The 140,126-nt window shown below is 44.8% G+C and overlaps 5 protein-coding genes and 1 pseudogene across 8 annotated transcripts; 5 read left to right on the forward strand and 1 right to left on the reverse strand.

The window, feature by feature from the left end:
- Nucleotides 1–2,675: 2,675 nt before the first annotated feature.
- Nucleotides 2,676–49,982, reverse strand: LOC309365169 (C-type lectin domain family 2 member D-like). Its single transcript, XM_081903371.1, has 5 exons — nucleotides 49,241–49,982; nucleotides 7,129–7,233; nucleotides 4,304–4,512; nucleotides 3,740–3,837; nucleotides 2,676–3,203 (listed from the first exon to the last, which is right to left on the reverse strand). The coding sequence occupies exons 1-5, from the start codon at nucleotides 49,269–49,271 to the stop codon at nucleotides 3,029–3,031; spliced, it is 618 nt and encodes a 205-aa protein (XP_081759497.1). The 5' UTR covers nucleotides 49,272–49,982; the 3' UTR covers nucleotides 2,676–3,028.
- LOC309364903 (uncharacterized protein) lies at nucleotides 21,906–44,177 on the forward strand. Of its 3 annotated transcripts, none has more exons than XM_081902903.1 (5): nucleotides 21,906–22,112; nucleotides 36,103–36,414; nucleotides 36,884–37,198; nucleotides 38,625–38,939; nucleotides 43,398–44,177. In XM_081902903.1, exons 1-5 carry the CDS (start codon nucleotides 21,977–21,979, stop codon nucleotides 43,655–43,657), a joined length of 1,338 nt encoding a protein of 445 aa, XP_081759029.1. In that variant the 5' UTR covers nucleotides 21,906–21,976; the 3' UTR covers nucleotides 43,658–44,177. The 3 variants fall into 3 exon arrangements, with proteins under 3 accessions (XP_081759029.1, XP_081759028.1, XP_081759030.1); XM_081902902.1 differs by lacking the exon at nucleotides 21,906–22,112 and adding an exon at nucleotides 33,659–34,190; XM_081902904.1 differs by lacking the exons at nucleotides 21,906–22,112; nucleotides 38,625–38,939 and adding an exon at nucleotides 33,659–34,190.
- Nucleotides 49,983–60,554: 10,572 nt separating the features above from the next.
- LOC309365522 (uncharacterized protein) lies at nucleotides 60,555–68,118 on the forward strand. The gene is made up of 4 exons (XM_081903518.1): nucleotides 60,555–60,817; nucleotides 63,034–63,423; nucleotides 66,292–66,392; nucleotides 67,126–68,118. The coding sequence occupies exons 1-4, from the start codon at nucleotides 60,736–60,738 to the stop codon at nucleotides 67,207–67,209; spliced, it is 657 nt and encodes a 218-aa protein (XP_081759644.1). The 5' UTR covers nucleotides 60,555–60,735; the 3' UTR covers nucleotides 67,210–68,118.
- A 3,148-nt stretch (nucleotides 68,119–71,266) lies between these two features.
- LOC309359397 (vomeronasal type-2 receptor 26-like) lies at nucleotides 71,267–79,259 on the forward strand (annotated as a pseudogene). Its single transcript has 4 exons — nucleotides 71,267–71,293; nucleotides 75,799–76,027; nucleotides 77,924–78,050; nucleotides 78,358–79,259. The product of its transcript is annotated as a vomeronasal type-2 receptor 26-like (transcript).
- Nucleotides 79,260–84,456: 5,197 nt separating this feature from the next.
- On the forward strand, nucleotides 84,457–113,160 carry LOC309359398 (vomeronasal type-2 receptor 26-like; the record flags this gene model as incomplete). The annotated part of the gene is made up of 6 exons (XM_081892984.1): nucleotides 84,457–84,771; nucleotides 86,874–87,101; nucleotides 89,621–89,722; nucleotides 109,780–109,920; nucleotides 110,742–110,868; nucleotides 111,692–113,160. The coding sequence occupies 6 exons, from the start codon at nucleotides 84,457–84,459 to the stop codon at nucleotides 112,594–112,596; spliced, it is 1,818 nt and encodes a 605-aa protein (XP_081749110.1). The 3' UTR covers nucleotides 112,597–113,160.
- A 15,426-nt stretch (nucleotides 113,161–128,586) lies between these two features.
- Nucleotides 128,587–132,542, forward strand: LOC309359401 (vomeronasal type-2 receptor 26-like; the record flags this gene model as incomplete). Its single annotated transcript, XM_081892990.1, has 3 exons — nucleotides 128,587–128,769; nucleotides 129,913–130,039; nucleotides 131,638–132,542. 3 exons carry the CDS (start codon nucleotides 128,587–128,589, stop codon nucleotides 132,540–132,542), a joined length of 1,215 nt encoding a protein of 404 aa, XP_081749116.1.
- Nucleotides 132,543–140,126: the final 7,584 nt, after the last annotated feature.

Consider the following 140,126-nt stretch of genomic DNA (forward strand, 5'->3'; position numbering starts at 1 on the left):
GCAGACAGTGGGGCTGGCACCCAACTTGTGTAACAATATGTTCCTTTATGTTATGGACAGCCAGCCATTAACAAAAAAAAAAAAAAAAAAAAAAGGCTGACTGTTTTCAAACCTTATGTCTGGTATTCAGCACCACAGCCAGGGGAGATTCTGTGTGTAAAAGCTGTGAAATTTTGCCCCAGGCTAGATCAGTAGATTTCAGGGCTGTTCACAGCATGAGAGAAAGGGAGAGTGGATTTAGCCTTGGGCTGTTTCTAAAGCACCCAGTGCAGTTGGCTGCTGACTCCAAACAGAATCCAGAGTCAGGAATGGGCTGCTCAAGACAGGGATCAAGCACTCAGTTTTTCAAACTACACCAACACTCAAAATTCCAAGGAAACTGTACAGTGGTACCTCGGGTTAAGTACTTAATTCGTTCCGGAGGTCCGTACTTAACCTGAAACTGTTCTTAACCTGAAGCACCACTTTAGCTAATGGGGCTTCCTGCTGCCGCCACGCTGCCGGAGCACAATTTCTGTTCTCATCCTGAAGCGAAGTTCTTAACCTGAAGCACTATTTCTGGGTTAGCGGAGTCTGTAACCTGAAGTGTCTGTAACCTGAAGCGTATGTAACCCAAGGTACCACTGTACCTGGAAGTCTCACTACTAGAAGCGGGACACATGTAGCAATATGCTAGCCATCTAAAACAGTTTGCCCTGAACTGTGTGTCAACTCTGGTTTTAGAATAAAGCGAGTTAACATATAAAGATGGTCAAGTTAATGACAGTTTCTCATATTTGGCTTAACACTGAACAAATAATGGGGCAGTTAGAATCAGAGAACTGTAGATTCAGAAGCTTATTTACTCCAGCAAGGAGTTTCTTAAACCTATATACTGGCTTAATACAACCCTATTCCCATTTCAGTAAGTTTAGTTGTGCTGCACTGGGGTAAAGAAAATCAACTGTAGGGCCTGTTCCAACATCTCCAGAACCATCCAAAATGGGAATATTTGCCACAAAACTTCCTAGCAGATAACAGACACTTCATTCCTGTCAACACCATCCATCGAACTGTTGCACCGAAGGATGCAACACAATGTATTTCACAGAAAGAGATAACTCCATCTCAATTGATGGCTTATTTGTGACCTAAAAAAACCCCCTAAACAGATGTTTTTGGTTTAATACATTTTAATAGCTTATAACGGTAAGGTGCTTACAAAAAGTAAAGAATTAATTAAGAAATTTGGTCAAGATTGAAACTTTCCTTGTTGGGTAGAATCGCAGCTATAAAAATGAATGTATTGCCGAAAATGTTATTTTTGTTTCAAACCTTACAGATCGTGGACAGAGTGGAATGTTTTGGAAAATGGCAGAAGGATATATCTAGGTTTGTTTGGCAGGGCAACAAGCCCCGAATAAAGTTTAAAATATTAACTGATTCGAAAGAAAGAGGGGGGTTTGCCCTGCCGGACTTGAGGTTATATTATGAATCTGCAGCCTTCTGCTGGTTGAAAGATTGGTTTCTGTTGGAAAACACTGATGTCCTAGATCTGGAAGGTTTTGACAATGCTTTTGGTTGGCATGCATATCTATGGTACGACAAGGTTAAAGTTCATAAATTGTTTAAAAATCATGTTGTCAGAAAAGCAATTTTTGCGGTCTGGATGAAATATAAAGACTTACTAGAGAGTAAGACCCCAAGGTGGCTATCACCGGTGGAGGCCAAGGCTCGAAAAAGACCCAATATGGAGGCCTACTGGCCGAAATATTGGGAAATAATTGAAAGAATTGGAGACAAATGGAAATTGCAGAGCCAAGATAAATTAAAAAATAAGGTGCGAAACTGGTTACATTATGCTCAAATTCAAGAGGTTTTTAAAATGGATAAAAAAGTTGGTTTCCAGGTGGAAAAATCGAAATTGGAGACAGAATTGTTAGAACCAAAGACTAAGACACTATCGAGAATGTATAACTTGCTGCTTAAGTGGAATACACAGGATGAGACAGTCAAATCTGCCATGATAAAATGGGCACAGGATGTTGGACATAACATTATGTTTGAAGACTGGGAAAGGTTATGGAACACCGGAATGAAATTCACGGCATGTAGTGCCCTGAAGGAAAATATTATGAAAATGATATACCGGTGGTACATGACCCCAGTCAAGTTAGCTAAGATATACCATCTGTCTGACAATAAATGTTGGAAATGTAAAGAGGCAGAAGGGACCTTTTTTCACCTCTGGTGGACCTGTCCAAAAGTGAAGGCCTTCTGGGAAATGATATATAATGAATTGAAAAAGGTATTTAGGTATACCTTCCCCAAGAAACCAGAGGCCTTCCTGCTGGGCATGGTGGACCAGAAGGTGTTAAAGAAGGACAGAATTTTGTTTATGTATGCTAGTACAGCAGCAAGAATACTTATCGCAAAGCATTGGAAGACACAAGATTTACCCACGCTGGAGGAATGGCAGACGCAGTTGATGGACTATATGGAATTAGCCGAAATGACTGGCAGAATCCGAGATTTGGACGAAGAAACAATTGAGGTGGATTGGAAAAATTTAAAGACTATCTGCAGAAATACTATAAGTTGTATGAATCTTGAGACGGTGCACGATTAGAAAATGCTATGTTATAGTAATATGATTAGGTAAACGGCAAAATAAGTTACAAAAGAGAAAAAGAGACAATGTGAACCAAACATATTATGTTTATTTTAAAGGTATTAAAACTGAGTTACAATATAATGAATTTGGAAACATAATAACTGAAAGATACAATAAGGTATGAAACAAGGTAACAAATTGCTGACATTGTTCAATATAAAGAACGCAGATCTAGAAGGTGTGGGGAAGTCCAAAAGGGATCTATGAACAGTTGAATTATCAAACATTTATAATCTTTTTTGTATCTTTTTGTAAAAAAGAAAAAAAAATCTGTTTCTTGCTTTGTTTTCTATGTATTTTCTGGAATGTATGAACTTATGAAAAGAAACGTAATAAAAAATATTATATAAAAAAAAGAATTAATTACATAAAGTTTCACATTTCAGTTTCAATTGTGTGAGGGTTATACCCCTTCCTCGCAACGTCTGTGCTTGCAGGAGGATCCGGTTTGCGGCACATCCAGTGATGCTCCATGTTGCACCTTGAAACATATGCTTGGCCCTTATCACCCAGATATGCACAGTCACCTCCATCGCCAAGTACCTCAAACCTGAAACGCAAGGTCAACGAAGCCGGTGTCAAGTAAGGGCTGAGCATTTCTCCGACAGCAGCTGATAAGAGAGACTATAGCAGTAGAATCACATTGGAAATGGGCGAATTTATTTCAAACAGATAGGCCACGTGTCCTTGAGTGCGGACTCTAGACCAGAGGTGGGAAAACTCAGGTTCAAGAGCCAGTTATGGGTCTTTGGGGCTCTCACTGTCCCTTGGGACTCATTCCAAATCATACTCCTCACCAGCCCTGCTTTGCACCCTCCCTTTTGTTTTATTTTTTCCTTGGCTTGAAGGTGTCCTTGCCCCCCAATACTATCTCTTGACTGCCTGCATGAAAACATGTATATGTGTGCAGCAACTAGCTTATTCTACAGAGTGGAACTCACATATAATAATAATTTATTATTTATACCCCGCCCATCTGGCTGAGTTTCCCCAGCCACTCTGGGCAGCTTCCAATCAAGTGTTAAAAACAATACAGCATTAAATATTAGGAGGAGGAGGAGGAAGAGGAAGAGGAGAAGGACGCACGTGGAATTTTCTCCATTTGTCCATTTCCAGGGCTGACCAGGATCTCTTCTCAGGCCAATCCAGTAGGAATTTGTGCCTTTCCAACGCTTGACAATGTCCTTCAAATACCAGAAGAGACAGATGTTAGAGCCCTGACTTGCAATATTTCTCACCCAGTTATATCTATCTATATTTCTGGTGCCTGCTGAAGACTTTGTTTTTTCTTTTTCCAGTAGGCATTTTAATTGATGCTAGATTTTATAGTTTGACCTGATCTTCATTTTTCATATTGTATCCTTGTAAACTGCTTAGAGACTATTGCAGTCACACAGCATATGCATTGTTTAATTAAATAAATGTCATTTAAATACACATACATACACACACACACACACACACACACACACACATACATACATACATACATAACCTTTATGCTAGTTAACTGTAACTCACTCACAGGCGTTTAGAATTAGCCAACAATTTTATAGTATGGCAAATGTTTGCCGCAGGCAAACTCAACATGATCCGTCCATGCCTTGCTTTGCATGTTACCCAGAAAATATCATTAGTTACACCTCTCACCTTTTCGTTGTTTGGAATAACAGCCAAGGAAGCATTAAATGACAAGCAGTATTCCTGGCTAGATATCCAGCTCTTTTCTTTATCGGAGAAGAAATAGCATATTCCCTCATACCAAAGCCACAAAGGTGGACATGGCAGGATGCTGTGCGCAGGCAGAGCAGATTTTAAGTCAGAGCCTGTCTCCTTGTGTTTTCTCTCGTTGGACCTCTCTGATGAAAAACAGAGGGGATCAGATTACGGTAGCTGTTACTGTAAGGGCTATCTGAATGAGCTTCGATGCATTCCAGAAAGCAAACAATGTGGTTTAGTATTTTCTTCCAACGATATATTTGCTAAAGCATGGCAGCAGGAATACGGAAGGGAGGGGGAAGGGAAGTCGATGTTAAACCCACATTTTCGTTGATATGTGCGAACGTAAAATTGAAAATTTATAGCCACTACTATGCTATAAGATCCACTATCCTGTAATATTACACATGAGCCTGTTCTACTGATGAAGCCTAGGATGGGGAAACAAGGCTAATATTCCGGAAATCCTTGTCTTAGACTCTGTGAAAGGATTCTGTGGAACTGTAACAACCCTTCATGTGGATTATTGGACTCTATGAACAGACAGGTGGAATAGACACTTATACATGTATGGATCTTAGGCATGAACTGACTAGAGAATGAACCGATCCACTGGGTCTTCTGCTTTTTTCGTTGAATTTTATGAGACTTCCGTTGTAACCTACAATTTGATACAATGAATAGTATACCGTATTTATTCAAAAGTACAGCCGGTTACGTCTTGTGTGTTTATTGAGTATGTTTCACGTAACCACAGGTTTGTTGTTTTGCTTATCTGGAAAAAGCACAAGGCTTCCAAAACAACAACAGCAACCCTCCAAAACACACCACTCTGTAGTGCCCCCCCCCCAATAAAGCTCACAAAAATAATGTAACCTGACCTGAGAAGGACATTGAACACTTAAGGGACACTAAACTGCCCCCACCAAATTTGTCCATAGCACATAGTTACTCACCAGCTCTGGCCGTGGAATACATTAAGTCAGGGGGGGACATACTTTTTGTTATTTCTAAAATACTGAGCACACCCACCCACACAACCCAAGGGAACACACACCTGCTACAGTCAGAACCACAAGAATAAGAAGTGTATTTGTATTGTACTGGGACCAGAGTGGAGCCTTGCATCATCCCAATCCTATACATGTCTATAAATGCCCCCGAGTCAAGCTTTAACCTTATGCTGGAAGCCACCCAGAGTGGCTGGGGCAACCCAGTCAGAGGGGTGAGGTAATAAAATGATGGTGATCATGCACTTTTACTGGGAGCGGAAAACAAATTTCAATGCAATCAGCTGGGCTTACTTCTGAGTAAATGCATAGTTTTCTTAAAAGCATCAATATACCTGCACCTCTCAGTGCAGCGGAAAAAAGTAACTCCTTGTTGCTCCCGGCAGCAGCGAACACAAAGTGAATGGAAGCCCAGGGGGAAAAGAGCCAATCAGAAGAGAAAGGAAGAGGAGGCAAACCAATCAGGTGAGCCGGAAGCCAGAAGACTATTGAAGAAACTGTGGTTTGGTCTTTGGGCTGCTTCTCCAGCTGCTGCCCTTCTCTGTCCTCAGTCCTGCCACCAAGGGCAGAGAAGAGAAGCAGGTGCAGATCTCAGCTGCCTCCAAAGCTGGCACCTCAGAAGCAGCGGGCGCAGCAGCAGGATCTGCTGTTCCTGGATCCCCCCAGGATTCTGCCACCTGAGACAACCATCTCAGGCTGCCTAAATAACACTGGCACTGCCCCTACTTGACCAAGCACCCCACCACCACCCACCAGCAGATAGGCAGTGAGAGCAGAACTTGCTCCAAGCAGAAGCATACTTTATGAGCTCACCATCATTCATTTGAAGCCACATTTGTTCCTGTCCCATACCTGATATCAGGTATGACAGCATAGGCCAGTGTGGTCAGGAGAAAACAGCCTCACAGGCCAAATTGGGACCCCTGGCAGCTGAAATCTGGCACATGGACCAGAGGTTACCCATCCCTGGTATTACTGGGGGGGGGGGATTTGGTAAGTGCTTCAGGTGCTCTTATAAGGTACCTTTTTCTGAAACATGTCAACAATTGCAACAAACTTTTTAGGGTTCTTTGAGAACCCCGCTCTCTGATTTTTCATTTGTATGGGAGAATCAGTTAGGACAGGGGTCAGCAAACTCTTTCAGCTGTGGGCTGGTCCACTGTCCCTCAGACCTTGTGGGGGGCCAGACTATATTTTTTGTGTGGGGGGGGAGGGGAGGAAATGAACGAATTCCTATGCCCCACAAATAACCCAGAAATGCATTTTAAATAAAAGCATACATTCTACTCATGTAAAAACACCAGGCAGGCCCCACAAATAACCCAGAGATGCATTTTAAATAAAAAGACACATTCTACTCATGTAAAAACACGCTGATTCCTGGACCGTCCACGGGCCGGATTTAGAAGGTGATTGAGCCGCATCCGGCCCCCGGGCCTTAGTTTGCCTACCCATGAGTTAGGGGGACACAACCCTTTTCCTGCTGACACTTCCCTGAAAAATCCCTACCCAAGGCCAGTGTTCATCCGTGCACCCACTTCCATGCTAAAGGTGAACTCACATTCAGATGGGTACAAATAATAAAATTATTGTCATTATCATTTCCCCTGTTTTGCCCTTTCCAAAGCTTCCCTCCCCCACACACACCAAGGAAGAGGGAGGCAAGTTGCTGGAGAAAAGGGACACCCATCTAACACAGCTCATTTAGTTTGTTCATTTAAGGTAGCAACAGTTTGGACAACTTACCAATTCCAACACCAATTCCGATTCCGATTACCAGGGCCGCAATGACAGAAAAAACAACGAATGCTTTTTTATTACCTGATGGACATTTGCAGCTCATCTTGTTAACTACAAGGGAATACAAGCACAAACCTGTGAGTGCTCCTGAGCCAAGGAAAGGAGAGGAGATGTAAGTCTTGCCAGGGTCTCCACCAACCCACCACCCTATTCATCAAAGCCCTACCAAGAACCAAAGGTGAAGAAATCCATTTCAGCCAGTGGAAATGGAGGGGGAAGGGAGGGCAGTGATAGACAAGGGAGAAATCTGTGTCTGAGTGATGCCAGTGTGGCATAATGGTTAGAGCGTTGGACTGATCTGGGAGACTAGGGGTCAAATCCTCACTCAGCCATAAAGCTCACAGGGTGACCTTGAGCCAGTCACCATCTCTTAGCCCAAAGGTTTTCAACCTTGTTGAGTCCACAAAGGGCCATCTTAAGCATATCCGACGTTGTGGTGCAAAGCTCCCTCAGGCGCCTGCCCCCACCCTGTTTCCCAGAGTTTTTTAGGGAGGAGGGTGCTGCTGGCAGGGCTGGAGGAGGCGGCCAGTGACTGGAGGGCTGCTTCTCCAGCGGGGAAGAGGGGGCTGGACGCAGTGCCTCCTGGCTCAGCTGGCAGCTTCGTGCTGTGGTCAGGGCCTTGCAGAGCCAGGCAGAGGTCTGGTCCAGGTAGATAATGTGCCCCCCCTTTTTTTACCCTGGGGATAACTGAAGTCTTATAAATAAGTAAGTATATAAATAATTTTCAGAAAAGTTATGCTGACAAATAATTTTATTTCAATGATTGACCGTATCTGCATATAAAGACAAAATGGAAAATATAGATAAATATGCTGACCGAGGCCCCCTTTGGAATCGGAGGCCCGGGCCAAGTGGCCCATATCCCCCCCCCCCCCCCGTCTGGGCCTGGCTGCGGTGGCCACAGCAGATGGAGGCTCTGGGCGCTGCCCTGCTTTGGCAAGGCATGGCGGAGGTGGGTGAGGGTGGCAAACTGGGGCCGGGAGGCGCCATGTCCAGCCTCCACCTCTTCCCTGGCGCTCTCCAGAACTTGGCACCCCAGCACCCCATGTCACTAGCCTCTATAGGTAAGCTGCTGGAGCTTAAAAATTAATATGCAGTAGCTTAAAAGGCGCAAGGAGATAGGATAACAACAAATATAAACAGTGAGTAATGCAACAATAACAAAAATAATATTAGGTAAAGAAGGTTGCTCACGGGTGGAGGGAAGCAATGGGTTTTGGAGGAGGGAGATGGGGGTATCAACTGAAATTGTTAAAGATATATACAGGATTTAAGAGATTCAAAATAAGGAATTAAAGCAAGGAGACAAACAGCAAGAAATATTAAGTAAAGGAGTTGGAGAAGTCTGAAGCAAAGAAGGAAGCGGCTTGGAGTTGTTGTATCTGTGGGTGGAGGTAATGTATGCTTGTGTCTCCGCACAAAAATACATTAACACAATTTAAAACACAAACCCAGATGCTGAACAAGATAATAATAATAATAAACCACTCCTGAAGGCTTGTTTAAAGTCTTTATTGCAGGTGAGGCAGGATGTGGCATGGGATAGGAAGCTGCTTGAGGTAGCAGCTACACCGTGGCAAGGGCATGCCTCAACATGAACTACTAGGGACTTTCCAATTTTAGCCCTGTGGGCAAATTCACACCATAAAACCAGTCCTATTTTTCTAGAAAAACAAGTGCCAGAGCTCACCATGAACACCTCCCTCGTTCTCTTGGAACTGGCAATGGCACCCACCTGAGAGGAGCCGGAACTGTGTTCAAAATGCATCCAGTCCGGGTCGGATTTAGGTTTGATGAGGCCCTAAGTTCCTGAAGGTCCAAAGTGTTGGTACAGATATGACTTTGGAATAGTTTTTTGTCCTTGTCCCCCCCCCCTTTTTGTTATCCTTAGGTATATAAACTTTGTATATAAATTTTGTATACATGTTGAAAATTATATGATCATAAGCATTGTATTGTAATATGATATTCTTTACCTATGTAACATAAGAACGTTAATAAATAAATAAAATACCAAAACAAAAAACCAACCCTCCCATGTTCTCTTATAATGGCACCAACCTAAGAGGTGCCAGAACTGAGTTCTGGCTGAAAAAAAGCCTTGCTATCAGTGTTGACACCTGCCTTGATTTTACAGTCCCTTATACCAGTTTACCCCACATGGCAATTTCAGTTAAGTGAATCAAAGAAAGCACAGAAGGGGATGAAAGCCTCCTAGCGGTGAAGCAGCAATAAAACTACTAGCATATCTGCAAAGCTAAGCAGCGTCCAAGCCTGTTTGAAATTGGTCGAGGGACCACGTGTTGAGATTTCTGCAATTCAGGAGGTTGATGTCCTGCGGGGTCCCTTCCAACTCTACAATTCCATGATTGACAGTGAGGAAAACAGTATGGGTTAAGGGTTAGCCGCCACCTTGGCACACATCCAGCTTCTTTAAAGAAACAGCCCGCCATGCTCTACAGACTGGAGATCTCTGGAACAACCCCTGGTGTCTCCAGAGTAATGACCATCCAGTCCAACCGCCTGCAATACAGGAATTTGCAGCGATCCCACACGGGGATCAAACCTGCAACCTTGACATTATCAGCACCATGCTAACCAACTGAGCCATCCAGGGATATTCTTACTGGTCAGTGTATTTCTATCCCGCCTTTCTCCCAAGTTGGGATTCAAGGCGGCTCCCAACATCTCAAAACACGAATATAAAATGCAAAGCAATAAAATGAAAACTAGTTAGGAAACAGCAGTCGGGAGACATGGACGCGCGTGCAAGAACCAGCACCTAAAATGCAACAGCGACCAGAGAAAGCAGAAAAAAAATCAGAAGGAAACCCTCTTTCCTCCAGCCCCCGCTTCCGAGCCTGAAGGTGCGCTTGACACCCCGGGGTCGCCCGCCTCCGGGATTTTGCGCGAGGGATTCCACCGCATACCTGAACTTTCGCTCGCTCTGCAACTGAAGCGGGTCGGTTCTTTCTGCAAGCGGAGTCTTCGCTCTGAGATCCCTCGTCCTTAGCAGAGTTAGGCAAAACCAACCCGCATCCCTCGAGTCTGCAGAAGCCGCGCGCCACTTACAACCGCCCGCGGTGAAGCGCAGAGAAAAGTGAGAGAGAGGTTTCGCTTTTAGACGCTGAAGCTCAGCCATTGGGGCGGCGGGGCGGGGACCGGAGGCTTCTCTCCAACCCAAAGCTGGAGACGTAGCGCAGCCCCGAGGTTCACGTCGGGAGAGGGCTGGTTCAGGTGCCTCGACAGGCAGCCTCTTCTGATTCCGGGATTGAAGGGTGACTGGCTGGCAAGACCAGCATGGGGGCAGCTCCTTTAGGGGTGGAGGGGCAGTGTAGATAAATAGAAAGAGAAAGGAAGGAAGGAAGGAAGGAAGGAAGGAAGGAAGGAAGGAAGGAAGGAAGGAAGGAAGGAAGGAAGGAAGGAAGGAAGGAAAGAAAGAAAGAAAGAAAGAAAGAAAGAAAGAAAGAAAGAAAGAAAGAAAGAAAGAAAGAAAGAAAGAAAGAAAGAAAGAAAGAAAGAAAGAAAGAAAGAAAGAAAGAAAGAAAGAAAGAAAGAAAGAAAGAAAGAAAGAAAGAAAGAAAAAGAGAAGAGGGTGGAAAGTCACAGTCCATCCAATTTGAGGGAGTAGGTGGTGCAGTTCTGTTCGTGGTCCGTGCTCGGAATGGAAACCCCCAACCTAGTCTAGTTCGTCAAGTGGGGTCGCCTGTGCTCAAAGCTGCTGAAAACTCTTGTTGTTGTTGTTTAGTCGTGTCCGACTCTTCGTGACCCCATGGACCAGAGCACGCCAGGCAGGCACTCCTGTCTTCCACTGCCTCCCGCAATTTGAGTTACAGATAGGTAGCCGTGTTGGTCTGCCATAGTCAAAACAAAACAAATTTCCTTCCAGTAGCACCTTAAAGACCAAATAAGTTAGTTCTTGGTATGAGCTTTCGTGTATCTGAAGAAGTGTGCATGCACACGAAAGCTCATACCAAGAACTAACTTAGTTGGTCTTTAAGGTGCTACTGGAAGGAAATTTGTTTTGTTCCCGCAATTTGGTCAAACTCATGTTAGTAGCACTCCTTATATACTCAATCATGCATTGCGTTTTTCGCGGCGGGGAGGGACACACCACAGACCCGGTGTCATCTGGAGGTACATCTGGTTGTTGTTTTAAAGTAATATTTATTAAAGTTACAAAAAGCAAAAATAAAGACACCATATTAAACATAAGCAAAACAACACATCACAATAAGTAAAAAAGAAAGAAAAAAACAAAAAGAAAAAAAACAGAAAAATACAAACAATTAAAAAACACAGCAAATCTTCCCATAACTTATCTTTCATTTACTTGTTTCCTTGACCTCCTCATACCTCCTTTTTTTGTATTCTAGATCGATTATCCATTTCAGCAAATCCTTTCCCTCTTTTCAAATTTTTGTCCTGTAATTTATCTTAATATTAATATAGCTTTACTTTCCCTCCTTTCACCAATTAACAGTCTGTTTTTTCCTAAACCTTTGTAACATTTCCGTCTGTATTGGACCTGATTTTTTTTTTTTAGTATGACAAATTGCTTTGTTTTGTATATTTAGTTGTGTTCGTTGCTGGTGTTTTTATTGTCAAAACACTGAAATATATTTAATGGGAAGTGTGCGTGTGTGAAATAAATTATATTATTTGTCCTACAGTCTGTATTAAACTGTTCAAAGCAAGTCTGAAGAGCAAGTAAAATGACATATGTAGCAGATGACTTATAGCACAGCCATACCGTTTACAAGATGCTTAAACAATTTTGCAATTAGTTTGCAAAACGGGAAGAGGGGGGAAAAAGACCCAATGTTTTGTGCTGCTCCCCAGCGGAGTAATTGACACAACACAGCGCAAAAATGAGCACAAAACTTTGGCATCGGTTTGGAGGGGATCCAAAATCTCGGGGCTACACTTTAGCTGCTGTATTTGTATCGCGTGGGGAAATGCGTCATAACTAGAAGGCTATGGAAGTTATTTGCATTTGGGGAGAGTGCATGCATATGTAAATTCTTTCTTTTTTAAAAAAAAGATATTTATTAGCATTTCAAAAATTATACAGAAAAAACAATAATAAAAACAAAACACAAACAAAAAACATACCAAATATATAAAAAAATACAAAATTAAAAAACAGTTTAAAAACAAGTAAAATTTCATTCCCTTGTTTTCTTATACCTTACTTCCCAGACCTCCTCATACCTCCCCTTTTTGTATTCCAATTCTAATTAATTAATTCAGCAAATCCTCACCCTTAATTTTCATTTAATTTTCAAACTTTCTTTTCTTTTTACTTAATCATTACAGCTGAAAACCACTTAATTTCTAAACCAAAATCATTCTAACATTCATTAATTTTACATGCATATGTAAATTCATTTCCCATGGGGTAGTTGGTGTTTTTGCCAAGGAGAATCAGGCTTCTATCTAGGGTACCAGCACTGAGCCAATCTCTCACCGGAGAAGGAAGCATTTACTTTACAAAGACTCGCCGCGCCTGTTCAGAGGCATTTTGTCCCTAGAACCTTTTAAGAATAAAGAAAAAATTTGCTCCCCTAGAGAGAGGGCATTTTTCCACGTTCTCAAAGGCACTCAGACTCAGGGGCCGGGAACTTGAACCCAAGAAACGACCACTGCTTTTATTTTTCATAATATTCGGAGGTGGTGGAAACGGAAAAATCGCATGAGGTCTGAGACCTACATTTCAGTGGCGGATAACACGGTTTACATGCAGCAAACCGCAGTTCCAATCCCAGAGAAAGCCTCTGGTCTGAAACTCTGGCGAGGAATAAAAATAGCACCAAACTTTGGTTTGGAGGGGACCCAAAATTTGGGGGTCACATGTCAATGAAGCTCCGGCAGTCTGCAAAAAGCGATCAATGGATGTGAGGTTGAAAAGGTCTGTAGCTCTCTGTGCCTACTCTTCCCCTAAATTTACTGGGTTAATATTCTCTTGTCTCTGTTGTTAAGTCCCGCTAAGTGGCGAAGTGGTGTCCTGAAATCTGAAGTGCGCCAGCTCATTGCGAAAGCTTCCATAGCCGCCTCCCCGCCCGCTGCAAGAGTTTGTGACACTGGAAAACGAGTCCCAAAATGCAGGCAGCTGCTGGAAGATTGACAAACACACTTTCAGACTCCAAAGAGCAGCACTTCACAGCACAAAGGACAATATTGAGCTAATTGGGAATGCCGTGCTTGCAATCCTGCCGTCTGGCCCAACGAATTCTGCGATGGTGCTTATGTCTGACTATATAGTTCCATCGTTTAAAAGCAAATAAAGAAACTTACAGGATCCCTCCCTTTTCTGGAGTACAGTGCTACCTCGGGTTAAGTACTTAATTTGTTCTGGAGGTCCGTTCTTAACCTGAAACTGTTCTTAACCTGAAGCACCACTTTAGCTAATGGGGCCTCCCACTGCTACCGCGCCGCCGGAGCACGATTTCTGTTCTCAACCTGAAGCAAAGTTTTTAACCTGAAGCACTATTTCTGAGTTAGTGGAGTCTGTAACCTGAAGAGTATGTAACCTGAAGTGTATGTAACCCTAGGTACCACTGTATTGCAACATTGTCTGATTTTTTTTTAACAAAAAGGTCCAGGTTACATTTCGCCAGACTGAAGATCTTTTGTTAAGGCTCCATCTATTTTGCAAACCTGAGACTGTTCTTATTCACGCCACCCATACCCTAAGATCCTCGGGAGCGTTACAACAATTTAAAATTCAATCCTGAAAACAAACTACTATCACGGAATAAGGTGGGTCCTAAAAACGTCTCTCTCAGGCGTCAAATCCAGTCTTACACGAACTACCAACGCATGAACTACCGATTTGATTCAATATTTGCATTCCCCTTTTCCAACCCCAAATTTGAGCTCAAAGTGGCTCATAATAACGTGCATTTAAAAAAGTAACAAACGTCGCAATACCTGGAATCAGGTTAAAAGCGCAACAGCAGAATAATCAGGCCAAATAAGCAAACTCATCAAACCATTAATACAACCCAGTACAAATTCATAGGGACTCAAAATTTCAGGAATGGCTGCGGATGAATGATCGCTCTCACTATTCTTCCTACAGAAGGTAACTAACCTGGAAAGGCAATGAGTTTTTAAGGATCGGGGCGGCGGCTTTTTTGGGGGTAAGATTTGTACAAGCTGTGTGTTTAAAATGGCTGCTGAGCGGATAAAGAGGTTGGTGCGAGCCGTGCGCTGCGGCTTTACATAATTTACGACAGCAGCAAAACAAGGAAAGGAAGGAGGAAACCACATTACCATCGGCAGCAGCTATCACCCCAATAAAGAGTGGTGGCAGTTTATCTAAGAGTATATAGTACAGTAAAAAAACCACTTCCGCATGTGAGAGTCTTTTTTAAAAAATAATTTTTATTGAGTGATTTTATGTCACAAAAAGCATTACAACCATACTACCACAAAATATAATTGAACACACTAGATGAGACTGTCAAATCCGCTATGATTAAGTGGGCACAGGATATTGGTCATGACATCATGTTTGCGGATTGGGAACAGTTATGGACCACCGGTATAAAATTTACGGCATGTAATGCCTTAAGAGAAAATATTATGAAAATGATTTACAGGTGGTACATGACCCCAGTCAAGCTCGCAAAAATCTATCATTTGCCCAATAATAAATGCTGGAAATGTAATGAGACGGAAGGAACCTTTTACCACCTTTGGTGGACCTGCCCGAAGATTAAAGCCTTCTGGGAAATGATCTATAATGAAATTAAGAAAGTACTTAAATGTACTTTTCATAAGAAACCAGAGGCATTTCTCCTGGGCATGGTTGGCCAATTGGTGTCAAAGAAGGATAGGACGTTTTTTATGTATGCCACCACAGCAGCAAGGATCCTCTTAGCAAAGTATTGGAAGACACAGAACTACCCACACTGGAAGAGTGGCAGACAAAGGTGATTGACTACATGGGACTGGCGGAGATGACTGGCAGAATCCGGGACCAAGAAAAAGAGACGGTGGAAGAAGACTGGAAGAAATTCAAAGTATACCTTAAAAATTGTTGTAAAATTGATGAGTGTTAAAATGTCAGAGGAAGGGAAAATATAGAATTACAGCTGTAACTGATTATGTATGAGAAGAAGCGTAAAAAGAAAATAAGTAATTCATTAATTGATGTGAAGAGTTGCTGAAGAAACTTTAAAACAGGGATGCAGAAAAGGGGAGGTAAGGGGAAGCCCGAGAAGTAAGGTTTAGGAAAAAGAGTTTTTTGAAATTATACATGTTTATATGTTTTTGTTTGTCTATGTGCGTGTGTTGTTTTGTTTTTAATTTGTGTTGAAAAACTAATAAAAATTATTTTTTTTAAAAAACAAAATATAATTGAGAAATAAAAATTACATACATCAATATTTTGTTTGTTATTTACGGTCTTCTTTCCTCCCAAACATTCCATACGAAACACACCTCGGCACACACACACAAAATAATAATGAAAATAATGAAAATAAATATTTTCCCCCTTATATCTTACAAAATCTTTTCTTCATTTTTGACTTCCTGTCAAGTCCTTTCGCGTATATTTTATCTTACAATTGAACGTACACAAAACAATAAACCTTTCTATATAAATTTTCCAATACATTCAGAAAACATAATGAATCCTTAATTGTTCTCCACCTGCTTTTACTTCCTTTGTCACTCGAACGCTAGCACGGAGTCAAAACTATTCTTGTATTTTTGAACATATCTTCTATAACCATCCCATTTTCCCGCAAATTTTTGCTTTGAGTTTCCTCTGAGTTTGCTAGTCAATTGAGCCATCTCCACAAATTCCTGTAATTTAATTTGCCAATCTGTTATCCAAAAATAACAGATCTGCATGTGAGAGTCTATGTTAGCCTGGAAATCTGGGTTCACGTCCCAGCTCAGTCTCAGTCTCAGTCAGTTTTATTGCACGTAGCCAAAGGCTGCCGCAATGTACACAGAATTATTTGACAATTAAAAGAAAATATACTGAATTGGTAAAAAAGGACTTAAAACATTTATATTATTAAAACATTACGTACTCTAAACAAAGCTATAAAAGTACCCCGATGTACAAATGAAATCATTAAACAATAAAATTCATAAGCTAAAATCATCACATGGTCAAAAATGTTAAAAACAATATCAATTAATACAGTGTGCAATTTATACTCAGAGTTTGGTGACAAAGATAGAGCATAGCCTGAGGTAGATAGGTAGGATCAAATAAATTCATCTCCTTTACAGTTAATGGCTACCTTGGCTATATAATTTGCTCTAATTTTCCTAGCAGCAGTTGCAAAAAGTGCTACCCGCCAGGTCACATACTTATCTGTGTCTGCAAGGAGATATAACATCATATCAAGGGGGTTCTGGCCAGGGGACCCTGTCATTATAGGTACAAAAAATATTTTTCTTGCATCATTATATTATGGACAGTGCAAGATATAATGCATAAGGTCCTCTACTTCAGAACATCCCCTAATGCAAACACGTTCGTTTTTTGGTATGCCTCTATGTCTCCCATCTTTATAAGCAGAGCTTATTGTATTTAGTCGTAGCTCTGTAAAAGCTTTTCGAAGCTGTGCAAAAGTCAATTCATTAAACTAAGATATGTGTTCATTGACAATGAACAATGGGGCGCATGTGGATGTGCACATAGAGTTTAGATCGTTTTTAGTTGCCACTGCCCTTATGGTTCGTTTAAAAATATTTTTCTGTGAATATAAGGGGAGTTCTTTAATCTCAGTCACTGAGAGATCATATTTGCCCATCAGTTGGGCAGCATGATGTACCCAGTTTTTAAGGGGTAATCCATTTGAGAGCTCAATCAGGCATTTTTTTGGTAGCCTAGTGTTATCCATCTGTTGAACTCTAAACCAGTAACAGAGAATTCTTTTATCTATTTGGCTCTCTATGCTCAACATGCGAGTTTCCAACCTGACCATGGCAGATTGCACGTCTTTGGGTAAACCTAAAAGAACTCTTAAAAAATAATTCTGTGGGGGTTCCAGACCGGAGACCTTTGAGGTACCCCAAACCTCCGCACCATATAAAATCTGGGCCATTGTTTTTGCTTTATACACAGATAAAGCCGGGTTGACCAGATTTCCACCTTTACAGGCAGCAAATTTCAGAATGGCTTTTGCTGATTTAAAGGCTTGCAATTTAATATTGGATAGCTGTGTATTCCAAGATGCCGTTTCTGAATAAATCAACCCCAGATATTTAAACGTAATTAACTTGATTTATGATGTGTTCATCCAGGTGCCAAGCATGCTTTTTAGAACGCTTCCCAAATACAATGACCTGCGTCTTATCATAGTTTATAGATAAAGCATTCCTCATGCAATATGAACTTAATTTTTCAAGCAGCCGTCTCAGGCCCACCTGGGTTCTAGATGCCAGTACTAGGTCATCAGCATACATTAAAACTGAGAGTTTTTGGTCAAGAATTGTGACAGGGACAAACTGTGGGCCCTCCAGTTCTTTAACCATGTCATTAATATAAAAATTGAACAGGAAAGGTGCCAAAATGCATCCCTGTTTGACTCCAGTAGTGGTCTTAATTCTAGTGGTGAGATGGCCAGCCAGATCCAACTTTACTTGTATTGATGTAATAATAATAATAATAATAATAATAATAATAATAATAATAACAATTTTTTATTTATACCCCGCCCTCCCCAGCCAAGGCCGGGCTCAGAGCGGCTTACAAGCAATAATAAAAACAAGATCAATGGTTACAACTTAAAAACAAGAATAAAATACAACATTAAAATAATGGAACATTAAAATATTAAAATGTAGCCTCATTGCAGGAGGAGAAGGAAAAGAAAGGGGGGGAGAGAGGGAGGGAGGGAATCAAATTGGCTCCAAGCCAATGTGTCAGTATATAATGTTTTGATGAGAAATAATAGACGGAGGTCTATATTTGTCTTTTCCAATTTTTGCCACAATGCGTGTCTTGGGACCCTATCAAAAGCTGACTTTAGATCGATAAAAGCAACATATATTTTTTGCTTCAAATTATGGATGTATTTACATAGCAGAAAGTTCAGCACAAAGCACTGGTCCAATGTGGATTTCCCTCTTTGGAAACCTGCCTGGACTTCAGATATCACTTTATTTGTTTCTGCCCATTCTTCTAGTCTCCCAAGAAGGAGCCTGGCATATAGTTTGGAGGCTACATCTAACAAACTAATGGGTCTATAATTGGCAGGGTTTTTCTTATCGCCCTTTTTATATATTGGGGCAATTATACTCAACTTCCACCCTTCAGGTATACGACCTGAGCTGTTAATGTATGAAAACAGTTTTGCAAATATGGGTGACCAGAAATCAGGTCTTATCTTATAGATCTCCATTGGGATCATGTCTTCTCCTGGAGCTTTATTAGCTAGTTGTCTTGCGATTAGCCTCTTAATCTGATTGGGCGTGACGTCTGGCCATTCTGGCAGTTCTGATAAGTGAGTATAGTATCGTAGAATTACGAAGGCAACAGTCAGAACAGGGGTTTGCCATGCAAAATCAGGGACCCTTATCCTCTCTGAGCTGCTTCCAACAAATCAAAACGAATTAAACCCCAAACCAACCTTTTCTTAAAAGAGATCAGCAAAGCTTCCAGGATTAGTCACCTCGCCACACTTCACTTCCCATTGTTGTTCGTCATAAAGCCATTCTTACAAATACTGCAACAGGTTTATGATCTGGTGAAGTACAATAGCAACCTTGCAAAATATACAGTTTATATTTATTTTATTTTCCCTTCTACACGGGTTCTGTTTCTCTCTCTTTTATCTAAGTCTGGCCATGTTTAGTGCACATATAATTATGTATTTTTTGAACGTTCAATAAGGGGGGGAGCCATTCTGCCTTCAGATACTTTTTATTGGGGGGGGGGGGAGAGAGGAGGTTCTCTCTGCCGTTGTATCTGACGTTTGCGAAGGGAAAGCTAAGAACTGTTTAAAATGTTACAGTTGAAACTTTCTTTGTTTCCTAGCCACACTGACGCTTTTCTGATACGGTATGGAAAACAACACAACTGGCATGTGATCAGCTGAATGAAGTATCCAGAAATCACCTCGAATGGATGGACTGGTGACCCCCTTCCCTTTCACCTGTCTCCCCATGACATTAATATTTCCAGCATCGCCACTATCCCCCCTACTCTGCCCCTCCATAGAGACCCCCCCAATCCCACCCCAATCCCAGCCCAGATGACAACAATTCACCCTCTCCACTCTCCAATCACCCAACAACCCCCACTCTCAGCCCTCCTCCCAAGGACTCTACTCATAGCACGTTGCCTCAGGAGAGTGAGGAAAATTATCAGGGATGATTCACACCCTGGCCGGCACCGGGCAGAAGATAGAGAAGCAGGATTAGTCCCACCAACAGGGTAAAGAACAGCTTGTATCCGTGGGCTGTTAGGCTGCTGAATGAAAAGATAACAACATGGCAACTGACTTTGGGGTTTGGTGGGTGTGCGTCAGTAAACGAGGGGAATTAATTTTGACTAAGAGAGCTGAGTGGGGGGTGCTCGTGTAATCTCACTACAAGTACAAGTGACAATAAAGTATTTCAAAAGGAACGATCACACAAACAAAAATAGACAAACACCCCCGCCAACCTCACCGTCTCTTTCTTCACCACACAAAAGCAACAAATAAAATCAGTGGGTAAAAGAAAAGGAAAACAAAGGGGGAGCCATACCTACTAAAAGAATACCCCCCGAATTCTCCATAAAACAATTTACAAACAGGCTAGAATCTGACACACAACCAGCACAATGGTGGTGCCAGAGCGTACCAAAACCCATATCCCTACCCCAACAAACCAATAACGTTGTTGACAACATTGCTTATAAACCTTATGCCCATCACAAAGGTGCTTAACACGTCTCACTGACCATTCCCTATCACAAACGACAGAGCGAATGGCCTGTTCATAAACAAGGTATCCCATGCCAGCTGAGACCCAGGACTAACTGGCTGGAAGCCAGGTGGTCCAAATTACCCCAAACAAACACCTATATAGACTGCTTTTTATAATCTACCCCTACTCTTTAACCCAAATCTAATTCTATCCCTCTCTTTTCCCACCCATCACACTTTATTCCTGTGCAACAAAATAGGTTTGATAGACAATCTAAGGGGAGAGACACAGGGCAACCCAGACGCGTTGGCAGGGAATCATCCTATAAAGTAGACACGCAGAAAGGCTAGCTGAAAAGAAATTGTACACTAAACGTGAAGGGGTTGGGAAACCTTATCAAAAGAAAATAGCTCCCTCAGGATACCTCCCTTGGAAAGTTCCAAACAAGTGTGTGCGTCCTCTTCAAAGCAATCGATGATCCGTTCCCAGGCCAGGGGCTCCTTTATAAAGTAATTTTATTTAAGCTGTATGAATGTTAAGCAGGATGCTTGATTATAAACAATTTGGCACCATTAAAATAGATGAAGTGAAGTAGGAAGATAAGTTAAAATGTAAGAAAAAACAAATTTTTTGGATAATTATTTGGCTAAATTTAATTTTTCATGGAGCATAACCAAGGTATCTAAAACTTGAGATATAACATTGAAAACCAGACAGTAAGGATGGAAGTAAGGTGATAATTTGCTGGATTAATTTTATAACGTGGAAGGTAGGAGGGGAGATGTGAGAAGGTCCTAAGAAGATAAGAAAATATGTCATGTTATGATATAATTTTGTTTGTTTTTTATATTGTAACTTTAAAATTTCAATAAATATTAATATATATATATATATATATATATATATATATATATATATAGTAATTTTATTAAATATTTTCTTGGTTTAAGAAAGTCCAGAGGTCCGTTCTTAACCTGAAATTGTTCTTAACCTGAGGTACCACTTTAGCTAATGGGGCCTCCCGCTGCCGCCGCGCGATTTCTGTTCTCATCCTGAAGCAAAGTTCTTAACCCGAGGTACTATTTCTGGGTTAGCGGAGTCTGTAACCTGAAGCGTCTGTAACCTGAGGCACCACTGTACATGCATTGTCTCTCTTTTCTATTCTGTTCTTTAATACAATAAACGAACAATTCACAAACGAAAGAAGATCAATTGCTGTTTTCGTTTGGGTAGATGGACTTCTTTAAGCGCAACTTGGGATGCTGTTCCCTGGGCTATGACTAAGGATCAGAATGTTAGAATGATGTTGGATAGAAATTAAGCGGTTTCCAGCTGTAATGCTTTAAGAGATATGAAAAATAAGATTTTGAAATAAGTAAAATTAAGGGTGAGAACTAATAATTTGCTGAGTTAATAACTGGAACTGGAATATAAGAAAGGGAGGTATGAGGAGGTCTGGAAAATAAGTTAAAAGAAAATAAGTAAATAGAAATCTTATGTTGTTGTTTTTTTGCTTTTGTATTTTGTTGTTTTCTTTTTTTGTTTTACAATGTATTTCTTTTGAAAAAGTTTAATAAATATTTATATATAAAAAAAGGATAGGCACAGAGGCGCGCGGCGGTGCCGTCCGTCCCGGCGAGTTTCCATTCTCCAAAACGCACCTGCACTGTATTCCGATGTCCAGGTGCGGCAGCTTGGCCGCCCCCCCCCCCACCGTAGGTGCCCGGGCACCCATGGCCCTGGCACCGAAATTTGTTGTTGCACCGGGACCCACGCCGCTTTCTATGTTGCACAGAGTAGGCACCGCCTCTCTTGGCAGAGCCCAGCGGGCTTCACCGCCTCCCGCCACTTCCTCCTCCCCTTTGTCGCGGCTTCAGTGGTGAAGAGCGTGTCGGAAGGCGAGGAGATGGCGGCAGTGCTGGTGCGAGAAGGAGCCGGGGCCGAAGGCAACGGGGGCGCACGGCGAGGGGGAGGCTTCTCCCGAGCCCTGATGCTGCTGCGGCTGCTGCTATCCTGCCCGTCGAGGCTGGCGGACATTTCGGGTTCGTAGCCGATTGCCGACGGCCGAGTGAGATGTGTGTGTGTGTGTGTGTGTCCCAGGATAGGAACCGGCCGGTTGGGACTGTGGCGTGGGCAGAGGGGGGGGCTCTTAAAAACCCTGCCCGCCTTCGGGGGGGGGGCAGTCCTGATCGGAAGCTTCCCTCCTGTGGGCGTTAGAGGGCGAGGATGCCTCCCCCGCCGCGTAAAAAACTCTCCCCCGCTTGCCTCTCCCCCTCCACTGCTGGACTGCTGTCAATGAAGATATGCTGTTTCTTTAAGTCATAGAACAAACTCCTAAGAGCCCGAACAATTCGTTTGGGATGCTGTTCCCTAGGCTCAGTGGCGTAGCGTGGGGGGTGCAGGGGGGGGGCTGGCCGCACCGGGCGCAACATCTGGGGGTTAGGGTTAGGGGGCGCAAATCCACGGGTTAGGGGGTGCAAATTACTTGCCTTGCCCCGGGTGCTGACAACCCACGCTACGCCACTGCCTAGGCTACCGTAGGTGCTGGGGGTTGTGGATGCCATGGAGCGTGCCCCGAAATTTGTGGGTGCCCAGCTCCTTCATGGGGAGTTTTGCGGGTGCTTGGGGACCCATGTCCCCCAGGGAGTTGGCACATATGCCGCCAACAGAGCAGGCACCGCCTCTGCGCATAGCCCAGCGGGCTGCCCCGGCGTCCCCGGCTTCCCGGGCTCCCGCTCCCGCCCCCTTTCCAGCAACTTCTGCCCTCCCTTTTCCTTTCCTCGGGCCTCGTCGGAAGTCAGTTCGTGGCATCAGTGGTGAAGAGTGTGTCGGAAGGAACGGGCGATGGCGGCAGTGCTGGTGCGAGAAGGAGCCGGGGGCGAAGGCAACGGGGGCGCACGGCGAGGAGGAGCCTTCTCCCGAGCCCTGCTCCTCCTCCTCCTGCTGCTGCTATCCTGCCTGTCGAGGCTGGCGGACGTTTCGGGTTTGTAGGCAATTGCCGACGGCCGAGTGAGATGTGAGGGGCCCCAGGGTCAGGTTGGGAAGTGTCCGGTTGGGACGGTGGCGTGGGCATGGGGGGGCCGGGGGGGGACTCTTTAAAGCTCCCTTCGTACTCCCTTCGTACTCCTGATCGGATGCGTCCCTCCTGTGGGAGTTAGAGGGCGAGGACGACTCACCCGCGCTGCAAAACACTCCCCCCCCCCATCCCTCCACTGCTGAACTCCTGTCATCAAGATACGCTGTTACTTTAAGCCATAGAACAAACTCCTAGGAGCCGAGGTTCCTTTGCCCCCTCCCCCAATAAAATATTTGAGGGGCCGGCACTCCCAAAGTTGATCGGCATTGCCATTCAAACGGTGTCTGTGCACCTGATCATGCGATCGATCCCCCCCAATTTTATTCAAGTTGCCACTCCTGCTTTCAGAGATCTCAACAGAGATCTCAATTCGACCACCTAGTGCCCCCCCACCACCACGTGACCATTTTTTTATGGCGCTGTTACTGGGCAAGATTGGTAGTCTTGGGTCCTCCCCAGCCCCCTTCCTCGAACTTCTCAAGGGTTTGCCTTGTCTCCCTTGGCAGGTTAGGGTGGAGTGTTGGGGTGTGCTTTTCACAGGAAGTTGCTAATGCAGGTGTTTGACTTCTCCCTGGAGGCACACTTCACTGTCTCTCGAGACAGAGGCAGGGACGTCTTGCTCATAGGAGCCGCTCCTGCCGAGAGTTGCCTTGGTTTTTCCCCATTTAGCCTCCAGGCACCTGCAGCCCTGCCCTGTTCAGCTACATCTAGCCCAAGCCATGAGTAGTAGCAGCAGCAGCTGCCCTGGTTTCTCTCCCCGGAATCCTGCCCTGTGTTGAATGTTACGGGCAACTCTACCCCGGGGAAGGAAAGCTTCCTCCCTTCGCTCCTCCTCCTCCTCCTCTTCTTCAGGGGTGGGCTCCTTCTCCCCCCCCCCCAACAAGGTCCCTAGGGGTTGTAAAGCAAACCAGACCATTTAGTCAAAACAAAAAAAAATCCTTCCAGTAGCACCTTAAAGACCAACTAAGTTAGGTGCTACTGGAAGTAATTTTTTTTGTTTTGACTATGGCAGACCAACACGGCTACCTATCTGTAACCAGACCATTTAGCACCGACCCCATTCATTCCAGCAGCTGGCCATCACGCGCTCACTCTAAGCCCTGCGAAAAATATAATCATCATTACTACTGCTGCTACTGCCCTCCACCCATAGATATCAGGGTGGCTCACAGCCTGAAACTACGGTATTAAGCACATGCTAAAAACTAGAACAAAGGCAAGCCAGCAACCCTCCTTCTCCCTTTTTTTGTGAAACAAACCTGTTAATTGCCTATCCAACTGAAAGGGGGGAAAAAGGCACTGAAGGTTTTTGAGATCAATGCAAGGTAGAAAGCATTGCAGGGGTTGGGCTAGATGACCGCAGGGTCCCTTCCAATTCTACCTTTTTCTGAAAAACACACATGCACAACCCAACCATGGTCCCTCTGCAGTCCTCTGCCCAAGCAACTGTGTGTGAGACTTGCTCCCCAGAAAGTGTGCCTTGTCTTGCTACCTGTGGTTGCAAGCATATGCCTCAAAGTGTAAGGTCTCTTAAGACAAGTTTGTAAAATGTATGCGATGTGGCATTTGCCGGCACCTGGGGTTCAGAAGGTGAACCGAACCTGCCATGCCAATGAGCATAGTCTGCCCCCCAAAGATGATGGGATCCTGTAAGCTTCCAAACTGCCTTCAACAAGTGTGATATGACCTTTACCAAATGTGCAATTCCAAAGGTGCCATTTTTAGTATGGTGTAATGATATCCTGCCTCTCTTAAGATGTGAGATCTAATCTGTCTGGTTAGTGGTAGAATTCTATTCTGGTCTCTCCTCAGCCCCCTCCCCCCCAATCTATTCATATTCCATCCTTTCTCCCTAATCTCCAATATTGCATTTTCCTCTGGTTGAGACGTTAAAACAGAAGGCCCTAATTCCCAACTGTGTCCCAACTGCAGTCCTACTGTCTACTCAGAAGTAAGGTCCTATTTGATTCAGCAGGGCTTACTCTCAGGTAAGTGCAGTTAGGGCTGCAGCCTTTGTGACCCAAGTTTTGGGTCCTTTTTAGGTTCAGGGTGTCACTGCTTTACACCCCCCCCCAATATTTGAAAACGTCAGCTTCGTACTTAAACACAAATTGCCCGGGAACTTCATTGTCTGTGACTTTATTAATTTATTTAAAGAACAACAAACTGGTGATCGCTTTAACTTTTTGATATGTGGTGATTTGAATCATGAAGATGACTTGGAAGAACTGCTCAGTCTTGAATGTGTCTGGCATTGGAATTGAGGACTTCATTAGATTTTCTTCTGCCTTTTCATTTTATTTTGTTCTAGGGGCTTGTTAGAGATAATGTGTAAGCGTGGTGGCAGCTCCCTTAAAAAAAGGTCAGCAACTCTGGGAAAGGGGGGGCAGAGGGATCTTTGCACCACGGCGCCGGTGAGCTCCTGTCTTAATCCCCCCTTGTCCATGAAGCATCCTCCTCCTGCGCTAGTGGAGCCAGTGTGGTGTAGTGGTTAAGAGCGGTAAACTCGTAATCTGGTGAACCGGGTTCGCTTCCCCGCTCCTCCACATGCAGCTGCTGGGTGACCTTGGGCCAGTCACACTTCTCTGAAGTCTCTCAGCCCCACTCACCTCACAGAGTGTTTGTTGTGGGGGAGGAAGGGAAAGGAGAATGTTAGCCGCTTTGAGACTCCTTCGGATAGTGATAAAGCGGGATATCAAATCCAAACTACTACTACTACTACTATTCTTCTTCTTCTTCTTCTTCTTCTTCTTCTTCTTCTTCTTCTTCTTCTTCTTCTTCTTCTTCTTCTTCTTCTTCTTTACTTTGAAAATCTGACTTAGGGAGCTACATCAACCTCATAGGGGATATCTGACTGGATTTAGGGAGGAGGAGATGTGGGTGAGCAAAAGTTGATGGAGGAACACCTCATGTGCATAGGGGAATTAAAGGAGGAAGGAGGGGCTTTAAGGTAAAGGGACACCTGACCATTAGGTCCAGTCGTGACCGACTCTGGGGTTGCGGCGCTCATCTTACTTTACTGACCGAGGGAGCTGGCGTACAGCTTCCGGGTCATGTGGCCAGCATGACTAAGCCGGTTCTGGCGAACCAGAGCAGCACACGGAAACAATCCGGCCGGAGCGGTACCCATTTATCTACTTGCACTTTGATGTGCTTTTGAACTGCTAGGTTAAGGAACTGATCAACGGGAGCTCACCCCGTTGTGGGGATTCGAACCGCCGACCTTCTGATCGGCAAGTCCTAGGCTCCGTGGTTTAACCCACAGCGCCACCCGCGTCCCAAAGGAGGGGCTTAGGGTCCACATTAAGCCGAGGTCAGGTGCTTAGATATCAGCTGTGTGGTTCGGTGTATTCGCCCCATCTTGCCCAGAGACAACAAATGGGTAAGCAAGAGCAAAACTCTGATGGGGTGAATGTGGGGAGAGGGAGAACCGTTGGCAGCTGATTTCATCAGGAGAGGTGTGCAAATGTTCATATAATCATAGACTTGTATGTAGGGTTGGAAAGACCCTTAGGATCACCTAAGTCCAGCTGCACTGCAAGGCAGAAATTCGTAGCTGTCCTCTATGGGTATTCAACCTGCAGGCTGCTTTGGTGTTATTAGCGCCATATTCTAATCAACAGAGCTATTAGGACCCGTGGGAAAGAACTAAGGGATATTCATGAACTATCTGTGAATCGCTTGCATGACAAACTGGGAACTCCGGTGTCTTTCCTGTGGAAGCCAACTCGCCTTGGGATAAGATTTTCTTTTGCAAGAAACAAGCCTTTTGGCAAGAGCAATCCGTTCAGGAAGATATGGAACTCTGAGTTTCCACAATCCTGAATCTCTCACAGGTTTTGCTATGTCTTCCTTGGCAAGTTGTCAACATATTTTAGTGTCTAGACCAGTGTAGGACAGACGAAGAGGCTGTCGTTAGAAGGTGGGGAGTGCAGGGTATCCATACCACAGTTTAAAAGGGGCTTGATGATCAATTCTTCTTCCCAGAGAATTCTGGAAATGGTAGTTCTTGTGCGGGTGATAGGAGGGCTCTCCTAACAATTATCAGCATCCTGAACATGTGAGAATGTTAAGGAAGGTAGGAGAGAATATATTGTTTTCATATTATCCCTCCTCACTCATGCTAGTGAGTAAACAGCAGAGCTCTAGGGCTATTAAGATATTCAGATCACATTACAGTACACGACAGTTCTCTTAAATACTTTTCCTCTTCCACAGCTGAGCATGGCATGCAGCCCAGAAAAAGCTGAGTTCACACCCCAGCTAACTCAGTTGTGTGGCTGCCCCGGGCAAAATACGCTTTCAGGTGGAAGGTTTTTAGGGATTAAGAAATAGCAGGAGTAAGAAAAACAGTTGCAGTTTACTCGCGGGTGTGTTGCACTGAATTTATTTATTTACTTCGTAAAATTCATATACCACTGGATTGTAGAAACCTTCTAAAAAAGATAGAACAATAACATTATCACTAAAAAGTTACAACCATTTAAAAGTGCAATAAAATGGACTGGAGCAAATTAAAACTCATAAAACATCCTAAATAACCAAGGAAAGGTAAAGGTAAAAGGACCCCTGACCATTAGGTCCAGTCGTGACCAACTCTGGGGTAGCAAACCAGAGCAGCACACGGAAACGCTGTTTACCTTCCTGCCGGAGCGGTACCTATTTATCTACTTGCACTTTGACGTGCTTTAGAACTGCTAGGTTGGCAGGAGCAGGGACCGAGCAACGGGAGCTAACCCTGTCGCAGGGATTCAAACCACCGACCTTCTGATCGGCAAGCCCTAGGCCCTGTGGTTTAACCCACAGCACCACCCGCTTGCCTAAATATGTCTAAGTATGAATATCTTCAGAAGGTGCTGAAAAGAATACAGGGAAGCTGCCTGCCTGATATCACTAGTGCAGGGGTCAGCAAGGTTTAGCTCTGCTCCAGTGGAGATCCCTTTGTGGGTCGGATTGTGCGTGCACATAAGTGCGGATGCCCACAATTTTTGGCACTTGTGTCTGTGCAGATGCGATTTCCGGCATATGCACATGCACAAACTCAATTTTCTGTGCCGCGGAAGTGAGTCCCCGTGCCGTGCTGCACTGGTTTAGCACAGCGTGTGGGAACTTGCCGAGTGGGTGGCTCAGTTTGGGGGCACCTCGTGGGCCAGTTAAACGACCACTGCACTAGTACTACATAATATCCATTCTGCATCTGTAATAACTCAACCATTTGGTGTGGCAGCACTTCCTTAGACTTTGGAACTCCCTGCCTGTTGAGATGAAGCAGATGCCTTCACTGTACACTTTTCAGTGCCAGCTAAAAACATTCTTGATTAGACAAGCCTACCCAAATGCTTAGAAAGCTGAGGTAATTTTGATCTCCTTGAGTACTTTGACTTTTGTATGTTTTCAAGTATTGCTTGCTTTTACCGGTTTAATCTTTTGTAAACCGCTTTGCGGGATTGTTTGTTTTTAACAATCAAGTTGTGTGTGTGTGTGTGTGTATAGGCAGGAACTTCCAATGTGTTGATGTTGCCATGCTAAATTAAAAAAGATATTAAAAAAGAAAACCTTCCTCAAAAAGGCTGAGGCATTCTTCTTGGGAATGGTAACAACAGAAGTCCCTAAAAAGCAAAAGAATTTATTATTATATGCCACCACTGCGGCTAGAGTCTTATTGACACAAAGGTGGAGAATGAGTAAGAAGGGGCAGAGGAAGGGGGTGCAGTGGGGGTGGGCTGCCCTGGGTGTCACCACTAAGGGGGGTGACAAAATGCCTGGCGGCATTCACGGCGGGACCTCCAGTGCGTCCAGGAGAGATGCGGTGGCTTGGGCGCCCACAGGCTCTGCTCTGCCCCAAACAGTCCGCCCGCTGCCTTGCCCTCAGCTGTAGGGTGGCTGAATGTGAGGAGGCATGCAGACTCCTTGGAGGCCCCATGGAGCCTCCTGCCCCGGCTCACCCCACCCCGTGGGGGTCTAGCCCTGCCCAAATAATAATAATAATAATAATAATAATAATAATAATAATAATAATAATAATAATAATAATAATAATAATAATTTATTATTTATACCCCGCCCATCTGGCTGGGCCTCCCCAGCCACTCTGGGCGGCTTCCATAAAAACCAAAAATACAGTAAAATCACACGTTAAAAACTTCCCTGAACAGGGCTGCCTTAAGATGTCTTCTGAATGTCAGGTAGTTGTTTATTGCTTTGACATCTGCTGGAAGGGCGTTCCACAGGGTGGGCGCCACTACCGAGAAGGCCCTCTGCCTGGTTCCCTGTAGCTTTGCTTCTCGCAATGAGGGAACCGCCAGAAGGCCCTCGGCGCTGGACCTCAGCGTCCGGGCAGAATGATGGGGGTGGAGAAGCTCCTTCAGGTATACTGGGCCAAGGCGGTTTAGGGCTTTAAAGGTCAGCACCAACACTTTGAATTGTGCTCGGAAACATACTGGGAGCCAATGTAGGTCTTTCAAGACCGGTGTTATATGGTCTCAGCGGCCGCTCCCAGTCACCAGTCTAGCTGCCGCATTCTGGATTAGTTGTAGTTTCCGAGTCACCTTCAAAGGTAGCCCCACGTAGAGTGCATTGCAGTAGTCCAAGCGGGAGATAACCAGAGCATGCACCACTCTGGCGAGACAGTCCGCAGGCAGATAGGGTCTTAGCCTACGTAGCAGATGGAGCTGGTAAACAGCTGCCCTGGACACAGATTTGACCTGTGCCTCCATGGACAGCTGTGAGTCCAAAATGACTCCCAGGCTGCGCACCTGGTCCTTCAGGGGCACAGTTACGCCATTCAGGACCAGGGAATCCTCCACACCTGCCCGCCTCCTGTCCCCCCAAAACAGTACTTCTGTCTTGTCAGGATTCAACCTCAATCTGTTAGCCGCCATCCATCCTCCAACCGCCTCCAGACACTCACACAGGACCTTCACTGCCCTCACTGGTTCTGATTTAAAAGAGAGGTAGAGCTGGGTATCATCTGCATACTGATGAACACCCAGCCCAAACCTCCTGATGATCTCTCCCAGCGGCTGCATGTAGATGTTGAAAAGCATGGGGGAGAGGACAGAACCCTGAGGCACCCCACAAGTGAGAGCCCAGGGGTCTGAACACTCATCCCCCACACCACTTTCTGAACACGGCCCAGGAGGAAGGAGCGGAACCACTGTAGGACAGTGCCCCCAGCTCCCAGCCCCTCAAGACGGTCCAGAAGGATGTTATGGTCGATGGTATCAAACGCCGCTGAGAGATCCAGCAGAACTAGGAAACAGCTCTCACCTTTGTCCCTAGCCCGCCGGAGATCATCAACCAGTGCGACCAAGGCAGTTTCAGTCCCATGATGAGGCCTGAATCCCGACTGGAAGGGATCCAAATGGTCCGCTTCTTCCAGGCGTGCCTGGAGTTGTTCGGCAACCGCTCGCTCTATCACCTTGCCCAAGAATGGAAGATTTGAGACTGGGCGATAGTTGGCCATTGTGGCCGCATCTAAAGATGTTTTTTTAATAAGTGGTTTAATAACCGCCTCTTTCAGTGGGTCTGGGAAGGCTCCCTCACGGAGGGAAGCATTCACCACCCCACGAAGCCCATCGCCCAGTCCTTCCCGGCTAGCTTTTATAAGCCAGGATGGGCAAGGATCCAGGAGACAGGTGGTTGGTTTCACTCGTCCAAGCAGCCTGTCCACATCCTCGGAGGTAACAAATTGGAATTGATCCCACTCAACTTGATTAGACAGAACTCTAGCACTCTCCTGCCCTGGCCCTGCTCCCACGGTGGAGTCTACTTCTTCCCGAATCTGAGCGATTTTATCTGCAAAAAACTTTGCAAAATCATTGCAGGAGAATATGTGGCCCGTAGTGGGCCCCGATGTTACAGGTGGTTCCGCTAAATTGTGAACCACCTGAAAAAGTCTCCTGCTGCTGTTTTCTGCAGATGCAATAGAGGCGGTGAAGAAATTCTTCTTCGCCGTCGCTATCGCCACTTGGTAGGCTCGACGTTGAGCTCTAACCTGTGTCCGATCAGATTCGGAATGAGTTATCCGCCACTGGCGCTCTAGCCGTCTCAACGATTGTTTCATTGCCCTCAGATCCATGGAAAACCATGGGGCTCTCAGGGCTCCATGCAATCGGAGAGGGCGCTTCGGAGCCAAACAGTCAATAGCCCTGGTTAACTGCGCATTCCAGCGGGCCACCAGGGAATCAGCTGAAAGGCCATCAACATGGGATAAAGCATCCCCTACCACTCTCTGGAAACCATTTGGATCCATTAAGTGGCGGGGGCGGACCATCCGAATTGGTCCCACCTCCCTGCAGAGGGGATGGGTCGCGGAGAAGTCCAGTTGCACCAGGAAGTGATCTGACCATGGCACTTCTTTTGTTTCACTTTTACTTAGTGTCAGATCACCAACATCCATAGAGGTAAACACCAGGTCCAAGGCATGTCCGCGGCTATGGGTTGGGCCAGACTTATTCAGGGACAGCCCCATGGAGGCCATGCTTTCCACGAAGTCCCGAGCTGCCCCTTGTAAGGTCGTGTCGGCATGGATGTTAAAATCCCCTAGGATGACCAAGCTAGGTGTCTCCAGGAGAACATCCGCCACGACCTGAAGCAGCTCGGGCAGGTGCAGCGGGGAGGTCGGTACACCAAAAGGAATCCTGTACTGCCCCTATTGCCCAACTTCCAGAACATGCACTCAGAAAACTGGGTCTTCCCAATAGGACGCCTGGTGCAAACTAATGACTTTCTAAAAATCACTGCAACCCCCCCTCCCCGCCCACATGACCTGGGTTGCTGTGCGTAAGAGAAACCTGGTGGACAAGCAGCGGCAAGGACAGGCCCATCTGCTTCATCCAACCAAGTCTCTGTTACACATGCCAGGTCGAGTGCGCTGCCCCAGGCGCCTGATCGGCTTGCTCTGCCGCTGCGAGTATGCTGCCCACTAAGGAAAAGTGGCTGTTTAAAATGCTTGAATATTCTGAATTGGCAGGCATAACAAACAGGGTAAGAGAAAAGGATGACAATGAAAATAAGGAGCACTGGAAAATGTTTATTGAACATTTTAAGAACCAGTATAAACAAGTAAGGGACGTGGGTGGCGCTGTGGGTGAAACCACAGAGTCTAGGCCTTGCTGATCAGAAGGTTGGCGGTTCACATCCCTGCGACGGGGTGAGCTCCCATTGCTCGGTCCCTGATCCTGCCAACCTACCAGTTCGAAAGCACATCAAGTGCAAGTAGATAAAAAGGTACAGCTCCAACGGGAAGGTAAACAGCGTTTCCGTGTGCTGCTCTGGTTCGCCAGACGCTGCTTAGTCATGCTGGCCACATGACCCGGAAGCTGTACACCGGCTCCCTCGGCCAATAAAGGGAGATGAGCGCCGCAACCCCAGAGTCGGCACTTTCTTGATCTCCTGCCCTCAGGCAGAAGATATAGAAGAAGGATTAGTCGCACCAACAGGGTAAAGAACAGCTTCTATCCGTGGGCTGTTAGGCTGCTGAATGAAAAGATCACAACAGGGCAACGGACTTTTGGGTTTGGTGAGTGTGCGTCAGTAAAAGAGGGAATTAAGACTTAAGAGAACTGAGTGGCGTTGCTCGTGTAATCTCACTGTATACAAGTTGCACAAGTGACAATAATGTGTTTCAAAAAGAACCACCGCACAAACAAAAATAGACAAACACCCCCGCCAACCTCACCGTCTCTTTCTTCACCACGCAAAAGCAACAGATAAAATCAGTGGGTAAAAGAAAAGGAAAACAAGGGGGGGGACCCATACCAACTAAAACAATACCCCCGATCTCAATAAAACAATTCACAAACAGGTTAGAATTTGACACACAACCAGAGTCCAGAGTGTGCCAACACCCATATCCCTACCCCAACAAACCAATAACGTTGTTAACAACATTGACAACATTGCTTACAAATCTTATGCCCAATACTAGCATCACAAAGGTGCTTAACACGTCTCACTGACCATTCCCTATCATAAACCACAGAGCGAATGGCCTGTTCTTAAACAAGGTCTCCCATGCCAGCTGAGACCCAGGACTAACTGGCCAAATTAGATGCTCCAAATTACCCCAGACAAACACCTATATAGGCTACTTTCCATAATCTACCCCTACTCTTTAACCCAAATCTAATTCTAACCCCTCTCTTTTCCCACCCATCACACTTTATTCCAGTGCAACAAAATAGGTTTGATAGACAATCTAAGGGGAGAGACACAGGGCAACCCAGACAGGTTGGCAGTGAATCATCCTATTAAGCAGACACGCAGAAAGGCTAGCTGAAAAGATATTGTACACTAAACGTGAAGGGGTTGGGAAACCCTATCAAAAGAAAATACCGTAGCTCCCTCAGGATACCTCCCTTGGAAAGTTCCAAACAAGTGTGTGCGTCCTCTTCAAAGCAATCGATGATCCGTTCCCAGGCCAGCGGCTCCTTTATAAAGTGATTTTATTAAATATTTTCTTGGTTTAAGAAAGTACAGAGATCCGTTCTTAACCTGAAACTGTTCTTGTATTTAAGATCAGTTGCTGTTTTCGATTGGGCGCAACTTCTTTAGGCGCAACTTGGGATGCTGTTCCCTAGGCTACCGTAGGTGCCGGGGGGTTGTGGATGCCATGGAGCGTGCACCGAAATTTGTGGGTGCCCAGCTCCTTCATGGGGAGTTTTGATAGTGCTTGGGGACGGACCCATGTCCCCCAGGGAGTTGGCACATATGCCGCCAACAGAGCAGGCACCGCTTCTGCGCATAGCCCAGCGGGCTGCCCCGGCGTCCACGGCTTCCCGGGCTCCCGCTTCCGCCCCCTTTCTGGCAACTTCTGCCCTCCCTTTTCCTTTCCTCGGGCCTCGTCGGAAGTCAGTTCGTGGTATCTATCAGTGGTGAAGAGTGTGTCGGAAGGAACGGGCGATGGCGGCAGTGCTGGTGCGAGAAGGAGCCGGGGGCGAAGGCAACGGGGGCGCACGGCGAGGAGGAGCCTTCTCCCGAGCCCTGCTCCTCCTCCTCCTCCTGCTGCTATCCTGCCCGTCGAGGCTGGCGGACGTTTCGGGTTTGTAGGCAATTGCCGACGGCCGAGTGAGACGTGAGGGGCCCCAGGGTCAGGTTGGGAAGTGTCCGGTTGGGACGGTGGCGTGGGCATGGGGGGGCCGGGGGGGGACTCTTTAAAGCTCCCTTCGTACTCCCTTCGTACTCCTGATCGGATGCGTCCCTCCTGTGGGAGTTAGAGGGCGAGGATGACTCACCCGGGCTGCAACCCCCCCCTCACCCCTCCACTGCTGAACTCCTGTCATCAAGATACGCTGTTACTTTAAGCCATAGAACAAACTCCTAGGAGCCGAGGTTCCTTTGCCCCCTCCCCCAATAAAATATTTGAGGGGCCGGCACTCCCAAAGTTGATCGGCATTGCCATTCAAATGGTGTCTGTGCACCTGATCATGCGATCGACTCTCCCCCCCCCAAATTTTATTCAAGTTGCCACCCCTGCTTTCAGAGATCTCAACATGCGGGGCACAACTCGACCACCTAGAAATATACTGCCCCCCCACCACCACGTGACCATTTTTTATGGCGCTGTAACTGGGCAAGATTGGTAGTCTTGGGTCCTCCCCAGCCCCCTTCCTCGAACTTCTCAAGGGTTTGCCTTGTCTCCCTTGGCAGGTTAGGGTGGAGTGTTGGGGTGTGCTTTTGACAGGAAGTTGCTAATGCAGGTGTTTGACTTCTCCCTGGAGGCACACTTCACTGTCTCTCGAGACAGAGGCAGGGACGTCTTGCTCATAGGAGCCGCTCCTGCCGAGAGTTGCCTTGGTTTTTCCCCATTTAGCCTCCAGGCACCTGCAGCCCTGCCCTGTTCAGCTACATCTAGCCCAAGCCATGAGTAGTAGCAGCAGCAGCTGCCCTGGTTTCTCTCCCCGGAATCCTGCCCTGTGTTGAATGTTACGGGCAACTCTACCCCGGGGAAGGAAAGCTTCCTCCCCCCCCTCCTCCTCCTCCTCCTCCTCCTCCTCTTCTTCTTCTTCTTCTTCTTCTTCTTCTTCTTCTTCTTCTTCTTCTTCTTCTTCTTCTTCTTCTTCTTCTTCTTCTTCTTCTTCTTCTGGGGTGGGCTCCTTCTCCCCCCCCCCCCAAACAAGGTCCCTAGGAGTTGTAAAGCAAACCGGACCATTTAGCACCGACCCCATTCATTCCAGCAGCTGGCCATCACGCGCTCACTCTAAGCCCTGCGAAAAATATAATCATCATTACTATTACTACTACTACTGCTGCTGCTGCTGCTGCCCTCCACCCATAGATATCAGGGCGGCTCACAGCCTGAAACTACGGTACTAAGCACATGCTAAAAACTAGAACAAAGGCAAATCAAACCAAGCCAGCAACCCTCCTTCTCCCTTATTTGTGAAACAAACCTGTTAATTGCCTATCCAACTGGAAGAAAAAAAAGGCACTGAAGGTTTTTGAGATCAATGCAAGGTAGAAAGCATTGCAGGGGGTTGGGCTAGATGACCAGCAGGGTCCCTTCCAATTCTACCTTTTTCTGAAAAACACACACGCACACTATGGTCCCTCTGCAGTCCTCTGCCCAAGCAACTGTGTGAGAGACTTGCTCCCCAGAAAGTATGCCTTGTCTTGCTACCTGTGGTTGCAAGCATATGCCTCAAAGTGTAAGGTCTCTTAAGACAAGTTTGGAAAATGTTGTATGCGATGTGGCATTTGCCGGCACCTGGGGCTCAGAGGGTGAACCGAACCTGCCATGCCAATGAGCATAGTCTGCCCCCCAAAGATGATGGGATCCTGTAAGCTTCCAAACTGCCTTCAACAAGTGTAATATGACCTTTACCAAATGTGCAATTCCAAAGGTGCCATTTTTTGTATGGTGTAATGATATCCTGCCTCTCTTAAGATGTGAGATCTAATCTGTCTGGTTAGTGGTAGAATTCTATTAATGAGTTGCCCTCATTTTCTTCCAGGATCCACACACTGCCCTGGTGCTAACGTCTCCATAGCAGAAGGTTCATCTGGGATGATCTTTGCTAATGTTTCCAGTTATGCCGACATTTTAATTTTAAGTCATAAGAGCAGTTCATCTGATCCTGGTGTTGACATTTTACTCATAACTGGAGGAAAACTGAATCCCTACAAGAGCTCCTTCAAGGAACACTTCTATCTCTGGGGAAATGACCTCTTTATCAATAACACCAACAAACAATGTGCTGGAGAATACCAACTTAAAGATGCTTTGATAAAAAAATGTTTCCATCGAGTCTTCCTTAGCGTACCTGGTGAGATTCTGAAGTTACTGTCATATGGATTCACTACTGGGGGTGGGGTTGGGGGTGGGGTTAGAGGTCAGGGTGAGGACGGCTGCTTGCATGAATTTCTTTTTGGTTTGCATTTGTTCCTATCAGTTATCATTATTAATAATAGAATTTACTACCCACACTTCTCCATAAAATCTCAGGGTAGGTTTTTTTAAAAAATAAAAATATTCTATTCTAAGAATTTCATTTATTAAAAGACAAAGTGAGAAAGAAAGAGAGTTGAAAACAAAAACAAAGAAGTAACAAGATAGTAGGAATACACACACCTGTGTACTGATGTATGGTAAGGTAAGAGTACAGATCTCAGGGTAGTTTACAACAAAACAAAAACACATTTCTTGCATTGTATTATCATATCATGCTTCCCTACTATTTTGATAGCTATTATTGCCCTATTTTAAATAAATGCATCTTTTTTTTTTATTTCTAGACCCTGGGCAGTGCCCTTCACCTAATCTTTCCATACCAGAAGGTGCCTCTGGGACGATCATTCCTAATAATAAATTGAACCATTCCAATAGTCTTGCTTTATACAAGAAGAACCACTCCTCCTCTTCTTGGCAATGCATCTTGAGCACAGACAAGGGGCACCTGAATTACAGTGTCAACACGTATGAAGAGCAATTCTATATATCTGACAGTGGCCTTACTATCAAATATGCTTATGAAGGACTCGCTGGAGAGTACCAGCTTGTTCATCAGCAAAATGGATCCTGTGTGCTTCAGTTCTTCCTTAATATACCTGGTAAGTTTCTGATGTGATTGACATCTAGATTCACAGCCACTGGGGGAGGAGACAATGGTTCCTTTTATTCATTTCTGTTTGTTATATATTTGTTCTGTTCAAGGAGCTTTAGAGGTTTCCTAGATTCAAGGAAGGATGCTCCTAGAGTTTTTGTTTCTGGACAAAGGTGCCCTTCATAGTGCAATGAAATCATGTATCTCTTAAGATGTGATCCACTTTGTCCTATTCATAGTTTCATATGAATACCATTAATAAGTTGCCTTCTATCTGCACTTTCCATGATTTGTCCTTCTGAAAACTTCTGCATACTAGAAGGTTCCTCTAGGATGATCATTTCTAATATATCAATCCATTCCCTGCTACAAGCTCCCCATATCTGCTATAATTCAGCCCCTAATTCATGGTACAGATATTTTTCTTAAAAAGCAAATACAAAAGTAAAACCTGCTATAAAGGTCAGCAGTTGATTACATAGGCTTGCAAATAACTTGTGACCCACCAAGAAGAACCACAGATCACCAGCGACATATTATGGACTGTATCCAAATACTTTTTACTCAGAGTAGACTCACTGAAATGAATGGACCTATGTTAATCACATCTGTTAATTTCAACGGGTCTGCTATGGTATGCTATGGTACACTAGTACTACATAATATCCATTCTGCATCTGCAATAAGTGTGGCAGCACTTCCTTAGACTTTGGAACTCCTTGCCTGTTGAGATGAAGCAGATGCCTTCACTGTACACTTTTCAGTGCCAGCTAAAAACATTCTGATTAGACAAGCCTACCCAAATGCTTAGATAGTTGAGGTAATTTTGATCTGCTTGAGTATTTTGACTTATGTATGTTTTCAAGTATTGCTTGCTTTTACCAGTTTATCTTTTGTAAACCACTTTGCAGGATTATTTGTTTTTAACAATCAAGCGGTATATAAATAAATAGGCAGGAACTTCCAACGTGGTGAGGTTCTGAAGTTACTGTCAAATGGATTCACCACTGGGGGTTTTGGTGGGGGAAGAGGTCGGGCTGAGGACGGCTGCTTGCATGAATTTCTTTTTGGTTTGCAGTTGTTTCTATCAGTTATCATTATTAAAAATAGAATTTACTACCCACACTTCTCCATAAAAACTCAAGGCAGGTTTTTTTTTAAAAAAATAACAATATTCTAAGAATTTCATTTATTAAAAGACAGAGTGAGAGAGAAAGAAAGAGAGTTGAAAAGAAAAACAAAAAAGTAACAAGATAGTAGGAATATACACACCTGTATAATGATGTATGGTAAGGTAAGAGTACAGATTTCAGGGTAGTTTGCAATAAAACAAAAACACATTTCTTGCATCGTATTATCATATCATGCTTCCCTACTATTTGATAGCTACTCTTGCCCTATTTTAAATAAATGCATCTTTTTTTTATTTCTAGACCCTGGGCAGTGCCCTTCACCTAATCTTTCCATACCAGAAGGTGCCTCTGGGACGATCATTCCTAATAATAAATTGAACCATTCCAATAGTCTTGCTTTATACAAGAAGAACCACTCCTCCTCTTCTTGGCAATGCATCTTGAGCACAGACAAGGGGCACCTGAATCACAGTGTCAACACGTCTGAAGAGCAATTCTATATATCTGACAGTGGCCTTACTATCAAATATGCTTATGAAGGACTCGCTGGAGAGTACCAGCTTGTTCATCAGCAAAATGGATCCTGTGTGCTTCATTTCTTCCTTAATATACCTGGTAAGTTTCTGATGTGATTGACATCTAGATTCACAGCCACTGGGGGAGGAGACAATGGTTCCTTTTATTCATTTCTGTTTGTTATATATTTGTTCTGTTCAAGGAGCTTTAGAGGTTTCCTAGATTCAAGGAAGGATGCTCCTAGAGTTTTTGTTTCTGGACAAAGGTGCCCTTCATAGTGCAATAAAATCAGGTATCTCTTAAGATGTGATCCACTTTGTCCTATTCATAGTTTCATATGAATACCATTAATAAGTTGCCTTCTATCTGCACTTTCCATGATTTGTCCTTCTGAAAATTTCTCCATACTAGAAGGTTCCTCTAGGATGATCATTTCTAATATATCAATCCATTCCCTGCTACAAGCTCCCCATATCTGATATAATTCAGCCCCTAATTCATGGTACAGATATTTTTCTTAAAAAGCAAATACAAAAGTAAAACCTGCTATAAAGGTCAGCAGTTGATTACATAGGCTTGCAAATAACTTGTGACCCACCAAGAAGAACCACAGATCACCAGCGACATATTATGAACTGTATCCAAATACCTTTTACTCAGAGTAGGCTCACTGAAATGAATGGACCTATGTTAATCACATCTGTTTTTTTTAACGGGTCTGCTATGACTAGCATGGACCCAACTCTATGGTCTGGCAGGCATTTGGGGTGGTTGTGTTGGAATCCATGATTTGCAGGCAGCTTTGCAAGTTTGCAATTAGAGTCTCCACAGCATGGGAATACAGAACATGGAAGGAATCTGCCTAGAGATAATTCCGGAGAATTCTGGAAATGGTAGTTCTTGTGCGGGTGATAGGAGGGCTCTCCTAACAATTATCAGCATCCTGAACATGTGAGGATGTTAAAGAAGGTAGGAGAGGGTATATTGTTTTGATATTATCCCTCCTCACTCATGCTAGTGAGTAAACAGCAGAGCTTTAGGGAATTATTAAACTATTCAGATCACAGTACAGAACATGACCGTTCTCTTAAATACTTTGCCACTTCCACAACTGAGCATGGCGTGTAGCCCAGAAAAAGCCAAGTTCACACCACAACTAACTCACAGAGTTGTGTGGCTACCCTAGGCAAAATATTCTTTCAGGTGGAAGGTTTTTAGGGATTAAGAAGCAACCAAGTATGCTTGCCTAAACAACCAAGTATGTTTGCCTAAATATGAATGCACATTTAGATGTGTAGGATTGTCTAAGTACGAATATCTTCAGAAGGTGCGGAAAAGAATACAGGGAAGCTGCCTACCTGATATCACTAGTGCTACATAATATCCATTCTGCATCTGTAATAACTCAATCATTTATTGTGGCAGCACTTACTTAGACTTTGGAACTCCCTGCCTTTTGAGATGAAGCACATGCCTTCACTATACACTTTCTTGATTAGACAAGCCTACCCAAATGCTTAGAAAGCAGAGGTAATTTTGATCTGCTTGAGTATTTTAACTTTTGTATGCTTTCAAGTATTCCTTGCTTTTACCAGTTTAATCTTTTGTAAACCGCTTTGCGGGATTGCATGTTTTTAACAATCAAGCGGCAGCAACTTCCAACGTGTTGATGTAGCCACGCTAAATTTAAAAAGATATTAAAAATGAAAACCTTCCTCAAAAAAGGCTGAGACGTTCTTCTTGGGAATGTTAACAAGAGAAGTCCCTAAAAAAGAGAGACTATATTATTATTATTATAATGACACCAACAAACAGCTTGCTGGAGAATACCAACTTGAAGATTTCATGGGAAACATTTGTTTCTATCGAGTCTTCCTTAGCGTACCTGGTGAGGTTCTGAAGTTACTGTCAAATGGATTCACCACTGGGGTTGAGGGTGGGGGAAGAGGTCGGGGTGATGACAGCTGCTTGCATGAATTTCTTTTTGGTTTGCATTTGTTCCTATCAGTTATTATTATTAATAATAGAATTTACTACCCACACTTCTCCATAAAAACTCAAGGCAGGTTTTTTTTAAAATAACAATATTCTATTATAAGAATTTTATTTATTAAAAGATGAAAAGATGAACCACAGATCACTAGCAATGTATTACGGACTGCATCAAAATACTTTTTACTCAGATAGACTCACTGAAATGAATGGACCTATGTTAATCACTTCTGTTAATTTGAATGGGTCTGCTATGACTAGCATTGGAAGGAACTCTATGGTATGGCAGGCATTTGGGGTGGTTGTCAGTTTTTGTAGGGAATGCGGGTGGCGCTGTGCTCTAAACCGCAGAGCCTGGGTCTTGCCGATCAAAAGGTTGGCAGTCCGAATCCCCACGACGGGGTGAGTTCTTGTTGTTTGGTCCAAGCTCCTTCCCACCTAGCAGTTTGAAAGCATGAAGTGCAAGTAGATAAATAGGTACCGCTCCAGTGGGAAGGTAAATGGCATTTCCGTGCGCTGCTCTGGTTTGCCAGATGCTGGCCACATGACCCGGAAGCTGCACGCTGGCTCCCTCGGCAAATAAAGTGAGATGAGCGCCGCAACCCCAGAGTCATCCATGACTGGACCTAACGGTCAGGGGTCCCTTTACCTTTACTTTTAAAAGCCAGGGTGGATAAGCGATCAGAATGTCACACTAGAACTGAGAAAATCAAGGTTCAAATCCCTGCTCAGACATGAAGATCATTGTGTGATCCTTAGCTAGTCACTAACTCTTCAGCCCACCTCACATTGTTGTAGAAATAACTAAATGGATCTTGGAGGGAGGCATGCTTGCTGCCTTATGCTCCATCTATAACTGAGACCTGAGTGGGGCAACAAGGAGAGGTTGCCTCTCACACTTAATTCCTTCTGAGTTTTCAGTGCAGCATTAGAGCAGACCTGGAGGATCAGGCTGGGGGAGTTGCTGTAGTCCATAGAAATCCAGTCTTCCTCTCAAGGCTTCCAGTTTGCTGAACCCAATAGCCAAGGGCAATGGAGCAAGCAGCAAGATGGCAATAATGCAAGTGGGCGAAGACTCCCAGTAAATACAATCAAACCCAATTGTGTGCTCACTGTCAAGCCTATTTTGTGGTGGTAAAGGCAATGAAAAAGACTTCCTTCTCTTCTTCAGTTGTGTCCTTGATGTCTAGCACACCTTACAGGCAGTGTGAGACCTTTTTATATACTGGCCCAAAGGAGTTGGTGGATCCTCCAGCAGTTCTCTCAGTAATATTGAGGATACAATCACTTTCAGGGACCCAGATTCTGCTATTGTAGCAAGTCACTTTGAGGTGTCCAGGCAGTATTCTGGCCAGGTGTTAATGGGCGATTCCCCATTGATAAGGCTCAAGGATGTGGACAAGGTGCTTGGATGGTCACAAGGTGGCTACAACGCTTCATGGCTCATCATATCTGACAGGGATGGGACACTAGTGATGCCAAGGAAGTAAACAAATGCCTCTCTGAGAGGAGAGACCACTCCTTAAGAAACCCTCCCTGAGCTCAGAAGATCTGAATCATGGTAGCCTGCTTGCAAATGTCTCTTCCTAGGCAAGGTTTTTGAGCAGGAGGTTCCTGCACTCCAGACTACTTGGATGAGATTAATTTTGTACTCAGGCCCATTTCTGGTCCTGAGATGGCCTTGGTTGCCCTGTATGCAGGAGACACTGGTGGGAAGGAGCTTAGCATTCCACTGGGCCTCCTGGCCAGTGCGGGATTTATGCCCCACTCATTTGGGGGCCTCCAAAAAAACTTAAAGGTTAAAGAACGTGGATGTACATTTCCAACATAGAAGATAAAAAACCAATAAAATAAAACCTACATATAGCAAGAGTGTTTTTTTGTTGTGTGGACCTATTAGGTCCATAAATTACCATATAGCATATATTCAACACAAAAAAACAGCAACAATTTGTTGTTGACAAAGGACAGCTGGACATATAAAGGACCCCATTACCTTCAGTAGCTTAGGGCCTCATCAAACCTAAATTCAGCCCTACTCCTGGCACCAGCATCTGTCTTACTTAGGGCTGGAGTGTGAGGTGGGAAGTCAGCCCTATTTGTAATATGTCTGTGTATTTTTATTGTATTTTTACTTTAGCTGTAAATCCTTTGGGGGCTTGTTGTCATGGGAAGTGATATATAAACCTAAACCTAACCTTTGAAGGAGAGGCATGCTATAAAGGCAACACAAAATAAATAATAGACTCATATCAGTAGACATTAAAACAGATTTCTTGTGCCTCCTGCCATAATGGCTGAAAGCTCAGCTGGTAGAGTATGAGACTCTTGATCTCAGGGTCATAGGTTAAAGTTGGGCAAAGGACTCCTACATTGCACGAGGTTGGACTAGATGACCCCTGTGGTCCCTTCCAACTCTACAGTTCTATGATTTTAAGGCACATAGGTCTGGTTCTATCTAGTCTTCTTGGTGGGGTGGAATAATGCTGCACATAGCTCTTTCCACGGTACAGCTGCACTTAAAGGGTGTCAGAAGCATGACCGCTGACTTTTTCTATTTTTCAGTTTCAGGACGCAGACGTTATGGCCTTTACGCTGCAGTAGGGCTTGCCATCTTTTTGGTGCTCTGTTTCACAGTGTACATATGTTGGAAATGGAAAAGGAGAGACAACGACATTGCTCAACTTGCTGGTGGCTTGGCAAATGGAACTCTGCCTCCTGGGTCACCAGAGGTGCAAGAAAGCAGCGTAGACCCACCCAGGAGAGAAAATGGGAACTCTTTTCCTCATGAATGCAACCCTGAAACAAATGCCTTTCTGCCTTGAAGGACTGCTCCTTTCATTTTTCTAGCCATATGCTCTTTAAGATGATGGCCATGTGCAATGTACATACTCTGATATCACCCCCCCCCAAGGAAATCTTCACACACCCTCCTGCCTGTACCATTTTTTTAAAAAACCAAGTGGCCTTGAAGTCTATTTTCTTGTGAATTGCACAAAACGATGGGAAGCAGTTTGAGGGCATCAGCTCTGTTGAAAGACCAGTATTTGAGTTCAGTTCCCCCAAGCAAGGAAGCCTCACGCTCTCCTGTTGGAGGAGACCCTGGTGCCAACTCTGGCAGAGCCTGCTCCTATGAGACACTGACTCAAACAGAAAGTGTTAGGATATTGTTCCGTTCCACCTTTAGAACAGGCATGTGGAGTTGTTGTATGTCACATGTCTGTTTACTTCCAGCACAGCCTGCTGGGAGCTTCTGTTGTATATAACTTTTGCTTGGACACGAAGGGAAGTGGACATGTTTTTCCTTTGTCCTAATGCTGAATTAAATGCTTGTAAATATGCTTACATATGTCTCTGTCCGCCCTTCCATTGCAAACAGTTCTTATCTCTGCTGGCTTGTGTGCTCAGTCTCTAAAGGTTTCTGAGGCTTGAGTTGCAGTTTTGATGCTGTTCCAAGAACCAGAGTTCACCCAGCTGCTGGGGCCCGCTGGAGCTCTGCCAATTGCCCCCGTCTCCCCGGATGCATCCCAACAGAAAGGACCTGAAGGACCAGGTGCGCAGCCTGGGAGTCATTCTGAACTCACAGCTTTCCGTGGAGGCACAGGTCGATTCTGTGTCCAGGGCAGCTGTCTACCAGCTCCATCTGGTATGCAGCCTGAGACCCTACTTGCCCGCAGACTTTCTCGCCAGAGTGGTGCATGCTCTGGTTAACTCCCGCTTGGACTACTGCAATGTGCTCTACATGGGGCTACCTTTGAAGGTGACCTGGAAACTACAACTAATCCAGAATGCAGCAGCTAGACTAGTGTCTGGGAGTGGCCACTGGGACCATATAGCACCGGTCTTAAAGGATCTCTTGCCCTGACCTAGCCACTGTGATCCATGCGACGGTCACCTCCAGACTGGATTATTGTAACTCGCTCTACGTGGGGCTGCCCTTGAGACTGACCCAGAAACTCCAGCGGGTGCAGAATGCTGCAGCGAGATTCCTTACGGGGTCCTCGCTGCGAGATCACATTCACTCTGTGCTATACCAGCTGCACTGGCTCCCGGTGGAGTACAGGATCAGGTTTAAGGTGCTGGTTTTAACCTTTAAAGCCCTATATGGCCTAGGACCCTCGTACCTACGGGATCTGGTATGCCCCACAGAGAAACCTACGGTCTTCAAATAAAAACATCTTGAAGGTCCCAGGCCACAGAGAGGTTAGGCTGGCCTCAACTAGAGCCAGGGCTTTTTCGGCTGTGGCTCTGATCTGGTAGAACACTCTGTCACAAGATACCAGGGCCCTGCGGGACTTGACATCTTTCCGCAGGGCCTGCAAGAGAGAGCTGTTCCACCAGGCCTTTGGCCAGGGCACAGCCTGACTCCCTCCTTCGGCAATCTTCGCGGAGCTCTGGCCCAATGGTTGCCAGTGGTTTGTTTTGAATTAATTTTATAATGAATGATTTTAGAGTGTTGTGTTGTACTGTTGTACTGTTTTTATTGTTGCTAGCCACCCTGAGCCCGGCTTTGGCTGGGGAGGGCGGGATATAAATAAAATGTATTCTTATTCTTATTCTTATTTATTACTATTATTATTATCTTCACTGGCTCCCCGTACATTTTTCCCGAGCACAAACCAAAGTGTTGGCTCTGACTTTTAAAGCCCTAAACGGCCTCTGCCCAGTATACCCAAAGTGCATCTCCACCCCCAGCATTCTGCCCAGACACTGAGGTCCAGCGCCAAGGGCCTTCTGGTGGTTCCCTCACTGCAAGAAGTGAGGTTACAGGGAACCAGGCAGAGGGCCTTCTCGGTAGTGGCACCCGCCTGTGGAATGCCCTGCCATCAGATGTCAAAGTGATAAACAACTACATGACATTCAGAAGACATTTTAAGGCAGCCCTGTTTAGGGAAGTTTTTAAGGATTGATGTTTTTATTACGTTTTTAGATATGTTGTAAGCCACCCAGTGTGTCTAGGAAAACCCAGCCAGATGGGCAGGGTATAAATAATAAAATTATTAGTAGTAGTAGTCTGAAAATAATATTTCCTTCGCTTTGCACAATGTTTGCACCCCCCCTTTTTTATCTCCAGGTTGAGACCTGGAATTTTTATTTGGATTGGAAAAGCTGAGAAGAAATAGTAATGCATTTAACATTAATAAGATGACAGAAGTTTCCTTTGCAATAGATGTTTTGAGATGGTCCAGCAGGCTTCTAAACAGAGGGTTTTTAGAGTTCAAGGTGGCTCTTGTGTCCAAACAACTGCATGGTTCCCCACCTCTCAGTCATGTTTTAATCCAGCAAGAGCCAGTGAAGGAGGTCAACAACACAGGAAGCTCCAAGTGAGCAAATTCCTCTAACAGAGGCTGGACATGCACCAAAATGTCTCTCCCCCCCTAACTTTTACAAACATTTTAGCCAGAAAAACAAGGTCTTTACAAATCTACTGTACTTCCCCCTCGACTTCCCTCCCCTCCTTTTTTGAGTATTATTATTATTATTAGGGCCCTCGTATCTACGGGGTTCCGCCTCTCCTGGTATGCCCTGCAGAGGACCTTAAGGTCCATGAATAACCATAGTTTAGAGGTCCCGGGCCCTAAGGAAGTCAGACTACCCTCTGCCAGGGCCAGGGCCTTCTCAGTGATGGCTCCGACCTGGTGGAATGCTCTGTCCCATGAGACCAGGGCCCTTCAGGATTTAACCTTCTTCCATCGGGCCTGTAAGACAGAGCTATTCCGCCTGGCCTTTAACTGAATTCAGCCTGATCTTTCATTTCCCTTCTCTTCCCTCCCCCTCCCCTTTTATGAAAATCACCCGCTCTGAGACCCCACAGCTAATTGTCCCCTGGCCTCCTCGCTGGCCCAAGTAGGACCAATTCAGCCAGCTAGCCCTGGGGATTATCTGATTGATTATTGATTTTTGAATTTCATTGTTGTTCATGTTTTTATACTGTATTTTATGCTGCTTTTATAATTAAGTGTTTTAAAGTGTTTTAAATTTGTTGTTAGCCACCCTGAGCCCAGTTTTTGAACCGGGAAGGGCGGGGTATAAATAAAAATTTATTATTATTTAATCAATAAGTAACCATACATAAATAATCATAAAAATGTGCACCCCACCACTGAGAGCATTCCATTATAACTCTCCAGCCTCCCAGAATTTTGACAGCTCTTGCGTTAGTTTAACCCCTTTCCGTTTTAACAATACAAGTTCTACGAACACCCTCCATATCTCTTCAAAATCATTTCTGACGTTTGCATTTCTGAGGTTCCAGACAATGAAAACTAAAATTCTGGATGTTGGATACAAAAATATTCCTAGAGAACAGTGATTGGGCATCTGCTGATGTGACTCAGTTGGGGATAACACTATATGTAAGCTGTATGAAAACCCAAGGGCTAAATACTCAAAGAAATCCATTTGCTGATCTGTCACCCTCAAGTATCTTCTGTCTTGCTCAGTCAAACCGCTCAATACAAGCTCTATTTATTATGAGGATTTTATCACATCTATTTTAACATGCTTCTAAGATTGTTTGTTCGCCTCTTCCCTTTTCTGCTTTTGGGCTGTAGCCAAAGTGACCAATAACATTTGTTTGCATAATTTGTTTCAATTGTTTTTAATATGGAATTTTAACTTGTGGTAAGCTGTCCTGGGATCTATTGGTGAAGGGTGACCAGTGCCAGATTTACGTACAGTGGTACCTCGGGTTACATACACTTCAGGTTACATACGCTTCAGGTTACAGACTCCACTAACCCAGAAATAGTACCTCGGGTTAAGAACTTTGCTTCAGGGTGAGAACAGAAATCGTGCTCTGGTGGCTCGGTGGCAGTGGGAGGCCCCATTAGCTAAAGTGGTGATTCAGGTTAAGAACAGTTTCAGGTTAAGAACAGACCTCCAGAATGAATTAAGTTCTTAACCCGAGGTACCACTGTTTAAGCAAAAGAAGCTCTAGCTTAGGGCCCCACTCCCTTAGGGGACCCAAAAAAATTAAAGGAAAAAAACCCCCTGGATGTACATTTCCAATATATAAGATAAAAAACAAATAAAATAAAACCTACATACAGCAACAGTGTTTTGTGCTGTGTAGGCGCCTATGATGTCCATATTTTGTTATGTGCAAATGGCTTTAGATACCTATTGGCTCCATAAATTACCATACAGCATATTTTCAACAGCAAAACCAAAACAAAACACACACACACAGCGACAATTTGTTGTTGACAAAGGACAGCTGGACATATAAAGGGCCCCATTACCTTCAGTAGCTTAGGGCCTCATCAAACCTAAATCCAGCCCTGAGGGTGGCTAATAATAATATTAATAACATATAATAATGGTTTTCTTTTTCAATATAAACAACATAATATAAAGGTTGTATGTTTGTTCAAGTAAAAACCAACTAACCCGACTTCACTGGTTTATTTGCAACGAACTCTGATACTGCATGCGGCCCTGCAGCAAGGGAAATGTCCCCCCTCCTGCTGCTGTTCTCCCCCACCCACAGAAAACAACAACCAAAAACTCTCTCCGATAACTCCAGGAAGCAGGGCTACTTCCTGCTGCAGGAAGCTCTTGGAGAAGTTTGAAGGAACAGCAACAATAATCTCAGCACTGATTTGCTTCCCCCCTCCCCTTCTCAACAACACGAGTCCTGGGTGCTGTAAGCTGAAGCTGAACATCAGTTGGAGAAGGCTAGGAGAGAGAGGAATTAATTTATGGGAAGATTATTCATACACACACTCTCTCCCTTCCTCCGCTCAGAGCATTAAGCGCCCCAAACGTTTATTTGCTTAATTACAGGTCTTTGCACAAATCTGCTCCTGGTGAGGAGCGCGCAGCAGCAGAATATATGGCAACAGAGGTCACCCATCGACATGTCATCTCTAGCAAGGGCTGGATGCAAACCCTACTTGAATTCCTGAAGAGTCACTGCCTGTCAGTACAGTGGTACCTCAGGTTGCAGACGCTTCAGGTTACATACGCTTTAGGTTACAGACTCCACTAACCCAGAAATAGTACCTCGGGTTAAGAACTTTGCTTCAGGATGAGAACAGAAAACGTGGTCCCACAGTGCGGCGGCAGCAGGAGGCCCCATTAGCTAAAGTGGTGCTTCAGGTTAAGAACAGTTTCGGTTTAAGAACGGACCTCCAGAACGAATTAAGTTCTTAACCCGTGGTACCACTGTACTTAGTCCTGAGCTATAGGCACCAATTGTCTGGCATAGTCATAAGGAGTCTCCTTATCTTCCTAAAAGGGCTTCCACGGTGGCTGCAGGTGTACAATGCACAACTGTCCCTTATTTTTGCAGTTGTCGGAAATGCAGATGAGAGAAAGAAAAGGTACAGGCTGGCATTTTGAGAAGGACGACGGACCCTGAGAAAAGCGCTCAAGAGCCAAGCCCACAATAAACTCCCTCTTACCTCCAAATAGCAAAGTCCCCCTTCTTGGCATCCGTTGCGCTGTTCTGGTTGCCACAGTGTATTGTCCAGTTTCTCCTAGAGAAGGGAGGAGAATCTGCGAGATGGGGGAGGTCAGGGAACCTGCCTTGTTTATCCCTTTCCAGAAAGTCTTTGATGCCTGCTCACCTTGCAGCTCTCAAGTCCTGTCCACCAAGGAGCTGAAGCTGGGTCCAGCCTGGACAGACAAGTGGATGCAGCGATAGGAAATGGTAGGGGTGTGTCTTCCTGGTGGAACAGCATTGCTCAGAATCATCCCCATGAACTTCACCCGGTGGCGTCTGGTGCCCATCTTCGCTTTTCTCCCTCTGGCTGCCTCTTCTGGATCACTCTGGGCTTTCTCTCTTCTTTTGAGCCTCTCCAGTTTTGTTGGACAAGTTCCTCATTCGCCAAACTGGCCTGGATTGTCTGTCAGGACAAGATGCCCCAGCGATCAAGCTCTCTCTTGACCGCTGCTGTCCCAGAAAGGTGTGATGCAGTCCCCCCAGGAGGCAGTCTTCCCACCCACAGCTTAACAGCACCACAAACAGGTCAAGCTGGCAGGTAGACCAAGGGAGATACTTGCTGAAATCCCGAGCCATTTCTGCTTGCAGATATCCGACTGCGATAGTTCAAGGACTCCAGTTTTACTTTCCTTTCTCTGATACATTTCCTGCTTTTGTCCACCCCTTTGCAGGAGGGGCTAGGAAGGGTTAGCCAGCGGTTAGGGAAGGAACTGATTTCCTGCTGACAGGCAGTGAGCAAATCGCAACACAGAGACTGGTTCATTTCCGTAGCTGTCAACGTTTCCCCTTTACCCCCTTATTCCGAATAGGATTCCTCGCAAGAAAAGGAAAAAGTTGACAGCTACGCTCATTTCTCAAATGCAACTCTCCTTGGCGCTCTTTGACCGGATGGGCACACTCCAGCGGCGTGGTTCATTACCCAAAGAACGCATCAGTTCAACGAAAATAAGGGAGCATTTATTCTGAAAGGCGCGGTAGATGTTCCCTGCTTCAAACGCAACCTCCCACCAGCAGTCTTCTTCTCCGCCCGCCTCTATACACCTCCCAGAGGATTTCCCTTCAAAATGTAGCGAATCCCATAAAGGTATATCGCCATGTCATAAGAAATTACAAACCACACCTCTGCCTCACACTAGGGTTTCACTTAAATAGAGCAGCCCGGCCCCAACACGTGCGCGACACCCCACGAAAGGGTAAACGATATTCTTTAGGATAAAGGTCGGAGAAGCTGAGTCTGCAAAACACGCCTATTTCCACATACGGTGCTGGCAATGGAACGTTGAAACGAAGAGACAGAGAGCCCTGTCAATCAAGCAGCAGGGGGCCCCGTAAAACAGCGGGACTCCAATTACCAGCGCAAGCCTCTTATTAAAGTTCTCAAATAAAGGAAAACAGCACTCCAGCTTCTGCTTTCATCAAAATAAAAGTTTTATTTCCACCTCTCTGCACAAATGTCCCCAAAGAAGACGAATAGCACTGTATCAATGTATCGATAGACTTGGATGTATCAATACGCTTGAATGTATCCTGCCTGTATCTTAAAATTAACATATTGTTTCACCGATAACATCGTTGTTACTGTATCTTCCTTTCCCAGCACCTGGAGGAAATAATAGTTGTTGTTGTTATTGTTGTTGTTGTTGTTGTTGTTGTTGTTGTTGTTGTTGTTGTTATTATTATTATTATTATTATTATTACAGTGGTACCTCGGGTTAAGTACTTAATTCGTTCCGGAGGCCTGTTCTCAACCTGAAACTGTTCTTAACCTGAAGCACCATTTTAGCTAATGGGGCCTCACGCTGCTGTCGTGCCGCCGGAGCACGATTTCTGTTCTCATCCTGAAGCAAAGTTCTTAACCTGAGGTACTATTTCTGGGTTAGTGGAGTCTGTAACCTGAAGCATATGTAACCTGAAGGGTATGTAACCTGAGGTACCACTGTATTATTATTATTATTATTATTATTATTATTATTATTATTACTTATACCCTACCCATCTGGCTGGGTTTCCCCAGCCACACTGGGCGGCTTACAGAATATATAAAACATAACAAAGCACCAAACATTAAAAACTTCCCGATACAGGGCTTCCTTCAGATGTCTTCTAAAAGTTGTATAGTTCTTTATTTCCTTGCCCTCTGCCTGGTTCCCTGTAACTTCGCTTCTTGCAGTGAGGGAACCAGCAGAAGGCCCTTGGAGGAGGACCTCAGTGTCCAGGCTGAGTGATGGAGGTGGAGATGCTACCTTCAGGTACCCTGGGCCGAGGCCCAGTACAAGCACAGTTTATAATGGAAACCTAATCTCTCTACATATGTAAAGCTATTCTCAATCTCCCCCACCCATTATAACACACATTCCAATAAGTAACCGGTCTTCTGTTGTCATAGAATCATAAAACCGTGGCTTTAGAAGGGACCCAAAGGGTCATTTAGTCCAACCCCAATCAAACCTCTTCTGATGTGTACACGATGTAGTTCTGACACTAAGGGAAGGTGGGTATCGGAAAGATGACACTGTAACCAAAAGGTATAAAAATTGTAAGCTGCCATTGCTTGGGATTCTCTGGCTCTCTGGCTATTTAGAAGGGAGACCCTGTTGCAACAGTATCACAATAAAGATCAGGCTTACTGATCCACCTGACTTAGTCTCAGGCTCTCTTTAATTCCCTGACCGATAGAGGACTCTTGAAAATTTATGTGGGTCTTTCAGACCTGGGGAGAATTTGCATTGTCTCGAATTCTCCCTGATATTTCAACCACAACAGGCATTCATTCTTCCCAGGGAACTCTAGGAACTGTAGTTCTTCAGGGTGGGGGTGAGGTGACCAATAGAATTATTGAGGTCCCGCTAAACTACAATTCCTATAATGCTATTGCGAGTTTGGGGGGGTTAGCTTGCATGATGCCTGTGTCCCTTGTAACTCCTGGGGTCCTGGGTCCAGGAAGGGCTAAAATCTACTCTGCGAGCCAGTCTATCACTATTTTGCAGATAGGATTAAGACTAGCAAACTCAGGTTGCACAATCAAAGCGGATTTTGCTCTCTTGCACAAGAAACCCACTTTCAGAAAATCTGACTATTCGCTGTAAGGAAAGTGATGGGGATGCAATTGCTTGAAGTGATGTCATGTATCTCCTCACAAACAAATCGGGACGAAAGCTCTATGAAGAGGTAATTGTGTTCTAATTAGCACTGCAGGCAGGAAGGACAACTGTTCTTACATAAATGAAATCCAAGCAAAAGCCAAACCCTGGCCCTCCACTTCAATTCCACCCATCATTGCTATTGAAAAGGGATGATGGGAGTTGTAGTCCAACATTATCCAGAAGGCCACAGGTTCCCAGGAAATGTTGCAGCAAACAAGTTAAAGGAAAGACTGAAAGATGGCTAGTCCGCTGGTATCTCCCCACTTATACTGGATTTACTATTTCAAGACAAAATCCAATAAGTTTTAAAATCCCACAACCTGTTGTCAATGACCCATTTGTGATACCTCAACAATTTCTTTGCAGTACAGTGGTACCTCAGGTTAAGTACTTAATTCGTTCCGGAGGTCCGTACTTAACCTGAAACTGTTCTTATCCTGAAGCACCACTTTAGCTAATGGGGCCTCCAGCTGCTGCCGTGCCGCCGGAGCCTGATTTCTGTTCTTATCCTGAAGCAAAGTTCTTAACCTGAAGCACTATTTCTGGGTTAGAGGAGTCTGTAACCTGAAGCGTATGTAACCTGAAGCATATGTAACCCGAGGTACCACTGTATTTAGCACCCTCCTGTCATTTGCCAAATAAAAAATTGGTTCAAAGTGCGTATTACTTGAATACTCTTCCATCATGTGGAAGAGACAGGGGGAAATGGGATAACCTCAAAACGGCAATATGGCAAACACACGTTACATCACACAGTGGCATGTAATAATTTTAGCAAACCTTTTCACATTACTGCCCATTTGGAAAAAAAAGTAGGTTTTTGTTCCAGGAAAACTGACAGTTGAAAAGTTATGTGGTTCATTCCCCTCAAAATGCAGGAACAGGCAGCCCGCAAGGTGGCGCTGTGGGTTAAAGCCTCAGCGCCTAGGACTTGCCGATCGAAAGGTCGGCGGTTCGAATCCCTGCGGCGGGGTGCGCTCCCGCTGCTCGGTCCCAGCGCCTGCCAACCTAGCAGTTCGAAAGCACCTCCAGGTGCAAGTAGATAAATAGGGACCGCTTACCAGCGGGAAGGTAAACGGCGTTTCCGTGTGCGGCTCTGGCTCGCCAGAGCAGCGATGTCACGCTGGCCACGTGACCCGGAAGTGTCTCCGGACAGCGCTGGCCCCTGGCCTCTTGAGTGAGATGGGCGCACAACCCCAGAGTCTGTCAAGACTGGCCCGTACGGGCAGGGGTACCTTTACCTTTTACATAAGCCTGAGATCTGATGGACAGCACTGGTGTTACTCCTCTTGCAGTGAATGTACCTAAGAAAGCCAGTAGAGGGCGCCTCATGATCATCCCTGCTGAATTTCAAACAGCTCTTCAAGTCCATAACTTGACTTGGTTTTTGTTTCCTTCCTTCCTGCTAGAAACGTGGAGATAAGGTGGAAACACGGCTGACATCTAGGGATGAGCACATGGGCCAAAAGAAGAGTCATGGGGAGGGAGGGAGAACTTTTCAGATTGGAGCAGAGCCATTTCCTTTATTCCTACTAGACTCGCCATTCTCTCACAACACCACTACTTAGCAAACAGTTTACTTTTTCCTTTTCCTGATGATAATTCTCTGTTCCACTGTTTACTATCTCTGACCCCTGTCCTTCCCTCTGTGAAACTTTTCTGTCCTCTGTGCTCACTATCAGCTTTCATCTGAAGCTGTTTGTTTAATTGCTGAAGAGTTTGAAAGTTTGTAAATATTTCAGCGACATCATAGCTATTGAGACAATGATTGGATCCTCGCCAGGATCTAAGAGCCAAAGCTACATTCAACACTTTTTTTTCCAGAAGCATATCCTCCAACATTCCGCTGATGAAAATAGGGAAAAGAAAGAGAGCACAAGTTTGGTCTGAAGCTCAACATCAAAAAAATGAAGATCATGGCCACTGGGCCCATCACCTCCTGGCAAATAGAAGGGGAAGAAATGGAGGGAGTGAGAGATTTTACCTCCTTGGGCTCTATGATCATTGCAGATGGTGACAGCAGTCACGAAATTAAAAGACGCCTGCTTCTTGGGAGAAAAGCAATGACAAACCTAGACAGCATCTTGAGAAGTAGAGACATCACCTTGCCAACATAGGTCCATATACTGTAGTTAAAGCCATGGTTTTCCCAATAGTGATGTATGGAAGTGAGAGCTGGACCATAAAGAAGGCCAATCGCCAAAGAATTGATGCTTTGGAATTATGGTGCTGGAGGAGACTCTTGAGAGTCCCATGGACTGCAAAAAGATCAAACCTATCCATTCTGAAGGAAATCAGCCCTGAGTGCTCACTGGAAGGACAGATCCTGAAGCTGAGGCTCCAATACTTTGGCCACCTCATGAGAAGAGAAGACTCCCTGGAAAAGACCCTGATGTTGGGAAAGATGGAGGGCACAAGGAGAAGGGGATGACAGAGGACGAGATGGTTGGACAGTGTTCTCGAAGCTACCAGCATGAGTTTGACCAAACTGCGTGAGGCAGTGGAAGACAGGAGTGCCTGGCGTGCTCTGGTCCATGGGGTCACGAAGAGACGGACACGACTAAACGACTAAACAGCAACAGAGTGAGGCACCAAAAGATGGGTGCTATGTGAGTCAGCTGCTAGTGCGAGAGGCAGAGGTGCCAACTTGAATAGAATATCGGGGGGGGGGGGCTGGTAAGCCACGTCCCACATAATCAATGTCACGGCACACACAGACCATTTGAATGGCAATGCCCTTCAACACTGGGAGGCCCCAGCCCCCTCAAATATTTGATTGGGGGGCCAGAGACCCCCTCGGCCCCTAGGAGTTGGCTCCTGTCAGGGACCATGCTGAGGAGCATTGTACCAGGTAGGGCCTGGGTGGTGGCAGCGAGAAATAAAATGGTGGCACAGGGATCAATAGACGGTGAAGTGTCCGGGGACCCTGTGTGATTGCCACAACCGTCTCCCCAGCCTGACCCTTCCAGAGAAGAAGAAGAAGACATTTCAGAATTATAACAGGGGTTTGAGGAAGGTCACAGCTCAGAGGAAGATGAGGGGAAAGCTGGGAAATAATGGGAGAGGAGGAGGAAGAAGAAGCACCAGAGCGGGGAGAGCTGACAGACACAGTGTCTTTAGAAAGCATTCCAGACCCTGCCTCCCAGAACACAGTGGGCCTTGCAAGTAGGAGAGCAAAGAGCTCAATGGCAAAAGCCCCTTTCCAGCACACGTAGCGATGACTCATGAGAAAGTGGGAGGGACGGAGGGAGTGGAGTTTCACTCGGAGCAACACCATCAGGAGGTTGCATTTTTAATTTTTTTTTTTAAATAATATTTTTATTAAGTTTCACAAAAGTTAACAACAATAAAATTAACTCAAATCAGAAAAACCAACAAACACACACATCAAAAATACAGACAAAAAGACAGAATAACAAAAACAAAAAACAAAAAAAGGAAATTAAAAATTAAAAAAAGACTCTGTTTCAAATTACGGTAATAGCCTTCCAGATCTTATTTTCCTTGCTTCCACCCGCCTTCCTTTCATGTATTCCACTTTAAAATTAGTTCAGCAATTATCATATTATTCAAGTTCATCCTTTATCCTTCCCTTTATACTCTTATTTATCTTAATCACTAGAACCCCTTCATTTCATTTACAGTGCCTTTAGCATTCATAAATTTTACCATGTTTTTGTAGATAAACTTTAAACTTCTTCCAGTCCTCTTCCACCTGCTCTTCTCCTTGATCTCGGATTCTGCCGGTCATTTCTGCCAGTTCCATGTAGTCTATAACTTGCATTTGCCATTCTTCCAGGGTGGGTAGGTCTTGTGTCATCCAGTGCTTTGCGATGAGTATTCTTGCTGCTGCTGTGGCATACATTGGCCGACCATGCCCAATTGGCCGACCATGCCCAGGAGAAAGGCCTCTGGTTTCTTTAGGAAAGTATACTTAAATACTTTTTTCAGTTCATTATAGATCATTTCCCAGAAAGCCTTGATCCTTGGGCAGGCCCACCAAAGGTGAAAGAATGTTCCTTCCGTTTCTTTACATTTCCAACATTTATTATCGGGCAAAAGGAGGTTGCAGTTTTAAGCCTCTCTGAGTGAATATTGAATAAATAGCATTGGTAAGAACTTTCCTTGTCTTATCCGTTCCTGGCAACCTACCGTGGGGCGTTGGATCCTCTGACGCATGACACCCTGGGTGGTGTTTGCCATTTTTAAAACTGGAGGTTGATCCTGAGACTTTCTGCATTTGACACAGGCATGTGCTCCTTCCCCAAGCAAGGATATTCTTGGGTACAAATAGGGCCATGTATCTCTAATACAAGGGATGGGGAACCTCTATCCGGATCTTCAAAGGGCTCAGCTCATGCACCTTTCCCGGGGCACAACTCTCAAGGGTCCTGCTCTTCACTCTCCTCTGGTGGCTTTACCTTGCTGGGATGTGTCCTTGAACTATCAGAGTACTTCTTGGCTGCCTGGACAGAGGATGGGTTATGGCAGGCATAGGCAAACTCGCCCCCCCCCCCCGATGCTTTGGGACTACAACTCCCATCATCCCTAGCTAACAGGACCAGTGGTCAGGGATGATGGGAATTGTAGTCCCAAAACATCTGGAGGGCCGAGTTTGCCTATGCCTGGGTTATGTGGTGGGGTGGGTGGCCAAACCCACCTTTGCCAGACCCACCACTGGAATGTGGCCCTTAAAACTTGCCCATGAGCAGATGTGGTCCTAGGGCTGGAAAATGTCCCCTACATCTGCTCTTATGCTACCAAAGAGCAAAAGCCCAGTCTTTCTTGTTTTTCTCTTGGTTCCTCTCTGGGCATGACAAAGAAACAGGATGTTGGTATGTGGCTATTAATAAACTTTGTGTGTCTGCAGAAGAAAACATTCAGTGCAAGTTGTGCTTGTGCCCGCAAGAATTTAGGTGATTTCCTCCATTTTATTGTGGTTTGAACATTTGTGACATTTTGTTGATTTCACAGGAGATACAATGTTGTCATGGCAGAATTTTGTCTAGGTGAAGTGTTTTGTGTGTGTTAATAATAAAAACAAGTTTCCACTTCAAAAAGTGGGCTCAAGGGCTAAAAATCACCAAGGTTTCTTAAAATAGCCTCCCAAAAGTGGGTCATTTTTATAGTCTTCTTACTGCTTATTGAGACCCAGAGGGATGAGCTGGTAGCCCCGTGTTAACCCAACTGTGGCTGCCAAGATACTGACTGCAGCACCAGATACAGACAATGGCTGAGATGCATGTTATTCAGATAAATGGAAACAGTACATGGTTTCACAGGTAAGTAGTAAATGTGGTATCTGTCAGATGTTGCTGGGCTCCAACTCCCAATAGATGCCTCCAGCGTAGCCAATGTTTTGATATTTTTGTTGTCTTACTCAATCCAGCAAATGACAATAATCATTTTATCAATACATCCAGAAACTTGCACTTTGCAACTCTTGTTTTCTAAAAGAGCAACAGCAATGCATGCAGAAAGTATATCAGGGGAAGAAGCATGGAGAAAATGCATTCTGTTAGGGAAAGTGGCAAAACTATATATGAGCATGCATATGATAGTGAAAATGTGCAGATACGTGTATGACTTCCTTGTGTAGATTTATATATACATATATACAAAATTGCAAACTGATGCAGAAATGGTGAAAACTAAATTTAAGACCAGAAACAAATTGAGGAACTGGGGGAAACAAAACTAAAAGCTTCTTCTGTTTCAAGTAATAACAAAAGGCTTACTTCTGTTGCAAAAAGAAACAAACTTGTGATTAGTTGTGAACACAAGATACCATGGTCACTCATGAATAAAATCCCATATGTCTCCACAAAACGAGCTGAGAGCAGGTCCAGCCCAAGACATTTTGACACCTGAGCTGAACCACAAAATGGTGCCCTTCCTGCTAGGGGAAAAAGGGTGAGCGAAGATCTACATTAGGAATGGAGTAGCATGATATCACAAACCTGAAGTCCAGCAGCAGCCAGGATAGCTGCAGTCAGAGGCCACAGCTGGGGAGGCAGATTAGATTCTTGATCCTGAATCTGATGCTGGTAATAAAGGGATCCCTGAACCTCAGCCTGGTAGGCAAGAATCCACTGAACCAGTTCCCAGAGTACCAGGGCCTATAGAACCAGACCCAGATCCATCACAGGGAAACCAAAGGCTTTCCACACTAGCTCACCAGCCCAATGGTGGAGGGAACACACCAGATAGGAGACGAGATGTATCTGTCTTCAGCCTGGTGGGTTGAGCCTTTAAGAGACTAGTTCACCCAGGGGCCAGTTGGAGCCTCAGAGAGGCAGAGGCTGGAAAGCCATCATTGACTTCCTAGCTTGTTGGAGCAATGTGCTTGCCCAGAGCTATCCTGCCACCCTGGTGTTGTGACAACTGTGCTACCCTATCCTGCCACCTTGTCTTGCAGGCTGTGAGATATATGATCACAATGCATGATACATGATCATGTATAGGTAAACAGTTAGAAATAGTCTCAGGCCTCCAAGGTGCCTTGTGGAAGACTGGGGTTAAAACTGGGTGTCTATATATTAGGAAGTCCTGCCACTCAAAACCTGGCCCAGGGCGGGGCCTGATGAGCTCTATAAAGGACTGCTGCCGCCGCTGCTGCTACTGGGCAGAGAGGGCTTCATTTTGTTTTGTTTTTGTTTGTTTAAATTGCTGTTATTTTTTACCTATGTCATTTTAAACTGTGACATTAATGCTGTATTCTTAGTTTTAGATTTTGATTTAGAGTGGTACCTCGGGTTACATACGCTTTAGGTTACATACACTTCAGGTTACAGACTCCGCTAACCCAGAAATAGTACCTTGAGTTAAGAACTTTGCTTCAGGATGAGAACAGAAATCGTGCAGTAGTGGCGCAGCGGCAGGAGGAGTCCCCATTAGCTAAAGTGGTGCTTCAGGTTAAGAACAGTTTCAGGTTAAGAACAGACCTCCAGAACGAATTAAGTATGTAACCAGAGGTACTACTGTATGTGGAAATTGTTTCCCATATGGTTGTGTATTTTTTTGATGTGGTTTATTTATTGTTTATGACTTTTGTAATTATGTAAATCTTGTTATGCTATGAGCATCGTTTTTTAACTGTGGAAAGGCGGCATACAAATAAAAAATGATGATGATGATGATGATGATGATGATGAAGGAACATTTCCCCACTGGCTGTCTATCAACCCCAAACATACCTGACTAATTGCTATACAGTGGACGCTCAGGTTACGAACGTGATCCGTGTGGGAGGCACATTCGCAACCTGCAGCGCTGCGTCTGCGCACGTGCTGGTCGTGGTTCTGCACTTCTGTGCATGCACAAAGCACGGTTTAGCGCTTCTGCACATGTGCGAGTGCCAAAACCCGGAAGTAACCCATTCCGGTACTTTCGGCGCATCCGTAACCCAAAAACTCGCAACCTGAAGCATCTGTAAGCCGGGGTATGACTGTATAGCTAGGATGGGCAGCTTTCTGGAAAGCAGGGAAGACAAAATGTATAATTCCCTCTCCCTCCTGAAACCTTCCCATATAGTGCAGCGAGGATAGGGATCGTTTTTATTTTGTTTTAAAGTCTTGATGTGCATCTCCCAGCCTTAACCCCCATTCCCTCTGGGATGCTGTGAATGATTGTGGACTCAAACTGCTAAATCTCCTGTCCCCATGTGATTTCCTATCCCTATCCATCCTCCACCTGCAATATTCCTCAGGACCTGGAAGCCAGTAGGCAAAGGGAGTGTCAAAGGGAGTCTTGTCACAGCCTCCAGTGACCTTTTTGGAGAGGAAAACAACCCTGGTTAAAGGCTGCACCCCTAGAACATCTTGCCATTTGAAGAAGCAGGCAAGTAGTATGCTGAGTGTCCTCTGGGCATTCCACTTTTTGCACACACACACAGCTGTATACATCCCATTCACCAAGCAACCAACCCTAATTTAATACATTATAAAGACTGCGGTTTCTACGAGACGTTTCTATTCCTCATCTGCCTTCTGCTTACCACTTTTCTGAGCTGTCGCCCTCCCCCTCGGTTTCTGCTTCAAGGCCATAATTCTCTGAAATGGTGCAAGTTAAGTTTCTATTCTCTTCCTAGCTGCCCAGCCTAAATGTATTGTGCAGCAGGTACCTGACCCTGCTAGACCACATCCTTTGCTGATCGTGTTATCTCGAGTGGTCTCATCACACCAGAGCTGCTTGCCTCTCTCATTTTCCAGAGACCAGATCTTTCACTTACCACGTAGAAGAAAAATGAGAGACACAATTTTGAAACATTCAATTAAGGAACCCGTTCAGTTGCTGGAGGTTTGAGACGGGTATGATTTCAGAATTGGTGCGGTATCTAATTGTACGACCCTCCAGGATGTTGATCAGTGTGGCATTCTTCTGGGCGTTTTCAGGTGAGTAAAAGCAAAAGCAGATTGTGCTTTGGAAGTCGGTTCTTTGGGGACAACGTTGGGCAGAAGAGCCTGCAAGATGGCTGGTTATTGCTATAAGCGTTCTACAAATGGGATAGTGGGCCTGCTGGAGTGAGTTTCTGAAGAACCAAATGAATGTCAGTGAGTTTGGAAACTTTGTTCTCCTTTAGAAAACCCAAAGCAGATCACCCCACACCCTGGGTGGAATTCAACATCGCGTTATGTCGAATCTTCCATCTGCACAAGCAATTCAGCTTGCCAAACAGAATGACCCCTTTCCCCCTGTGTGCTGTTCTGAGTAGGGGCGTACCTAGGGGTTAGAAAGGTTGGTGGCTGCCAAGGGCGCAGGCCCAGGAAGGGCACAAAAATTGCCCTCAGTTTAGGAATTCATTGGCGGAGCGCAAAAGGCGACGAAAAGGAAACTCTGAGTTTCTGGTCCATGGTCTCTCTCAGCTTTGGAGGCACCTATATATCTCCATGCCAAAGAAGCAAGGGGGCCCTGTTACGTCTCTGGTTCTGGGAGTTCTCTTGACCCATCCTAGGCCAAATTTGTGGGATGGACAAGGGGAGGAAGGGAGAAATCTCTCTTGCATGGGTTGAAGACCTTTTGCAGGGCTTCTGATGACAAGCTTCATTAGATGAACCCCTCCCGCTGAATCAATACATGGACCAAAATACACCTACTCTTGAAGTTTTATACTTTTCTCAATTTCGAGTTGGCATGCCACCAAAAAAAGACTGCAAAATGCATATATTCATGTGCAAAAATGTTTATATTGGGCTGTTGTTTAGTCGTTTAGTCGTGTCCGACTCTTCGTGACCCCATGGACCAGAGCACGCCAGACACTCCAGTCTTCCACTGCCTCCCGCAGTTTGGTCAGACTCATGTTTGTAGCTTCGAGAACACTGTCCCACCATCTCATCCTCTGTCGTCCCCTCCTCCTTGTGCCCTCCATCTTTCCCAACATCAGGGTCTTTTCCAGGGAGTCTTCTCTTCTCATGAAGTGGCCAAAGTATTGGAGCCTCAGCTTCAGGATCTGTCCTTCCAGTGAGCACTCAGGGCTGATTTCCTTCAGAATGGAGAGGTTTGATCTTCTTGCAGTCCATGGGACTCTCAATATTGGGCAGCCATGCATAAAGACATGTATATAGGCTCTGACACCTGCTATTTTTTAAATGCCCCTCACATGGTGAGAAATGCTAGGGATGAACACTTTCCCTGTGGGTGGCTTTCTATGCGATTACATAGGGCCTTCTGGGTAGTCGCGCCCTCACTGTGGAGCACCTTCCCATCAAATGTCAAGGAAATAAACAACTATCTGACTTCTAGAAGACATCTGAAGGCAGCCCTGTTTAGGGACGTTTTTTAATGTTCGATGTTTCATCGTGTTTTTAATACTCTGTTGGGAACCGTCCAGAGTGGCTGGGGAAACCCAGCCAGATGGGCAGGGTATAAATAATGCATTATTTTGCACTGATGTGGATGCTGTCTCAGTGGCACAGCCAGCGCCATAGGATTTTTTGCATATCCTCCCATACGTCTTCCTCTCTTTCTTACTCAGTCTCAGACTCTCTGCCTTTCTCCAAAATGCTATTTCTTCACAAAAGCACTAGATTATCTTATCAGCTACTGGGCAGGGCCCCCTTCTCTGACAGGCTTTTTCTGTACAGATGTTCTAAGAAAAACATGATGATGGCCACCAACAGGGGTGACTTTTGAAAGGGATTAGATAAATACGTCGGGGATAAGGCTTTCAATGGGTATTAGCCACACATACCATTTATGTATGGGACGCAGGTGGTGCTGTAGGTTAAACCACAGAGCCTAGGGCTTGCCAATCAAAAGCTCACTGGTTTGAATCCCTGCGATGGGGTGAGCTCCCATTGCTCGGTCCCAGCTCCTGCCAACCTAGCAGTTCAAAAGAACGTCAAAGTGCAAGTAGATAAATAGGTACCGCTCTGGCGTGAAGGTAAATGGCATTTCTGTGCGCTGCTCTGGTTCGCCAGAAGCGGCTTAGTCATGCTTGCCACATGACCTGGAAGCTGTACGCCGGCTCCCTCGGCCAGTAAAGCGAGATGAGCGCCACAACCCCAGAGTTGGCCATGACTGGACCCAATGGTCAGGGGTCCTCTTACCTTTACCTTACCATTTATGTATAGCAGACAACACATGCATTTTCCTTCTCTGTTTCTTCCAGGCATGGCATCAGCAGTGCCCATCTCCTCAGCTCACAGTTGGGTCAATGCTACCATCAACCAGACTGTTCAGTTACCCTTCTCCCTTCAGCCCTCCAGTCCTTCCTGGGAATTCCTCCACATCACATGGACTTTTATTGCCGGCAACAGAAATGTCCCTATTCTTGCATACATTGTAGACAATTGCAGTGGAACAGCCCTCAAATGGTGGGGGAAAGAATGTAATACTAACAAACTGGTGGACGAGATGTATCAGCAGCGGGCAGACGTTCTCAAGAATGGCACGCTAGTGCTTCATCGCGTGGGGCTTCACGATGCGGGAATGTACCGAGCGACAATTAAATCCTTGGATTTAAGATTGCATGCGACAGTGAATCTCACCGTGACTGAAGGTAATGGACAGCAATGAGCATAAATAAATATTGAGGGTGCTTCATGCTTGGAATGATTGCCTGCTGTCCTGATGTGATCTCCAGGGCTTCAATCCTATGCGTTTTTAACTCCATTAAATTCAGTGAGGCATAAGGTATGACTGAGAATGCCATTGTTTCAGTTCTATTCGCATAGAACTGAAACAAGTCTCCCTTCACAAAATCTATTTTGGTGGTTGTCCAACAATTATAACCTAAGGTCCAGCATCTGGCACAGCCAGTTCCTAGATGCTGAGATGCCCTGATCTGGGGGTGGGGGAAGCAATCTAGCAGCTTTATTCCTCTTCCTCTTCCTCTTCTTCCTCCTCCTCATTTATTGAATTTATACACTGCCTTATACCCAGGGAGGGCGGTCTAAGGGTGGTTCACAGAATAAAATCGAGACAGAAAACCACAAAATACCTAATAAAAATAAAAACAACCCACTAGCCCCCACTTATTGTTCTTATGTCATTCTCTTTGCAAGAAAGCTACAAACCCCACAACACCCTCGCCACACATTTTTTCCCCTTTCTCCTTTTTATTTAGTTTTCAGATTTTAAAAATTTACAAACAATTATCAAACAACCAGCACAGAAAGAGAATCCCGAAGAATCTCCTGAACTTTCCTCCTCCCCTTTGTGGGTCCTTATATTAACTTTTCCCTCCTGCATCTTATGTATTAATCCAAATCTTTTAAATCTCCATTATACCCCAAATTCAACATAAAACTACAGTTGTTATTCCAATCCTACTAATAATTTTTATTGTTTACAATGGTTTCTAAGGCAAATTATATATTTCCCCCATTCTTTGTTAAAAATTTCATCTTCCTGAATACTTATTCTTCCGGTCATTTTTGCCAATTCGGCAACTTAATCTGCCATTATTTCCATCAACTTGATCTGCCATTCTTTTCTGGTAGGGACTCTATCTTCTTTTCATCTCTGAGTTTGTACAGTGGTACCTCGGGTTAAGTACTTAATTCGTTCTTAACCTGAAACGGTTCTTAACCTGAAACACCACTTTAGCTAATGGGGCCTCCCGCTGCCGACACGCCGCCGGAGCACGATTTCTGTTCTCATCCTGAAGCAAAGTTCTTAACCTGAAGCACTATTTCTGGGTTAGTGGAGTCTGTAACCTGAAGTGTCTGTAACCTGAAGCGTATGTAACCCAAGGTACCACTGTACTGGTCAACATATCACTTTCTCCTTAAAAACAAAACGTAGGTCAGCTGGCTGCACTGTAAAACACAGGGCTGGCGAGACCCCATTCAGCCACCACCTTAATTTCCCAGAAGCTTATATTCATATGAAACTTAACATATAGGAAATGTTCTTCGTCAAGTCGTAGAATTATAGAGTTACAAGGGAGCCCAAGGGGGGTGTCATCACAGGCCATCAGGCAGGAGAGGAGCCAACCCCCATGGCAGGTTGCCAGGAATGGATAAGATAAGGAAAAGTCCTAACCACCTGCTATTTATTCAATATATACAGAGAGAGGGTTGGGAACACAGCCTCTTGGAATAATGGTGTTGCCCCAAGTAAATCTCCCCTCCCCCTTTTCATTTGTCATCTCTTCTATGGGTGGTGCTGAGCGCTCTTTGCTTCTGAGCCCTTTGCTCTCCTACTTTTAAGGCCCACTGGGTTCTGGGAGATGGTGGGTCTGGAATGCTTTCTAGTGATAATGTGTCAGCCAGTTGCTCCAGCTCTGCCTCTTCCTCCTCTCCCATTATTTCCCAGCTCATCTGCCACCTCCCTCAAACCCCTGTTGTAATTCTGAACTGTCTTCTTCTTCTCTGGAAGGGTCAGGCTGGGGAGATGGTCTCCACCATTCCTTCTCTGCCCAGTTCCTGACATGGGCTTCTGCCCTGAACCCTGTAAATATTTAGCAGTACCTCTGGTCCGAAGCCAGAAAAATGGCAGATCATCCCAACTACAGCTGAGTAAAACAAGCCAGCTTCATACACCATGTCTTGATGTTGGCTTGTTTTTGAGGAAGACGTGATATGTTTCTTGTTTTTCACCTTTTCTGATTCAATATCCCTTTTCTTTCACCTCCACATGTGCCGTAGGAGCAGAGTCATTAACCCAGGAAAAACTCAGATGCAAACGTAAAGGTATACTTGTGAACCCTCATTGATATCCTGACACTGTACAGTGGAACCTCGGTCCTCGAATGTCTCCATTGATGAACAATTCGGAACCTGAATGCCGAAAACCCCAAAGTAATTGCTTCCATTTTAAAACTCACCTCAGAAGTCAAATGGCTTCCAAGGTGCGTTTCCATTTTTTCTGATGGATTTTGCTGACCGCCTATTGATCCTCGGTTTCCGAACGTTTCGGAAGTCGAATAGTCTTCCGGTATGGAATACGTTCGAAAACTGAGGTTCCACTGTATAATCCTTCTGACTCACCTATAATGATACGATAATCTTTATCGTCCCATACAGAACAACGAAATTGAAAAAAAAAAATCTACATCAGATATTCAAAAACCAACAAGCCTGCTACCCCAGCTATCCCAGCTTGCTCTAACTTTGGGATATTTGTTTTAAACAAATCACATTAACAGTATTTTTCTTTCTTTTATTCTGCTTTATCTTCTTTATGTAATTAAATAAAAATTAAAGGATGGCATTCAGCTCAGTCTTACTCAGAGTAGGCCCCCTGAAGAAGGCTTAACTAAATAACACCCATATTTTTTTTTTTTTTTAAAAAAGCTGGTTGGAGTCACATTCCAGCCAAGCTAAAGCACCCAAGGTATCTTAAGGAAGACGTGATATGTTTCTTGTTTTTCACCTTTTCTGATTCAATATCCCTTTTTCCCCCACCTCCACATTTACTGTAGGAGCAGGATCATTAACCCGGGAAAAACTCAGCACTGAGAATATGGTTCGGATGATTTGGGGTGGCCTCCTCCTGTGCTTCCTTGGGCTCTTGGTAGTAGATGTAAGTGCTGCATTTCTAAAAAAAAATTACTTGGAAAAAGAGCAAAGGGAGATGTTGGGTGTCTTCATCATAATAGACCCCCCTGAAGAAGACTTAAATGAATAAGACCCATTAACCCAAATACAAAAGCTGGTTGGAGTCACATTCCAGCCAAGCTAAAGCACCCAAGGAGGGCACAGGGCAAGAGCAAGAGAGAGGCGTGGCCTGTGGAAGTTCTAGTAAAGGTAAAGGGACCCCTGACCATTAGGTCCAGTCGTGGCCGACTCTGGGGTTGCGGCGCTCATCTCGCTTTATTGGCCAAGGGAGCTGGCATACAGCTTCCGTGTCATATGGCCAGCATGACTAAGCCACTTATGGCGAACCAGAGCAGCACACGGAAACACCGTTTACCTTCCCGCTGGAGCAGTACCTATTTATCTACTTGCCCTTTGACGTGCTTTCGAACTGCTAGGTTGGCAGGAGCAGGGACCGAGCAATGGGAGCTCACCCTGTTACAGGGATTCGAACCGCCGACCTTCTGATTGGCAAGTCCTAGGCTCTATGGTTTAACCCACAGCGCCACCCGCGTCCCTAGTGGAAGTTCTAGAGGTCAGGAAAGAGAATTCTGGAGTGCCATGTTCTGATTTCTATGTTGTGCTAGCAAACTGTTGCTACAAAATAATCATTATGGGAACAGGGATCTTTACTGAAGCCTCCACAGCTTAAGGACCAAACTCCACTCTTTTTATCCTAGCATTTTTGCACAATGGATGGAAGCATCACTCAGGGAAGGAAGACTGTGGGCCATCCTGGGAAATCCACTATTGACTGGAGCTGATACGTCATGAATGATCCATCTGCTCATTGCATGAATCAAGGAGAGCAACAGGACACCTATAAAAACTGGGAACTGTTGTCTACCCCCATTGCAGGGCTGCAGTTCTCAGCCACTCAAGTATCATGATCTGGAAGTAACCGAATATCTTGAATTGAAATAGGCATATGAATATGACTTCACCTGGCACCATGAAGCCCTTAAGTTCAGGCAGCAGAGAGAGAACCAGGGTCTGGACTTCAGCTCTTAGACTCCAATTCCTAGCTGCCCCAGTCAGCTTGGCCAATGATTAGGTATGAAGGGAGTTGTTCTGCAGCAAGATAGGCAATATTCATGTGTGCTCAAGTCACAATGGATAAGTGCAATTTCTAGGCACTCTAAAGGTCAGACTGTGCCCAAGAAGAATTGGCCATGGAACAGCCAGAGGGGTGGTAACCCTGGACTTAATCTTAAGTGGTACCCAAGGCCTGGTGTGAGATGTAAATGTTGTCAAACCAATAAGGACTAGTGGTTGCAGGGCTTTCAAATTCAATATATATGTAAATAGACAGTTGCTGAGAAAACCCAACACAGCCACTTTAGACTTCAAAAGAGGTGTAATGTTATTCACTCACTAAGGAAGCCCTCTGACCTCTCCATAGGGGTTATTTCGGTTCAAAGTATGGTTAGGCAAGGAGTTTTCAATGGCTTGTCAGTTCCCAGCTCCCATGTGACCCCACCTTTGCTTCTTGGTGAATCCAAAGTTCAACTCTACAATTTTCTAGATCAAATAATGGGTGAGAGACTTTGTTGCCTTGCCTGCACGGAATTCTGAAGGAGGGAGCTTAATTCTGACCAGAGGCATACAGTGGTACCTCTGGATGCGAATGGGATTTGTTTTGGAGCCCCGTTTGCATCCTGAGTAGAGCGTAACCTGTGTGTTGCGATTCGGCCCTTCTGCGTGACATCATTTTGAGTGTCTGCGCATGCGCAAGCAGCAAACCCTGGAAGTAACGCGCTCCGTTACTTCCAGGTCACTGCAGAGTGCAACCCGAAAATATTCATCCTGAAGCTACTTCAACCCGAGGTATGACTGTAGTTCATAGCTGTCAACGTTTCCCTTTATTTAAGGGAAATTCCCTTATTCTGAATAGGATTCTTCACAAGAAAAGGGAAAAGTTGACAGCCATGCTATAGTTCTCAAATCCTGCTTGCTCCAAGATCAGGTATACCCTTCCCTTCCCTTCCCTTCCCTTCCCTTCCCTTCCCTTCCCTTCCCTTCCCTTCCCTTCCCTTCCCTTCCCTTCTTTCTTTTCAGTATAAGGCTATGAGAAATTGCTTTGCTTATTCTCTAGGCTTTTCAATAGTCAGGGATACTTAAGAATTAATGTGTGTCTATAAATGCTTAATGATTATTTGCTGCCTGGATATTTTTAACCTTGTTGTCCTATATATGCTGTCTTTCTTCATGTATGTTCAATAAATCAATCTTTTTCTTCTACCTGGTGTGACAAGTTCTTTATTGGGTATAAGAGCTAAAGGTATACACACATTTTTAGCGGATGCACAGCCTGACTCCACATAAAAGTTTCCACCGTCCCAGAGCTGTGCATTGAGTTCATGCCTGTGGTGAACACATATGTGGAATCAGATGCACACTGCCTAATGTAGTTAGGGTCAAATCTTTCCAAAATATTTGGGAGTTGTATAAAAGCTCAGTTATTATGTATACTGCAGGGCCAGGAGTTAGCCTTATGTGGCTGATAAGCAAAGTGGGGGTGGGGAGTATTAGAGACACAAAGGCTTACTTTAGAAAATGAAAGCCTTGTCCAAATGAGGAGAACAAAAAGGAACACAAATTTTGCCTAAAAATATGCAAGAGGACAATAAGAGATGCAAAGAAATAATTTGTGGAGCACATTCCTAAAAACCTGAAGACTAACAGCAACGAAAGATTTAAATACATTAGTATCTGGTGACTGCCTAGTGAGGTGGTTCTTTGAGAGCATCAACAAGCATATAGACAGAGGTGGTTCAGTTGATATTGTGTGCTTGGACTTTTAAAAAGCTTTTGACAAAGTAACTCACCCAAGATTACTGAATAAGCTTAGCAGTCATGGAGTAAGAGGAAAGGTCCTCTTGTGGATCAGTAACTAGTTAAATAACAGGAAACAGAGGGTAGGATGAAATGGACAGTTTTCTCATAGAATTGCAGAATTGGAAGGGTTCCTGAGGGTCATCTAGGCCAATTCCCTGCAATGCGGGAATCTCAACTAAAGCATCCATGATAGATGGCCACCCAACCTCTGCTTAAAAACCTCCAAGGAAGGAGAGTCCATAGCCTCCTAGGGCAGCCTTTCTCAACCTGTGGATCCCCAGATGTTGTTGAACTACAACTCCCATCACCCCTAGCTAGCAAGGCCAGAGCTCAGGGATGATGGGAGTTATAGTCCAACCACATCTGGGGGCCCACAGGTTGAGAACCACTGTCCTAGGGAGACCAAGCATGTGGAAAGTGATCAGGGGGTAGCCAGCAGAGTGCTTGTGTCCTGTTTCTCCATCTGTTTCCGGGCCTCACTATTGGCTGTCAAAAAGTAGCAGGGGGAGAAAGAGAGAAAGAAAGCTAGAGAGAGGGCGAGAAGTGACTTGCTCTCCTCTGAAGTCTTGGAAGGAAACTGACACAAGGGATTTGAGTGCTCAGGCAGCTGGGCTGAAAGTCTGCGCTACAGCCCAGTCCTACCCTCTCATTGGTTTAAAGTCAAGGGTCAGCAACAAAGGGTCTAGAGAATCACACGTCGCCCTCCAAGTTCATTGTCCTCTCAGTTGCCCCATAGGAAAGCATGATGCAAACTTTTGCAAACATGTTTTCTTCTGCTGTACACCTGCGCAAGCAGCCGCAAAGAGAGCGTGAAACTTTGAGGAGGTGATTATATCTCCCCTGCAATTATCAAAAACATTGTGATTGATTTGTGTTCTCATAGGGTTTTCCAGAGGTCACTTTTGAGATCAGTAATAATAATAATAATCAGAATCCAGTATCATTTATCATTCTTTTTGCCAAATACGGAAACAGAGCAACATAAATATATATACTGAGCTATTAAGAATGAGGGCTGGGATTCAGACCATCAGAGGTGGTAGGGTAGTCTGAAATTTGTTTCTCTGTTAGCACCGAAGCCAGCCCTGAGCTCCTCCTCTGACAAGTCAGGTACAGGATGAAGATTTGGTGTATCCTTCCTAGCGAATGCTTCTGTCCTTGCTCTGAATATCATAAAATCAGTTGAAGGAAGTTCTCACTTGTTTGTGCCTAAAATGATCCTTCTGTTAGTCTTGCTTCATTTGCCAGTTGAGGTAGCAATGATGGAAGATCTAGATCTGTCAGACCTAAAGACATCTTCAAATAATTATTACAGTCCAGGGGATTACATCATTGCTGGAGTTATACCTGTGAGGACCGCTCTGTATCCAAAACACGCTTTCAGGTCTGACCCTGTCGGTGACTTCCTCCCGTAAGTGCTATTTGCTCATAGCTTTCGATTTTTCTCAGCCAATTCTTATCTTTCCTGTATACAGTCTATATACAAAGTGAGCAGCAGATTTTTAAGCTCCATAGTTTAGCAGAATGGTTTGAAATGTGACCGGGACAGTAGGAGGCTCACCTGCAGATATGAAGGAAATTTGCCCCAAGGTTGTAGGGTCTTTACCCTAGCACTGCTATACTCCATCAGCCTGAGTGGTTTCTTGTCACATCTTCTGCATATATCCATTTTAATACACTGTTTAAACTGGTCAACATTCCATTTGTTTTCCATCCAGAGTATTACAGATGAACTACCAGCATGTTTTGGCCATTTTGCTTGCCATTAATGAGATCAATGAAAACCCCAAGCTCCTACCTAATATCACCTTAGGCTACAATATCTTTGAGAACTGTTTCAGTGTCAGGATAACCTATGAAGCCACAATGGACCTCCTCTCAACTGGGCATTGGATGGTCCCTAATTTCAGCTGTGGACAACATGGAAAGAACCTGGCTGTTATTCAAGGGGGGGACTTCGAAACTTTTTATCAGATGTCAACCATGCTAGACCTCTTCAAGATCCCCCAGGTATGGACAACGGAGGATGGGGGGGGGAAGGGACGGGGAAGACGACCTGTCAGAGCAAATGTCAGATCCAACTTTTTAAACTTGAAAGCTTTCTCATAAAATGTCAGGGTGGTATAAAAGCAATATAATGTCCAAAAGTAGAACAGAACAATAATGAAAATCACTTCTCAATTTTAAAAAGTTGTGATAAGCACATGTACTCACACGCTTCACATTCTGTGAAAAATAATATAAATTGTTAAAAATAGAGTAAAAGTAGTTACGTTTGAAAATGTTTATACACAGTGCAGCTGATACCAACTTGTTGCACCACACAGATGGAAGGCTTTTTGCACACACACACACACACACACACACACACACACACACACACAAAATTGCCAATGGAGCCAAACGTACAGTGAATGAAAATAAATGCCAATGATCCTAAACCCACTTACCTGGCAGTAAGTCCAAAAAAATTAAGTGGACTTAGATCTGAGTTTGAGTGGAAGCTATTTTAGGATGGCAATCTCTCTTGTGGGATGGATTGAGTAGGTAGAGGAGGATATATTAATTACAAGTTATCTCTCCTGGCAGCAGTGGGGTTGAAGAGAGTTTTGAAATCCCATCCTTGGCAGCAAAATTAAAAGCATGAGAACTAGGCTATACAACCTTGTTTTGAGCAAGTCCAGCTAACCAACTATATATTGGTTTCCCCCTTCTCTCCCTGATTAACCACAACACAGAACCACAACACAGACTGTAAAGTAAATGAAAGATAGTGTTTACTTACTTAATTTCTTGCGCTCGTTTTCAACAAACAGCAGGAGTAAAAATAATGCCGGTAAAAATACTTCCAGGTTACAAAATACAGTGGTACCTCGGGTTAAGAACTTAATTCGTTCTGGAGGTCCATTCTTAACCTGAAACTGTTCTTAACCTGAGGTACCACTTTAGCTAATGGGGCCTCCCGCTGCTGCCATGCGATTTCTGTTCTCATCCTGAAGTAAAGTTCTTAACCTGAGGTACTATTTCTGGGTTAGTGGAGTCTGTAACCTGAAGCGTCTGTAACCTGAGGTACCACTGTACATAGTTGAATTCTAAAATGGAGTCTAAGCTGAGGAAGAGCGTAAACATCCATCCATCTCCATTGAAGACATGGTATAAAAGGAAAAAGAGCCAGTGAGCAACAGGAAGGAGAAGGGTTTCAATCTTTCTTTTCTTTCACCTTGAAACCACACAGAGCTCTCTCTCTACCATTTGCATTACTATGTTCTGAGTCTGCCTATCTAGAAATTTACAGCTCTGTGGTTGTTAGCCTCTAGGCTTACTAATTAACAAGAATATACATTCTTAGGGACGAGGGTGGCGCTGTGGGTTAAACCACAGAGCCTAGGGCTTGCTGATCAGAAGGCCGGTGGTTCGAATCCCCGCGACGGGGTGAGCTCCTGTTGCTTGGTCCCTGCTCCTGCCCACCTAGCAGTTCGAAAGCACGTCAAAGTGCAAGTAGATAAATAGGTACCACTCTGGTGGGAAGGTAAACAGCGTTTCCATGCGCTGCTCTGGTTTGCTAGAAGCAGCTTAGTCCTGCTGGCCACATGACCTGGAAGCTGTATGCCGGCTCCCTCGGCCAATAAAGCGAGATGAGTGCCGCAACCCTAGAGTCGTCTGCGACTGGACCTAATGGTCAGGGGTCCCTTTACCTTTATACATTCTTAGATTTTTGGCTGCAAATCTCCCACATTATTTCCAACGCTAAACATTGTTTCCTTTCCAGCTCACTTACGGTTTTGTCAACCATATTCTGAGTGACAAAGCTCACTTCCCCTCTTCCTACTGGATGAGCCCAAAGGAAGCTCCACAGTACAGGGGGATAGCTATGCTGCTGCTGCATTTTAGGTGGACCTGGGTTGGTCTGCTTGCTCCAGACAATGAAGGTGGAAATCTATTTGTGAGAACGATGAAGGCGATGCTCTTTGGGGATGGCATATGTGTAGCCTTCACCTTTGGGATCCCACAAATATTTTCTGACCTTCGTGTTTCAAAGAAGACACTTTTAAGAAGCCTAGCACTTCTTTCACAGAGGAAGGCCAACGTGATTATTTATTATGGAGATTCTGACACAATGTTTCTGTTGCCGCATGCGCTGTACAGAGTTGAACTAGAAATCAATGCCCCAGTAGGGAAAGTTTGGATCTCTACAGCTCTGTGGGGCTTCACCTTAAGCACATCTTTTGAGTACTGGGACGTCATCTTCTTCCATGGTGCATTGTTCTTCAGCATCCAAACGAAGAAGGGTTCAAAATCCCAGGGCATTTTCCTGACTCAAGATGAAGATTCCTTCGATCAGATTTGGTCAGAAATATTTGATTGCTCTCATTCCAAACACAGATGGCTAAGAGAAACCTGGAAAAGGTGCATGGGGAAGGGGGAAATGGAAGCAGTTTGGCTTGGGAAAGGCATGTCTGCAGAGATCTATGTTGTTTATAGTGCTGTCTATGTCATGGCACATGCCTTCCATGCTCTGATGACATCTGCATCTAGCCGTGGGATGACTACAGAACAAGGCAGATTGGACCTTCTGAACATAGAGCCATGGCGGGTGAGAGAGGGAGGGAGACAAAGAAAACTAGCCACCTATAGAGGTGGTTCCTCACTGTGCTTGTGATTATTATCTGTTGTATCCTCGCTTATTATTTCCAAATCAGTCACTGCTTGGTAGGGTGGGGAATGTCACTCTGCTACATCTTGTCATTGGACGTGATCCTTTGGTTCACTCCTCCTAGGCAGTTTGAATCCCCGCGACAGGGTGAGCTCCCATGGCTCGGTCCCTGCTCCTGCCAACCTAGCAGTTCGAAAGCACGTCAAAGTGCAAGTAGATAAATAGGTACCACTCCGGCGGGAAGGTAAATGGCGTTTCCGTGCGCTGCTCTGGTTCACCAGAAGCGGCTTAGTCATGCTGGCCACATGACCAGCTGTCTGAGGACAAACGCCGACTCCCTCAGCCAATAAAGTGAGATGAGCAAGACTGGACCTAATGGTCAGGGGTCCCTTTACCTTATCCCTTGTGAATATTCAGGAAGGTTAGCTGAGCAGGACTTATAACCAGGGTTTAGTATTCCGAGAGAGAGAGAGATATTACAGCTCCATGTCCTTCCATGGAGGACTCCATGGAAGTTTTGTTTAAAGCAGTGGTGGCCAAAGTTGGCCCTCCAGCTGTTTTGGGACTACAGTTCCCATCATCCCTGACCACTGGTCCTGTTAGCTATGGATGATGGGAGTTGTAGTCCCCAAACAGCTGGAGGGCCAACTTTGGCCACCACGGGTTTAAAGTGAAGGTTCTTACTACCGCAAAAAATAAAATAAAATTGAGAACCACTGGATTAGGTTTTGCAACCCTGTTGTGCATGTGGGGTGGGGGAGGAGGCAAAGGATCTCCTGCTTCCCTTTCTTCCCTCCCCAGCACATGTTCAATTAGAGTTTAAAACACTTGGGGCTGGCTTTCAAATAAGTTTGGAGATTGGCTCAGGGTTGGATAGGGGCTGATCTGAAGTACCAGATTGGGCGCCATCTTGGATTGGGAGGGGAAGTTGCTGGTGAGCACAGTTCTATTAAATGGTTTACAGTCAAGTTAATCATTCTACTGTTATGGTGGAACGTGTTGTTTTTAAACTAATATTACTTCAAGAGAAATGGCTATAGTAAAGGTAAAGAGACCCCTTACCATTAGGTCCAGTCGTGCCCGACTCTGGGGTTGCAGCGCTCATCTCGCTTTATTGGCCGAGGGAGCTGGTGTACAGTATCCGAGTCATGTGGCCAGCATGACTAAGCCGCTTCTGGCGAACCAGAGCAGCACACAGAAACGCCGTTTACCTTCCTGTCGGAGCGGTACCTATTTATCTACTTGCACTTTAATGTGCTTTTAAACTGCTAGGTTGGCAGGAGCTCACCCCGTCACAGGGATTCGAACCGCTGACCTTCTAATCGGCAAGCCCTAGGCTCTGTGGTTTAACCCACAGCGCCACCCACATCCCTCTAGAAATGACCATAGGTTTGACCTATTTCCCCTCTCTAGTGGAGGTTCCCTACTCCGGCTGGCTCCTCTCAGCTTCTGCCTTCATTGATTCTTAGCTTTATCTTCAGACACTTCACTGATGCAATGACAACTCAATCAACATACTGCCTGACTGCCCCCTAAATAGCACTGTGCCTATAATTTGTATTCTCATTGGAGGGCCCATTACTTTGAATATTATGCCCACTCAAGGATCTATCACAATTTAACCCTTTTGTCACAGTCTTGCTGCTCCTTGGCAGACTTCCAGCTGAACCCAACATATACATGAATCACTGCCCCAGGAATTCATTATGTAGCTGCCCCGACCTTTGTCAGAGATTAGAAACTTGTTCCCACGTTCCAGAATTGCATTGGTTGCGGCCAAAGGTCTACAAATACTGAAGGTTTTGGAGGAAGAAGTGAAATGTGTAATTGTTTATCCATCTTGCAAATATTGTCTTTTTAGCTCCACCCATTTGTGAGAAGCATCCGCTTCAACAGTACTGCCATGGGTGAGGTGTATTTTGATGGAGACAGGGAGCTAGCAGCTGACTATGATATTGTGAATTTTGTCACATTTCCTAACCAAACTGCCGCACGAGTGAAAGTTGGAAAGCTGCAGACTCCAAACCTCCTCGGGTGTAGAACTCACTATTCATGAGAAGGACACCGTATGGCCAAGCTGGTTTAACCAGGTAGGGGGTCGGTTCTTACCTTACAAGTTGGCGAAGTGTAGCTAGCAATGGGTGAACCTGTCACTTTTGGTTCTCCAAGATTATTCCCATCTTAAATTCAGTTCTCCAAATTCTGGCATGATTACAATATTATTATTATTTTAATCCTCATGAAAATCTATCAGCATTTTGGTACAATATACACGTCTTCATGCAATTTTGCCAGATGTTCACATTTTTTTTGCAATGCAATTTCCTCTAAATACCATATTTACTCGAATGTAATGCACACCTTTTTTTGGACAAATTACATCGTGAAAATTGGGTTGCACATTAGATTTGATGGCGCATTTATATTCGCCAGCAAACTACTTTTTTTGGTTTCAAGGTTTTGAAAATGGAGGTGTGCATTAGATTTGATGGCGCATTAGATTTGCGTAAATACAGTATATCTCACTAATTTAGAATAAGAATTAGAGTAAAGATTTTGTTATTATACCCTGCCCATCTGGATGAGTTTCCCCAGCCACTCTTACTACTAACATATTCATTGTCATACATTCTTAATATTTTCGTGTGTGTGTGTGTGTGTGTGTGTGTGTGTGTATGCATGTACGTACACCCATCAACCAACCCACCCACATTCCTTGGCTGGAGAACTGCATTGCAGATTTTGGAGAAGTGCAGATTTCAAAGGAGGACTGTATTTCTAATCTCATATTGTTTTAGAGAGTGTAGACTAGGTAGGTCGACCTTTCAATTTCAATAATAATAATAATAATAATAATAATAATAATAATAATAATAATTTATTTATATCCCGCCCTCCCCAGCTGAGAGGGTTCAGAGCGGCTCATAACAATAAAAGTAACACAGCAATGCTAACTGTGAGCCTGAACATCTATCGATGAACAAACTACAGAAGCTGCTCTCCATCAAAAATAGCTACTAGGTCATTGTGATATATATCAGTGATCATGTATAACAGGCATGGCCAAACTTGGCCCTCCAGCTGTTTTGGGACTACAGTTCCCATCATCCCTGACTACTGGTCCTGTTAGCTAGGGATGATGGGAGTTGTAGTCCCAAAACAGCTGGAGGGCCAACTTTGGCCATGCCTGGTGTATAAGAAGCTTTCTGTAGCATCTTTTTTCAATAGAACAAAAAAGGAAAACAAAGCAATCTTATGCCATCCTATTTTATTTAGTCTTCCAAGGAGGGAGGAGTGGGGAAGATGTGGCCTCCAGATGCTGGTGGAGTGAACATGGCCAAGAGCTAAGTTTCCATGAATTTCTGGAGGGCCAGAGGTTTCCCACCCCCCACTTTAAGGTGATAAAGGATTCCTTGTTTGAGTGTAATAGAAAAACTATGAACACAGTTAATATTTCAGGAGAAGTGCTTTGAACATCAGACACGGAGAGATGTCATTTCTTCTGCAAGGCATAGACCCAACAGAACAGAACGGTTTAGTAATTATTTTATTTTATTCTTTATTGAATTTATTTACCGCCCTATACCCGGAGGTCTCGCCAGGTCACATAAAATGATCACAGTATATAAAAGAGCCACATTTTTAAAGGGCATAGGATGTCAATCAAAGGCCTGGTTGAAAAGGAATGTTTTTGCCTGGTGCCTAAAGGTGTATAATGAAGGCGCCAGGTGGACATCCCTGGGGAGGGCATTCCACAAATGGGGAGCCACTGCAGAGAAGGCCCTGTTCTTGTGTTGCCACCCTCTGGACCTCTCAGGGAAGAGGCACACGAAGGAGGGCCTCAGAAGATGATCTCAGGATCCAGGCAGGTTCATATGGAAAGAGTCGGTCCTTGAGGTGTTGCGGTCCTGAGCCATAATTTCAAACTCTGTTTCTATATACAAAGCAGTAATTCATCAAACACTCTTTCATTCCTTGATGTCCAGACAACGCCCCTTTCTACCTGCACAGAAAGCTGCCAACCTGGAGCTCGCAAGGTGGTGCCAGAAGGAAAGAAGATCTGCTGCTATTATTGTGCCCTGTGCCTCGAAGGGACCATTTCTACTAAGACAGGTAAATGGTTTTGAAGGGACAGCAAGTCCCGGGAGACGGGGGCCCTGAGAAGCAGCTTGAGGATGAAAGCATCCATGAAAAGACATTTTAGCAAAGGAATACAGTGATCATTGCAAAATTGAAACACAACATTTCAAGATGCTGATTTTGCATGGTTGCAGTCCTCCAACACAACGGAATTCCAGAGATTCTGCCAAAATCGATACAATCCAGAAAACGTGAGATTGATGTGTTTTTGGATTCTCCATTTATAAAAAGGGAAAACATTGAAATTTGATGTACTGAAATAAGTTTTTCTTTCTTTCAGATGCAGGTTATTGCCTTGAGTGTCCAAAAGATCAATACTCGAACAATGAGAGGGATCAATGTATCCCCAAGACTATCGTATTTCTCTCCTATGAAGAACCCCTGGGGGTCACCTTGGTTTTCTTTGCCCTATTCTTGTGCCTAATCACAAGTATTATTTTGGGAATCTTCATTAAATACCAAGACACTCCACTTGTTAAAGCCAACAATCGAAACCTCACTTACATCCTCCTTGTTTCTCTCCTGCTTTCCTTTTTGTCCTCCTTTCTATTCATCGGCCAGCCTCAAAAGGTCACCTGCCTTCTCCGCCAAACCATCTTCAGCACCATCTTCTCGGTTGCCGTCTCTTCTGTGCTGGCAAAAACTATAACTGTGGTTTTGGCATTCATGGCCACAAAACCAGGGAACAGCATTAGCAAGTGGGTGGGAAAGAGTCTGGCGAATGGTATTGTCCTCTTTGGTTCTGTCTTTCAGTTTGGCACCTGCATTGCCTGGATCGGAATGTATCCCCCCTTCCCAGAACTGGACATGGATTCCCAGGTCAGACAGACAATTCTGCAGTGCAATGAAGGGTCCATCATTATGTTTTACTCTGCCCTTGGCTACATGGGCCTTCTGGCTGCCATCTCTTTTACTGTGGCTTTCCTTGCCAGGAAGCTCCCTGGGGGTTTCAATGAAGCCAAGTTTATCACCTTCAGCATGCTGGTGTTTTGCAGTGTTTGGGTCTCCTTTGTGCCAACTTACTTGAGCACCAAGGGGAAGTACATGGTGGCTGTGCAGATCTTCTCCATCTTGGCTTCCAGTGGTGGGTTACTGGGTTGCATCTTCCTTCCCAAATGCTACATCCTTGTACTGAGGCCTGATCTGAATACAAAGGAGCACCTAATGGTGAAAAGAAAATAAGAAGGTTGTGTCAAATGTATAGGTCATTTACTACATAATCATGGCTCAGTCATATATATATATATATATATATATTTGCTTTCGTAGATTTTCACGGGTACAGGAATGCAGGTTTTGGTGTCCTCGGGTGTCTAGGCGACGTTTCGACGAGGTCTCACTCGTCATCTTCAGGCTGGTGCTTTCGGCTTCTTGTTACTGGAACAGAGCAGGATCTCAGTGTTTGAGTTCCTATAAATACTGTTGAGGGGGTGTGGTGTATAGCCTCCAATGTTCTGGGCAGAGAGGAAGTTCCCAGGCTAGTGTGCCTTTTCTTCTTTTGTTCCTTAATTACTTGAGGGATATCTTGAGTGATTTCTTGAGTGATATCCTGAGTACTCAGGATATCACTCAAGAAATCACTCAAGATATCCCTCAAGTAATTAAGGAACAAAAGAAGAAAAGGCACACTAGCCTGGGAACTTCCTCTCTGCCCAGAACATTGGAGGCTATACACCACACCCCCTCAACAGTATTTATAGGAACTCAAACACTGAGATCCTGCTCTGTTCCAGTAACAAGAAGCCGAAAGCACCAGCCTGAAGATGACGAGTGAGACCTCGTCGAAACGTCGCCTAGACACCCCAACTTTTACACGGGAAGACACCCGAGGACACCAAAACCTGCATTCCTGTACCCATGAAAATCTACGAAAGCATATATATATATATATATATATATATATATAGCATGCTGCTATTCTTAAAAAGTATGAGATCACTTTTTTGGTCTTAATAGCAAGGGGCTTAACTGATGCTATTTTATTCCACAGTGTTTTAGGCAAACTCAGTTTCATTGCTAGATACACAAGACCAGACATTGCAGTTAGCTTGAATCTGTTAAGCAGAAATGCTACCAAGCCCACTGTTAAGTACTGGAAAGCGTTAAAATGCATTGCTCGCTACCTGAAAGGTACTATGCATAACCAATGCAATTTACTAATCAGAAGTCTGGAGAGCTTGAAATATATGCTGATAATAATAATTTATAATAATAATAATTTATTGTATATAGCCCATCCAAGGTTTGGAAGTGACCCCACAGATGCTAAAAGCACTTTTGGTGTATGTTATATGTATAACAACTGTTTGTTTGACGAGTCATGCAAGAAGCAAACTACTGTGAGCTTAAGTTCCTGTGAAGCTGAACTTAATGCTCTGACATAGGCACTCAAGGATGTAAAAGACCCTGTAAAAGACAGGTTGGAGTCCTGCCTGGATACTCACGAGCAACAACCATCAGAATCTGACATGAAGATCAAGTTATGCCATGCAAGGGATTGTATCGTGAGAGGACTCATAAATATGTCTTATAAAGCAGGGAAAGAAATTCCTGTTGATTTGTTGTCAAAAGTTGTCAAATAAAGAACAACTGAATGTGTTTGTAAATAAGCTGCAAATGTGCTAAGTCTGCAGCAAGGATGCCATGAAAAGGGGGAGGATGTTAATATTTCATTCACCCATTGCTGGATCATGTGATCCTCTGTTTACATTCCTTACTGTTGTATGTGTGGGAACGGAAGTCTGTCTAATATACTTCCGCTCCTTTTTCTTCTTCTCTCCGAAGAGAGGACGTGTGTGAGAGCTGCTGTTCACGCTAGCCATGTTATTTTGTTTTAAGTTGCTGTAATGAATAAAGAACTTCGCAATTCTACATTCCTAAACAGTCTGGCTTTCTGCTGAACTCTGCTAACATGTGCATACACCTCCATTGGATGTATGTCACCGATGTACAGGAAGGCTGCTATGGGATTGTACGGAAATGTTCAGGAGAATTGAAACAAGAAGAGCAGAGGCAGCTTCCATGTAGGCACAACCTCCGGCTGTGTGCATGTAGCCCATCGGGAGACAATACTGTTGGCATATTCCGTTCCACCTTAAGAACAGGCATGATTGTTGTATGTCAAATATCTGTTTACACTCCAGCACAGCTTGCTGGGAACTTCCGTTTGTGTATAGCTTTTGCTTCCTGCTTGCTTTGGACAAGAAGGGGAGAAGACATGTTTTCCTTTTGTCCTGATGTATGCTGAATAAACTGCATGTAAATATACTCAACACAGCCTCTTCCTGCTACTTCTGTTGTGCAACATTATTTACTCTGCTGAGTGTATGTGCCCAGCTGCTGAAGGCTTCTGAAGCTAGGGCTGCAGTTTCATGCTGATCCAAGGACTGGAGATAGCCCAGCACACCGGCCGGTGGTCTGGGGCCAGTTGGGGGCCTACCAATTGCCCCTGATTCCTTGGGCTGCATCCCAAAAAATACATAGTATATTGTCAATACTTGGTGTGGACACCCCCCCCCCCCCAATGTTGCTGCAACCTCTGCAAAGAGCACAGACCTGAGAATTACTGCTTAGATGCAAGGCTAGTGTGCATGGATATTCAGAGCCATGGAAATACTGTTAAGTGTCAGCTTGGACTATAAAGGATTAACTATCTGCCACATGGCTAGGGAGTGCCCTTGACTTTAGAGGACAATGTCCACCAGCCAAGACAGCCTGGCCAATAGTCAGAGATGTAGTTCAGCAAGAACTGGAGAATAATGAGCTGCCCACATCTCCACTTAACTTTAGTTCAATTTCATCGTCCCTTCAATTGTCCCAAGGGAAAGCATGGCATAAAGTTTCGCAAACAGGTTTTCTCCTTCCCAGCGCCTGTGAATGTGCCACAGAGAGTATGCAAAGAGAAGGCCATATGTCCCCTGCAATTATCAAAATCACTGTCATTGATGTATGTTCCTGGGACCAAGGTCCCATAAGTTATTTTGACCCAGAGGTCACTTTGGGATGAATAATAACCCAGAATCATTGATCATTTATTCCCCAAATCTGGAAAGAGAGCAACATAAATATATAAATACACTCAAGTAATGAGGATGAGGGCTGAGATTTAGCCTGTCGGTCTGATGTTTGTATCTTCTTTTCCACGGAAGCCAGGCTTGGGCTCTTCCTCTGAGAAACTAGACACAGGATGAGGCTTGCAAGACTGTCGTGTTTTTTTCCTGGCAAATTTCTCTGCCGGTGCATGGACTGGGTATATTGCGGAGTTAATTGAAGGAAGGTGTCTCTTCCTTGTGTGTAAAATGATCCTGCTGCTAATATTGCTCCATTTGCCCTTTGGGGTAGTGATGAATGAAGTTGCAAACCTCTCAAACTTATGGACACCTCCAAATAATTATTACAGTCCTGGAGATTACCTCATTGCTGGAGTTATACCAGTGGGAACAGCTGTCTATCCAACATATGCTTTCATGTCTGACCCCACCCATGACTTCCAACCGTAAGTGTCACTTCATGTTAGCCTTTAACTGTCCTCAGACAATTCTGTTATTCTCTGTAGCAGTTTATATGTGGGGTGAGCATCAGTTTCTTAAGCTCCTTAGTTTTGAAATACGACTTGAAAGGGGACTATGAAAATGGAAGATTCGTCTGGCTGTATTAATGGAAGCTGCTCACCAAAGTCTCCATTTCCCGAGGAACAAACATCTGTTCTTGGTCAAACACTGTCCCTGCTTGGGTTACAAAACGGGAGATGCTGTTTCATACCGTGGTTTCTGTGAGTTGCTTGATATGCTCTTTTCTTTCAGGCATTTAAAAGTGTCATTTGTGAGAGGGGAGTAAATCTACCTCAGCTCTAGTGTAATATGTAAATATCTGTGTTAATGGGGAACTCGTTCTCTGAGTGCCAGTCGCCTTGAAGTCGAAGTTTGCAGAAGTACAAATAAATGGCGGAGAACTCGGAAAGGGGACTGTAATTCTAAAACAGCCCAACAAGGACTAAATATGCTCAGTGGGTAAAGAATGCTGGCTGACTGCTGGGGAGGAGGAACAGAAAATGTGTGTGTTTGTGTGTGTGGAATGGAGTTGCCCATTAAGGGTCATGGCAGATGAACATGGGGCTTGTCCACACTTGTCCTGTGCCTCAAAAGGATGGGGTTGAGCAGTCTTGCCTTTGTCCCACTGCTTTCCCCTGGAAAACATGCTCTTTAGCAGGTGGTAGAACATTGACATGGGCCTTCCCCCCCCAAGTGTTAAAATTAGTGTCTAACAAGGGTGGGGTTTTAACTTGGGCGGGTGCTGTTTTATTTGGAGGGTGGGGTTGTGTTGAATCATTTATAAATGTTGTATGTTAATTTGGATGGTTATATTTGTAGGTTGGAGTATAGTTCAGGGACTTTTGTATTGCTTATAAGTGTGTATACATTACTATTGTTTATTACTTTGATTATTCTGTCTTTTGATTATTTCTATTATGTATTTTGTGCTTTGTATATTGTAATTTTGTGTTGTGAACTGCCTTGAGACCAACTGGAATAGGGTATACAAATATAATAATAATATACTTGACAAATACTGTGTGATAAGTAGCCTCATATAACTTATATGCTCAAGTCTAATTAGTGCATGAAGGGGTTAAGACCATAGGGAAAGCTCTCTTGCTATGTTAGCTCACCTTTGTTACCCGCTAGCCTACCTGATGATCTTAATGTGTGAAGAGGCTAAGCTGCTTTGCTCCAGCTTAGAATCTCTTGAGTTCCTCTACCAATAATTTAGCCTGTGGACCTAATATAGAACAAGAGAGCAAGAAGAACATACATCTAAAGAAGATTAGAAAATGTTTATTGAATATATGGGGGGAATTGTCTACACTTGAAAAGGTTGGCAGCATTAAGATATATTCAACAGTGTAAAGAAGTTTTGATGGAAGTAATAATGGAATCCTGAATGGATCAGTTTTTGTAAAATATGCAGGGATTTATGCTATGCAAAATGAACCATGGAAAGAGAAGAAGGGAAGTCGTTGATATTTTAAGGCTGTTTAAATGAATACTCTAAATTGTAAAACAGAAAATGTAATATAAAAAAATATATATAAAAAGAAAATAACATAAACCTGTCATTTGAGGACTCTGTAAGTAAACCATTTTTAACTTACCAAACATGTGATCTTTTTCAATGCTAGGAGAAGTGGGAAACTTTGGAAGGATCTTAGAAGGGCATATATTGTAGGACTAACAAACTAGAGTTCTATGCTTTACTTTCCTGCATGTTTTGTGATTCTAAATCTCTGCTGGAATTCTCTCAAAGAGAACTTGCCCCAAACTTAGATCTTGGCATCCAGGAATTCCTCTTTGATACCTATTTTTTCATTGCACCAACAGATATGACATTTGCTTTTCATTCCAGGATACTGGAGAGGAGCCACCAATACATTCTGACCATCTTGTTTGCCGTTAATGAGATCAATGAAAATCCCAAGCTCTTACCTAACATCACCCTTGGCTACAGTATCTATGAAAATCGTTTCAGTGCCAGGACAGCCTCTGAAGCCACGGTAGACCTGCTCTCTACCAGGCACTGGATGGTCCCTAATTTCAGGTGTGGAAGGCATGGAAAGATCCTGGCTGTTATTCAAGGAGGGGACTTTGAAACCCTTTTTCAGATGGCAGCCATGCTAAACGCTTACAAGGTCCCGCAGGTATGCAGAACAAGGGGAGGCCTGACTGAGTAAATCTCAGATCTAACTGCTTAACTCTTGTAACTGAAATAGAGGCGATGGGGGTAGAAGAGTATATAACCCTTTTCTCGCTTTGAGAGTTTTCCGTTGATGTCTGTCTCAAGGAAGTTGGGATAAACACGTGAACTCACACTATTTGCCTTTTGCAGCTCTGTAGTACACTTAGGAAGATGACACCTCTATAAAAGAAACTTTAAATTCTCAGTTAATTTAAATAAGAAGTCAGTGACTCAGAAATTTATAAAGAAAGTTAGAAAGCAAAATGTGAGGGCAACATTGCAAGGCCTTAAACAGGAACCATGTTGCAAAAGGATTCCTTGTCATTTAGTCACTGTTGTTAAGCTGTCAAGACAAAAAAATCCAAGCTGAGAGTTGCAAAACTGCACAAAAACTGTTTTATTTATCGGGGTTAACACACTTTGTTGTTGTTGTGATTATCAGAAGTAATAATATCAGGACTTTGGAATGTTGAAGTTAAACTGGATAGGGAGCTTTTATAGTTTTGTGCATTCTTATTTTCTTCATAAGATCTGCAAATGCTACATTCTATATTTGCATTTCGCAATGTCTGCAGATTATTTGCAACACTAAGCGTTCATTTCTTTCTTTCTAGCTCACTTACGGTTTTGCTAACCATATTCTGAATGCTAAAACTCTGTTCCCCTCTTCCTACTGGATGAGTCCAAAGGAAACTCTGCAATACATGGGGATAGTGAAGTTGCTCCTGCATTTCAGGTGGACGTGGGTCGGACTCCTTGCTCCAAAAAATAATGATGGGGATCACTTCCTGCAAACCATAATGGCAACATTCGTTGAGAGTGATATTTGTGTTGCCTTCACTTATGGAATCCCACAATTGTCTTCTGATAAAATTTATGGTTCAAAACAACACTTGATATATTTTCAAGCCAACCTTACACAGAAGAAAGCCAATGTGATTATTCATTATGGGGACTCCAACTCAATGTTTCTGTTGGCACACACACTAAATGAAATTGAAACAAAAAGCAATGCTTCTGTAGGGAAAGTTTGGATCTCCACAGCTCTGTGGGGCTTTACCTTAAGCTCGTCTTTTGGATATCGGAATACCAAATTCTTCCACGGCGCACTGTCCTTCATCATCCAAGGAAATAAGGGGTCGGAATCTCAGGACCTCTTCTTGACTCACGATGAAGATTCATTGGATCATGCTTGGTCAGAAACATTTGACTGCTCTCATCCCAACCACAAATGGTCGAGGAAAACTTGGAAAAGATGCACGAGGAGGGGAAAACAGGAAGGTCTTCCCTCAGATTGGCATGGAAAAGGCATGTCTGCTGAGAGCTACAATGTTTACAGCGCTGTCTATGTCACAGCACACGCCTTGCATGTTCTGATGACATCTGCATCAAGCCACATGTTGAGTACCCAAAAAGGCAGACAGGATGTTTTGAATGTAGACCCATGGCAGGTAAGAGAGACACACGGGGTGGGGAGAGGGAGAGAGGGAGAGAGAGAGGGAGAGAGGGAGAGAGGGAGAGAGGGAGAGAGGGAGAGAGGGAGAGAGGGAGAGAGGGAGACAGGGAGAGAGGGAGAGAGGAAGAGAGGGAGAGGAGGATTTCTTGTTGTCACACACTACTTTCGTTCACTTAGGGTTCATCCACATTTACCTTTTCACCCAACACTTGGGCCCTGAATTGGAACAAGTGGCAACTTGGGTTTTCTGCCATTTGCTCCGATTCAGTGGTAGAAGGCAGGAGGTTGCAAGAAAAGCACTGGAAGGCATGGGGAACGCTCAGACCTGTGCCTAGAAATGCAACATAAAATGAGCCTTGGGCCACCTCAAGCCGCTTGCCGCACCAAACTGTCCCAATAAGGAGAGACTGTAGCTCAGTAACAGAGCACTCCAAGGTTGAAATCCTGGAATTTCCAGTTAAATATATTAAGGCAATCAGGTGGTGCATCAGTTTCCATTAAAGAAATAGAGGTGGGGTGGGTAATTAAGATTAGGATGGAAGAAAGAAGGAATGTGATTCAATGACCCATAGTGCACATGTTGACATTTTATCTCTCTCTTTTTCTAGCTTCACCCTTTTCTGAGAAGGCTCCACTTCAACAGTGCTGCCATAGATGAGAGGTATTTTGATGAGGACAGGGAGCTGGTGGCTGACTATGATATTGCGAATTTGATCGCATTTCCTAACCAATCTGCCATAAGAGTGAAAGTTGGGAAGCTGGAGAGGCAAGCATCTTCCGGTCTAGAGCTAACTATACATGAGGAAGTCATTGTGTGGCCCAACTGGTTCAATCAGGTGAGGAATCTATTCATGCAATCATAGAAACTTAGAGTTGGAAGGGACCTGAGGGTTGTCTTGTACAACCCCCTGCAATGCAGGAATCTCAGCTAAAGCATCCATGACAGATGGCCATCCAACCTATTCATAATTTACAAGCTGGCATAATGTAGTAGTGAGCTTTGAGCCTGGAAGTCTCTTGTTCAAATTAGCAAATAACAATACAGCTGGTCTCAGCCTCAATCTCTCCTTGGTTGTTCAGAGTCAGGTTGGTAGCTGTGTTGGTCTGAAGCAGTCGAAATATATATAAAAAAAGAGACCAGCTATGTTTGTTTTGGCCACTGGTCCCATCACCTCCTGGCAAATAGAAGGGGAAGAAATGGAGGTAGTGAGAGATTTTACTTTCTTGGGCTCAATGATCACTGCAGATGGTGACAGCAACCACGAAATTAAAAGACTCCTGCTTCTTGGGAGAAGGGCAATGACAGGCCTAGACAGCATCTTGAGAAGTAGAGACATCACCTTGCCAACAAAGGTTCGTATAGTTAAAGCTATGGTTTTCCCAGTAGTGATGTATGGAAGTGAGAGCTGGACCATAAAGAAGGCTGATCGCCGAAGAATTGATGCTTTTGAATTATGGTGCTGGAGGAGACTCTTGAGAGTCCCATGGACTGCAAGAAGATCAAACCTCTCCATACTGAAGGAAATCAACCCTGAGTGTTCACTGGAAGGACAGATTGTGAAGCTGAGGCTCCAGTACTTTGGCCACCTCATGAGAAGAGAAGACTCCCTGGAGAAGATCCTGATGTTGGGAAAGATGGAGGGCACAAGGAGAAGGGGGCGACAGAGGACGAGATGGTTGGATAGTGTTTTCGAGGCTACCAGCATGAGTTTGACCAAACTGCGGGAGGCAGTAGAGGACAGAGGTGCCTGGCGTTCTCTGGTCCATGGGGTCACGAAGAGTTGGACACGACTAAACGACTAAACAACAACATGTTTGTTTGGGGTATGCACACGAAAGGTTATACCCAGAACAAACTTAGTTGGTCTCTAAGGTGCTACTGGACAAATATTTTATATATATATATATATATATATATATATATATATATATATATATATATGCTTTCGTAGATTTTCACGGGTACAGGAATGCAGGTTTTGGTGTCCTCGGGTGTCTTCCCGTGTAAAAGTTGGGGTGTCTAGGCGACGTTTCGACGAGGTCTCACTCGTCATCTTCAGGCTGGTGCTTTCGGCTTCTTGTTACTGGAACAGAGCAGGATCTCAGTGTTTGAGTTCCTATAAATACTGTTGAGGGGGTGTGGTGTATAGCCTCCAATGTTCTGGGCAGAGAGGAAGTTCCCAGGCTAGTGTGCCTTTTCTTCTTTTGTTCCTTAATTACTTGAGGGATATCTTGGGTGATTTCTTGAGTGATATCCTGAGTACCACTTAGGTGGGTCATTAGGTGTGGATTAGTTGCTAAAGTCTTTGTGTCTTGACCTCTTGAACTTTGTGAAGAGTTTTTCTGAGAAGATGGCTGTACTGCACTTAGTTGTGCTCTGGCTTGGCTTCGTGTATAGGGGCGAGCTGTGGTTTTGTGGCCTGTGTCAGCCAGATCTGTGTAGGGATTGCAGGGGGGTGCAGCATCCGGAGGTGCCACCATGGTTTGGCTACTGGATGGTGTCTGTAATTTATCTGTGGAGAGGGTCTGGGTTTGGGTCTGGTGTGGTTGATTGGTGATGGCGTTCTGTGTGCCTCTGGATCTGGTGTCAGTTTTTGTGGGGAGGGCTAATTTCCAGATGTCTGGCAAGCGGGATGTGTCGTCACGCTTGTTCATGTTGTGAGGGTGTTTCTCTATCTCGATGGCTTCCATGATTATTCTCTTGTGGTGATGTTCCATGTTAAAGAGCAATTTGGAATCTGCAAAATTAATGGCCATCCAACCTATTCATAATTTACAAGCTGGCATAATGTAGTAGTGAGCTTTGAGCCTGGAAGTCTCTTGTTCAAATTAGCAAATAACAATACAGCTGGTCTCAGCCTCAATCTCTCCTTGGTTGTTCAGAGTCAGGTTGGTAGCTGTGTTGGTCTGAAGCAGTCGAAATATATATAAAAGCAGTCGAAATATATATAAAAAAAGAGACCAGCTATGTTTGTTTTGGCCACTGGTCCCATCACCTCCTGGCAAATAGAATATATATATATATATATATATATATATATATATATATATATATATAGGTTGTTTAGAGCAGTGTTTCCCAACCTTGTGCCTCCAGCTGTTTTTGAACTACAACTCCCATCATCCCTGACTAGCAAGACCAGTGGCAAGGGATGATGGGAATTGTAGTCCAAAAACAGCTGGAGGCACAAGGTTGGGAAACACTGGTTTAGAGATCAGGGATGGGAACATGATCCAGTTGTTCTGCAAGGAATGGACACATGAAAACAGAATGGTATAGTACCTATGGAAATCCCTCAGACAGGTTTTTCCTTTCTTGATTCCCTTCAGACACGGCCCCATTCTACTTGTACAGAAAGCTGCCAATCTGGATACAGCAAGATCGTACCAGAAGGACAACCAGTTTGCTGCTATGATTGTGCCCCATGCAGACAAGGAACCATTTCTACTCATACTGGTAAATGGGTTTGAAGGAACAGAAGACCCTGGAGGGTGGTATCTTAAGGAGCAGGTTCAGTATGAAAATTGTCATGTTTGGTCTGAACTGAAATTTTGTTAATAAAGTAAGTTCATCTTTGCTAAATTCTGATCCAGAATTTCAAGAGGCACATTTCAATATTAATTTGGAGTTCTGGTGAATCAATTCTAGGCAAGCAATCTTCCAAGTGCATTGCCTGGAAGTGTTGCTCTAAGGGGGCTCAGATTACAGCTTGTCCATCTAAAATGACTAAAAATCCTTAGCAACAAGAACGCAGAAACAAAGAAAATTATCAAACCATTAAATATAGCATGCAACAGCAGTACCTTAATATCTGCCTAATAAGCCACAGAACGCTGCCTCCATATTTTGCTTACTAACTTTATAGATGTACAATTTACTTTTCTAAAATTGAAAGCTAAGACTTTGAGCCTTCTGTGGGATGCGGGAGTGTACATGAGTATGAACTGAAAATCATTCAAAATTCAACCTGAAATGTATTTAATTTACCTTTATTCGCCAGCAATTATGGGAGCAACCTTCTACTGTTTCCTAAACATTTTTTAATTATTTCAGTCAAGTTCATGGTGCTAGGCACCTCAACATTAACACCATTATCTAATGAGTAACTATTTCTCCAGGACTTTAACTATGCTAGTGATTCCCTAGATCTCAAAGATCTCAAAAGTCATAATCTAAACACACACACCTTCCTCAACCATTCCCCACAAGGCTTGGTTTCCAGACCCTGATCATATTGTGCACCCTCCTCTGCACACATTCCAGCTTGTCAATATCCTTCTTAAATTGTGACCCCAGACACAGTATTCCAGGTTTGGTCTGACCAAGGCAGAATGGAGTAGTACTATTACATCCCTTCATCTGGACCAGGGGTCAGCAAACCTTTTCAGCAGGGGGCCACTCCACTGTCCCTCAGACCTTGTTGGGGGCCAGATTTTTTTTTTTGGGGGGGGGAAATGAACAAATTCTTATGCCCCACAAATAATCCAGTGATGCATTTTAAATAAAAGCAAACATTCTACTCATGCAAAAACACTAGGCAGGCCCCACAAATAACCCAGAAATGCATTATTATTATTATTATTATTATTATTATTATTATTATTATTATACTGAAATCTTAGGGTTTATTTCTTTCAGATGCAGATCATTGCCACCAGTGCCCAGAAGATAAATACCCAAACAATGAGAGGGATCAATGTTTTCCCAAAACCATAGTCTTCCTCTCCTATGAAGAACCTCCGGGCATTATCCTGGCTTTATTTGCCCTGTTCTTGTGTTTCATCACAGCTTCTGTTCTCGGAATCTTTATTAAATACAAAGGCACTCCAATAGTTAAAGCCAACAATCAAAGCCTCACGTACATCCTCCTTGTTTCTCTTCTGTTTGGTTTGTTATCTTCCTTTCTATTCCTTGGCCAGCCTCAAAAGCTCAACTGCATTCTTCGTGTAATAGCTTTCAGCACTTGCATCTCAGTCACCCTCTCTTCTCTTCTGGCAAAAATGACAACTGTGCTGCTGGCATTCATGGCCACAAAGCCAGGAAACAGCGTCAGCAAATGGGTGGGAAGGAGTCTGCCAAATGCCATCGTCCTTTTCTGTTCCCTCATTCAGTTTGTAATCTGCATGGTCTTGATTGGAATTTCTCCCCCCTCCCCAGAATTTGGCAAGGGATCCACAGCTGGACAGATAGTATTGCAATGCAATGAAGGTTCTGCCACTATATTTTATTCTATCTTTCTCTACATAGCCCTTCTGGGTACTGCCTCTTTCGGTGTTGCTTTCTTAACCATGAAACTACCATGGGGTTTCCAAGAAACCAAGTATATCACTTTGATCATGCTAATGCTTGGCTGGGTTTGGGTCTTCACTTTGGCAGTCTTTGCAGGCACCGATGGAAAAAACATGGCAGTTTTGCAAGTCTATTCCATCTTGGCTTCCAGTGGTGGGTTATTGGGTTACATCTTCCTTCCCAAATGCTACATCCTTGTGCTGAGGCCTGATCTGAATACAAAGGAGCACCTAATGATGAAAAGGAAGGAAAAAAAGGGGGTTGTGTCAGATGTATAGTTCAGCCATATTTCAGCAGTCATTTTATATATACATATTCTTAAAAACTATCAGAGCGTTTTACGACAGATATGTAAATACTTAAAAGGCTCCTTTCTCTCCTGCTTTCCTTTTTGTCCTCCCTTCTTTCCATCGGATTTCCAAGTCACACATGGATTTCCAAGTCACACAGACAATTCTGCAGTGCAATGAAGGGTCCGTCACTATGTTTTATTCTGCCCTTGGCTACATGGGCCTTCTGGCTGCCATCTCTTTTACAGTTGATTTCCTCGACAGGAAGCTCCCAGGCGGTTTCAATGAAGCCAAGTTTATCACCTTCAGCATGCTGGTGTTTTGCAGTGTTTGGGTCTCCTTTGTGCCAACTTACTTGAGCACCAAGGGGAAATACATGGTGGCTCCACCCCCATCGCTCAGTGCGGACACTGAGGTCCGGCTCCGAGGGCCTTCTGGCAGTTCCTTCACTGTGATAAGTGAGATTACAGGAAAGCAGGCAGAGGGCCTTCTCGGTAGTGGTGCCCGCCCTGTGGAACGCCCTCTCGTCAAATGTCAAGGAAATAGACAACTATCTGACTTTTAGAAGACATCTGAAGGCCGTCCTGTTTAGGGAAGTTTTAAATGTTTGATGTTTTATCATTTTTTAAATTTTAATTCTGTTGCCCAGAGTAGCTGGGGAAACCCAACCAGATGGGCGGGGTATAAATAATAAATTTGATTGATTGATTGAAATCATTTGGGTTTATTTCTTTCAGATGCAAATCATTGCCACCAGTGCCCGGAAGATAAATACCCAAACAATGAGAGAGATCAATGTTTTCCCAAGATCATAGTCTTCCTCTCCTATGAAGAACCCCTAGGGATTACCTTGATTTTCTTTGCCCTCTTATTGTGCTTCACCACAGGTTGTATTTTGAAAATCTTCATTAAATACAGAGACACTCCATTTGTTAAAGCCAACAATCGAAACCTCACTTACATCCTCCTCGTTTCTCTCCTGCTTTCCTTTTTGTCCTCCTTTGTATTCCTTGGCCAGCCTAAAAAGCTCAACTGCAGTCTCCGTCAAATAGCTTTCGGCACATGCATCTCAGTCACCCTCTCTTCTGTTCTGGCAAAAATGACCACTGTGCTGTTGGCATTCATGGCCACAAAGCCAGGGAACACCGTCAGCAAATGGGTGGAAAAGAATTTATCAAATGCGATCTTCCTTTTCTGTTCCGTCGTTCCGTTTGTCATCCTCTTGGTCTTCACTGGAATATCTCCCCCCTTCCCAGAATTTGGCAAGGGATCCACAGCTGGTCAGTTAGTATTGCAATGCAATGAAGGTTCTGCCCCTGTATTTCATTATACCTTTACCTACGTAGGCCTTCTGGCTACTGCTTCTTTTGGTGTTGCTTTCTTAACCATGAAACTACCTTGGGGTTTCCAAGAAACCAAGTTTATCACTTTGGGCACGGTAACGTTTGGCAGCATTTGGGTCTGTACTTTTCTAGTGTATGTGGGCAGCAAAGGAAACAACATGACATTTTTACAGGTCCTTTCCATCTTGACTTCCTGTGGTGGGTTATTGGGTTTCATGTTCCTTCCCAAATGCTACATCATTGTACTGAGGCCTGATCTGAATACAAAGGAGCACCTAATGTTGAAAAGGAAGAAAAAAAGGAGGCTTGTGTAGGATGTATAGTTCAGTGGTCCCTCAGGTTACATACACTTAAGGTTACAGGCTCCGCTAACCCAGAAATAGTGCTTCAGGTTAAGAACTTTGCTTCAGGATGAGAATGTGAGTGTTCAGAACTTAACTGGTTAAGTTGTTCTGAGTGTGCGTCACATTCCGACGTCAGCTGTTAGAAGCTGGGAGGAGACAGAAGCTTTTAGAAGCTAAGGAGGAGGAGTTTTTCCCTGTACTTTCACTTCTCTCTGTGTATCTGTGAGAGAGACATGGCTGAAAGAAGCCCTGGACTTTGATGCTGTAATGTTTTAATAAAGAGCTGTAAATAGACAAATCTGTCTATGTGTGCTTACATGGAGCAAGACTGCTTTACACGCTGTGTTCTACTCTGCTAAAAGCCGTGACTGAGAAGAGACAGCAGGAGTTATTGCGCAGCTTGGGAGGAAGCGTGCCGGACCGCTGTAAGTGATTGATTGGGATCGTAAAGCTGTCTGAAGTCGCGGCTCTATCGATCAAGGGCCAGATCGATATCTATCCGAACAGGTTATGGAAGGTCAGCCAACGCTCGTAAAGCAGATGCTGTGAGCTCCAGGAATGTCTTTGAAGTTAGCGTTCTGAGGCTGAGGGGCCGTCGGAGGCCAACGGGAGCTGACTGGGTGCCGGAGAGCAAGAATGATTAATTGCCTGCTTCCGAGAGGCAGTGAAAGCTTCTGATACACAGAGAGCTGGAGCTAAAAAGCAGCTAAGAGCTGGAGGCTGGGACGCAGCCGATAACGTTTCTCCACGGAAGGGAGAGCCAAGCAGCTGGTACGGAGTAAGTACAGCTTGAGGGGCCCCTTGGGAGAACGGGAGAAGATGGCTGAAAGCCAGAATATACCGGTGGAGCCTCTAACTCTAAAGAGTTGGGCAACGTGGTCCAGAAGAATAAGGGGATGGTTCTTGATTGAAGGGCTCTGGGAAGCAAACCAGTGGGAGCCAAAATCACCCCTTAGCCGGCCAGCAGCTGGAGCAGGTGAAGCAAGCTGTGGGGCTGTGTTGGCTGAAGATAGCCAGAGGCTGCATCAAGAGCTAGAGATGCTCAAAGCATGCGTACATGCATCACTGAGGCCTCATTTGGAGGGCATAACGACAGCGTGGGCTGCCTGGAATTTGCTGAAGGGCTTGTGTGAGGCGTCAGCGAAAGGCCAGAGCCCAGGAGAGGCTGAAGGATGCCCAGAAAGCCCAATGGGGGCTGGGACAGTGTTGGGGAGCTGTTGTAGTGCTTCTACACGTCTGTGTGATGGACTGAGTCCTGGAGAGGCTGGACTGGCAGGCCCTGTTCCCGATGGATCGGCCTCTAGGAGCGCTAGTGAGCAGATCGGGGGGGCGAAGAGTTCCAAAGGCGAGTTTAAACAACTTTCCCTTTGTGCTGAAGCAGAAAGGAGCTTCAGGGGGGGCCAGGCTGGTGGGAGGCGCCGTTCCAGAAGGAGGAAGGCCAGGCCAGCTGGGAGGAGCCCCGGGCAGTGTTTTTCCACTGGAGTTCAACGTCGGCGTGGCAGTTGCCCCCACCGGAGCAGAGAGCCGAGGCAGGATGTTTGCAAGGACACTTCTCATGGGAATCAGGCAGGTTTCCATGGCAACAGGCCTGGGAAGACAGGCAGGCGTGGAACTGAGCCAGGTGGCCGTGGTAAACAGCAGGGGGAAGAGTCTTATCAGGTTTCTGCGAGTATGGCAGTGTTCGAAGACGGCCGAGTGGAAAATTCCGAGATGGCCTTTGTAATAGACTCTGCAGCTAACCGCAACATGGTTCCAGAGACCCCTGCAGTCGAGATGTGGAATTGCACGGCAGTTCCGAAGGGACAGGCTATTAAGATCGCGAATGGACAGAAAACTAGAGTTTCCAAGTGTACTAATGCCTATCTTTGTGTCTTGCAGGAGACGGTGGATTTTTGTATTGTTCCAGAGATTCATCACTGTTTGTTATCTGTGCCTTATTTGTTAAGTAAGGGGTTCAAAGTTTGTTTTGAAAATGATGTCTGCACAATCTCCAAAGGGGGGAGGTTACTGGCCAAAGTGCGGAAGGGACAGAATGATCTTTTCATTCTTAAAACGTCTCTTGGAGGTGAGGGGAAGGTTGAGAAAGCACAAGCGTTGCGTGCTACAGTTCCCAACCAGCGTGCTACAATTCCCGCTCATCATGTCATGTGTGCATGCGTATGGCATCAGAGAACGATTCACAATCCTTTAGAGGATTTGCAGGCGTTGCCTGAGGTTGTTACAGGTTGTAAGATTAGAAATTGTGGAAGTGCCATTAATTGTGACACTTGCAAGCAGGCAAAGGTGAGAGGGTGCAGTTACCCAAAGGTGGAACGGGTTGCCACCAAACCTTTTGAGCTGGTACACATAGATTTGTCCAGTCCTGTCAAGGAACCAAGTCTGGGAGGGGCCAGGTTTCTGCTAACTTTTCTGGATGATTTCTCGCAGAATTCCTGGGCTCACGGTCTGAAATCCAGGGAGGATGCAGCACAGCTGATCAAGAGCTGGATTGAGGGGGTGGAACAGAGGTTCTCCACCAGAGTGCAAGCGATCATCAGTGACAGAAATGCTAAGTACACTGGTTCTGCGTTGCAGAAGTTCTTTCAGAAGAGAGGGATACGACACACAGTTATTTCACCCCAGCAAGGGGGGGTGGCAGAGCTGAGGAGTGGAGCTCTGGTTAAGGCTGCACAGGTGATGCTGAAAGAAGCCAGGTTACCTCCTGAGTTTTGGTTGGAGGCTACTAGGGCTGTGTCATTCACCTGGAATCGTATCTACAACTCACTGGTAGGCGACACACCGTTCTCTTTGTTAAATGGCCGAAAACCCCAGGTTCACTTTCTGCGGACTTTTGGGACTCCTGCGCTTGTCTCTTTGCCTAAAGCTTTGCAAGGGCCAGATGGAGCCAAAGTCCAGAAAATGATCTTCTGTGGGTATGAGCCAGAAGCCCGTGCATGGCGATTTGCTTACCCGTCAGGTGATCAGAGTAAGGTGCTGATCAGTAAACACGCTGAGTTCTTAGAGGAGGTTGTAAAGTCAAAGACTCCTGTCAGGCGTGATGTTCTCTCAGAATGTCTCTCTGACCCAGAAGACAGTTCTGATGAGGCGGAAGAAGAAGCTGAGGCTACTGATGACGACCAGGTCACTGACCAGGGTCAGGAGCAGGATAGGGCATCTCCACAAGTTGTTAAGAGACAGCCCAAAAGTGAGCCTAGTTCTCCTGTGAGTGTAATGGAGAGGATTCGAAGACACTTTAAGTCAGAAGGAGAGTCCCATGATGCAGAGGACACACCTCCTGATCAAAGTGAGTCAGAGGAAACACCTGAGTTTGTGCCTAGGAGGTCCAGTCGCACAACTAAAGGTATCCCACCAGAGAGGTATCAGGCCACAGGTGCGTGGGTAAGTTTCGCACAGTGCGATTCTGAGAGTTGTGAGGTGGTTCCACAAATGCCAAACAGGTTTGCCAAGGGAAGGCGCAAGGCATTGGGGAAGGCATTGATCTCACAGAGTTTTGCTGAGGATGTTCCACAGGTGTAGTCGGAATCCAACGCAAGGGGGGGTGTGAGTGTTCAGAACTTAACTGGTTAAGTTGTTCTGAGTGTGCGTCACATTCCGACGTCAGCTGTTAGAAGCTGGGAGGAGACAGAAGCTTTTAGAAGCTAAGGAGGAGGAGTTTTTCCCTGTACTTTCACTTCTCTCTGTGTATCTGTGAGAGAGACATGGCTGAAAGAAGCCCTGGACTTTGATGCTGTAATGTTTTAATAAAGAGCTGTAAATAGACAAATCTGTCTATGTGTGCTTACATGGAGCAAGACTGCTTTACACGCTGTGTTCTACTCTGCTAAAAGCCGTGACTGAGAAGAGACAGCAGGAGTTATTGCGCAGCTTGGGAGGAAGCGTGCCGGACCGCTGTAAGTGATTGATTGGGATCGTAAAGCTGTCTGAAGTCGCGGCTCTATCGATCAAGGGCCAGATCGATATCTATCCGAACAGAGAACAGAAATTGTGCTCTGGCGGTGCGGCAGCAGCGGGAGGCCCCATTAGCTAAAGTGGTGCTTCAGGTTAAGAACAGTTTCAGGTTAAGAACAGACCTTCGGAATGAATTAAGTACTTAACCTGAGGTACCACTGTATTAATTTTATAATAACAAGAAAAAACAAACAAACAAAAACATCACAAAGAAAAATTCAAATCATAAATCTTAACTCAGTTGACTTCCCTCCACTCCCTTTCTTGGTTCCATTGTTTTATGCTTTGAGCATGCTAATGTCTATAAAGTCTTATAATCTTAACAATCCAATTTTAAAACGATATTCATCTTAATACAAGTTCTACTAATGTAAAAGTCTATACACAACCCTCAAAAATTATGCATTGAACATTTCCCTTTTTAAAGAAAAAAACAACGCTGCCCTTTCTTTCTTGGGTTTCAAATTATCTAATATGTTCGCTAGTTAGCCGCCCAGAGTGGCTGGGGAAACTCAGCCAGATGGGCGGGGTATAAATAATAAATTATTATTATTATTATTATTTGTTTCGCCAATCTTCTTTATCTTCATCAGCAGAGGCTTCTTCCTTCTGTACAGATGGGCTGATCTTGGCCTGGCATCTAGACTCAGGTACAGGGACAAAGTATTTCGCTCTATAAGTCTATTAGGTCCTGTTTCTACCAATATCATAGCTTCCGTTTTTGTTTTTTTAGAAACAAACATCACTTTCAACATTGTCTTCAAGTCTTTGTATGTCATTTCCTACGCCTTTTTGATAACTTTACATTGCCACCACATAGTAGCCTTTATACAATTTGCCCTCCTTTCCTGTTTCATCTTCATCACAGTCAAAGCCTCTCAAATTAATTCACACAGGGTGCCATTTTTATCTGGGACCACCCTTACTTTCCTTTGAATTTTCCTCAAACCTCACTCCTCTACTATTCCCACATTAGAAGTTTCTACATTCCCTTCTTTAAATTGTCCCACAGCCTCTGAACATAAATTGGTGTTTTTCCAAATTTGAGAAACTGTGTTAACAACATTTTCCTTTACCTGAAAAAGTTCTCTTTTAAATTCTAAAAGCAAATCATATACAGTGCTACCTCGGGTTACATATGCTTCAGATTGCAGACTCCAATAATCCAGAAATATTAGCTCGGGTTAATAACTTTGCTTCAGGATGAGAACAGAAATGGTGCTCCGGCAGCCCGGCGGCAGCAGGAGTCCCCATTAGCTAAAGTGGTGCTTCAGGTGAAGTACAGTTTCAGGTTAAGAACGGACCTCCAGAACGAATTAAGTACTTAACCCGAGGTACCACTGTAGTCCAGATCTTATGATGTCTTGTGTTATGGCCTTGCAGGTTTGTTCTAACATTGACATTTTCCTTCTGTCATTTCTAATCTGGTATCAGGGGGGCCAATTCTCTCCCTGTTTCCCAGCTTCCTCTACAGAGTTAAATTTCAAAAGAAAGAGACCTTTCCCACCAAGGAAAGTGTTATTTTTAACTTAATCAGTACATTGTCAAGGTCATTTCGGTAGACTCAGTAGAGAGCACCAGTACTTCCAACTTCTTCCCTCCCCTCCTCCCATATTGCTCACAAATTTTAACCATTATATATTCAATTCTTAACATCCATTCACACCAAAAATTTTAGTATCCAATATAAATAAAACTATGATATTGATTTTCATTTTAAATCCGATTTAGTCCCATTTTAGCTATGGATATCATAGTCCTTTTCTTTCAATCTTGATTTTTAACCAGCTGATGCCTTTTTAATTAAATAAGTCCACAGTTGTAACTCCATTAGGTTTGGTATCTTCGACACTCTGAAAAGTCCAAAAACTCTTTCCCAAAAGTATAGAGATTATTCAGAGAGTCAGAGAAGAAAATTATATTCCATTAAACAACATTGTAATCATTCTCTCTTTTTTTAAAAAAATAATTTTTATTAACAGGCCAATCACATCACATTATCCAGATCACATTAGTTCCAAATTATACAGCCAAATTTTAAATTTTGTTGGAGGTACCCATACATCAAGCTCCGAACGAGTCCAAACATCACTTATATTGCTGCTTTAATTAAACAGTTCTATCCAGTTCTATCCAGATAGTCCTTTATTACTTTCTTCATCTTCTTGTTGTTATTGTATATTCCTTTCTTTGCGATCTCTGATAATTTTCACAAGCAGTTTAGAAACAGGCATCCTCTGTGTGGGTTTTGTACTCTCCAAAGATCATATCGCTCCGGGACAGCCGCTGTTCCTCGCTTCCATAAAAAAATTAATCTTCGGTCTGTCCTTTACTTTTCTCAGACTTGCCAAATATATCAGGAGGCTCTGTCAGGTCAAGATTACATTCCAACAATCCTTCTCATTCCAATGGTCCTGATTCTCCTCCCCCTGTCCTTCTTTCTCCGGCAAGACTGTCTTGGCGAGACACCATTTTTTAACTGCGTCATAAAATTTTCCTCCATTCTCATTGTTTACCAATCCTCTCTTTAGCTATAATCCATCCCACACAGTACTTAAATTCCTGCTTGTGGTTAGTAAAAACGCAACAATCTTGTTTCTTTCTGGGGTGGAGGGTTATTAATATCACATAGTGCAAAGAAAAAAGTTTTTTCCTCCACCCCCCCTTCATTCCAAACATACAGTCTCTTAATGGTGATTCATCAGAAGATTTACTTATCCGTCCGTCACTCCCGGTCACAGAGATCCATTAATCAGCAGTCTTATCTCTCGAGCGTTACTTGATGTATGTGCTTCAGCTTCATTCCAATCGTATGTTTCCAATTATAATTCCGAGCTGAAGCTAACCAGCACACGCTGATTGGAATCGGCGTCAGGAAGAGCTGACCTCATCGAGGGCTCGTGCCAAGTGACCGGCACCCCCATCTCTCAGATCCGGGGGTGCATTGTGGACACCGCTGGCAAGGCAGCCCCCCATCTGCTTAGGGGGGGGGGTAGGAAGACTGCATACTTCCCATAGCAGCCTCTTAATTACCTCGTATGGGTCAGAGAGATGTCATTGTCGGCCATCTTCCAATGTGCCACCTGGTGGCCCCCCCAACATTGTAATCATTCTCAGACTTAACCTCCATTTTTAGTCAAGTTCATTAACGCCATCAGATAAGTTCAAGTTCAAATTGAATTCAAGTTCGTTGTTTTGGTGTTTTCCTTTAAAAACATCTTAAAAACTTAAACTTTGTTTGAGATTTTTTTTGGGGGGGGGTTGATGTCAACAACTTTTCTGTCCAGATTTTCACTTTTTGAAATATGTAAATGTCAGCCAAAAATAAACTGGCCCCACCTGAAAAGTGCTGCAATTTTCATACACCCTGGATTTTACAGAGTTTCTCTATTCTTTCTTCATAGAGAATGCAGCTGACAAGAGGGATTCAGGGCCAACACCTCCTTGTGTCATGGGGTGGACTAGATGACCATTGGGGTCTCTTCCAACCCCACGGTTCTATGAGTCCATGTGCCAGCACCTGTTTATATGTAAAGGGGTGGGTTGAGGGAAGCAGCCTACATCACCATCTGTGTTTGTAAACGCCACGCCTTCACAAGGAAAAATGGCTCACACATTATCAGATAAGAAATAAGTATAACAGCTCAAGAAACACTATAATCCATTAGAAACACACACACACACACTGGCCACATTGTGTAAAACCATACAAAATGATCAAACTGACATAACAGCGTAAACTAAAGAACATCCCAGCATAGCAGGAGGCTGGGCTGGATGACATTTATTGTAAAACAGTATGGAGAAGCTGGTCCAATTAAATAACTGAAACAGAACAGAAAGGTCTATATTGTTCTCACAATATAGGTTGTGTGTACCTGGGCTGTGAACTGGATTTGGACGAAGGCCAAAGCAAACTAGGCTGTTTTGAGCCAATTTCTACTCTGCCCATAACAGACTGGTAAAAGGTAAAGGGACCCCTGACCATTAGGTCCAGTCGTGACCGACTCTGGGGTTGCGGCGCTCATCTCGCTTTATTGGCCGAGGGAGCCGGCGTACAGCTTCCGGGTCATGTGGCCAGCATGACTAAGCCGCTTCTGGCAAACCAGAGCAGTGCACGAAAACGCCGTTTACCTTCCCGCTGGAGCGGTACCTATTTATCTACTTGCACTTTGACGTGCTTTCAAACTGTTAGGGTGGCAGGAGCTGGGACCGAACAATGGGAGCTCACCCCATCACAGGGATTTGAACCGCTGACCTTCTGATCAGCAAGTCCTAGGCTCTGTGGTTTAACCCACAGTGCCACCCGCGTCCATATATCAGACTGAAGCAGCTACAAAAAACACTACAGGATTGATCAGGTTGTCCTGAATTGATTTGCAGGTGTTTCTGCAGATCTGTATCACAGAATAGTCCCCCAGAAAGCCAGTGTCTGTGGAATGCTGCATTTTAGATTGCAACACCAGGCAAGTGTTGGGTGGGGTGAGATCATTCTAACTTTCCTCCAGCTCCACTCCTCCCCTTTCCTCTCTCCATCCTGGTCTTCTCCCTGAGGAGAGCATTGCAAAAATGGAGAGCCACTGCAGAAAAGGCCCATTCTCACGTTGCCATCCTCTGCATCTCTTGGGGGGGGGGGACTTGAAGAAGGACCTCTGTCAGCAACTGGACAGAGGAGGAATGTTGAAGACAGTTCATAATTACAACAGGGGTTTGAGGAAGTCAGATCTCAGAGGCAGAAGAGAGGAAAAGTTGGGAAATAATGGGAGAGGAGGAAGCACCAGTGGGGTGACAGCTGATGGATACAGTGTTCCAGATCCTCCATCTCCCAGAACCCGGAGAGCCTTGAAAGTAGGAGATCAAAGAGCTCAAAGGCAGAGGGCACTTGTCAGCACCCATAGGGATGACAAATGAGGAAGTGGGAGACATGGGGAGAGGGTGGAGATTCACTCGGGACAACGCCATTATCCAAGAGGCTGGGTTCCTCTTGAGAGTCCCATGGACTGCAAGAAGATCAAACCTATCCATTCTGAAGGAAATCAGCCCTGAGTGCTCACTGGAAGGACAGATCATGAAGTTGAGGCTTCAATACTTTGGCCACCTCACGAGAAGAGAAGACTCCCTTGAAAAGATATTGAGGTTGGGAAAGATGGAGGGCATAAGGAGAAGGGGACGACAGAGGACGAGATGGTGGGACAGTGTTCTCGAAGCTACGAACATGAGTTTGACCAAACTGCGTGAGGCAGTGGAAGACAGGAGTGCCTGGCGTGCTCTGGTCCATGGGGTCACGAAGAGTCGGACACAACTAAACAACTAAACAAGGGACAGTGATAAGTCTCCCTATTTACCTTGCTTCTGACCCAGCAGGGGGTCTGATCACCCTTATATCTTCAGGATTCCCATTAATATAAGCCATTCCTCTACAACCAGGCCTTTGGTTGATTAATATTGTACAGCCTTTTAAATGTATCTGTGGGAAGGCGGCAGTGCCTATGAAGTGCCCTGGGATCTCTTGATGAAGGGTAGTATATTATTATTATTATTATTATTATTATTATTATTATTATTATTATTATTAATTCCCACACCTATAAATTTGGGTTTTACATTAATAGAAGTGACCCTGATTCAACATAGAGATATGTCTCTGTGTGTTTTTTTCAGCCCTCAGCTGTGAACATATTTTCTCCTGCTCTCCATCTGTGCATGTGCTGCAAAGAGAATGAACAAAGAGATGGTTTTATGCCCCCTGCAATTATCAAAATCAATGTGATTGATAAGTGTTCCTGTGGCCAAAGTCCCATAAGACTCCCGCCACCCCTGGATGTCACTTTTGAGACCAGTAATAATAATAGTAATAATAATCAGAACCCAGCAATTTCTTGCACCAAATTTGAAGAGAGCTAATGAGAATGAGAGCTGAGAGTTAGACAATCAGAGCTGGGCTGTCAGTTAAATGCTTGAATGTATCTCCATTAGCACTGAAGCCAATCTCTTAATCTGTGAACTTAGTCAAGGTAGTCTGACTGGGTATATTCTAAAGCCAATTGAATAAAGGCTCCACTTGTTTCATTGTGCCTAAAATGACCCTACTGCTCATATTGCTTCATTTGCTCTTTGGGGTAGTGATGAATATAGAGATAGATCTCTCAGACCTACAGACACCTCCAAATAATTATTACAGTCCAGGAGATTACCTCATCGCCGGAGTTATACCCGTGAGAACGGCAGTGTATCCAACACACACTTTCAAGTCTGACCCTGCTCATGACTTCCAACCGTAAGTGCTATTTGCTATTAAGTATTGGTTGTCCTCAGACAATTCTGATCTTCCCTGCTGCTGCCTATGAAAGAAAGAGCAGCAGAATCTTCGGCTCCCTATTTGATTCCAGTAAGGCTTTGGACAAAGTCCCTCAAGTTATGATACTCTTGCAAGGAAGCTGGTAAAATGTGGGTTGAACGAGGTAACTGTTAGGTGGATTTGAAGCTGGTTGACTGAGCGAAACCCAAAGAGTACTCCTTAATGGTTCCTCGTCATCTCTGGAAAAAAGTGAGAAGTGGGACTACCCATTAAATTATAGAATAAGATTACTCTTAAACTCCAGGATCATTTTACATGGTGTTATAAAAGGCAGCAGGATCCAGTTCCTAGAATTTCATGTGAAAGGTTTTACTAATAGCAACCTGAATCACCAGGAAAAATTCAAATGCACTTTGACTACCATAATATTCATTAACTTGACTTTTGCTTGGAAAAAAAAGGATCTTTGGTCTGCTTCAGCAGAACAATTCTTTGGCTCTTCAAAGAGCGGAATGTGCACGCCTGTGGGTCTCTGCTCTCTCCCCAAAAGTAGCAAATCCACTGACATTTTAAATATTTGAAACCTGAAAAAATTTGGATAAATTAAAATGAACATCGACTCCTAGAATATATATATATTTAAACTTCTTACAACTTTTGTTGTAGTACCATCAGGGGAAGGGAGAAGAAATATGCAAAGTTCTGAAATATTTAAATTAAATGTAGGTATATGAATTGTTGCCGGCCTTTTAACTGAATTGATACCGTAAATGAATTACTGAAACAAACTATTGATACGTAAGCAAACCGTTGTGTTGCTTTGAATGCAATATGAGTAGATTTCACAGCAATCTTGCAGAAAATGCAAATTCATTCTCTATAGTATATAATTCTGTTTTTGATTGTTACCGTTACAGGCCACTTTTCTTCCCAACACATCCCAGGTTGTTTGCACTTACTGTATTTAAAATAACACATTATCAAAGGAAAAGGGGGACAGGGTGGAAAAGGGGGAAATAAGTAAATTATGGTTCTATGGTCAACTGTTCTATGCTGGGATGAGCCAAAGGGCACTGAGTTCTAGCCAAGTCAGGGCTTTTATGCCTTCTTCCTATTAGACATCTACATGACGGACCTTTGCTCTTATTCAGCACGACCCTTCTTATGTTCTTAAAAGACAGGCACCACTACTGAGCAGTCCCTCTGCCTGGTTCCCTGTAACCTCACTTCTCACAGTGAAGGAACTGCCAGAAGGCCCTCAGAGCTGGACCTCAGTGTTTGGGCTGAATGATGGGGGTGGAGATCTCTCTCCCCCCCCCCAAGTAGAGAAACCACTCAGATCTAAATGTCACTGGCACCTTGAGTGGAAAAAGCAGGATTTGAACATAGTATTCAGGTGGTAGATGTTCAATTTGCTTTTCATTCCAGGATACTGGAAAGGAATTATGAACACATCCTGGCCATCTTGTTTGCCATTAATGAGATTAATGAGAATCCCAAGCTCTTACCTAACATCACCCTTGGCTACAGGATCTACGAAAATTGTTTCAGTGCCAGGACAGCCTCTGAAGCCACCATAGACCTGTTGTCTACTAGACATTGGATGGTCCCTAATTTCAGGTGCGGAAGGCAAGGGAAGCTCCTGGCTGTTATTCAAGGAGGGGACTTTGAAACCTTTTTTCAGATGGCAACCATGCTAAACGTTTATGAGGTCCCTCAGGTAGGGAGATCATTAGCTCTTGTGATTGAAAGTGGGGTAAAGGGGATTGAAGTATGTGGAACCCTTTTCTCAGGAGTTTGGGGCTGATGTCTGCCTCAGGAAAGTTGGGATAAACTTGTGACCTCACACTGCTTGCCTTCTGCAACTCTGCACCACAAGCAGGAAGATGAAACCTGTATTGAAGAAATTTTTAAAATCCCATCAGAAAAAGCTTCTCATTATTGTTGCTGTTTTCTGAGCCCCACTAAGGTTTGGAGGAGAAGAGTAAGGAACAGGGATGTACTGGAGGGTGAACCTTCCGAAATGCAGCACTGTCTTTTTCAGAGCAGGAGTTGTGGGACTCAGCTAGACTGGGGAAGAAAAAGCGTTTCATATGCATTGTATATGCATTATAACGCTGTGACAGCAGCTTTCACTGTGGAGTTCTGTTTCCCCCAATGTGATTTCTTACAACAAAGTTTGCAACACGTTTAACTGAAACGCTTCTTTGATGTGTCTAGATCCAACCATGCTATCTCTTGTTCACCTTTTCTCTAAAGTGAAAAGTCCCCAATTCTTCAACCTTTCCTCCAGCCACCTGTCAACAGATTTATAGCCTGGGTATAATTCCAATCTAACTCAGTGGGACTTGCCTCTGAATAGACATGTGTGAGACTACTCTGTTGAGTGGAAAACATTTCAGACAAGCAAGGCCTGAGCATTATTTCCAAACTAAGCATTGATTCCTTTCCTCCATACCAGCTCACGTACGGCTTTGTAATCCATACTATGAGCGAAAAAACTCAGTTCCCCTCTTCCTACTGGATGAGTCCCAAGGCAGCTCCACAGTACATGGGCATCGTTCAGTTGCTGCTGCATTTCAGGTGGACATGGGTCGGTCTCATTGCTCCAGACAATGATGGTGGAGATCTTTTCATGAGAACCATGAAGGCGATGGTCTTTGGGAGTGGCATTTGTTTAGCCTTCACATATGCAATCCCACAATTTTCTATTGACCTCTTTGTTTCCAAACAAATACTTTTAAGGTTTTTAGGACATCTTATTCAGAGGAGAGCCAATGTGATCCTTTATTATGGAGATCCTGATTCAATGCTTCTGTTGCCACATGCGCTGTACACAATTGAACTAAAAACCAATGCCCCGGTAGGGAAAGTCTGGATTGCCACAGCTCTGTGGGGCTTCACCTTAAGCGCATCTTTTGAGTACTGGGACATCGTATTCTTCCATGGGGCATTGTTCCTCAGCACCCAAAGAAACAGAAGGTCGAAATCACAGGACCTTTTTTTGACTCGAGATGAAGATTCCTTCAATCAGATTTGGTCAAAATCCTTTGATTGCTCTCATCCCAACCACAGATGGTCAAGGAAAACCTGGAGAAGATGCATGGGGAGGGAGAAATTGGAAGGTCTCCCTGCAGATTGGCTTGGGAAAGACATGTCTGCGGAGAGTTGCAATGTTTATAGTGCTGTCTATGTTGTAGCACATGCCTTCCATGCTCTGATCACATCTGTGTCCAGCCACATGAGAGCTACAGCAAAAGGCAGGCTGGACTTTCTGAACATAGAAGCATGGCAGGTGAGGGAGAGTGAAATCCCTTTACTACAATTGCATTTGGTGAACATTCTGCCTGCCTTCCCACACTCCTGCGCAGTTTTTCGGCCAGAAATCCTGCTTATGCACATATATTATCTCAGTTTAATCTATACCATGGGGTTGCGGCAAAAAATTTAAAGGGGGAAGAGGGGAATGTATACAGCCCTGGGCTCTTCTGTTGTTGTAAATTTAAGATATTAACTGATGCTAAAGAAAGAGGTGGATTTGCCCTGCCAGACCTTAAACCTTACTATGAATCAGCTGCTTTTTGCTGGCTGAAAGAATGGCTGCTTCTTGAAAACACTGATGTGCTGGACTTAGAAGGTTTCAATAATGTATTTGGTTGGCATGCATATTTGTGGTATGATAAGGTAAATGCACATAAAGTGTTCAAAAATCATATTGTTAGAAAAGCACTGTTCAATGTTTGGATAAGATATAAGGATTTGTTAGAAAATAAAACCCCAAGATGGTTGTCACCAATGGAAGCGAAGGCACAGAAAAAACTCAATATGGAGGCCAAATGGCCGAAATATTGGGAAATTCTGGAACAAGATGGAGATAGAATAAAAATGCAGAGCTTTGAAAAATTGAAAAACAGAGTGTGAGATTGGCTCCATTATTACCAAATAATGGAGGCATACAATTTGGACAAAAAAGTTGGTTTCCAGGTGGAAAAATCAAAATTGGAAACAGAATTGTTAGACCCCAAAATTAAGAATTTGTCAAGAATGTATAACTTGCTGTTGAAATGGAACACTCAGGATGAAACGGTGAAATCTACTATGATTAAATGGGCACAAGATGTTGGACATAACATTATGATGGCTGACTGGGAACAGTTATGGACCACAGGTATGAAATTTACGGCATGCAATGCCCTAAGAGAGAATTTAATGAAAATGATTTACAGGTGGTACATGACACCAGTCAAGCTTGCAAAAATCTATAATTTACCTGAGAATAAATGTTGGAAATGTAATGTGACTGAAGGTACATTCTTTCACCTTTGGTGGACATGCCCAAGGATTAAGACATTCTGGGAAATGATTTATAATGAAATGAAAAAGGTATTTAAATATACCTTCCTGAAGAAACCAGAGGCCTTTCTCCTGGGCATGGTCGGCCAATTGGTGCCAAAGAAGGACAGAACTTTTTTTTATGTATGCAACAACAGCAGCAAGAATACTCATCGTGAAGCATTGGAAGACACAAGATTTACCCACCTGGGAAGAATGGCAGATGAAGTTGATGGACTATATGGAACTGGTGGAAATGACTGGCAGAATCCGAGACCAGGGAGAAGAGTCGGTGGAAGAAGATTGGAAAAAATTTAAAGATTATTTACTGAAATACTGTAAAATTAATGAATGTTAGAAAAATGTTGGAATGAAGTTATATGGCTTTAGCAGAAATGTTATAAGGAATTAAGTACAAATAGAATTTTAATGTATTAAAGGGAAAAAATAAGGTTAGAATAAGTTAAGATAAATTACAGGACAGAAAACAGAGGAAGATGGAAAGGAATTGCTGAAACAGTTAATTGAAGTGGAATACAAAAAGGGAGGTGTGAGGAGGTCGTGGAAACAAGTGAATGAAAGATAAGATATTGAAATTATTGGATGTGTTTTAAATTGTGTTTGTTTTGTTCTGTTAATTCAATGTTTTAGTGTCAGTGTTACGTAGTGTTTTTGTTTTTGTATTGTATTGTTTTGTTGAATTGTTTTTTCTTTTGTAGTCTTTAAACTGTTAATAAATATTATATATATATATATATATATTTGCTTTCGTAGATTTTCACGGGTACAGGAATGCAGGTTTTGGTGTCCTCGGGTGTCTTCCCGTGTAAAAGTTGGGGTGTCTAGGCCTAGACACCCCAACTTTTACACGGGAAGACACCCGAGGACACCAAAACCTGCATATATATATATATATATATATATATATATATATATATATATATATATACAGCCCTGGGCTCCTGGGTAGAAAAGCAAAATACAAGTATAGAATGTCTTCTTTCTTCTTTGGTGATCACTTGGAGCTGAGTTATGTCTTCCATAAACACAGTTTTAACAATGAGTCCGTAAGTGACTGTGGAGGCCAATTCTGGATCCACACATCCTTCCACAGTGGAGACATAGGTCTCCGGGCAGGAGTTTATTACGGTGAGGGTTTACCAAGCGTGCCTTCCTCTAAGCACATTTCTCCCTTCCATCCTGAGTTTGAGCATCTTCAAAGCCAATGACACCTTTGGTAAAGGCTGTTCTCCAATTGGAGCTCTCGCAGGCCAGTGTTTCCCAGTTGTTGGTGTTTATACTACATTTTTTTAGATTTGCCTTGAGAGAGTCTTTAAACCTCTTTTGTTGACCACCAGCTTTAAGCTTTCCATTTTTAAGTTCAGAATTGAGTAGCTGCTTTGGAAGACTATATTCATGCACAGATCATGTAGTGAAAATAAGCATATAAATAAAGGCCTATTTTTTTCTACTTGGAGCTTACATCCTTTTCTTTTGGGTTTCTGGGAGAGATATCTCCAATCTAGGAACCTGCTTTTAAATTTATCCAACACTAAATCAGTTTCCGCCAAAGAAAAGAGGGTTGGGGGATGAAAACTCAGGTGGAAGAAAGGATGAATCTAATTGGCCCATCTTGCAAATGTTGACATTCTCTCTCTCCCACATCCAGCTCCACCCTTTTCTGAGAAGTCTCCACTTCAACAGTACTACCATGGATGAGGTGCATTTCGATGAGGACGGGGAATTAGTGGCCGACTACGATGTTGTGAATTTGGTCACATTTCCTAACAAATCAGCTGCAAGAGTGAAAGTTGGTAAACTGGAAACCCAAGCATCATTTGGTCTAAAACTTACCATTCATGAGGAATCCACAGTGTGGCCCAGTTGGTTTAATCAGGTGAAGGATATACTCATATCAATGCAGCAGTTGCTAGGAATGTGAACTGTGAGTCTGGAGGTCTCCAGTTCAAACAAATTCTGGACAAAATAGCTAATATTTGCCTCAAAATCAACATCTCCTTGGTTTTTGGGAGATTATAATGCTGGATTCCTGCAAGATCCTACTTAGATAATGTATAAATGATGAACAAAAAGTTGGCCTTAGCCTGAACCTCTCATTTGGAGATAACAAGGCTGAAATACTTAGTATAGCCATATATAAAGGTAAAAGTAAAGGGACCCCTGACCGTTAGGTCCAGTCGTGATCGACTCTGGGGTTGCGGCACTCATCTCACTTTATTGGCCGAGGGAGACGGCGTACAGCTTCTGGGTCATGTGGCCAGCATGACTAAGCTGCTTCTGGTGAACCAGAGCAGCACATGGAAACGCCGTTTACCTTCCCACCAGAGCGGTACCTATTTATCTACTTGCACTTTGATGTGCTTTCGAACTGCTAGGTTGGCAGGAGCAGGGACCGAGCAACGGGAGCTCACTACGTCGCGGGGATTCGAATCGCTGACCTTCTGATCGGCAAGTCCTTGGCTCTGTGATTTAACCCACAGCGCCACTCATGTCCCATAGTCATATATACCATTCTGCAAAGCATGGATACATCACCATAGAATGGTTTGGTACCTACAGACAAAACAGAAACTCGCCAAACACTGTTTGTTTTCCTTGATGTCTTTTTAGACAAGACCTCACTCTAGCTGTACAGAAAGTTGCCAACCTGGATACAACAAGGTGGTGCCAGAGGGACAGCCAATTTGCTGCTATAGTTGTGACCCTTGCGTGGAAGGAACCATTTCCACTAACACAGGTAAATGGTATGGAAGAAACAACAGGCCCTAGGAGACTGAGAAAGAGGGTCAGGATGAAAGTAGGCATGCTAGGTTTGAAATGAAATTTTGCAAAGGAAGAGTGTGGCGCTTTCCAAAATTAAGATGGAGATTTCCCCCAACATTTTACAATTATTATTATTTGGTTCTTGTGAATCTATTTCAGTGAAACAATTAGGCCAACACACAGCTCCAAGCAGGCTCAAACTATAACCTCTTCCACTGCAGTGATTAAATGACTAACAAGCAGCACACCTCCTTATCTGCCTAATAAGCCATAGAACATTGCCTCCAATTTTTGCTTTCCAACTCCCCCCCCCCCGATCAATTAACTTACTTTTTTTAAAAAAAGAAAGGCTTAATACTTTGAGGCTTTTGGTGGGATGGAGGGATGAGTCTGAGTATGAACTAGAAAGCATTCAAAGTTTAACCTTCAAATGGATTTTATTCACTTTGGTCCATGGCAATTATGGGAACTACTTTCAGGTGTCGTTCAGAGATTCTTGAGCTTTGTTCAACTGAACTAGTTAATTCCAAGCACTAATCATGGCCATATGAATCTCAAAATCAACCCATTGATGAATAACTATTTCTCCAGGACTTCAGCTTTGCATCTGATTCCCAAGATTTGGCAGACTCCAACAGGCTTATTGCATGCTTGTTTGAGATGTTGCCTAAGAACTGCATTAAAAGGGAGAATGCTGAGTAAAAATATAATAAAGGAGGGAGGAGAAAATCACATTGTGGTATGAAATTTCTGGAACACCTTGGAATATGATGTACTGAAATAATTTTTTCTATCAGATGCAGATCATTGTTATCAGTGTCCAGAAGATCAATACTCAAACAACGAGAGGCATCAATGTATCCCCAAGACCATAGTCTTCCTCTCCTATGAAGAACCCCTGGGGGTCACCTTGGCTTTCTTTGCCCTATTTTTGTGCCTAACCACAAGTACTATTTTGGGAATCTTCATTAAGTACCAGAGCACTCCAATAGTCAAAGCCAACAACCAAAACCTGACTTACATCCTCCTCGTTTCTCTCCTGCTTTCCTTTTCGTCCTCCTTTCTTTTCATCGGTCAGCCTCAAAAGGTCACCTGCCTTCTCCGTCAAACTGCCTTCAGCATCATCTTCTCAATTGGCGTCTCTTCTGTGCTGGCAAAAACAACTACTGTGGTTTTGGCATTCTTGGCCACAAAACCAGGGAACAGCATCAGGAAATGGGTGGGGAAAAGTTTGGCAAACTCCATTGTCCTCTTCTGTTGCAGCATTCAGTTTGGCATCTGCATTGCCTGGATCGGAATCTCTCCCCCATTCCCAGAACTTGACATGAATTCACAAGTCAGACAGATAATACTGCAATGCAATGAAGGGTCCATCGCTATGTTTTATTGTGCCCTTGGCTACATGGGCCTTCTGGCTGCCATCTCTTTTATGGTTGCTTTCCTCTCCAGGAAGCTTCCTGGGGGTTTCAACGAAGCCAAGTTTATCACTTTCAGTATGCTAGTATTTTGCAGTGTTTGGGTCTCCTTCGTGCCAACCTACTTGAGCACCAAAGGGAAATACATGGTGGCTGTGCAGATCTTCTCCATCTTGGCTTCCAGTGCTGGGTTACTGGGTTGTATTTTCTTTCCCAAATGCTACATCCTTGTCTTGAGGCCTGATTTGAATTCTAAGGTGCACCTAATGATGAAAAGAAAAGATTAGAGTTTGGTCAAATGTATAGCTCAGCCAAATTTCAGAAATGAATTCAAATTTTACTCAACATGTTACCATGGGATGACCATCTTCTCCCCCCAGGAGTGCCCTTTCAATATATACCATCATTCCCAGGAGAATTCTGGTTATATTTTCAAAGTGCACAGCAACCAGGCTTTTGATCTCTGCACACCTATTTTATTTTATTTGTGTAAGGGGAGGGAACCATCATCATTTTGATGGTTAAGTCCAGACTAAGGCGACTATGGGGTGTGACGCTTATCTCGCTTTCAGGCCGAGGGAGCCAGTGTTTGTCCACAGACAGCTTTCTGGGTCATGTGGCCAGCATGACTAAACTGCTTCTGGTGCAACAGGACACCGTGACAGAAACCAGAGCACATGGAAACGCCGTTTACCTTCCTGCCACAGCGGTACCTATTTATCTACTTGCGCTGGCGTGCTTTAGGACTGCTACATTGGCAGGAGCTGGGATAGAGCAATGGGAGCTCACCCCGTTGTGGGGATTCGAACCGCCGACCTTCCAATCAGCAAGCCCAAGAGGCTCCGTGGGTTAGACCACAGCACCATCCGCTCCTTGGTGAAGCGGTGTTGGTGACTATGATTGAAAATATGTGTGTGTGTGTGTTAAGGACTGCCATTTTAATGTATACAATAAAAATGTTTTGCTGAGTTGCAACTCTCTGGGTCTATTTGTGTTCCTTTCTCCTAAAGAACCAGCTACAAACAGATCAAAAGAACCTCTGATTTGTAACACTTCAAGGTGTTACATTTAGCCAGAAAGTACAGGCTTTTCCTGTTACCAACCTTAAAGAAGGAAAAGGACCCCTGACAGTTAAGTCCAGTCATGAACGACTCTGGGGTTGCTGCACTCAACTCGCTTTACTGGCTGAGGGAGCCGACGTTTGTCCACAAACAGTTTTTCCAGGTCATGTGGCCAACATGACTAAGCCACTTCTAGTGAAACCATAGTAGTGCACTGAAACGCCGTTTACCTTCCTGCCGGAACGGTACCTATTTATCTACTTGCACTTTGACCTGCTTTTGAAATGCTAGGTTGGCAGGAGCTGGTCCTGAGCAACGGGAGCTCACCCTGTCTTGGGGATTCGAACTGCAGACCTTCTGATCGGCAATCCCTAGGCTTAGTGGTTTAGACCACAGCGCCACCCGCATTACCAACCTTAGTGGCTGGTTAATCAGAAATGATAGACGAAGGCACACCTCCTGTGATTGATCAATTCCTCAGGGGTTTAGATGAAAGCTATGCAGCTTAAGTGAATTCAAACCTGTTTAAATCAATTCTGGATCTCAAATAAATAATAGAATGGAAGGCAAACACCTTTGAAGAAGCTGCTTTCTGGGACAATTGATACTGTTCTAAATTATGTGGCTAGGCCAGTAATACATCCAGGTCAGGATCTTTGTTCTGCAGAGTTGTGAGGAAGTTGTATCAGCTCCAGAATTGCCAGCATATATTGCCAAACAGTAGCATTTCTTTTAAACTTGTGAGTTGACAAAGCTCAAAGCAGGATTGAAAGTTGAGAAATATGGGCTAAGCAGTTCCAAAAAAGGCGTCTCCCAGACTATTTAAACATTTTATTGAATGACAGAATGAAGGAACAGTGAGAGCCCACACCATGCGAACTGTGATTAATATTAGTACTTGTGAGTGGATTGAATAGGCAACCTTACCTTGGCCTGATGGGGCTAACCTGCTTACAAGAGCTTAAAGGTAAAGGTAAAGGGACCCCTGACCATTAGGGTTGCGGCGCTTATCTCGCTTTATTCGCCGAGGGAGGCGGCATACAGCTTCTGGGTCATGTGGCCAGCATGACTAAGCCACTTCTGGTGAACCAGAGCAGTGCACGGAAATGCCGTTTACCTTCCTGCAGGAGCAGTACCTATTGATCTACTTGCACTTTGACGTGCTTTCGAACTGCTAGGTTGGCAGGGATACAAGAGCTTAGGGCAGACATATTAACATTAGTGGGGCTGCAAATGAGGCTTACAGTTATGGTCAGGTTAGGTTTTACACAGAAGGTTCTAGTGTGAGCCCTGGACACGGTGGAGCAGTATTATTATTATTATTATTATTATTATTATTATTATTATTATTATTATTATTATATCATCATCATATTATTATTATTTATACCCCACCCATCTGGCTGGGTTTCCCTTGCCACTTTAGGTGACTCCCAACATTAGAAACACGATAAAAGATCAAACATTAAAAACTTCCCTAAACAGGGCGGTTTTCAGATGTCTTCTAAAAGTCAGTTTATTTCCTTGACATCGGATAGGAGGGTATTCCACAAGTTGGGTGCGACTACTGAAAAGGCCCTGTGCCTGGTTCCCTGTAACCTCACTTCCCACAGTGAGGGAACCTCCAGAAGTCCCTTAGAGCTGGACCTCAGTGTCTGGTCTGAATAATGGGGGTTGAGATGCTCCTTCAGTTTGGTAGCCAAGATGGCAGGAGCAAGTTGCTCACATTTTCTTCCAATCCCTCTCCCTTGGAAACATCTTGAGGACAATTAAGCATTGCTCTACAATCACAACCAAATGCAGGGCAAACAGCAACAGTTGTGTTAAGTGCTGGAGAAGGGTGTAGAACAGAGGGGATCACCCAGTTGGCAGGAGCAGAAGAGTAGATGAGCTAACTCTCCAGTCAATTTCCCTTTTGTCTTTCCAGGCAATGCAGAAACATACATAAAAATCATTTTCCTGACTCTCTGGGGAGTCTCCTCCACTAAGCTAGTGGTGGCGAAACTGGCCTTCCAAATATTGTTATACTCCCAATGGCCATCAGCCCCCAACAGTCACGGATGATGGGAGTTGCAGTCCAGCAACATCTGTAGGCTCACAAATTTCCTAGACTTTTGCTAAACTTTAATCCAAGTTCACTGTCCTTTCAGTTGTCCCAGGGGTAAGTGTGGCATAAACGTTTGCAAACATGTATTCTCCTGTGCATATGCAACAAAGAGGTGTTCTTATGTCCCCTGCAATTATTAATATCATGGTGATCGATTTGCGTTCCTGGGACCAATGTCCCATAGGGTTTTATTTTTTAGAGGTCCCTTTTGAAATCAGTAATAATAGTAATAATAATATTGGAACTCAAAATCACTGATCATTTTTTGCACCAAACATAGAAAAAGAGGAACATCAATACAAATATACTGAGCTAATAAGCATGAGGGTTGGGGTTCTGACCATTGGAGCTGGTCTGCCAGCTGGATGTTTGATTGCCTCTTCTTTAGCACCGAGGCCAAGCTCCTCCTCTATGAAGTCAGACACAGAATGGGGCTTGCAAGGCTGTTGTATTCCCTCCCAGCAGATCTCTCTGCCAGTGCACTTTCTGGATATACAATAAAACCAAGTGAAGGAAGGTGCCCCTTGTTTGTTTGTGCCTAAAATGATCCTGCTGCTAATATCGCTTCACTGGTTTTTTGGGGTAGTAAAGTCTGAATATGTAGACCTCTCATCCCTACGAACACCTCCAAATAATTATCACAGTCCAGGAGATTACTTCATTGCTGGAGTTATACCTGTGAGGACAGCTCTGTATCCAACCCATGACTTCAAGTCTGACCCTGTCCATGACTTCATCCCGTAAGTGTTACTTGCTGTTAGCTTTAAATTGTTTCCAGTCGATTCCAATCTCCCCTGCTACAGTTTGTATTCAGAATCAGCAGCAGATTTTTAAGCAAATTGGTTTTGAAAAGTGATGTGAAAGGTGAATGGAGAAGTGGAGGATTCATATGGAGAGATGAAGGAAATACGCTCCAGTGCTCACAATGTTGTTGTTGTTTAGTCGTTTAGTCGTGTCCGACTCTTCGTGACCCCACGGACCACAGCACGCCAGGCACTCCTGTCTTCCACTGCCTACCGCAGTTGGGTCAAACTCATTTTAGTAGCTTCGAAGACACTGTCCAACCATCTCGTCCTCTGTTGTCCCCTTCTCCTTGTGCCCTCCATCTTTCCCAACATCAGGGTCTTTTCCAGGGAGTCTTCTCTTCTCATGAGGTGGCCAAAGTACTGGAGCCTCAGCTTCAGGATCTGTCTTTCCAGTGAGCACTCAGGACTGATTTCCTTAAGAATGGATCGGTTTGATCTTCTTGCAGTCCATGGGACTCTCAAGAGTCTCCTCACAATATCAGGACACAAACCTGGGTTTTCCAGACTTATTCTTGGCAAAATACTGTCCCCGCTTTGGTGAGATATGAGAGATGCTGTTTCACACAATTGTTGGTGTGAGTAACTCAATACGTTCTTTTCCATAAGTTATATAAAAGTTCCAATTCTGAGTTGGGAGCAGATCCACCTTATTTGTACTGTAATATGCAATTTTACATCATAAGGAACTCATTCTCTGAGTGTTAATTCTTCTGTAGTTGAAATGTCACCATTCCCACAAAAAGCGAGGTAGCATCAGACATGGGGGAACTCCAAAGTTTGCAAAAAATAAAATTTAGGAAACAAAACGTCAGCCAGATGCAACAGGTAGATGGTAGATGCTCGATGCTCAATTTCCTTTTCATTCCAGGATACTGGAAAGGAATTATGAACACATCCTGGCCATCTTGTTTGCCATTAATGAGATTAATGAAAATCCCAAGCTCTTACCTAACATCACCCTCGGCTACAGGATCTATGAAAATTGTTTCAGTGCCAGGACAGCCTCTGAAGCCACCATAGACCTGTTGTCTACTAGACATTGGATGGTCCCTAATTTCAGGTGCGGAAGGCAAGGGAAGCTCCTGGCTGTTATTCAAGGAGGGGACTTTGAAACCTTTTTCCAGATGGCAACCATGCTAAACATTTATGAGGTCCCTCAGGTAGGGAGAACAATGTAGGCTGGGCAGAAGAAATCCCAGACCAAATGCCTTAACTCTTGTGATTGAAAGTGGGGTTTATTTATCTACTTGCACTGTGTACTTTCGAACTGCTAGGTTGGCAGGAGCAGGGACCGAGCAACGGGAGCTCAACCCATCGCGGGGATTCGAACCGCCGACCTTCTGGTCGGCAAACCCAAGGCTCTGTGGTTTATTTCTTTGCAAAATGGGTTGCATTTCTAACTAATATCTGAAGCTTGTATTTCAGATGGCTGCAAAGATATTGTGTTAACCTGCAATGTTTTGGACTTGTTTTGAACCATTTTTAATCTTGAATTTTAAATCATTTAAACATTCCCTGGAATATTATCTTGAAGAACAAGAAATAAATAAAATAAGAACATCAATATAGCCAGTCAGAAGTAAGCAAGCACCATTGAGTTCTTGGTTTGGGACATATGTGCAGAAAAATTGTGTAGGGATGATAAAATGTCCAAATCCGATAAACGTTTAGAAAATTTGTGATTTCTATCACCATTGTAAAATGAAGGCCAATTGTGGAAAATGAAAACAATATTCAAGTGGAAAATGCAGCAAACCTTGGTTGGTTTGGAAAAGTTCATACAGTTGTACTCTAAACTGTCTCTAGAGGCAGTTCTGTAAGGGAACCAAATGTATATTGATGGGAAAGAAATATCAACAATCCTATTCCCACTTTCCTGGGAATCAGTCCGATTGAAATCAGTGGGACTTTACATCTGAGTAGACAGACATGTGAGAGGTTGTGCTGTTAAGTAGAAGGCATTGCTGGCTAGCAATGTTATTTCCAACACTAAACATTCTTTCCTTTCCTTACTAGCTGATTTACGGTTTTGTCAATAATATTCTGAGTGATGAAATTCATTTTCCCCCTTCCTACTGGATGAACCCCAAGGAAGCTCCACAGTTCAAGGGGATAGTGAAATTGCTGTTGAAATTCAGGTGGACGTGGATTGGTCTCATTGCTCCAGACAATGATGGTGGACATCAGTTTGTGAAAACCATGAAGGCTGAGGTTTCTGGGAGTGCTATTTGTGTAGCCTTCACATATGCAATCCCACGGATATTTTCTGTTGAAATGAATGTTCCAAAAGACATGCTTTTAAGTTGTGTAGCACATCTGACTCAGAGGAAAGCCAACGTGATCATTTATTACGGCGATTCCGAATCAATGTTTCTGATGCCACATGGGCTGAAGGAAGTTGAAAGACAAAGCAATGCCACTGTAGGGAAAGTCTGGATTTCCACAGCACTGTGGGGCTTCACCTTAACTACATCTTTCTCATACTGGGACATGACTTTCTTCCATGGCGCTTTGTCATTTGTCTTTCAAACGGACAAGAGGATAAAATCACAGAAACTTTTCTTGACTGAAGATTGGGTTTTCCTTGATAATATTTGGCCAGGCATATTTGAGTGCTCTCATACCCACCACAGATGGTCAAGGAAAACTTGGGAAAGGTGCATGCAGAGGGGAAACCTCCCCAAGGATGGGATGGTGATGTCTGCTGAAAGCTACAATATTTATAATGCTGTCTATGTTGTGGCACATGCCTTACATGCTCTGATCACACCTGTATCTCACCACATGATGACTGCAGAAGAAGGTATACCGGGCCTTCTGAGTGTAGAGCCATGGCAGGTAAGAGTAGGAGAGATTCATTGAAATCACAACTGAAATAGCAATAACGTGTTTGTTGTTGTCACACACTGTTTTCTTTCACTTGGGCCATTTGTGCACCATAGATTTAAAGCACTCCTGTACCACTTTAACAGTCATGGCTTCCCTCAATGAATCATGGGAACTGTAGTTTTTTGGGGGGTGCTGAGGGTTGTTAGAAGACCCCTATTCCCCTCACAAGGCTACAATTTGCAGAATTCCCTCGGCAGAGGGATATATTGTTAAAACAGTCTGGGAATTGTAGCTCCGTGAGAGGAATAGAGGTCTCCTAACAACTCTCCTTCACAAACCACAGTTCTTTGGATTCTTTAGGAGAAGACATGGCTGTTTAAAGTGTTGAAAGGCAGGCAAGAACTCCTGCTTATGTACACATAATAACTTAGTTCCATCTACCTCACAGGGTTGTTGTGGAGAAAGAAAGAAAAAGTGGAGAAGGCAATGGGCACATCCCTGAGCTCCTGGACAGAAAAGTAATATACATCTCTAGAATGTAGCATTCACAGGTTGTGTAGAGAAAAATAAACATGAGTGTTTTGGGGGGTGGAGGCTAGTTTAATTTCATTGTACACAGGTTGTACAATGACAATAAAGGGATTATTATTATTATTGTTGTTGTTGTTGTTGTATAGAGCTAAATAAACATGTACAAACCCATGAAAGCAGCTTCCCCCTTGCTTTAAGCATCCCAGCCCATCGTCTCCTCATATTTTACAGTAAAATAATGAAAAACAAACATTTTATAGCCTATATATATATATATATAACAAGCTGAAAATACCCTAATTCAGTGCTTTTCCCCCTTGGGGGTTGTCACGGCCACCCAGGATGGGTCCCAGCTCACAAGAGACCTCACTCCGTTGCAGTTTATTTACAGGAAAAGTTTATTGAAGATTTCTGCTTCTCATACAGTTCAGCATTGTGGCCGTACGTCTGTCACGTTAGACCGCTGAAGTCCCCTCTGACTCCTCCCCTCTTCCACACCAACTTAATAGCCTGGCTCTAGACCACCTCTTCCTCTCCTTTCTTTTCCGCAGGGTCTTCCTGCCCCCCTGGGTTCCCTCTCTCCGTGACTCGCCTGAGGCTGAATCCTCTGCCGCCTCTTCCCCCCTCCTTCTGGCTTTGGGGCCGGGCTCCTCCCCTGAGCTCTCTCCACTTCCGCGCGCCTCTACGTTTGAACTTGGCGCGCGTACGTTGCTCCTGACCTTTCTTTCGACCGCTACACCACCCTTTGTTCTGCTCTCCACCCTTTCCGGCTGAACACCTTGCTCCAACCCCCTTTCTCTGTTCTCTCCTAATCCTGCTCCCTCCGAGAGGCTGACGACTCCACCCCCTTTACTCCGTTCCAGCTGAGACGCCTCTTGCTGCGTCTGTCTTCCACTGGGCTCCTCTCCGCTTCTCCCTTCTCCTCCCTTTTGCTTGATTAAGGTAACCCCCTTTTGAGAATCCTCTGACTCGCTGCTCAGACTCGTGGATTCCCTTAGAATTCCGTCATCTTCTTCCTCATCCTTCTGCCCCTCCTCCCACTCGCTCTCCGTCTCCTCTGTCATCTCCTCCTCTCTCCCAGAAACCCTGACATCCATCCCCCCCTCGAAGCCCCCCCTTCCCCCCTCCCGCTCGCCGGGTGCAGGTTGAGGAAAACGTGGTTCTTCCGGGGTCGGTTCAGGATACAGGTTGTCCACTTCAACGTTCTCCTCTGGCAGCTCCGTATATGTGTGTTCGAACTCGGGTTCCCCACCCAAAGACATCACAGTCTCTTCCTCCATCACTGTTTCTCCTGGCGCTGCCTGCCAAGGACCTACCATCCATCTCTGACTCCATGCCTCCCTTGGCTGATCCACCCACCAACAAGGGCCTGTCTCCTCCCCCCCCAGTCTCGGATCCCTGGTCGGGCTTGTTTCGGGCGTATGGCCCTCGGGCGAGGAGAAACCCTCGAACGTGCTGTCCGACAAAGTGGGCGTGAAAAGCCAATCATCAAAATACTCCTCGGGCATGGGCTTGTGCGGAAAAAGTGCATGGAACTCCTCCTTCAACAGGGGTTCGTCCAACGCGTAACCCGGCACCCAGCTATTGGCAGAGGCCGGAGTGCCTTCCCTGGCGAGAAAATATTCAACTCCCTCCTCCCCCCATCTCGAGTCCAGTATCTCTGTGACCTCGTTAAGAGGTTCTGGTCTTGGCGATTCCCCCCTCTCAGGCGCCCTCCTACGTGGCTCTGGGGGTGCTCCTGACTCTTGAAACCTGTGTGGGGTTTTGTAGGGAGTGAGCACCGACCTATGAAAGACCGGGTGCACCCTGGAACCCTCCGGAAGGGCTAGACGAAAAGCCACCGGATTGATCTTAGCCTCAACTTGATATGGCCCTAGCTGCCTGTGTCCTAACTTCTTCTTGGCCAATGACCTGGCCGGCATCGCGTGGGCTGCTAACCACACCCAGTCCCCAACCTGGATGTCCTCTCCCGCCCTCCTGTGCTTATCGGCCTGCACCTTATACGCCTGTTTTGCCAGCTCCAAATGTCTCCGCAGCTCCTCGTGCACCTCTTGCAACTCCGCTGCAAACTGGTCGGCATCTTGAGGCCCCCCCCCTCCTGGTGCCGCAAATCTCGGGAAGGTCCTGGGATGACGGCCATTGTTCGCGAAGAAAGGCGTCACCCCGGTGGATGCGTGTTTCGTGTTGTTGTAGGCGAATTCAGCCATCGGCAGATAGTCCACCCACGCCGCAGGTCGCTGGTTGGCGTAGCACCGCAGGTACTGCTGCATGATCGCGTTGACCCTCTCCGCTTGACCGTTGGTTTGTGGATGCCTCGCCGATGTCAGGTTGATTTTGACGTGCAAGATGCCCAGAAGCTTTCGCCAGAAAGTGGAAACAAACTGGCGCCCCCTGTCGGACAAGACGGACTGCGGAAGTCCATGCACTCTGAAGACGTGATCGATGAAGAGCTTTGCGGTCTGTTCTGCCGTCGCCACCTTGGCACAAGGGATGAAGTGCGCCATCTTGGTGAACAAGTCCACCACCACTAACACCGCCGTCTTACCTCTGGAGCTGGGCAGGTCTGTAACAAAGTCCAACGCTACCCTCTCCCACGGTTGCTGCGGTGTCTCCAGCGGTTCTAGCAATCCCGCCTGCTTCTGGTGCACTGGTTTGGACCTCTGGCAGATATCACACCTGGCGACGTAGTCCGCCACCTCTCCTCTCATCTGGGGCCACCAAAAGTCTCTAGCCACCAACTCCATCGTCTTCTCTTTGCCGAAATGGCCTGCACTAGGGGCGTCATGCAATTGTTGCAGAACCTTGGCTCGAAGCTCGTCGGTGGGCACGTAAAGGGCACCCTGACGAGTCAAAAGTCCATCTTGCAATTGAAACTCATCGTTGTCTCGCGACCCTCCGCGTAGTTCCTCCATCTTAGACTGTGCAAACTGATCCCTTTGCAACGCGCGTCGCACCGCGTCCAGGTCGACTGCGATGGTAGCGCACGTCCACGCCTGCGGTGCGAAAATGTGCTTTGCTGCGATTGGAGCTGCTTCCTCCAAGTATTGCGGCTTTCGGGATAGCGCGTCTGCAATAACATTGGAGTCTCCTGGGATGTATTCTATTTTGAAGTCGAAGTCCGCGAAGAACTCCGCCCAGCGCATGTGTCGCTGGGTCTGCAACTTAGCCGTCCGCCAATACTCTAAGTTCTTGTGATCCGTGCGGACCTGCACCGTGTGCTTGGCTCCTATCAAGAAGTGTCGCCACGCTTTGAAAGCTGCATGAATGGCCAACAACTCCCTGTCCCATATGGTATAATTGCGCTCCGTCTTGCTGAGCTTCCGGGAGTAGAACGCACCCGGTCTCCAGTTGCCTTGTGAATCCTCTTGCAAAAGAACGGCCCCAACCGCTCTGTCTGACGCATCGGTCTCTACCCGCATGGGTCTGCCGGGATTCACGTGGAGCAGCTGCTCTTCGGAGGCGAAAAGACCCTTAAGCGTCCGGAAGGACCGCTCCGCTTGTTCGGTCCAGACGAACTTCTTCTTCTTGGAACTGAGGGTGTCAGTGATAGCCGCCGTCGCGTTCGCAAAGCCTTTAATAAACTTGCGGTAAAAATTGGCAAAGCCGATGAACCTCTGGACCTCTTTCCGATTTCGAGGGCTTTTCCAGTCCAACAGCGCTTGAACCTTAGCCCTGTCCATGGCCAGTCCCTCGTCGGACAACTTGTAGCCAAGGAAATCAACCTCTCTGACATCAAACTGGCATTTTTCCAACTTGGCGTACAGCCTGTGTTCCTTCAGCCTCTGCAGGACCTCCCTCACGTCCTTATCGTGATCCTCCGGCGATTCCGAGAAAATCAGGATATCGTCGAGAAAGCAGACACACTTTTTGTAGAGGAGACCTGCTAGCACGTGGTGCATAAATGCTTGAAAAACGTGGCTGCCATTTTGGAGGCCGAAAGGCATGACTCTGTATTCGTATGTGCCCAGAGGGGTGAACATGGCGGTCTTCCACTCATCTCCTTTCCGGATGCGGATGAGATTGTAAGCTCCACGTAGGTCCAGCTTGGTGAAAATCTTGCCCCTCCTGACGGTCGCTAAAAGGTCGTCAATCTTGGGCATGGGGAAAGCTTTGGGCTTAGTCAAGCTGTTTATGAACCTGTAATCCACTATAAGCCTTTTTTGGGGCGTGTCTTTCTTCTTCACAAAGAAAACAGGGCTGCCTCCCGCTGCTTTAGATTCCTGGATGAAACCGCGCTTGAGGTTATGGTCTATGAACTCCCGAAGCTCTTGCATTTCGTCCTCCGACATGGAGTACAGCTTGGCAGCAGGCAGTTGCGCCCCTGGCACTAAATCAATCGCGCAGTCGTAAGGTCTGTGAGGCGGCAACTTGTCAGCTTCCTTCTCACAGAAAACCTCCAAGAAGTCCTGGTACTTGTGAGGCACTGTTTGCACCATACCCAGATGCAACTGCTGCTCGGCTTCTCCTCCCTGATCGGTCTGAAAGCAATGCTGAGCACAATACGATGAACAAAAGGTGATCTGCCGCTGATACCACGCAACCGCGGGACTGTGCCTCTCCAGCCAACTCATGCCTAACACGATGGGCGTGTCCGATAAGTGGGTGACATTGAAACTAATAAGTTCTCGATGGTTGCCAATCTGCATCAGCATGGGAGGGGTTTGCTGCACCACTTGCCCCCCCAGCAACTTCCTGCCGTCTACCGTGACCACGTTCAGAGGCGTCGTTGCAGGCAGGAGCGCCATGTTGTGCTGCTTAACGAACTGCAGTCCCACGAAGTCGGCGTTGCTTCCCGAATCGATCGTTATTGGAACCTCGAGGAGTCTCCCATCAGGCAGCTGGAGTGTTGCTGTGAGCAGAACTGCCGGTTTGGGAGGCAAAGGGTCCACGCTCTGCGGCGATGCTGGGGGCTTGTCTACAGATCCGCCTGGCTGAGCCCCAGGAGCTCTGCTTCCAGCCAGGCACTGTCGTTTCCCTGAAGTCGCTCCCCTGGTTGCACCTCTGCTGTCACAGTTGCCAGTGCCGCAGTGTGCTTCTGGAGCCTCTGGGGGCACTCTTTCGCCATATGGTGCGCACTGTCACAGATGTAACACTTCCTGGTTCCTCTAGGAGGCTTCGCTTTGGCTGCACCAGGGACAGGGCTCTGGGATGGCTTCTGAGCCCTAGCACCACCAATCTCCATTGGCTCCTCGCTGTCCTTCCCCATTGGCGAGGGGTGCGCACGGCTGAAATCCCTGTGCACAAAAGGGAGAGTCCTCGCTTGCGCGCGCGCTTGGGGCCCGTCCTCCTCGTGCCACGGACGTCCCTCATGTCGAATTCCAATAGCTAAAGCCCGTTGCACCACGTCTTCTAGGGTCTGGGGTCTGTCCCCCCTAGCGATCTCATCCTTGATGGGGGGGCTCAATCCCTCCCAAAAAAGATCTCTGACCGGTTTACTGTCCTTTGGCCAATCTAAGGCGGTGAGCAATGCAAAAAATTTAGAGTGGTATTGGCGCACAGTCGCTTTCCCCTGCCTCAGCCCGTGCATTTGACGGCGCGCAATGTCCACATCCACAGAGGATTGAAAACAAGAATCCATCGCTTTGATGAACGCAGTTGAATTGCGACGGGCCGGTCCATCTTCGCGCCACAGATTGCGTAGCCAAGCCCTGGCCTCCCCATGCAGGTGCGAAACAATGAACCCCACTTTCTCCTCCTCATCTTTAAAATCGTGACGGAGTAAATGCAGTGCATACACGACGTCCGCTCTGAAATTGGGATAGTCTTGCAAGTTGCCATTAAAATGCGGAACCAGGGCACCCCCCCGCCGTCCAAGCGCAATGCCCTCCGCTCTGGATCCTGGGGCCCCCGCCCTGTCCGCGTGTTCCCACCTTGCCTGCAAATCCTGGCACGTCTTCTCCAAGTCGTCATTCTTCTTCTGCGAAGCAATGACTGCCGATGTGAGAGCGGTAACCTGATCCCGCAGTGCAACCAGCTGCTCCTCAGCGCTCATGGCTGCTCCCGTTCGTGAGCTTCGCAAAAAAAATTTTTTTGCTTTTTGAGAGGGGACTTACTGTCACGGCCACCCAGGATGGGTCCCAGCTCACAAGAGACCTCACTCCGTTGCAGTTTATTTACAGGAAAAGTTTATTGAAGATTTCTGCTTCTCATACAGTTCAGCATTGTGGCCGTACGTCTGTCACGTTAGACCGCTGAAGTCCCCTCTGACTCCTCCCCTCTTCCACACCAACTTAATAGCCTGGCTCTAGACCACCTCTTCCTCTCCTTTCTTTTCCGCAGGGTCTTCCTGCCCCCCTGGGTTCCCTCTCTCCGTGACTCGCCTGAGGCTGAATCCTCTGCCGCCTCTTCCCCCCTCCTTCTGGCTTTGGGGCCGGGCTCCTCCCCTGAGCTCTCTCCACTTCCGCGCGCCTCTACGTTTGAACTTGGCGCGCGTACGTTGCTCCTGACCTTTCTTTCGACCGCTACACCACCCTTTGTTCTGCTCTCCACCCTTTCCGGCTGAACACCTTGCTCCAACCCCCTTTCTCTGTTCTCTCCTAATCCTGCTCCCTCCGAGAGGCTGACGACTCCACCCCCTTTACTCCGTTCCAGCTGAGACGCCTCTTGCTGCGTCTGTCTTCCACTGGGCTCCTCTCCGCTTCTCCCTTCTCCTCCCTTTTGCTTGATTAAGGTAACCCCCTTTTGAGAATCCTCTGACTCGCTGCTCAGACTCGTGGATTCCCTTAGAATTCCGTCATCTTCTTCCTCATCCTTCTGCCCCTCCTCCCACTCGCTCTCCGTCTCCTCTGTCATCTCCTCCTCTCTCCCAGAAACCCTGACAGGGGTACTCAAGGGTATGCAGTACCGGCACCTTTTTGGCTAGAAGAAAAGCACTGTGTGCAGTTTCACAACTTTTGTCGCTGAACCACCAATGCTCAGCCTAACCTACCTCCATAGGGCTGCTGTGAAGGTAAAAGCAGGGAGGGGAACACAGTGTGCCAAATCTGACTCCCTGCGACCCCATGGTGCTGTTGTGCGCTCATCGCCTGTGTCCAACAGCATGGTGTTGTTGTTGCTGAATGCCAAGTTGCTCATAATAATAATAATAATAATTTATTTATACCCCACCCATCTGGCTGGGTTTCCCCAGCCACTCTGGGCAGCTTCCAACAAAATATTAAAATACAATAGTCTGTTAAACATTAAAAGCTTCCCTAAACAGGGCTGCCTTCAGATGTCTTCTAAAAGTCTGGTAGTTGTTTATCTCTTTGACATCTGATGGGTGGGCATTCCACAGGGCAGGCACCACTACTGAGAAGGTCCTCTGTCTGGTTCCCTGTAATCTTGCTTCTCACCAGAAGGCCCTCGGAGCTGGACATCAATGTCCGGGCTGAACGATGAGAGTGGAGACACTCCTTCAGGTATACTGGGCCGAGGCCATTTAGGTCTTTAAAGGTCAGCACTTTGAATTGTGCTCAGAAACGCACTCATTTGTGCTCATTCATTATTCAATTATGGGTGAGGGCACCAAGCTGGGGTGCATTACTGAGACTTGGATTGGTGCAACTACATGACTACCTGGGTGGAGAAGAAAGCTTGCTCGATTCACAGGAGTTTGTTCTCCCTCACCAGGAAACCTCTCTTTGCCTTGGAGCAGAAGTAGAGGGCCTGCATCTACTGCTGGGTCTGAGAGACAGGTCAGGGCCGCTGTTGGTGTACCACCCACTCATCTGCCCAAAAGCTTCTCTGACACGGTTTTCTTTTTCTTTGCTTTTCCTTTTTCCTCCAAGTTTTTATTTATACTCTTCAAGTTTATGCATTTCATTAGTTTTACAATCACTTTAACATTTCAAAGTTTGACTTCCTTTGCCCTCTTCCTGTAGTTCCTTAAATTTATTTTTTAACAACTTCTGCATATCCAAATTCATTTAATTTGCTCATTTAATTATCTACTTTAAATATATACTCTTAAGAAACTGCAGGTTATTACAATAATCCTGCTAATGTTTTTATCTGTTTGCAATTTATCTGTAAATATTCAATAAGCCATTTCCATTCTTTTATAAAAAGTTATCTTAATTTCTTATTCTTCCAGTAAGTTTCACTACTTCTGCATATTCCATAAGTGTTTGTATCCATTCTTCCTTTTCTGGGACTTCTACTTCTTTCCAGTCTGGGGCAAGTAACATTCTTGCTGCTGTAGTAGCATACATAAATAAATTACTATACAATTTAGGTAGCACTGTCCCTATAATTCCCAAAAGAATAGCTTCTGGGTTTTTTTTTACCAAAGTTATTTTGAACATCCTTTTCAATTCATTGTATATCATTTCCCAGTAAGCTTTAACCTTACTACAAGACCACCACATATGATAAAAAGAACCTTCTTTCTCTCTACATTTCCAACACTTGCTTGATTTAGATTTATACATTTTTGCCAGTTTACTCGGTGTTAGATACCAATGACATATCATTTTCATATAATTTTCTCTTCAACCATAACATGCTGTAAATTTTATATCCATATTCCACAATCATTCCCATGCTTCCATATCTATATTATGACCGATATCTATTGCCCAGTGCATCATTGAGGATTTTGGTTGCTCATCCTTTGTCTCCCATTCCAATAATATTTTATACATTTTAGACAGCACTTTTACATTATATTCCAACAGGTCTCTCTCCAGTTGCGATATTTGATCTCTGACACGGTTTTCAGCATGGTTCTGAAGGAATTCTGGCTGATAATTCTGGGTGACTTCAACATTCAAGTGGAGGCTACAGCCATATCACATCAATTCTAGGGCAGGGGATGGGGGAATAGAACAGTTGGAGACTGGAAATGAAAAGAGGGATGGGATCTTAATTGTTTTACCCATTTCACAAATGTTGGCCTTCTCTCCCTGCCTCTCATTTCAGCTTCACCGTTTCCTGAGAACTGTCCGCTTTAACAGCACTACCATGGATGAAATATATTTTGATGAAGATGAGCTGGTAGCCAGCTATGATATTGTGAATGTGGTTGTGTTTCCTAACAATACTGTTTCACGGGTGAAAGTTGGCAAGCTGGAGACCCAAGCTTCCTCAGGTGTACAGTTGATTATTCACGAGAAGGCCATAGTGTGGCCCAACTGGTTTAATCAGGTGGGGAATATATCCTTTGTAAACCAAAACAAAACAAAAAGCACCCCCAAACTGATATAATTGTAGTTAAGGAAGTGAGCAGTGATTCTGGAGATCTCCAGTTCCAATGAACAATGAACAAATTAGCTCATCTCAGCTGTCAGGAATGAGCCAGTTCCTAGTGGAACTTTACAGCTGGCTGCAGAACAGAGAGGTTTAGATTTGACCCAGGAGGAACAGTGGCCTGTGCCGAATCCCCTGGACATTGGAATGCCGGTTGCCAAGGGAACAACTGAGAGTGGGCTGGAACACAGCCAAAGATCTCAGGAAACTCAAACAGGCGTGAACAGACACAGAGACAGTATTGCAGAACCGGAAGCAGTTGGAGCTGATCCAATGTCTGAAGAGTCGGTGAATGGGAGGGCTGCTAGACAGGAAGCAAAACAAGTAAGGTGCAAAAGTTCAATATCTTCTGTAGGAACTGGAAGGAGTCTTCAGAAGGGTCATCTTGAGTGATAATGTTGGCAGCTTTGTTAGAACCATCTGGCGCTATCTGTTTGCTTTTGCAATAAATCCTCCTTTTTAATTACCTACGCTTACTGTGTAATCAAGCCCAGAACCTGGACTCATGACATCAGCCTTAACCTCTCATTTGTTATTTGGACATAATAATCTTGGAATAAGATGCTATGCTGATTATTTTTAACAAGTACTTTGCAGCACCTTAAAAACTCAGAATGAATTGTGTCACATGCTCTTATGTTATAATATATTTTGTTTGGGTTTCCATCACGATAGAAGGGTTTAGTAGCCACAGATAAAGCATTTATACTCTTCAAGTTTATGCATTTCATTAGTTTTACAATCACTTTAACATTTCAAAGTTTGACTTCCTTTGCCCTCTTCCTGTAGTTCCTTAAATTTATTTTTTAACAACTTCTGCATATCCAAATTCATTTAATTTGCTCATTTAATTATCTACTTTAAATATATACTCTTAAGAAACTGCAGGTTATTACAATAATCCTGCTAATGTTTTTATCTGTTTGCAATTTATCTGTAAATATTCAATAAGCCATTTCCATTCTTTTATAAAAAGTTATCTTAATTTCTTATTCCTCCAGTAAGTCCTCAAACCCTATTTGTTTTCTTGGTGCCCTTCAGACAAGGCCTCGTTCTGCCTGTACAGAAAGCTGCCAACCCGGATCCAGAAAGGTGGTGCCCGAAGGACAACCAATTTGCTGCTATAATTGTGACTCTTGTGTGGAAGGAACCATTTCTACCAAGGCAGGTAAATGATTTTGTAGGAACAGCAGACCCTGGGAGACTGAGGAGGAGGTTCAAAATGAATGTAGTCAAGCTAGGCCACAAAAGAATTCTGGCACAATCGGGACGATTTGTGAAACGGAGATCCAGAACACCAAGGTGCTGATTTTTCACAACACCTTTACATTTTTAATCTTCAGTTCTTGAGAATCAGTTCCAGGGCAATAATTTGCCTAATGCAATGTAGCCCCAAAGAGACTGAAGTTATAGCTTGTTCCCCTGCTAGGTACTCTCAGAAAGCCTCTGCTGTACCACATTCACCCATTCAAGCCACTAAACAGCATGTGGTCTGTGAAGGCTATTGACCATATAGGGTTGTCCATCCCTACAACTCCTTTAACACTCAGGCCCTGGGTTGCTCTGGATGGGCCATATCAGTGGCTGTCTCAATCCAATTTATCTCAAGCCCCTCATTGCCATGTCCTGAATCAGGACTTCAGTTGAATCCAGTGCATAGTTTTAGAACAGTTTTCAGATTTTATGGCTGCAGTCTTTTATGGCACAAAAATACATCTTGGCCATTTTGCCACAGCCACAGTTCTTTTTCTGTCCTATCATGCTTCGTTCTGAGTTGTTACAATGGTATTAAAATGCTGACTTCTAGTACTATTCCATTTTTCATTATTTCAGTAAAACACATCAGTGCGCTGGGCGTTTCAGACCATTGTCTGAAGAATTCTTTTTAGTCCCCCCCAGTTGTTCCTGCTCCGATTTAGACATCGCTGCACCACATTTCTTGACCAGTGCTTTGGAAGTTCATTTTAAAAAGGAACTGGTTTCAGTTCAAGTTAATCCCCCCCCCTTTTAAAAAAACGAGTTGGTTCACTTCACGGTCAGTCAAGAGAACTTGTTTAGCTCACAAAAAGCAGGTCTTCCATGACTCACAGCCAAGATTGCCTCTGGCCTCTTCAGCAGCCTTATCTTTTGTAGCTGGAGTCGGTTAGGGCCCTATCCTCTCAGACCTCTCAGGGAAAAGGTCTGCAAGGTGGGGAGCAGGTCCTCCAGGACTTACAACCAAGATGGCTTACCCTGTTTAATTTGTACCAGCCAGGAAACTGTTAAACGGATTTCCATTTCACTTCTTTCTTTTAATGAAAGCTAAGTGTAATGAAAGCTAAGAGTATGGGGGCAGCGGGGGGTTGAACACGAGGATGAACTATAAATTGTTCAAAGTTCTAGCCTGGAATGAATTTAATGTGTCATTAATTCACCCACAACTATGGCAACTGTATTATTCAGATATTTTTGAACTAGTTCAGCTGAACCAATTCATTCAAAGCACTAATTGTGGCCTTATGTAGCTCAACATCAACTCATTACCTGATGAATAACTATTTCTCCTGGTGTTCAGCTATGCTCCTCATTCTATAGATCTGACAGGCTCCAGTAGCCTACCGCCATTCTAGATTTGTTTGAGATGTTGCTCAGGATGTGAAGTAAAAGCCAGAATGTTGAGTAAAACAACACAAAAGCAAATCAAGCGGCCTCATTGATGTAGGGAGATTCTTGTTAATAAGGAAAATTATTGACATTCGATGTACTTAAATTATTAATTCCTTTCAGATGAAGACCATTGTCATCAGTGTCCAGAAGATCAATACTCAAACGATGACAAACATCAATGTATCCTCAAGACTACAGTCTTCCTCTCCTATGAAGAACCTCTGGGGTTTACCTTGGTTTTCTTTGCCCTAATTTTGTGCCTAATCACAGGTTCTGTTTTGGGAATCTTCATTAAAAACCAAGACACTCCACTAGTTAAAGCCAACAACCAAACTCTCACTTACATCCTCCTTGTTTCTCTCCTGCTTTCCTTTTTGTCCTCCTTTCTATTCATCGGCCAACCTCAAAAGGTCACCTGCCTTCTCCGTCAAACTGCCTTCAGCATCATCTTCTCAGTTGCCGTCTCGTCTGTGCTGGCGAAAACTATAACTGTGGTTTTGGCATTCATGGCCACGAAGCCAGGGAACAGCATCCGGAAGTGGGTGGGAAAGAGTTTGGCAAACTCCATTGTCCTCTTCTGTTGCAGCATTCAGTTTGGCATCTGCATTGCTTGGATTGGAATCTCTCCTCCATTCCCAGAACTGGACATGAATTCACAGGTCAAACAGATAATACTGCAATGCAATGAAGGGTCCATCGATATGTTTTATTGTGCCCTTGGCTACATGGGCCTTCTGGCTGCAATCTCTTTTACTGTAGCGTTCTTAGCCAGGAAGCTTCCTGGGGGTTTCAACGAAGCCAAGTTTATCACTTTCAGTATGCTAGTATTTTGCAGTGTTTGGGTCTCCTTTGTGCCAACCTACTTGAGCACCAAGGGGAAATACATGGTGGCTGTGCAGATCTTCTCCATCTTGGTTTCCAGTGCTGGGTTACTGGTTTGTATCTTCCTTCCCAAATGCCACATCATTGTTCTTCGGCCTAATCTGAATACAAAGGAGCACCTAATGATGAAAAGGAAAAATTAGGGTTGTCTAAAATGTAGGCCCCAGTCCCATTTCAGAGGTGCACATGAGGAGCCAATGAATTCAGATATTTGGGGTGTGGGGGTGTTTTAAACACCTAAAAAAAACTTAGTATGACAGCCATTTTTCCTGAGAGCAATTTCCCCTGAGAATGGTCTACTGTTCTTTCTAGGGGTATTCTGTGTATAATGTCAAACATGCAGCAGGGATACTTTCATTTACTTTCATTATTTCAATGGAAAACATATGTTTCTCATTAAAATGTGACTTTATTACAATACAATGTTAATAAAACAGAAACACTGAGCAAGACCAAGGCCATATTAGTCTCTAGTTGACCTCTGAAACCTTTTCCAGGCACATCATGGGAAACATCTCCTGAAGACTGAAGGCTGTGGCTTAGCTGTTAAGCACCAATAACTACCCAAATAGCTGTAACCAATGGAAGCTAAGGAGGTGAAAAAACTTAATATGGAATCTAAATGGCCAAAATATTGTGAAATTTTGGAGCAAGAGAGTGGAAAAATTAAATTACAGAATTATGAGAAAATGAAGTCTAAAGTACGAGATTGGCTTCACTACCAGCAAATAATGGAAGTGTTTAAACAAGACAGGAAAATTGGCTTCCAGGTGGAGAGATCAAAACTAGAAACAGAATTGTTAGAACCCAATACTAAGAATTTGTCAAGAATGTATAACCTGCTGTTGAAATGGAATACACTAGATGAGACAGTTAAATCAGCCATGATTAAGTGGGCACAAGACATTGGTCATGACATTATGTTTGCTGACTGGGAACAGTTATGGACCACCGGTATAAAATTTACGGCATGTAATGCCCTAAGAGAAAATATTATGAAAATGATTTACAGGTGGTACATGACCCCAGTCAAGCTTGCAAAAATTTATCATTTGCCCAATAACAAATGTTGGAAATGTAATGAGACTGAAGGTACCTTCTACCACCTTTGGTGGACTTGCCCGAGGATTAAGGCCTTCTGGGAAATGATTTATAACGAAATTAAGAAGGTACTTAAATGTACTTTTTATAAGAAACCAGAGGCATTTCTCCTGGGCATGGTCGGCCAATTGGTGCCTAAGAAGGATAGGACGTTTTTTATGTATACCACCACAGCAGCAAGGATTCTTTTAGCAAAGTATTGGAAGACGCAAGAACTACCCACGCTGGAAGAATGGCAGATGAAGGTGATTGACTACATGGGACTGGCGGAGATGACCGGCAGAATCCGTGACCAAGAAAAAGAGACGGTGGAAGAAGATTGGAAGAAATTCAAAGTATATCTTAAGAACTGTTGTAAAATTAATGAGTGCTAAAATGTCAAGGGAAAGGAAAATATAGAATTACAGCTGTAATTGATTAAGCATGAGAAGAAGCTAAAAAAGAAAACAAGTAAATTGTTAATTGGTGTGAGGGGTTGTTGAAGATATTTTAAAACAGGGATGCAGAAAAGGGGAGGTAAGGGGAAGTCTGGGAAGTAAGGTTTAGGAAAAAGGGGTCTTGAAATTATACATGTTTATATGTTTTGTTTGTTTATGCGTGTGTGTTGTTTTGTTTTTAATATATGTTGGAAAATCAATAAAAATTTATTAATAATAATAAAAAAGATAACTACCTGTCAGGGAACTGACATCTAAAGCGCCGGAGGCGCAAAGGCTCACTGAGGGTGAGAGAGCAGTAGCAGCGGAAGAGGGAACCAGTAGAGGGCGAGCAAGAACTCCAAGGGAAAGTGAGTCGGAGGGATGGCTCAGAGACGCTTCAAGCGAAACCAGTGGGGAGGTCTCAGGACCTCCTATAGGGACACCCACACCTCGACGGAAACTGTCACGCCGAGAGGCCAGACGACGTGTTTCCGTTAAGGAGCTTTTATGTTGGAAACGTTTCCGAAAGCAGCCACTTTCGGATTCTACTAGTGATTGACGCAGCCATGCTGGAGGGGCTCCGTCACAGGCAGAGGTTTGAAAGCCTGATCAAACTCTGAGGGACTTGCATTTTACGCACAAGCAGCTCATCGTCCCATCACAGCAATCCGAAAGTCTCTGAAAGCCAGCTTGTGCAGGGAGAAGCATCATGAGCAATCCAGCCGGAACCGGGGAAGCAGGAGCAGCTGGAGGAGGTCCAAGCCTGGAAGAAAGGTACAGGGCGTTGGAGATCCAGTTGGCGCTGCAAACGGCGAGGCTTGAGGAGAGGAGGGCTCAGGATGCAGAAAAGGGAAAGGAGAAAACCATCCCGCTCGCCAGAAAGGTGCCAGGATTGGTGCAGAAATTCGGGGGGGATCCCAGGAACTATCATGCCTTTAGAACAGAGATGCAATACGCTCTAAACTTGCAGTTTGATGACTTCCCCGATGAGGAATCGCGAGTGGCGTATGTGATTGGCCATCTCAAATCCGGGGCGAAAGATTGGGTTAGACCCCTGATGGCAGCGAATAATGAGATCTTAAAGGACACGAGGAAGTTTTTTCGTGCCATGGACCTGATGTTTTCCAGCGATATTGAGCAGGGGGTGGTGCGAAGGCAGTTAATGGCTTGCCAGCAAGGAAGCAGATCTGTCCGTGAGTACTGGACTGAATTTACCATGTTGATTCACAAATTGGGGTGGGACCTATCGGCGGAGCCCATCCAAATGCTTTTCGAAGAGGGGCTTTCTTCAACCGTCAAAGATGAGCTTTCCCGGGGCCCCAGGGCGGAGTCTATGGACCAGTTAACCAAATCTGCGCTGGCCATAGGAGCGCGCCAGGAGGCGAGGGCTATGGAAAAGCGGGAAGGGAAAGGAGACCGTTGGAGGGAGTTCCGCATTCCAGACATTCCAGAGCCACCTTTCCCGCCGGCAGAGCCGATGGAAGTTGGAACAGCGCGGGCGCGCGCAGTTTCAAATCCCAGTGAAGGGCGGAAAAAGGAGGGAAAGAGCGCCAAGAGATGTTATCTCTGCCAACAGCCAGGGCACTTTGCCAGAGTTTGCCCACAAAGAAAGGAATGGCAAGGGATGGCAGGAGCTGTTGGGGGAAAGGAAGAGGAAGGCAAGGAGCAAGTAAAAGCCAACGCCTGGCTGCCACCGTTGGGGCACAGCAGCCAGGCCAAAGAGCAATGAAAGTGCCCATGCCAGAACCCCCCAGACCCGCTTTAGGGATAGAGGTGTTACTAGAACTGCCAAACGGACACCCACTAAAGGTCAAGGCGCTTTTGGATTCAGGCAGCTCCTGTAATTTCATGAGTAAGGAGTTTGCAGCGGAGCACCAGATACAGACTATCCCTTTAAGTAACCCCTTGCAGGTGACTACGATTGACGGCAGAGAGCTGTTGGGGGGAGAAGTTAGCCAACAGACTGTCCCGATGATAATGAGGGTGGCAAGGCACACCGAACAGATAGCGTTTAATGTGGCCATCCTGGGAGGAGCGCCCATCATTTTGGGGATGAGCTGGCTGGCGCTACACGATCCGCTAGTGGGCTGGCATCAGAGGGTGGTCTCCTTTGGGTCAGCGCATTGCCTAGAACACTGCAAGGAGGGGAAGGTTTCGGGAGGAGACAGAGTCACCCTAGCGGGGATGGAAGTGATGGACAAAGGGAAGGTGCCCCCGCAATACGCAGATCTGAGCAACGTATTCAGCGAAAGGGAAGCAGACAAACTGCCACCGCATAGACCCTTTGACTGTCAAATCAACCTACTCCCAGGGGCCCAACTCCCAGTAGGCAAGCTGTACGCCATGTCAGACAGGGAGATGCAGGAGCTGAGGGAGTTCATTGACAAAAACTTGAAGCGAGGTTTCATCAGAGAGTCCCGAGCGGTGGGGGGCAGCCCAGTGTTCTTTGTGGACAAAAAGAACACAGACAAACCGAGACTGGTGTGTGACTTTAGGGCCCTCAATGCAGTGTCGGAGCCCCTGGCTTTCCCTATGCCCCGAATTGATGACATTTTGACCAGAGTAAGGAAGGGAAAGATTTTTACAAAACTGGACCTGCGGGGGGCGTACAATCTGATACGCATAAGGAAGGGAGATGAATGGAAGACCACCATGTTTACCCCGTTGGGAGCCTTTGAATACCTCGTTATGCCCTTCGGTCTACAAGGGGGCTCCGCGTGTTTTCAAGCTTTTATAAACCACGTTCTGGGACCTTTGCTCTACAAGAATTGTGTGGCCTTTTTAGACGACGTGTTGGTGTATTCGGAAAATGAGGAACAGCATGTGAGGGACGTTCGAGAAGTGTTGGGCAGGCTGCAAGCCAACCAGCTGTGGGTGAAACTGGAGAAGTGCCAGTTTCATACCAAGGAGGTGGAATTCCTGGGGTACCGCTTGTCAGACAAGGGATTGGCCATGGATCCAGGCAAGGTCCAAGCGGTACTGGAATGGAAGACACCGAAGACCAAGAAGGACGTGCAAAGATTCTTGGGATTTGGGAACTTTTATCGGAAGTTCATCAAGAACTTTGCCCACTTGACGGCGCCCATCACCGACTGTCTCAGCAGCAAGAAGAAATTTGTTTGGACGGCAGAGGCGGATCGAGCCTTTGAAGAACTGAAAAGGGCTTTCGCCTCGGAAGAACAACTTCTGCATGTGGATTTACGAAAACCCATGAGAGTGGAAACAGATGCATCCGACCGGGCGGTAGGGGCGGTCCTTCTTCAACCGGGGAGGAGTGCGTCGGAGTGGAGACCGTGTGCCTTCTTCTCGCGGAAGCTGAATAAGTCCGAGAGGAATTACACGGTGTATGACAGGGAACTACTTGCCATTCACGAAGCATTCCGGAGGTGGAGACATTTATTAATTGGGGCACAACACAAGGTGCAAGTGTGCACCGACCACAAAAATTTAGAGTATTGGAGAACAGCTCGAGTGCTCAACCAACGACAAGTGAGATGGGCACAGGAATTCTCCAAATTTAACTTTGAGATTTGTTATGTGCCAGGCCCAGAAAACGTCAGGGCGGACGCGCTCTCACGCAAACCAGAATATTGGGAAGGGGAGGGGGTGATCGAAGAGAGACATGTCATCCCGGAGGACCACTGGGTGTGTGGGGCGGCGATGGTGGGGCAACGAGAACTGGTGGAGGAAACGGAAAATGATGAATATGCCCAGGATAAGCTCAGAGGTCTCAGGGGGGAGGGCGAGAGCCCCGGAGGTTTTGAGGAAAGAAATGGGGCATTGTATTACAAAGGGGCACTGTATATACCCGAAGGTGAATTGAAGGGGAGAGTACTCAAGCAGTTGCATGATAGCCCCACGGCGGGACATTTTGGGCAACACAAGACCATGTGGTTGGTTACCAGGGAATTTTGGTGGCCTAAGGTGAGGGAAGATGTAAGGGAGTATGTAAGAGGGTGTGACCAATGTCAGCGAGCCAAAGGGGAAAGAAGGGCGCCGGCAGGGTTATTAGAACCTTTACCCACACCAGAACGGCCTTGGGAAGCGATATCAATAGATTTTATGACGGATCTGCCAAGGTCCAAGGGGAAAACAGCCATCATGGTAGTAGTAGACCTGTTAACTAAGATGTGCCACTTTGTAGCATGCTCACATGCAGTCACAGCGGAAGAAACGGCGAAGTTGTTTGTGGAACATATCTTTAGGTTGCACGGGGCTCCCTCGAGGGTGATCTCAGATCGAGGCAAACAATTTACTTCCAGGTTCTGGAGGAAGCTCATGAGCTTGTTACACGTGGAAGTCAATTTTTCAACTGCCCGGCACCCTGAAACCAACGGGCAGGCGGAAAGGGCAAATGGCATTCTTCAACAATATCTTAGGTGTTATGTCAATGACAGAGAGAACGATTGGGTCGAAAAGTTGGCGTTGGCAGAATTTGCCTACAATAATGCGGAGAATGTGTCCACAGGGATGAGTCCCTTTTTGGCTAATTACGGGTGTCACCCCAGGGCATTTCCAGGGGAAGGAGGGGAGAGATGGAGCGTCCCAGCGGCTGAACATTTTGTAGAAGAGATGGAAGCCATCCATCAGCAGCTCCAGCTCAACTTAGAAAGGGCTAAGGCACAATATAAGAAGCAGGCAGACAAGAACAGAAGGGAAGGTGAAACCATAAGGGTGGGGGATCAAGTGTGGTTGTCAACCCAAGGGTTGCCGTTCAAAGGGGGTTGTAAGAAACTGAGGCCCAGAAGATTGGGACCCTTTGAGGTGATTCAGCAGGTCAACCCGGTAGCTTTCAAACTCCGATTACCCAATCACATGAAATTGCACCCAGTGTTCCACAGGTCGTTACTGTCACCATACAGGGGAGGAGGTGAAGGGGAGCACGTCAGGGGACCAGCCTTGGAAGAGAGGGAACGCCGCAACCATGTAGCGGAAATCCTCGATTCCAGGTGGAAGGGAAATCAGGTGGAGTATTTAGTGGCGTGGGAAGGGGAACCGGAGTCAGAAAACACCTGGGTAAGTGCGCAGGAAGTCAATGACGAGGTTTTAACAGAAACGTTCCATCAAAGGTTCCCGAGGAAACCTCAGCCGATAGCAAGGTTTAGGAGGGAGTATTTCGGCACCACCGATGAGGAAGAGGAAATGGAAGGGTTCGCGGAGTCGGAGTTGGAAGAGGGAGTGGACTCTGATGACGAAGAGTACCTAGAGAGTAGGAACAGCAACAAGTGGAAGGAAGTGTTCGCGACGTCGGAAGATGAGGGAGGTTCTTTCAAGGGTTTTACCTCCTCACCGCCAGTAGGAGAGGAGACGGGAGGGGGTGAAGGGGGCCCTGGAGGGGAGGTGGATGTCAGGGAACTGACATCTAAAGCGCCGGAGGCGCAAAGGCTCACTGAGGGTGAGAGAGCAGTAGCAGCGGAAGAGGGAACCAGTAGAGGGCGAGCAAGAACTCCAAGGGAAAGTGAGTCGGAGGGATGGCTCAGAGACGCTTCAAGCGAAACCAGTGGGGAGGTCTCAGGACCTCCTATAGGGACACCCACACCTCGACGGAAACTGTCACGCCGAGAGGCCAGACGACGTGTTTCCGTTAAGGAGCTTTTATGTTGGAAACGTTTCCGAAAGCAGCCACTTTCGGATTCTACTAGTGATTGACGCAGCCATGCTGGAGGGGCTCCGTCACAGGCAGAGGTTTGAAAGCCTGATCAAACTCTGAGGGACTTGCATTTTACGCACAAGCAGCTCATCGTCCCATCACACTACCCAAATAGATTTGTCAAAAGGAACATATATTTGTATGAATGACTTGAATCTTGGTAGATAGATTTGGGTACTGGGATTGCCCAACATGTCAAAAGAGTGTTTGGGCGACTCAGAAAAGACAATTCAGCTTACATTGCCAACCTTTGCAACTGACAGCCTTGTAAATATTCCTGAATCATATTTTTCTGCGCGTGTCATGATTTACCTATACAACCCATTTCAGTGACATTTCTGTGACAATTATATGGGTGGCCCTTTGGACACTGACCAAGCGTTCAAAATCTTTGACACACATGTGATTGGGGTTCTTCTTTTTTGAGGTGAGAAATCTCTTTTGCAGCAGATCAACAAATGATCAAGGCTTTCAGATATGCTTGGTTGCAAAACTCCGGTTTTCTTTTCCTTCTTCTCTGACTAGAGAGCCTCTTAAGGGACTGTGAGCCCATTTGA

The sequence above is a fragment of the Podarcis melisellensis genome (genome assembly GCF_964234715.1).
Source record: "Podarcis melisellensis genome assembly, chromosome: 2".
Lineage (NCBI taxonomy): Eukaryota > Metazoa > Chordata > Lepidosauria > Squamata > Lacertidae > Podarcis > Podarcis melisellensis.

Coding starts and splice junctions, on each gene's coding strand:
- LOC309365522 (XM_081903518.1), top strand. CDS start 60,736: ATGATTTCAGAATTGGTGCGGTATCTAATTGTACGACCCTCCAGGATG. Junction 60,818..63,033: donor ATTCTTCTGGGCGTTTTCAG/GTGAGTAAAAGC, acceptor TGTTTCTTCCAG/GCATGGCATCAGCAGTGCCC. Junction 66,393..67,125: donor TTGGGCTCTTGGTAGTAGAT/GTAAGTGCTGCA, acceptor TTTTTATCCTAG/CATTTTTGCACAATGGATGG.
- LOC309365169 (XM_081903371.1), bottom strand. CDS start 49,271: ATGCCAAGAAGGGGGACTTTGCTATTTGGAG. Junction 4,513..7,128: donor CGGAATTGGTGTTGGAATTG/GTAAGTTGTCCA, acceptor GTTTTTCATCAG/AGAGGTCCAACGAGAGAAAA. Junction 3,838..4,303: donor TTATTCCAAACAACGAAAAG/GTGAGAGGTGTA, acceptor TGGTATTTGAAG/GACATTGTCAAGCGTTGGAA.
- LOC309364903 (XM_081902902.1), top strand. CDS start 34,052: ATGGCGGCAGTGCTGGTGCGAGAAGGAGCCGGGGGCGAAGGCAACGGG. Junction 34,191..36,102: donor GAGGCTGGCGGACGTTTCGG/GTTTGTAGGCAA, acceptor ATTTTCTTCCAG/GATCCACACACTGCCCTGGT. Junction 36,415..36,883: donor AGTCTTCCTTAGCGTACCTG/GTGAGATTCTGA, acceptor TTTTATTTCTAG/ACCCTGGGCAGTGCCCTTCA.